General features: G+C 43.0%; 2 protein-coding genes across 4 annotated transcripts; both read right to left on the bottom strand.

The window, feature by feature from the left end:
• Window positions 1-48,090: 48,090 nt before the first annotated feature.
• Window positions 48,091-94,449, bottom strand: LOC147897282 (inositol polyphosphate multikinase alpha-like). The gene is made up of 7 exons (XM_087380358.1): window positions 94,213-94,449; window positions 93,886-94,083; window positions 93,719-93,780; window positions 69,548-69,603; window positions 49,378-49,435; window positions 49,038-49,240; window positions 48,091-48,873 (listed from the first exon to the last, which is right to left on the bottom strand). Exons 1-7 carry the CDS (start codon window positions 94,256-94,258, stop codon window positions 48,654-48,656), a joined length of 843 nt encoding a protein of 280 aa, XP_087236484.1. The 5' UTR covers window positions 94,259-94,449; the 3' UTR covers window positions 48,091-48,653.
• Window positions 94,450-106,234: 11,785 nt separating this feature from the next.
• LOC147897281 (uncharacterized) lies at window positions 106,235-133,790 on the bottom strand. 3 transcript variants are annotated; one of them, XM_087379956.1, is made up of 4 exons: window positions 133,615-133,785; window positions 133,384-133,523; window positions 107,051-107,161; window positions 106,238-106,910 (listed from the first exon to the last, which is right to left on the bottom strand). In XM_087379956.1, the coding sequence occupies exons 2-4, from the start codon at window positions 133,498-133,500 to the stop codon at window positions 106,356-106,358; spliced, it is 783 nt and encodes a 260-aa protein (XP_087236082.1). In that variant the 5' UTR covers window positions 133,501-133,523; window positions 133,615-133,785; the 3' UTR covers window positions 106,238-106,355. The 3 variants fall into 3 exon arrangements, with proteins under 3 accessions (XP_087236083.1, XP_087236082.1, XP_087236081.1); XM_087379955.1 differs by having other exon boundaries at window positions 106,239-106,910; window positions 133,384-133,535; window positions 133,615-133,784; XM_087379957.1 differs by lacking the exon at window positions 107,051-107,161 and having other exon boundaries at window positions 106,235-106,910; window positions 133,384-133,535; window positions 133,615-133,790.
• Window positions 133,791-144,179: the final 10,389 nt, after the last annotated feature.

The raw sequence follows: 144,179 nt of genomic DNA, 5'->3' as shown, positions 1-144,179 counted from the left end.
CCCACACCTTGGTCTGTGAGACGTGCACGGCAAGAAACAAACCAGAAATGCTCGGAGGGTACCATTGCATAAGGGGCACAATGACTTGGAAGAGTAAAAAGAAATTTAGCTTGCAAACCTTTGAGATGAATGCTTTCAACAATGTCTACTTAAATGTTGAGAAATTGCAACAAGCAATGGTCAAATTCTATGGCATGAGAGAAGATGGTAAGAGGAAATCCATTATAGCATTGCACTTTATTTAGTTCATTTCCTATATCATGTTTATCCTAACAATTTCTCTCTTTTGTTGTACACATTGCAATGGAAAGCTCATATTTGTCATCAAAATGGATGAAGCTCAATTGGTGAAAGAACACAAGTTAGAGAGAGTGAGCATCTGCATTATGAATAAAGCCTTAGCCTTTGTTCAAGGGAACAAAGTAGAGCAAGATTTCTCAGTGCAATCAAAGGAAGATATATGGTGGCTTGCAGCATTTGAGACTCCGAAAGAGGGCCATGAGACATTGAAGTGGGTTCTAGATAGAGTAGGAATCCCATCGACAAATTGAAGACAAGAGGAAGGGCAAACATTGACAGTCGATGGCCATGGAACATTTCGAGTTGAATGGCATCTTGCTGGTGATTTGAAAGCCCTCAAGTGCTTGCATGGTTGTGATACAAGGGCAAATTCAATGAACACATGCCTTTATTGCATGTGTTCGCAATGTAAGCAAAAGGTTGGCTTACAATGGGAGAATGGCATTCTATCTTGCAGCCAAATGCAAGATCCCACTCGTGATAACAAGGATCCAAAATGGGATCCAATCTTGTCCATCCCACTTGAGAGAGTACACATATGTACTTTACACATAGAACTACGCGTACTTGATAAGTTGTTGTATTTGAATCTTGTTTATGCTTGGAATTTAATTTTGCAAGAAGTAACGAATTTAATTTTGCAAGAAGTAACCGCATGATGCATTGCAGAAGCTGAGAAGTTGCTGTCAAAGATGGGATTCCATGGAGGACATGTCAAACTTAAGGAGGATAAGAAAATGTCTAGGGCAACACAAAATCTTCCTACAAAAGTGTCCATGGGTGGAGGGAAGGCAAGGAGATTACTATCAAACCACAATCTCAACAAAGACAAACATACATTGTTTGAAAGCAATTTGGGTTGGGAATACTGGAAAGCATTGTGTGAATGCATGACCAATAAGGCTTCTCATCCTTAAGTAGCAACTTTGAGAGCTAAATTATGGACAAAGGTAGATGCATTGATAAAATTGCTTCACCAAGTTCAAATCGATGAGATGTATTATGAAAGGTTTAGGATGGCTGTGAAAGAGTTTATGCAATTAATGGTGAAAAAATGGAGGGAGTCGCACATTACGCATTACATGGTAATCTTGGCACCATTGTAATATCTAGCACTTGTTTATAAATAGTTTTTGTTGCTGAAATGATTCTCATCATGTTTGTAGCATATTCTCTATGCACACAGACCATGGTTTCATGGTTTGTACAAAATTGGGGCCCTTTATCCATTTGGAATACACAAGGCATGGAGAAGTCACACTATAGAGCCAAGGCAATCTATGTTAAGAACTCAAGGCTGGTGTCACTCGCAGCAATGCATTGCATGAGATGCTCGACTGGTTTTTTAGATGTTTACTAGGAAGGACTTTGAAGTCTGAAAAGGCAAAGGCATCAGAACTTGCAAAAATAGTTTAAATTGTATCAAAGAATAGAAGGCATAGTGCTTGGAAAGCGTCCATAGGGAGTCGAGGAGTCACACGTTGCTTGCATGCTAGAGTGAGAGAAGAGAGCAGATGGGTCCAACCACCAACAGAAGCCATAATGTAATTGTATACAAATATGAAATAAATATATTGCTTATTTTGACCACAATTTGTGTACTTACTCTTTAATATCTTGCTTATTTTGACCACAATTTTTGTACTCACATGACATTAGGGAAAGTGGGGACATGGAGGGGGGAGAGAAGGGAGGGGCATGGGGCAGGGTGGAGTGGTAGCAAGGGTGGGATGGGAAGTATGGGGGAGGGCAACTGGTGTGGGCGAGGCAAGTAGGGGGAGGGCAATGGGGGGAGGGCGACGAGGGTGGGGGGTTAGGGCAGGGGCAGGGGGCACAATGAAACCCTAAACGTAATTAAAAGGGGTGTCAAAACATGATGGGCCTATATAAAATGTTAAAAAAACCCTAACTCTCATTATTCAATGGCAAGAGTGAAGAACACTGCTAGACCCATGGGATGCTGCCTCCACCGTTCCTCCTCTAACTCCACCACCTCCATGGCATCTGTGCACACAAATCTATCTGAGTCCGATGGTGCCTCCCTTGACTCTCGTGAGCCCTCCCCTAAGTCCCATGAGCCCACTCCCAAGTCTCGTGAACCTTTTCCTCCTCCCAAGTCTCGTGAGCCCACTCCCAAGCCCCAAGAGCATGAGCCTTCCCCTCAACCTCAGCCTCAGACCCTCAGCCTTCCCCTCCCCATGAGAGAACTCCCCCGATCGAGCAACATATCTTTGAGAACCTCCCTTCCCCTCAGCCTTCCCCTCCCCATGAGAGGACTTCCCTGCATGAGCAAAATGTATTCAATAACCTCCTCGACATAGAGAGGCTTCCTGAGGGCCAGTAGACTGCTAGGAAGCGCACAATCTTTCCTCTCTTGGTGATACAGCCCATTGTAGAAATGGTACCTGTGCCCATAAAGAGGGTAAAGTAGATGCCGAGGAAGCTCCATCCCAAAGAAGGACAAAGCTCACAGGACGTCTGCGAGAGGAGGATCAATGCAAAAAAGAGCAGCGCAAGAAATTCAAGGCAGACAGGAGGCTGTGGGATCGTGTTCGGGTACCTATAAAACCTCCACCAAGAGTCAAGAAGCCATACAGAACAAAGCCAGGAGCGCAGGCCCTAAGGGAGTCAAAAAAATGCAGAAGACCATCGACAACCTGATTCCGCATGCTCCCTTCCAACGTGTGGTACGGGAGATAGCACAAGGATACAAGGACGACGCATGATTCAAAACAAGAGCTATGAAGGCACTCCAGGAGGCTACAGAGCAAGTGACCATTGCTCTGTTCGAGGATGCCGACTTGTATGCCATCCACGCAAACCGGGTCACAGTCATGGACAAGGACATGGCTCTGGCAAAGCGGCTACGGAGTGACCCAAGCTTGAAGCCCTAGATTCTCTTGCAGCCCACTCTTAGGACTTAGACCACCCCCTACCCTTGAAGGCACTATCTTGTATCTAAGCCTCCAAGGGCCGATCTTTTTTAATAAAATATATCCACATTCTCTACACTATTGCATTGTTGTGTATTCTCCATGTTTATGACTGAAGTAACTGATCATTTTAATGTAAGTTTTGAATTCTGTCAAATCCTGAAGGAATTTCACCGTCACGCAGAAGGGAAAAGTGTCCGTGACATTGCCAGGACCCTAGAAAGCCTAAAACCCACCACGACACGAATTTACTTTCTAGAATGCCCAAATTCATGTCGTGGTGTGTTTTAGGCTTTCTAGGGTCCTGGCGACGTCTCAAACACTTTTCCCTTCTGCGCAACGGTGAAATTCCTTCAAGATTTGACACAAATGAACTTTTGATACCCTGGTCGATGTGGAACTGTCACTTCCACATGGACCTCATTATAGGTGCTTCTGTGGAACTGTAGTGCCAGTTTGCATGCTCTCAATGCATGGCCTTCCCACAATCATCGCTTTGCTCCATTTTACAAAAAAAAAATTCACGACGCCCTACGTGTTCCTCCCTCCTACAAGTTGTTCCCTTTCTTCATCTCTTTACATGAATTTGTTTTACGATGGCCTGTGTGTTCCTCATCTGCCCAGTTCGTCGCCTTTCTTCATCAACACAATTTAATGCATTTCTTGCATCGTTGAAATTCGGAAGCATGGCAAGGCAAGGGAAGCCAATGATTGTCAAGGAGAATTGAAGGGGTGAAAAAGATGCATGACGAAATTGAAAGGAGGAGGCTCAACCACGATGACACAGTGAGATATATTGCCACCTCTCCTATTTATTGGTACTTACGACAAACAGAAGATATCCTTTAAATATTTGATTCATAAAGTATTACATGCACAGCGCCGAAAGTCCCTGACATGCCCATACCTTCCATAATCCCCATTACTCAAAACTAATAGAGGCAGAACAAGACGATAGAAATTAGTTGCCAAAGTCGACTAAAGATGTTATGAATTGCATATTCTCCATAATCAACACAACAATAGTCAATCACTCCCACCACAGTGTAGCATGGCAGAGGCACCCCAAAATATCTCACTCGTCAAATATTGGTTTTTACGACAAGCAGAAGATATCTCTTACTGAAATTGAAAGGAGGAGGCTCAACCAATTTATAGGAGAGGTGTGAGGCATAAGTACTTCGTATCTCTCATATCTGTAGACGAGTAATGATCATGGCAGGAGTAGAAGGATCGACAGACTTCATGGAGACCAACAGTGGAGCCTTTGTAAATGGTGCTCACTGAATTTTGTTTTGTGTTTTCGATCGTCCTTTCTTTTTTTCAATCTAATTCTTAATTTCTTACACTGTTTATTTGCTTGTGCAGGACTTGCAAAGGCATGTCCTGACATCATGCAGGAATCTCCGATGACTCCGACTTTAGGGAAGGGTATTGTCTCTACAGATGCGACGGCGAATTTCGTAAAGCCAACTCTACAGTGGATGGTACATCCCCTCCTTCGCACCTCTTTATTTCCGTTGTCTGCAAGCAGTTTCTAAAAATTGATTTTTGATGTATTTGATTATGTGACCTTCCTTCTGCTGCTTGTAGGTAGATAACGTTTCGTTGTGCCTTTTGTTAACCTCTCCATCCTTGCTTTTTTATGAGTACATTGCTCGCCTCCCGTGCTTTCTCTGCCTATAGCGCTACGTAAAGGAGTTTCCTCTAATGTTAAAAATCTTATCACCAGTGGACCATTCCATAAAGGCAAGTTGGTACATCCCCTCCTTCGCACCTCTTTATTTCCGTTGTCTGCAAGCAGTTTCTAAAAATTGATTTTTGATGTATTTGATTATGTGACCTTCCTTCTGCTGCTTGTAGGTAGATAACGTTTCGTTGTGCCTTTTGTTAACCTCTCCATCCTTGCTTTTTTATGAGTACATTGCTCGCCTCCCGTGCTTTCTCTGCCTATAGCGCTACGTAAAGGAGTTTCCTCTAATGTTAAAAATCTTATCACCAGTGGACCATTCCATAAAGGCAAGTGAACGATTACCAGATTTCTTAGCAGGGTTAAGTGTTTTGTTATGAAATCGGGTCAATTTCTAGTTAACAAAACAAGCAGCGGGGAATCGTTCTAAAAGCATCATTTGTTCTAAAAGCTATTACTAGAAATCGTCTGCTACAAGCGTTCTAAAATATTTTTGGACGCACAGCTATTACTACATAGGCCGTCCCCACTTTAATGCTTTCCATCTCCTACTCAAGTGTATCGCGATAATCTTTAGTCGTTAGGATAGTCCTCAGATCCCCTATCGTAAGCATGCACTTATTTCATATGGGGATTACTTGTGCCTACCAAGCACATTCTTATTCTCCTAGATAGTAATGAACAGTTGACCGAAAACTTAAATACACAATTTTATTAACATTTCTGGTTTTTGGAGGCATGTATAGTCCGAATAGCATGATTATTTCATTTTTTACAATTCTGCACATTACGATTTCTCTGATTAGGGATACTATGTAGTTTTTTACTGTTGTTTATACTACAATTTTCTTTTGTTCTGCATATTACATTTGGCAAAATTGCCCACTTTTTTTTTTGCTTAGGCCGCCCTGCAACATCAGCATGCTCTTACATGGATAAGGATGCGTCACCACCTACTCCAAAATCATTGCCTTTGATTTATGCTTCTCGAAGCAAACCCCCCAAGGAAAATTTGCTGAAGCATTCACCCATCAAAAAAAGCCCACGACAGTCTTTGAAGCATTCATTCCAAAAAGTTTCTCAAGAAGCATATGCTCAAGGTAAAGATTATGTTTGTTTTCTTATATAAGATTTTTATTTTATATTGTTTTTATTTTCTTTTTTAACAGTGACAAAACTAGTTCGAGAGTACCCGGAGTACGTTAGTTTTAGATCCACAATCACCACTCATGTCTATCACAAATCTAAAGTTAAATATGAAAGGCAATTGGAGGAGAAGGCACCCGCACCTAAAATAAATAATAGTGATGTTATAAACATCGACTCTGATTGAGCAACATTCGGTTTGGAAATTTCTTATTTCTCTTATTAATGTTGTTATATGATTGCTCATAAACTCATATTATATCAAATTTTTTTGTTGATTTCTATAGTTTTTTGAAAGTATGATTTACTGTTTATTGGGAATTATTCAAGTATTATGATTAATACAAACACTTAGAATTGTCACTACTTCTTCTTCCTAATCGTAATAGTACATCTTATGATGAAAGTTTATAAAACAAAAAAACAAAGTTCTTTTTTTCCTTAATTGCTATAGTTATTTTGTATAAATAACAATACATGGTCATTTGCATTGGAGTAAAGTTATTTCTATGATAAATTTCAAATTTTTATTTTTTAATTCCATGTCTCATTTTATGCATACTTTTATTTACAGCTAGCAAACAACTCATATGCAAAGAAGAGAACGATGAATAATTTCTTACAAAGCATGTAATGAGGCTACCAACTTTGTCCTCTCGCCACACAATCCATCACTTATGAAAGCAATCATTTCATCAAAAGAAAATTTCATGGGTGGAGGCAATTCCTTGATTTCTTTATGCATCACTCATTTATCAAATTGTGCACCCCATAGATTTGTTTTCAAGGGAAAGCTTTCATGCAAATATGGCACCTACAAGGTCATTGATCCTAAGTATCCCACTTATTTGAAAGGAGATCTCACTGACAAATATTGTAACCATACAGTCACTTTGCTCATCCCAAATGCATACATTCACCAATTTGTAAATTTCTTACAAGTTGGAGAATTTTATAGAATAGAGGTGGCAATCGTTGCTCCAAAAGGACTAACACGAGGTGGAACTTCAAAGTTCTCCTTGCTACTGGATGCAACAGCATGCATCATTAGAGGTGAGCCATTTGATGGCAACCTTTGTTTGTTGCCTGATCATTCATTGTGCACTTATGTTCCATGGGCTTCGAAGATGATCAACTTCAACAAGTACTTTGTCTTGAATGTTATGGGCACAATTGCTATTGTTATAATAAAAGTTGCTAGCGAGGAGGGCATGGGAGATCAGATTATTGTAGCAAATAGGCCTCGAGATCAAGATAGAGCTGCGGTGATATAGTTGAACAACTCATTTCAATTCCTTATTTGTTTCTAATGCAACATTATTTTACTTTCTTCTTTGTAACTTGTGCATGAATATTGCAGTTGGCCTTTGTGAATGAGAGAAAACCGACTCTTACTCAACTTATTCAAGAACATATCATTCTTGAAAGAAAAGGGTACAATTTGTGTTTTCAACTTCACTATTTTGGCTGAAGTTCCTAGCGGTCCAACAAAAGATGACTTGAAAGCTGCTTTTGTAAGCCAAGTTTCACGATTGGGATACAAAATGAAGGTGCATACATTGCCCTTCCCAATCCATGCAATATACTTTATATTCAAGGTAGTTTGGCATTCTACACTTTACAAATGTTAATGCCGACTTGATCGAGCATGTTTGCGAGGCTTGTGGAGGAGTCCGAGTGAGTAGAGATCCAAATTGACCATTTTGCTACTCATGCCAAGGTCCTCAAAACACTCAAATCTGAGAGTTATCATACGAAGGTCAATATGGACTCCATGGAAGCATTGTTAACATTTTTGTTGATGTCGACAGAGCACAACAAGTGTTGCCAAGATTCTTAAACGAACAAGATACTGTTGTTGTGGCAATAAAATGCAAGCTATCTTTCAAACATAATTATGTAAGTGGTATAGTACAATGCTTGCATTAAAAGAGTTGTTGTCAACTCCCTTGTACCAAGAAAACACCATTCGTATCAATTCACTTTGGGAGAAACATGTTGAACTTGTATTGGCAAAACACATTTTAGAACAAAACAATGATCAAGAATTCCAACAACCATTAGAAGAAGAACCTCTAACAGATACCCTCGTGCATGGAATATACACAAGTCAACAAGTGGTTGACTTTGAAGGACAAACTATTGCGGTTACACCCTCTGAAGGCTTTTTTCCATTGAGTATGTTCAAGGACAAATTTTGTGAAGAACTATCATTTCCTAAGCTTTTCTTTGGAAAACCCTGACAATACAACCTTCCCAAACACATCTCCTACCAAGAAATTGCAAAGTGGGAGCTAACCAATGTAGATCGACATTTTGCACTCTCAATAGAAAATTTGTTTTTGAAGACGATGAAAATATTGGTTAAGCAAGTTCTCTCCTCATCTTGGGTTCATATGAGAAAAGGACAAATAAAAAGAATGGCCCTCCAAGCCAAAGATGCACTACTCGGCACACAATTACTACATTCCAACATAGGCTACTAAGACTTTGCTCAACTAAGAACTTCAGTGGACTATAAGCACTATCTCAAGAAAAACCTTTTTGCAATGCTGAGACAACTAGGACCACCTACATTTTTCATAACCCTATCAACAACTAAAAAACTATGGCAACCTTTGGTGGAGGCAATACACAAACTCAACCCAAGAACTCTAGAAGAGAAACATCCCAACCCACAAATTGAAACAAGACATCTCCTACGAGCTGACTGAATCACTACAGCACAATATTACGTTCACAAATTCCAAGCTCTTAAAAATGTTCTTAAGAAACATGAAGAGATACTCGGGAAAATAACAGATTTCTTCTTCATGAATTGAATTCCAAAATAGAGGAAGCCAACACGATCATGGCCTTCTTTGGATAGCAAACGCACCTATTTTTGGAATATCTCCAACTTGCAAAATTGAGGAGTTTGTAGACAAATGTATTTCAATAGACATCCTACAACTCCATGAACATCACAGGCAAATGCAAACACATAAGCATCGAAAAACTTGCTACAAATGTTTTAAAAAATGTAGATTTGGTTACCCACACCCACCCATGTCATGTACAAAAATATTAGAGCCTTTGACCATTGCTCCAAATAACATTATAAAGAAGCACATCAACATGATTAACGAAACATTGTCACACAACTATTGCACTACAATGAATTCTTAAATATTATTAAACTAACAAAAGATGAATATATATTAGCTCTTCGAGGAACTATTTCACAACCAATGCTCTTCTTGAAAAGACAGCCCAAAGACATTTATACTGACAACTTCAATCCTCGTGTGTCCAATTTATGGGGAGCAAACACAGACATATAATTTATACTAAATCCTCATGGGGCTGCAGCATACTGTACTTCTTACATGACAAAAATTGATAAGGAGACAACTTTAGCAGTCAAAGAAGCTCTTTCCCAAACCATAAATTCTGATGCTCCACCTAACGGAGGGATTAGGAAAGTAGGAAACGCAATCTTAAATACGCAGCACATAAGTTCTCAACAAGCAGTATATTTAGCTGTTTCTTTGCCTTTATTTACTTCAACAAGGCAATGTCAGTATATTGACACAAACCCTCTAAAGAAACGGACATTGCTACTACTAAAGCAACGTGAACATTTGCAAAAATTAAACCTTGAAAGCACCGAAATTTTCTTTGATGACATCATTACCAAATACTTGAAACGAAATATTGCTCTTCAAGATATTTGCTTAGCAACTTTTGTAAGCAAATACACAAACGATCACAAAACAATAAAAGAAAGAAAGAAAGCAAAGATCATATGCTTCAACAACTACAATGAAATAAAGGATCCAGAGAAATACTATAGAGAGCAATGTCTTTTGTTTCTTCCATTTCACAAAGTAGAACCAAGCCTTGATAACTACACTTTAACAATATGGCATGATAAATACAACGACAACAAAGACATTATTGACCCAAACAAAGAAATATTCAACAAGCTATTTCCAAAAGTAATGGAAAATTATACAAGTAATCACACAAACACAAGCACATCAAATATTGACATAAGCAATAACATTGATGTGTATGGCATTGCAATAGACATGCCCAATCAAGAAAAAACAAAGCAACTGCCTAATTACACTTTCAAGATATATACAATGGCAACAAAAAATGATTACTACATTAACTTTAGAGCCTTGAACAACAACCAACGTTTGATTATAGAAGACATAATGCTAAAAAAAAGAACCATCACAAGCATTTCACCTTTTTTTGACAGGAAATGCTGGAACAGGAAAAACTTTTACACTTCTGGCAATAGTACAAGCACTTATGCTAAACTACTCGCACAAACAAACACACAACATAGAATCTCCAAAGGTTCTTCTCCTAGCATATACAAGAAAAGCTGCTTTCAACATTGAGGGAACCACTATACACTCAACACTACACTTGCCCGACCTTCAACTTGTTGTCTTTGATGAAGTATCTTTGAAAGGCCATTCCACATTAGTTGCAGCAGATATGCGCCTTTGCAAAATCAAACACAACCACAACGAACCATTTGGTGGAGTTGATATTCTCCTTTGTGGAGACTTATGCCAAGCTAGTCCCACTAAAGATTCTTGGATATTTATCAACCAATCAACACAAGCAACTATGCAAACTTCTTTCTAGAAGGATGTCGTCTTTCAACTTGAATTGATAGAACAAATGCACCAAACTAGTTCTCAATACATTGAAATACTTAATAGAATAAGAACGGGAGAACGTACAACAAATGACATATCATACATTAACAAAAAATATCATAGACAACCAATGGAAAAAGAAAGTGTGCCTCACCTATTCTATACTAATGCCTCCAAAGATGCTCATAATGAAGAGGTATTCCACTTGCTCAAGGAAAACCCTCACATTCTTAAAGTAATAGACAAACATCACAAGACATGCAACAAAACAATAATAATACCTTCAAACCCATCAAACACAGTAGGACTATACCAAAAACTACAACTAAAGCTAGGTATGATAGTGGAAATATGTTCTAGAAATCTTGACATCCATAATGGCTTGGTAAATGGTGCAGACGGTATTTTTCAAACTTCAAATATAACACATGCACAACAAGTTGTTTGGATCTTATTCAACAATCCATCAATAGGAAAACAAACAAGAATCAACAACTCTTCTCTTTACAACGAACAAATTCCAACACAATGGACGTCAATACTTCAAATCACAAGAGAATTCTAGATTGGGAAAAACCACCCGAATTCAATTACATGTAGACAAATTCCAATCCACAACAACACAAAGCAACTATAGACGTGCTTGGTAGATGCACAAAATAGCGGGCGCATCTATAGGCATTGCCTTAGTAGAGGAATTACGGGTGCATCTAAATGCGCGTCTAAAAGCTCGTTTATTTACGCGTAAATTACCGCGTCTACGTGTGCGTCTAACCTGAGAAAATACGGGCCCGTCTAACATCACGTTTATTAGCGCGTCTATTTGCACGTGTATTAGCACGTTTATTTGCGCGTTTACATTGAGAATCAGATGCGCATTTAGACGTGTAGATAGATGTAAACCAGAGAATACAGAAAGTGAGATTTTGGTGTACATCATTGCTTTCCAAACATTGACCATGATTACCAAAGCACATAATTTTTTGCAAGCCCACATAAACAAGAATTAAGTGAGATGAGGAGAATGAGACAATATGTAAAATAGTTTTGCCAATATCAATTATGGGGCTACGGTTCAATCTCATCCTCAATGAGATCAACCCTTGCCAAACTATCTACTTCAAAATCCAAACAAGTGTTTAGATCTACAAATACATTCAACCCACTACTACTTGTGCCACTCATGTGCTCATCAAAATCAACATCTCGAATGGTAGGCTCGTCCTCATGGGTAATGGCCTCAATATCTGTATCTCCTATCTCATGATCATCCTCCTCTCTCGTATCACGGTCATCATCACGTCCATGGCCATGATCATCCTCCATACGCTCCATATTAGTAAATGTACTATACATCACTTTGGAATGTGGCATAATAGGTATGACATGCCACCATCTATTATTATCCACCATTGGTTGATAGACAACCTAATTCAAACACAAATACAATCATGTTACTTTTCTTGCATCAAATATTTAAAAGCGAGTATTTTTATATGTGTGCACAGTACCTGTTCACATTGTTGCGGTAGTACTAGTGTGTCCTTCCTACTTTGCCAAAACTTTGTGGAGTCAATAGTTACAAAGCCACTTGCATGGCGTTTGATTGTTGCATTAGGGCCTCTTTCCACCACGTCCTTAAACCACTTTACATCCAAAACATACACAAAGAAGCGTCGAAAGTCAAGCATAATAATATCTTGGATTATGCCACAATAATCATCCATGGCTCCATTGGCTCCCTCAAAGCTAGCAATGACATGCAATCTTGTATGTTTCTCTTATCATCAATCCGTTGTGTTCGAAAATGCTTGCCCTCACACCATACAGCATTGAACATAGTGCACTACACTAAGAAAAAATCAATTAAATAAGCAATCTAAATTATTGAAATCTCCTAACTTATGCATAACATTCTATATCCCGACCTTGCTCATGCATCCCCTAGCATACTCCCATTCTTCCATTGTGATATGCATCCCCTCGTCTTTCTCTACTTTCTCCATTTCATCAAGTAGCCAATCCACATGAATATCCTTTGGAAGTGCTCTTAGATACTTACGGTATGGCACATGAGATCCGTGGTGTGTACGAAAAAGGGCCCTTTCTTCTCGTCTTCTTGCCTTTGCATCCTCGTATCTTGTCACCCATCTTTTCATCACATCACTATTAAGCACGCAAAAGAGGTTGATACTATTATGCAACTCCGTGTCTATTACTTTGTTGCATCCTTTCCCTTGAGGCACAATAGAGGTCATCCTTAGGTCTTCATCATCTCTCCATAGTCGTGGGAGAGAGCTATCCACATCAACAAGAAACTTAGAAATATATACAAGTGACTCTTGTACCAACCAGCCCTCGGCCATGCTACCTTCGGGTCTTGCATTTTGTCTCACGAAGCCCTTCAAGGTCTTCATGAAGCGCTCTAAGAAGAACAACCATCGTGCATGTATAGTACCACATATAGCAATCTCATCCACCAAATGCACTATGAGATGTAGTTGGCTTGTGAGAATAGAACGTGGAAATGTCTCCTCCACTAAACAAACCGCCTCCACTGACATAACTCGAGCATTCTCAAGCGTGGTGGGATCTATTTCCTTTGAGCTCACATACCTCACAAGCTCGCCCATCTTGTAAATACAATCTTTCACGTCCTTCGATGCACTACGTGAAATGCTAGTAGGTAGTATGAACTGAACCCGCGAGGAGGTGGTTGATTAGTTGCTTATAGCTATTCACTCACAAATTTGAAAGGAAAAAGATATTATGCACATAAAATACTTACTTGGAGCATCTTGTGCCAATCATGAGATTTCAAGCCATATAATTGCTCTACACCTCTTTTCTTGCTCTTTGTAAAGGCTCCCTTCAAACCCCTCATGCATCCAGAGGGAGTACGAATTGTAGTAATAGCGCGCTTCACAGTCGCCATCTCTAGTTTTGATAACATCCACGGTGCACGAGGTAAAAAAACACGCCCATTTGGTCTCTCTTGAGGCCAAGCTTCACACATCCTCCCTGTGGTACGTAGATCCTCCCTTATGCCTGCCGAATCTCGTGTCCCATTCAAATGCTCCCAAATGGTAGATGCCACATTCTTGAAGATATGCATGGGATCAAGCAGGTGATTGATCTTGAGGTGGGACCAATATGGTAAACGATAAAAGATGGAGTATCTAAACAAAATAAAGTGTTAGCATGCAATCTTTACTTTTAGCTAATATAGCCAATCTTTACTTCCAGCCAATAGTTACAAACCCTTACCGGCTCATGCCAAGTCGTGGAACCGTCCCAAATTCTCATCCAATCTCCTGCGGTGAGTGATTGTGGGAGGACTTCATTCGAAGGGGCAACATATCTAGGATGATCAGGTGGGAGAAATCGATGGTGATTCTCATAGATGACCTTATTCAATGCGTCTGCCCGTGAGGCAACTAGCGAAGGACCACAAACATGACATGCATGGTAACCCGATGTAGTGAGACCTGAACAATAGATGAAATTAAGAGTGGAAGGTGGGTTTAGGGTGCCACATCCTTTGCCTATTCATAATTAAAAATGCAATGCTTACCTGAACACTCGCCATAGCTTGGGAAGTCATGCATCGTCCACATCAAGACTGCTTTGCAGTTGAAGTCTCGTGATGAGGGAGGCCTGCTCACATCATGTACCTCGATACCTCTCCAAAGTATCTCTAGCTCATCAATCAAAGGCTCCAAATAAACATCAGGGTTTTTGACTTTATGTTTCCCTGGAATTAGAAGGGACAGCATAACATGTCCTTTCTTAATAGCCATAGAGGGTGGAAGATTGTAATTCACCAATACCACTGGCCATACACTGTAAGACGTGCTTTTGAGACCAAATGGGTTCACACCGTCCATACCCAATCCAAGTCTCAAGCTCCTAGGTTCTTCCTTGAAGCTTGACCATGTGTCTTCAATATGCTTCCACGCAGGAGAGTCCGCAGGAGTTCTCCACTTGCCATCGGTTGATCGATGGGAGGAATGCCATGACATGAGCTCTGCAATAGATTTGTACTTGAACATATGTTGGATGCGAGGGATTATGGGAAAATGTCGCAATACCTTACGAGGCATGTCCAAGGTTTTGAGATCTGCTCTATATCTTGCCTCTCCACAAGTAGGACACTCTCTTGCATCCTTATGTAGTCCACGAAACAAAATGCAATCGTTGACACATGCATGGATGCGCTTGTAATCTAATCCTCCAAGAGAGGTCACATGTTGCCTTGCCATATCTCTTGAGGTCGGTAGTTTATTCTCCCTTGGAAGCATTTTACACAATAGCCTGCATGTGAAGACCATAAATGAGGAAAAGCATTCGAGTAATTGACCCACTAGCATAATTCACCATGTTTGCAAAATCGACTTTAAAGCTTACTTGAGTAATGCATTCAAACTTGCATTGCTCCATCCATAGATGGTTTGCAAGTTTAGTAACTCAAGGGAGGCACGTAGAATAGAGAATGTGCACCCCGCAAATAGTGGAGTCGATGCTGCAGTAAAAAGATCATCCTGCTCCATGCTATTATCCCTCCCTTGATGGACATATAAATCCCACACCATATCATCAAACACCTCCTCCTCCACAGCTTCATGAGGTAATGGCGGAGGGCTACTATCACCATCACTCCATGCATCCGTAACGGTCCCTCTTGAAGATCCCACCTCATATCGCCGATGCTTCGCCTCCTCACGGCGAGCATAGGGTAACATATGCGGGTGTGGGACTACATCCTGTATCAAATTAAAACGGGATCATAACTCAAACATATGAACACCCATAGGTATCTCAATCAACCTTAACTTACAAACCCTTACCCTGTTTATGGTCACATCCCATTCTCCATACTTTGAGATATGATTGAGTGTAATCCTGCATGCATGATACATGTTTCCTCGACATCGATCACACAGACATTTGATTTTTTGCTCCAACCACATTTCGCGATGGTGGATATGGAGGGATTCATCCTCACTGGAGATACTTGTTGAAGATGAAGACATCCTACAAACAAACAACCCATCAAATTTGCTCTTCTTCAAATGTTTAATTTAAACTCTGTGGCGTGTCTAAAGGCGCGTCTATAATCACATCTAAAATCGCATCTAAAAGCGCGTCCAAAATGCGCATCTACTCTGTGTATTTAGACGCACCTATAGACGCGCTATTAAACGCGATTATAGACGCGGCTTTTAAACCTGCTTTTTAGCACGCTCGCTTTGCTTTTCTTCACATTACTTATACTTCGTGCGGCTTGCTTCCTTCCTTATTAGTAGATCCATAGTTTCGATGCTTAAGAGGAAGGCTCCCATACTTACTTCCAAGCAGCTTACACTTAAGAGGAAGGCACCCACACTTACTTCTAAGCTTAAAGGAGAGGAGGACGAACAAGGAGGAGAAGCAACTTTGAAAAAGAAAGAAGAACCTTCCATACCTCTATCCAACTAAGTCTTTTTGCAGTTGATCTTGTTTGGAAGTTTGCTCTCTTAAGATTTGTACTTTCTCATATCCAAGAAGCGCATGATCTGGGTACCAGTGTCACGTTTGTGTGTCAGGCGCAATGTCCTTTTCTACTTTTTAGAAATCTCGTCTGTCGGAGTGCGTCTATAGGCACGTCTCAGAGCGCGTCTAAAAGCGTGTGTACAGGCACGTCTAAACGTGCATCTAGCCTATTTGCAGACACAGACAGACGCGTCGATAGATGCTCTATTAGATGCTCTGTTAAACGCTCTATTAGACGCTCTGTTAGATGCACTGTTAGACGCTCTGTTAGATGCATCTATAGACGCCCAAATCAGACGTGTCTATAGACGCACTCCGACAGTAAGCCTCTCTTCCCTTCCCCTTTCTTCTCAGCTCATCAGTAATAGATTTTTTTCCTTTTTTCTAGTTCAACATGTGGCTAGGAAGTGCTTCCAGCTCACCTAATCCTCAGGAATCTATTTGGAAGGACTTATATAACCTTTTAGGGCACCCTCCTAGTCCTACGGAGTTATATGGGTATATGACGGGTACTCTAAACACTCCCTAGGAGTTGGCACTACAGACTCCAAACCACCCCACACCGCCTGAGATCACCCCAATGGAGTCAGCACAGCCGTCTTATGCCCCTTCTTATGCCCCTTCCCCCATACCGTCTTATGCTCCTTCCCCCATGCCGTCTTATGTCCCTTCTGCCATCCCGTCTTATGCCCCTTCCCCCATGCCGTCAGGAGGTCCTTCTATCTCGCAGAGCCGTCGACGTACTCCTGTGCCATCGAGACTCGGTTCTCTAGCTACGAGTGGTCAGCGTAGTCCCATGCAATCTCCAGCTACGAGTGGCCAGCGTATGAGCTCGACATGACAGGGTAGCAGGCGTAGTAGCAGGGAGAGCGGTGGGGGATGCATGGAACAGTGCTTTGGGCCATGTGGCGGTGGGGAGGATGATGATTCAGATGATTTAGACATGCCTCCGGGTGATGGTACGATTTATTATGACATCACTCAGACAGGAGGCATCTTGATGGATGCGCGGGGGAAGGACATCATGGCCTTCATGCGCTCTGTAACTGCTAACAATTACAAAGATTGCTTTATCCACTACAAAGACCACCCAAAGAGGTTGGCTTATGAGACCCTTGTTGCTGTTCACTCTAGGTATCCTAACCCCCCCAATCGCCAGTTCACAGATAAATGGGCCAAGTCAAAGATTGTTACGATACTTGGCAATAAAAGATCTTCGCTTAAGAGGCAGGCACTAGCGGAGCTTGCCAGGCTTGAGGCAGGTCAACCACCAAGGGGCCCGCCCTACACCACTCACAAGCATGAGTGGAAGAAGGCAATGAAGTCAGCGAGGGAGGACCCCAGTCTGCAGCATGTGGAGGCACGGAGGATCCAGATGGAGGAATATGGAAGCGCGCATTTTGGAGCAGGGGGTGTTGAATCATGGGAGGCCCAATTTGTAAGTATCGATCTCAAATTATATTGCTTATGTAGTTTATTAGGAGGTTGTTTCTTTGTACTAATCCCTCCGCAAAGTGTGTCGTCATGTAGCTTGAGATCGTGGACAAATACCCTACTCTGGTGGAGACAGCCTACCACCGCCACCATCGCAGAGGAGATACATGGAGGCACTTCTATGATGACGGGTTAATTACTGAGGAGCAGTATACCCGAGCTATTGGAGCGGCCCCCGAGGTATTTGAAAGTAATTAAATAATGCCAAAATTATAAGTAAAGATTTGATTTTTCATACATTGATATATGTTGTCCCTTGTTTACAGGCCCATGCACAAGACGATGAGGAAGAGGAGGAAGGAGGCGCAGAAGGGAGCACAGAAGGGAGCGTGGAAGGGAGCGAGGACCTGGAGAACATAGATTAGTCGTACAAGTAGTGCTAGCTACTCTTTTTTGTACTTAAAGCCACTGGCTTGGCTTTGTGCCTCTTGTATATACACTCCTCTTATTTTTTGTACTTGAAGCCACATGACGTGGCTTAGCTTCATGCTATATATATGTACAAGCACTTTTTGAGCTTTCAATTTTATTGCGTTTTGGAGTTGTAATGTTTTATTTGGAATTGTAATTAAAATGTGGTTGGCTGTAAGAATTGAATTACACAATGTGGATATGGGATTCTTGTAACTATATAACATACACAACATACACAGCATTCTGTAAAATTTATTTTTTTTTTTTTAAAGCGCGCCTATCAGTGCGTTTAAAAATGCGTCTATATACGTGCCTGTCTGTTCGACTTGCATTTATATTTGCGTCTATAAACGCGTTTATAAGCACGTCTATTTATGCGTCTAAGTGTGCATCTATACGTGCGTGTGTCTGATATATAGACGCACAATTAGAGGCGGGTCTCCAGATGCGAAAATAGACGCGCAAATAGACGCACCCATAAGTTTTTTATTTAGTTCAATAAACGCGTCTGTGCGCGCATCTGTGGGTGCTTTATCTTGTTGTGATCCAACCCGCAATAGCTAGGACAATCCACCGTTCACAAGGATTATCAATGGATCAACTAGCATTTGACCCATCAAACATAAAGTCACATGGATTGATATACACAGCACTCTCACATATATGAAACCCTGAAAACCTTTACATCATCAAGCCATTGGAAGCTAAGCACATCAAAGTTGATAACAATATCTTACAAGAAATGGGAAGACTCAAAACAAACAAACAATGGCATACCCTTCAAAGGAACTTCTCAAATGAAGACCAACACATCATGACATTGCAATCACTAAATACACAGCCTTAAACTCCCACCAAATAAACATTGTGCACAATAAAAGCCTAATGAGTGCTACAATCCTCTGTCTCCAAGAATTACATAACAAAACAACACTAAACTTACTTGCTTTCACATGCTTGCAAAAGTCTAACAGAGTAGGCATTGCAACATGTTCCAATGACACTCTCGAACTCATTCAAGATCATTATATTAATGAAAAAGGATCAGAATGCTACCTTACAATCTTCAAAACAAAAACATCAAAAAAAATTTCAGTTATAAATGTATACAATTCCCCATTATCAAAAAATGAAACACTACTTAAGTCACTACAAACAACACTACAAAAAATAAAATGATGCCACAACAACAAAAATCATAGGAGATTTCAACATCAACATCAATAATTCAAACAACAATAATAAACATCTCTTCCATTTCATGAAACAAAGAAACTTCACTCAATTGATAAATCAACCAACTACTATTAATGGAACAACTATAGACCACATATGGACAAACAATAATTACAATAATGATTATATATTTGGAACAAACTTCATTTATTGGTCAGATCACTCACTAATTTACACTACCATCGATTAAACAAATTCAAAAAATAGTTCTCTTCTTCGCAGGCCTTGTGAATGTAATTCACTTGTTATGGGTGTATCACGCATGGCTGACTATAGAACGTGGTACCTCTAAGCTCCAAAGTAATCTGCCAAGGATCCATCACCAAGTCTCATATTTTCTCCATTGACCCCCTTTTGTCTTTTGTGCTAAGCTTCCAACGTGGACCTGCTGATAGGACCTTCACAGGCTGAAAGGAGTTCCAAATGGCCTACAGGAATGGGACGTACCATTTTTCAGCGCATCGTTTCTAGCTTGGCTGCTTCAGCGTCCTCCCTCACGAGTCACGCTCATTGATTTTTCACCCTGGCCCCTCACACTCATCTCTGACGCACCGAATTTCTACAATGAATGCCAAAGTACTTTGGGAGTTGCCCTCCGAACTTCCTCCAGGCTCTAGCTGTTCCAACACCTCGAGGCTCGAAACGACCGGCCCTGCCTCAGTTCAAATACACACACAGTCAGTAATCGAAGTAAATAAAAGGCATTCCAAACAAGAGAACATGTCTAAACCAGGACGTAGTGGAGCAGTCGCAAAGTATTATAATGGTAAGATGCAGCAGAAATAAGGAACTAAACAAACTATTGCAAGCTAAGGAGATCCCCATGACACGCCCAAGCTAAGGAGATCCCCATGACCCTCGGGCGTTGAATAGTTGAAGACAAGGCCACTATTTCTAATCCTCGCAACATGGTGGGAGCTCTCACTTGTTTTCAGGCTGCACTACAGCACCACGTCCAGGTGTTATTTCAACTTGCCCCTCCTTTCTACGCACGACCCGTGCTCTGAGCTCACAGGAGGGCAAATGATAACTACAAGGAGTGATTAAACGATAGCAAGTTCAAGCTTGCTACATAAGTAGGTGAAGGCGCAGACTGTCCGTATCCAGCAACATTTATTTAACGTAGGCGTGCTTCTCCATCTCTTCTCTGTATGAAACCATTCTGATCGTAATTCGTGGACGCTTAGATTCTTGGGAGGGGAAAACTGAACTAAGAACCATCTTTTTTCAAAAAGATAATGGAGGAGAGAGAGAAAGAGAGAGAGAGAGAGAGAGATTTAGAAGCTACATTTTTAAAATCATCCAAACCATTATGATCTTATAGTTTCTAGATGATTATATTATTGAGACGGAAGAACTAACAGATAATGGAGGTGAGAGCGAGAGAGAGAGAGAGAGAGAGAGGGAGAGGGAGAGAGAGAGAGAGGGAAAATATAATGGTGGACAAAAGTGAATTAAAGTTAGAGACAAGGCGATGATGGGGTTGGAGCAGTAATCATTAAATGTAATTGTATCTTTCGTAGGGGCATCTTGATGACCTGGCAATATGTCTAGAGATAATCTTGCACTGTGTACCCTAAGTGATCTAATCTAACCTTCATTTTGAGAAGCTAGCCTTGCTTTTCAATTGACTTTGCTTTCTATTTGGAATTCTTTGCTTCCTTAGGACACGTTGTGTGTGTGTGTGTGTGTGAGTTTGCATCGTTTGAGACAAGCTACATTTTCAAAATCATTGAAACCATTCCGATCTGATAATTCATGAATACTTTGCTTCCTTAGGACACATTGTGTGTGTGTGTGTGAGTTTGCATCGTTTGAGACAAGCTACATTCATTGAAACCATTTTGATCTTATAATTCGTGGACGCTTAGATTCTTGGGAGGGGAAAACTGAACTAAGAACCATGTTTTTTCAAAAACATGGTACATCTCTCTCTCTCTCTCTCTCTCTCTCTCTCTCTCTCTCTCTCTCTCTCTCTCCCAACCTACAACACAGTTGCGTGCTAAACTACCAGCCTTTTCTACAATCCTTTTCTATTGGCTCAGCATGATCTCTTCTATTGTCTCTCTATTGTGGACCTTGCTGTGCTGCTCTGTGTGTAGAGTCTCATACCTCAATGCCTGCTTTGTCTGTGCATATCTCTTAGGAGAGGCGAGAGAGAGAGAGAGAGAGAGAGAGAGAGAGAGAGAGAGAGCGAGAGAGAGAGGGAGAGAGAGAGAGAGAGAGGGAAAATATAATGGTGGATAGAAAGGAATTAAGTTTGTAGATGATTATATTATTGAGATGAAATCCCAAATGCTTCTATGGGATTCATGTAGTTGGGTTGCCCTTATGTTATTTGGCAAGACAAGTTTTTTGCAAATGATTATATTTACTTTCATTTGACATATATATGGCAATGGAAGCTAATTTAATTCAATATTTGAATTGCCTATTGTTCCTTCCCATTTTCGTTTTATTTAAGATATACTCAAATATTTGTAATTTCTTTGCATCATGTATTCGCATAAATGCTGATGCAATGCTTATACTTTTTTTGAGATGGTCAACTTTGAGTTTTTTTAGATATGTTAGCTTTGGGTTTTATGTTTCAAATGATGGTTGCACATATGGTATTGTATTTTTCTCACATGTTGAAAAAATATGAGCATTACTCTTACCAAAGATAGTGAGACACTGAAACTTGGTCATGGGACACTATGAGTTCAATGCATAGATGGTCCGCTCTCAATTTTAGATAGATGGGAAAGGGATGGCTTTGTCATGGTTAGGGATGATGCATAAGTTATTTGATTAATCTATTTTTCCCTTTGAGGAATAGATATTTATGTAGTTGGTTGAGTGGATACAGAAGATGGCAAGACAAATAGAAGAGAGGCTACATTCAATACGTTCTCATAGGAGAAGATTGTTGGATTCAATGCGGGCAGCCCGTCATGCTTATGCTATACAAAGAACAAGGTCTAAAACACAAGGTGCTAGAAGCATGAGGGTGGCTGTGGAATCTATGGGTGTAGAAGTAGGAGTTTGCAGTCAACACAATCAGATACATGGATGCAGTAATGTAGCGTGCATTGTGGCTGAAAATACAATGGACCTCAATACTTCAGTAACAGTAGGTAGAGTGCATCAACATGCTTCAGTGATAGGTACACCTACTCAAATGGATTCAACGCGGGCGGCCCGTCGTAGTTATGCTATACAAAGAACAAGGTCGAAAACACAAGGAGTTAGAAGCGTGAGGGTGGCTGTGGAATCTATGGATGTAGAAGTCGGCCTTCGCAGACAACAGGACCAAATGTATGGGCACAGTAATGTAGCGTGCATTGCTAAAAATACAATGGACGTCAATACTTTACCAACTGTAGATAATGAGCATGAACATGCTCCAGTAATAGGTACAAGTACTCAAATGGATTCAACGCAGGCGGCCCGTCGCATTTATGCTATACAAAGAACAAGGTCGAGAACACAAGTTGCTAGAAGTGTGAGGGGGGCAATGGAATCTATGGATGTAGAAGTTGGCCTACGCAGAGAACAGAATCAAATGCATGGGCACAGTAATGTAGCATGCACTGCTGAAAATAGAATGGACCTCCATACTGCACCAATAGTACGTAATGAGCATGAACATGCTCCAGTAGTATGTACAACTACTCAAATGGATGCAACCAAGGATGCTACTCATTTAAGAGCCCGAAGGCGTGTTGTTCACAACAGGGCTGTGATTTTGGGTGCAGGGGGGAGCCTCTCTATCTTGCATACTTTTCCGTTAAGGGAAAATGTAGAGCATCCATCTTTGTATCCACTGGTCTTCAATGCTCCTTCTGTTCATGCACTCGGATCCATGGATCATACATGTAGCTTTTGCCAGGCTCAACTGTGGAAACAAGAGACACGAATGCATATGCATCAAGTTGTGGGCAAGCACTGTTGCAAAGTTGGTCGTGTGTCATTGTTGCCGTTAGAAGAACCACAAGAGATTTTGAGAGTTCTACTGCATGGACATGATGCTAGAAGCAGACTATTTAAGAAAAACATTAGGGCTTATAATAGTGCCATGGCATTTGTTTCATTGGGAGCCCATGTTGATCAAATGTTCCATGGGAATGGGGGTATACAAAACTTTCGAGTCCATGGTAGTGTGTATCATCAGGTTGGAAATTTGTTGCCGGATGAGGCTAGGCAAGAGATGCCACGTTTTGCACAGTTGTACGTGTATGACACTGATCATGAACTAGAACACCATTTAGATGGGATGCCTGGTTTGGATCCAGGCATTTTGGAGTTGTTGCAGAGGATGATGCACGAGTGTAATCCATATGCCAGTGCATTGATGGCTATTGGACAAGTGCTAAGAACAAATCCACATACAAACCTGAGGATGGTTATTTGTGAGAGCCGCTCCACCTCAAGGCAGTACTTGGCTCCTATGGCTAGCGAGGTTGCTGCAATCATGCCAGGACAAGGGGATGACTTCGATATTGGAAATCGGGACATTCAGATTTTTAGCCGCAATGGGTTTGTGTGTAGAATATCTAATTTGCACCGATCATACATGCCTCTCATGTATGTTCTTTTGTGCCCTCGGGGGGAAGATGGTTGGCATCCATATATCCCATATAGTGATGTTCCTAATCACACACCATTGCACGAGATACGTGGACAGAGTTGTGTCACCCAGAGACAATACTACGCATATCTTTTGCAAGTGAGATATGATACAAATGCATGTCTTTTGCGTGGGGGTAGATTGCTGCAGCAATACATGGTTGATGCCTACAGTAGCATGGAAGAGTCCAGGTTGGTGTGGATATGAAACAACCAAGCTTCCCTACGCGCTGAAGTCTATCAAGGGTTGATGGACATGGTGAATACAGCTGATGGGACACGTACTGTGCTTGGTAATGCTACAGGGTGTAGGGTGGTGTTGCCTTCTTCTTTTATGAGAGGGCCTCGGTATATGTGCCAGCTATACCAAGATGCTATGGCAATTGTCAGAAAAAGGGGCAAACCGGATTTATTCATAACATTCACCTGTAATCCCAAATGGCCTGAAATATCTATAGCATTGTTGCCGGGGCAAACTGCACAAGACCGTCCAGATTTGACAGCCCGTGTGTTTTTCCAAAAGCATAAGGACATGATGCAATCAATTACAAAACATAATTTGTTTGGGAAGATGGCTGGATATGTGAGTGTCATAGAGTTTCAAAAGAGAGGCCTGCCACACTCACACATATTGTTGATATTAGAAAGTGGTTTCAAACCCGTGGAGATCGGTCACTATGACCGATTAGTGTGTGCGGAGTTGCCAGATAAGGCTATGTTCCCGGAGTTGCATGATATTATTGGGCAATGTAATGTCCATGGTCCGTGTGGTGCACTAAATCCATCTGCAGCTTGCATGGTTGATAGAAAATGCATTCGTCATTATCCACGTGGATTCTCACAGACGACTATTGTTGGCAATGATGGCTATCCAGTTTACATGCGTCGTGATGATGGTAGAAAGATACAAGTGAAAGGGGGTGTGATTGATAATCGTTGGATTGTGCCATTTAATCCTTTCCTCTCCATGAAGTACAAGGCACACATCAATGTTGAAATATGCTCCACAATCACTGCAGTTAAGTATTTGTATAAATATGTGTACAAAGGTCATGACAGAGCCATTATCAAGATGCAGCTAAATAATGCAGGAGAGCAAGGGCATTTGCACAACATAGTTGATGGTGGCATTGATGAGATTAGTAGTTACTTAGATGCACATTACGTGTCAGCATCAGAAGCATGTTGGTGGATTTATGAGTATGCCACGCACGATGAAAAACCCGATGTGCAAAGATTGCAAGTTCATCTTCCAATGCGCAATAACGTCATCTTTCGAGATGATGATGATTTGCAAAATGTTGTAGGCAGGGAACAAAATCAAAAGACCACTTTCACAGAATGGTTCACTTATAATCAGTTGCAATATGATGCAAGCAACTTGCTATATGGTGACTTGCCAGACAAGTTGGTTTGGAACAAAACCAGTAAGCGGTGGACTAGAAGACAAAAGGGGAATACCATAGGTCGGATGTACAATATTTCCCCCTCAGCTGGTGAGCTCTACTTCATGCGTATGCTTCTTAATGTGTGCACGGGATGCAAGTCCTTTGATGACCTACGTACTTTTGACAGCCAAGTGTATCCTACTTTCAAGGCAGCATGCATAGCACGGGGATTGTTGGAGAGTGATGATGAATGGTTTGTGTGTATGCAAGAGGCTGTGTTTTATCAAAATAGTGCACAATTGAGACACCTATTTGTCACAATATTGGTTTTTTGTGAGCCAATGTCTCCTCAACTTTTGTGGGAAAATTTTTCCCTTGAGCTTTCGGATGATTTTTTTAATATATTGGAATCAAGTATGGGGAATTTAATTGGTCGTCATGAACTAGCAATAAAGAAGGCTATATTGCACTTAGAGCACATTCTTCAACAACATGGGCAAAGGTTGGCTGAGTTTGACGGAATGCCTGTTGTAGATAGAACATCTTTGTCAGAAGCTGGAAATGGCTTATTGCAAGAAGAAAGAATGTTTGATTGTGTGAAAGAAGCACAGATTGCCCAGCAAATGGAAATGTCCTTGAATCACTGTCAACGTGCTGCATTCGATCGGATTTTGGCAAGGGTCTATGGAGATGGTGGTGAGGTCTTTTTTCTCAATGGTATAGGAGGGTCTGGAAAGACCTTTCTCTACAATTGCTTGCTCTCTCGATTGCGTGGGGAGGGGCTCATCGCTTTGGCATCTGCATCTTCTGGGATTGCTGCATTGCTACTAGCCAATGGATGCACGGCACACTCATGATTCAAGATACCGTTGGAGCTGGATGGTACTAGCAGTTGCAATATTAAGGTTAATAGTCAACTCGCAGATGTTTTGAAGATGGCTAGGCTGATAATATGGGATGAGGCACCCATGACTCACCGGTTTGCTTTCGAGGCACTAGACAGAACTTTGCGAGATATCATGTCCAATGAGCAACTTTTTGTTGGGAAGGTGGTATTGTTGGGGGGGGATTTTAGGCAAGTCTTGCTAGTTCTTCCAAAGGCAAGACGAGAGGACATTGTCAATGCTACCTTATGCCACTCAAGGATTTGGGGTCGCACTACAGTATTGAAGTTAACGCAGAATATGCGGGTCCTTCGGAATGGTGATAATTGTGCTGAGCAAGAGTTCATGCAATGGGTTCTTGACATTGGCAATGGGATAAATAGATGTACAAAAGAAGATACTGTTGTGATTCCATCGCATATGCTTTTAGAGACAAAGTCCATGGAAGGCCTCATTAGATGGGTGTATCGAGGGCTTGCAACTATTTTGGACTATGCACCATACTTTCGAGAGCGTGCTATTCTTGCACCTCAAAATATCGAGGTTGATGCAATTAATGCTACGGCATTGAAGGCAATGCCCGATGAGGAAAGGGAGTACCTAAGTGCAGACTCAGTGGACAACTTAGGGGGAGATTCCTTTTTGTTTGTAGTCGAGTATTTGAACAGTCTTGATCTTGGTGGTGGATATTCCCCGCATCGGTTGGTTTTGAAAAGGAATGCTCCTATAATTTTGTTGCGTAATTTGAATCCTCGCCAGGGTTTGTGCAATGGGACACGGTTGATATGCAAAGAGTTTCACACAAAAGTGTTAGAAGCTGAAATCATTACTGGTAACAATGCTGGTGATAGAACGCTTATTCCAAGGATAACATTCATTCCGACCAACGTTAAACTTCCATTCAACATGAGGAGACGGCAATTTCCTATCCGATTGGCATTTGGCATGACAATCAATAAGTCACGGGGCCAAACATTGTCCGTTTTGGGGCTGTACCTTGCGACACCGGTATTCAGTCATGGCCAATTATATGTGGCATTTTCATGTATCCGAGCATCAAACGCTGTTAAGGTTTTCATTTCGCAGAGTGCATCTGATGCCAAGGGCAAGGAGATGGATAATACTTCTACCACAAATGTTGTGTACAAGGAAGTTTTGCAATTGGCAACAGCAAGAGCCTAGGAGTATGACATTGCTCTTTCAAGCCCTCCTCAGACTTTCTTGGGTGGAAAATCTTCATTTCGGTAATCTTTGTATAGCTTTTTTTAAGTTCTTTCAGTATTCCAACTATATAGGTCTTTGGGAATGTTGGCTATTTATACAAAGATGAAGTGAGACGTAATATTTCATGACTTTGTCCTTGATAATGTTTGGATTTCATTTTTAATTTGAGTTATGGGTTTGCAATACACTACAGGCTATTTTCTCTTCAAAGCCTATTGTTTTTTTCCAGTATATGTAGATTGACACGTGCATTCTTTTTTTGCAATGTGATAGGATGTCTAGGCAGTTCACATTTGTCACCGAAACAAGAGCATAGGTGCAAGGTACATAGTTGCTTGACAACCACATTTTATGTTGACACGTTTAATAGTATAGTCACTCACTTTTAGAAAATTGTAGATCCTGCTGGCTGGGGATCTCTGGAGAGTGCACAACTGTTGTTGGATTTGCTTGAGCTGGAGAGCTACCTTGGGTAAGAATTGTGTGCATTGTTTAATGCTTTATTTTTGTTAAAACAAAAGTCTTTTTGGATTATATTTGAGTGGGAAAACATGCTATTATTTGTCTTTTAGGACTGTTCCTGATTCAGGGTTTCTAATGAATCTCCACGTCCACAATCCTTTGGATGGATGAGTCCATTTGGGATATTACGCTGTCCTGGCTTGCCGGCTTCATAGGGATGATGGACCACAGACCATCACTGTTCGTTGGCTGGGATACTATGAATGTGTGTGGACACGAATTTTCTATCGAGGGCAAAATGGGGACTACATGTACACCTTTGCCAGCATTGTTGACAGCCCTTTGCATCTGAGTAAGTACTCTAAAGAATGAGTTGGGTTTTACCAACATACATGTATAAAAGCTTTATGGCTCAATAATTATAGCTTCTAAATTGTCTTTCTATGTGATGCTGGTCCAGATACGATTGTTGGTACTCCGTTGTATGTTCGTAGCCATGGTGGCCGCGGCAGACGTGGTGGACGTAGACTGAATAGCCGTCACAGGCTTTTCCCTGTAGTACATGGCCGTAGACTTTTCCCTTAGGGATGTTTGTGTGTGTATTGTAGATTTTGTATGTTCAGTTATGACTTTATTTTGCGGCTGTGTATTTGGATATATCAGTCAGTTCTTTGATGTAGCTATTGCATGTTCAGACATGTGACTGCACTTTTGGATGTGATATTTTTTGAAGTACTCTGTCATAGAGAAATTTTTTATTGGACATGGTAGATGTGGAGTACATGGCCAGCACAGGCTTTTCCCTATAGTACATGGCCGCAGACTTTTCCCTTTAGGGATGTTTGTGTGTCTATTGTACATTTTGTATATTCAGTTATGACTTTGTATGCAGATGTGTATTTGGACATATCAATGAGTTCTCTGGTTTCACTTTCAGATGCAATATTTTGAAGTACTATGTCGTAGACATTTTTTTTGGTTAGAATATGTTGCTGGTTTCAGACATTTTAGCATCTTGAGACCCGACAGAGCGGGTCGCTAGCCCATCGTAGACGGGTCAGGTTACTCGAAAAAGTTTCACACGAAAGTGTTAGAAGCTAAAATCATTATTGGTACCAATGCTGGTGATAGAACGTTTATTCGAAGGATAACATTCATTCCGACCAACCTTAACTTCCATTCGACATGAGGAGATGACAGGAGCGCAGGTGCAAGGTACATAGTTGCTTGACAACCACGTTTTATGTTGACATGTTTAATAGTATAGTCACTCACTTTTAGAAGATTGCAGATCATATGGGCTGGGGATCTCTGGAGAGCGCGCAACTGTTGTTGGATTTGCTTGAGCTGGAGAGCTACCTTGGGTAAGAATCGTGTACATTATTTGTTGCTTTATTTTTTTGTTAAAATAAAAGGTTTTTTTCGATTATATGTGAGTGGGAAAACATGCTATTGTTTGTCTTTTAGGACTGTTCCTGATTCAGGGTTTCTAATGAATCTCCACATCCACAATCCTTTGGATGGACGAGTCCATTTGGGATATTACGCTGTCCTGGCTTGCCGGCTTCATAGGGATGATGGACCACAGACCATCACTGTTCGTTGGTTGGGATACTATGAATGTGTGTGGACACGAATTTTCTATTAAGGGCAAAATGGGGACTACACGTACACCTTTGCCAGCATTGTTGACAGCCCTTTGCGTCTGAGTAAGTACTCTAAAGAATGAGTTGGGTTTTACCAACATACATGTATAAAAGTTTAATGGCTCAATAATTATAGTTTCTAAATTGTCTTTCTATGTGATGCTGGTCCAGATACGATTGCTGGTACTCCGTTGTATGTTCGTAGCCGCAGTGGACGTGGTGGACGTGGTGGACGTAGATTGAATGGCCGTCGTAGGCTTTTCCCTATAGTACATGGCCGCAGACTTTTCCCTTAGGGATGTTTGTGTGTGTATTGTAGATTTTGTATGTTCAATTATGACTTTATTTTGCGGCTGTGTAGTTGGATATATCAGTCAGTTCTTTGATGTAGCTATTGCATGTTCAGACATGTGACTGCACTTTTGGATGTGATATTTTTTGAAGTACTCTGTCATAGAGAAATTTTTTATTGGACATGGCAGATGTGGAGTACATGGCCGGCACAGGCTTTTCCCTATAGTACATGGCCGCAGACTTTTCCCTTTAGGGATGTTTGTGTGTCTATTGTACATTTTGTATGTTCAGTTATGACTTTGTATGCAGATGTGTATTTGGACATATCAATGAGTTCTCTGGTTTCACTTTCGGATGCAATATTTTGAAGTACTATGTCGTAGACATTTTTTTTGGTTAGAATATGTTGCTGGTTTCAAACATTTTAGCATCTTGAGACCCGGCGGAGCGGGTCGCTAGCCCATCGTAGATGGGTCAGGTTACTCGAAAAAGTTTCACACAAAAGTGTTAGAAGCTAAAATCATTATTGGTACCAATGCTGGTGATAGAACGTTTATTCGAAGGATAACATTCATTCCGACCAACCTTAAACTTCCATTCGACATGAGGAGATGACAGGAGCGCAGGTGCAAGGTACATAGTTGCTTGACAACCACGTTTAAGAAAATTGCAGATCGTATGGGCTGGGGATCTCTGGAGAGCGTGCAACTGTTGTTGGATTTGCTTGAGCTGGAGAGCTACCTTGGGTAAGAATCATGTACATTGTTTGTTGCTTTATTTTTTTGTTAAAATAGAAGGTTTTTTTTCGATTATATGTGAGTGGGAAAACGTGCTATTGTTTGTCTTTTAGGACTGTTCCTGATTCAGGGTTTCTAATGAATCTCCACGTCCACAATCCTTTGGATGGACGAGTCCATTTGGGATAATACGCTATCCTGGCTTGCCGGCCTCATAGGGATGATGGACCACAGACCATCACTGTTTGTTGGCTGGGATACTATGAATGTGTGTGGACACGAATTTTCTATCGAGGGCAAAATGGGGACTACACGTACACCTTTGCTAGCATTGTTGACAGCCCTTTGCGTCTGAGTAAGTACTCTAAAGAATGAGTTGGGTTTTACCAACATACATGTATAAAAGTTTTATGGCTCAATAATTATAGTTTCTAAATTGTCTTTCTATGTGATGCTGGTCCAGATACGATTGTTGGTACTCCGTTGTATGTTCGTAGTCGCGGTGGACGTGGTGGACATGGTGGACGTAGATTGAATGGCCGTCACAGGCTTTTCCCTACAGTACATGGCCGCAGACTTTTCCCTTAGGGATGTTTGTGTGTGTATTGTAGATTATGTATGTTCAGTTATGACTTTATTTTGCGGCTGTGTAGTTGGATATATCAATCAGTTCTTCAGGCTTTTCCCTATAGTACATGGCTGCAGACTTTTCCCTTTAGGGATGTTTGTGTGTCTATTGTAGATTTTGTATGTTCAGTTATGACTTTGTATGCGGATGTGTATTTGGACATATCAATGAGTTCTCTAGTTTCACTTTCGGATGTAATATTTTGAAGTACTATGTCATAGACATTTTTTTAGGTTAGAATATGTTGCTGGTTTCAGACATTTTAGCATCTTGAGACCCGACGGAGCGAGTCGCTAGCCCATCGTAGATGGGTCAGGTTACTCGAAAGAGTTTCACACGAAAGTGTTAGAAGCTAAAATCATTATTGGTACCAATGCTGCTGATAGAACGTTTATTTGAAGGATAACATTCATTCCGACCAACCTTAACTTCCATTCGACATGAGGAGATCGCAATTTCCTATCTGATTAGCATTAAACATGACAATCAATAAGTCACAGGGCCAAACATTGTTTGTTTTGGGGGCTGTACTTGGCGACACCGGTATTTAGTCATGGCCATCAATGCGTGGCATTTTCACATATCTGAGGCATCAAACGCTGGGATCTCTAGAGAGCGTGCAACTGTTGTTGGATTTGCTTAAGTTGGAGAGCTACCTTGGGTAAGAACCGTGTACATTGTTTGTTGCTCTATTTTTTTTAAAACAAAAGTTTTTATTTGAGTGGGAAAACATGCTATTGTTTGTCTTTTAGGACTGTTCCTGATTCAAGGTTTCTAATCAATCTCCATGCCCACAATCCTTTAGATGGACGAGTCCATTTGGGATATTACGCTATCCTAGATTGCCGGCTCAATAATTATAGTTCCCAATTTATCTTTCTGTGTGATGCTCGCCCATATACGAATGTTAATACCCCGTTGTATTTTCATAACTGCGGTGGATGTGGAGAACGTCGCAGGCCTTTCCGTGCAACACATGGTCGCAGACTTTTCCCTCAGGGATGTTTGTGTGTCTATTGTAGATTTTGTATGTTCAGTTATGACTTTATTTGCGGCTGTGTATTTGGATATATCAATCAGTTGTTTGATGTAGCTATTGCATGTTCATACATGTGATTGCACTTTTGGATGTGATATTTTTGAAGTACTCTGTCACAGAGAAATTTTTTTTTGGACATGGCGGATGTGGAGTACATGGTCGGCGCAGGCTTTTTCCCTATAGTACATGGCCGCAAACTTTTTTCCTTTTAGGGATGTTTGTGTGTCTATTTTAGATTTTGTATGTTCAGTTATGACTTTGTTTGCGGATGTGTATTTGGAAAGAGTTTCACAGGAAAGTGTTAGAAGCTAAAATCATTACGGGTACCAATGCTGGTGATAGAACGTTTATTTGAAGGAGAACATTCATTCCGACCAACCTTAAACTCCCATTCGACATGAGGAGACGGCAATTTCCTATCCGATTTGGCATTTGGCATGACAATCATTAAGCCACAGGGCCAAACATTGTTTGTTTTGGGGCTGTACTTGGCGACACCGGTATTCAATCATGGCCAACTATACATGGCATTTTCACATATCCGAGCATCAAACGCTGTTACTTAAGGTTTTCATTTTGCAGAGTGCATCTAATGCCAGAGGCGAGGAGATGGATAAAACTTCTACCACAAATGTTGTGTACAAGGAAGTTTTGCAATTGGCAACAGCAAGAGCCTAGGAGTATGACATTGCTCTTTCAAACCCTCTTGAGGCTTTCTTGGGTGGCAAATCTTCATTTCGGTAATCTTTGTATAGCTTTTTATAAACTTCTTTCAATATTCCAACTGTCATAGGTCTTCGAGAATGTTGGCTATTTACAGAAATATGAACTGAGACATAATATTTCATGACTTTGTCCTTGATAATGTTTGGATTTCATTTTTCATTTGAGTCATGGGTTTGCAATATACTACAACCTATTTTCTCTTCAAGCCTATTGTTTTTTTTCCAGTATATGTAGATCGACACGTGCATTCTTTTTTTGCAATGCGATAGGATGTCTAGGTAGTTCACATTTGTCATCGAAAACAGGAGCGCAGGTGCAAGGTACATAGCTACTTGACAACCATGTTTTATGTTGACATGTTTAATAGTATAGTCACTCACTTTTAGAAAAATGCAGATCTTGCGGGCTGGGGATCTCTGGAGAGCGCACAACTGTTGTTGGATTTGCTTGAGCTGGAGAGACCAAGTCAATACCATCTAGACTGACATGCATGAAAAGTATTATGTCTATGGGATATGATTTGCATGCTGGATCCACATTATACATCGTTTTACTAACAATGTTATGCACCACTATCAAAAAATGTGCTCCCAGGTGTATTATCCGAGCAAGTACTTATGGGATAGGTGTGCCACTTTGCATGTAGGTCAATACCACCTAAAAAGAGACCTCTGCAAAGTATTGTGTCCATCAGATATGATTTACATGGTCGACCAGGCATTAAACACCGTTTTTGCCTCAATGTGATTCACATGCATAAAAAACACGCTTCTAGGTGTGCTGTTTCAACAAGTACTGATCAAATTGGTGCCCCACATTGCATGGAATGCAATATTACCTAGGTGGAGGAGCATGCAAAGTATTATACCCATCGAATATGCTTTGCATGGTCGATCACACATTATATATTATTTTTCCTCTGGTGTTATGGACAACTGTCAAAAAATGCGCTCCCAAGTGTGTTATCAAAAGAAGTACTTATGGGATGGGTGTGCCACTTTGCATGCATATAAATACCACCTAGGTTGAGGTGTGTGCAACGTATTGTACCTATTTGATATGCTTTGCATGGTTCATCAGTGTGATGCACATATATCAAAAAACACACTCCTAGGTGTGTTATCCAAACAAGTAGTTATTGAATGGGTGTGCCACTTTGCACCCAAGTCAATTCCATATATATTAAGATGCGTGCAAAGTATTGTGTCCATCGGATATGATTTGTATGCTCAATCTTGCATTATACATCATTTTCTTCCTAGTGTTATGTACCATCGTCAAAAAACACGCTCCCAAGTGTATTATCGGAACAATTACTTATGGGATGGGCGTGCCACTTTGCATGCAAGTAAATACCACCTAGGTTGAGGTGCGTGCAAAGTATTGTGCACATTTGATATGCACATGTAGACAAGACACTTGCTGAAGTGAAAAACCCCGGGTGTAAAATGCAAGAGGAATGGAGAAAAGAAAAGGGCAAAAAGGAGGAATTGGAGAAAGAAAAATCTAAATGGATATGTAAAAAAAACAAGTTCTAGGATAGGATGCATACTCTTGAAACTAAAGAGCAATAAATAAAGGACATTAAAGTGTTTTTGGAAGGGGATAATTGCAAGGAAATGGAAGAGTTGAAAACAAAGAATGCCACTCTCTTGAAGGAGATTGCAGGCATGCAAGAAACAATGCAAGGCACCCACATTGAGCTCAATTAATAAATCAGCAACGGGGAAGCCAAGATGATGGAATGGAAGAACGTAGTAAAAAAGGGCACAGAAGCCCAAAGAAAGAATTCATCTCAGAGGCACTTGAGGAGGAAAACAGAAGGACCAACAAAGCACTAAATGTCATAGATTCTCGCATTAAACACCGTTTTTGCCTCAGTGTGATGCACATCCATCAAAAAACACGCTCCTAGGTGTATGATCCAAATAAGTACTTATCCGATGGGTGTGCCACTTTGCACCCAATTCAATACCATCTAGATTGAGATGCGTGCAAAGTATTGTGTCCATCGGATATGATTTGCATGCTCGATCACATATTATATATCGTTTTCCTCCTAGTGTTATTCACAACCTAGGTTGAGATGTGTGCAAAGTATCTTGCCCATTTGATATGCTTTGCATGGTCAATTCTCGCATCAAACACCATTTTCACCTTAGTGTGATGCACATCCATAAAAAAACACGCTCCTAGGTGTGTTATCCAAACAAGTACATAATGGATGGGCACGCCACTTTGCAACCAAGTCAATACCATATAGAATTAGATGCATGCAATGATTGTGTCCATCAGATATAATTTTCAAGCTCGATCACACATTATACGTCATTTTCCTCCTAGTGTTATGCATCACCATCAAAAAATGCACTCCCAGGTATATTATCCAAACAAGTACTTATGGGATGGGTGTGCCATTTTGTATGCAAGTCAATACCACCTAAATAGAGGGCTGTGCAAAGTATTGTGCCCATCAGATATCATTTGCTTGGTCGACCAAGCATTAAACACCGTTTTTGCCTCAATGTGATTCACATACGTAAAAAAACACGCTTCTAGGTGTGTTATTCCAACAATAACTTATCGGATTGGCTCCCCACATTGCATGCAACTCAATACCTCCTACATGGAGGTGCGTGCAAATTATTATGCCCATCAAATATGCTTTGCATGATCGATCACGAATTATATACTATTTTTGCGCTAGTGTTATGCACAACCGTTAAAAAACACACTCCCTAGTGTGTTATCTGAACAAGTACTTATGGGATGGGTGCACCACTTTGCAAGCAAGTAAATGCCACCTAGGTTGAGCTGCGTGCAAAGTATTATGCCTGTTTTCTATGATTTCCGTGGCTGATTATCTCATTAAACACCATTTTTGCCTCACTATGATGCACATACATCAAAAAACATGCTCCTAGGTGTGTTATCCAAACAAGTACTTATCGGATGGGTGCGCCACTTTGCACCCAAGTCAATCCCATCTATATTAAGACACGTGAAAAGTATTGTGTCCATTGCACAATATCTCAGCATGGAAAAAACCTACATAGCACCTTAAATTATAAAACCACTTGTAGCTGATTGGTTAGCACATCTAGCTTGTGATCCACATTGCATTCATGCACAACACATGGTCTTCCATGCACACAAAGAGCCAAACAAGACAATACATCCATTCTAGGATTATATCCCTCTTCAAAACATAGTGACAATTGTCCACAAGGAGGATTATCCCCACAAATCGAGCAAACAATGGATGTCGAGCCCATTTTTCCTACTCAGGGTCTCCCCATTTTAGTCCCTACTATGGGAGTTTTGCACCAAGTTTCGGGTTGGGAGGAGATGCCCATTCATTATTGGGTGTATCGACAAATTGAAGAAATATTATTGTTTGATCCCCCCCATTCAATGCACGAAGGTGGACCCTCAAACCAGTGCAGCCAGTAGTCTCAGTGTATGACTGAGCAATAAAGGCATTCAACCATTTTGTCAAAGACCGACATATATCTTCAATATTAGAATCTGCCAGTAGTCGAAGCTGTCCATGCCTGAGCTACCTACATACTATGGTTATCTTTTGTAGCAGCTTGAGAAGCTCATAAGTAGTCATGTGACATAATCTAATAATATACATGATCTATGTAAGGACCCCAATACGAAGTGGCAAGAGCAGGTGTTGGCCTACATGTATCCCCACCCTATTGGAGAATCTAAGCATGTCTTAATGTTAGCTTTGAAAACCCATGCCCAAACCACAATATGTAGCAGAAAATAAATCAACCAAGATATCATGCTTAAGATATAGATCCCACTCAATATCTGTACACAAGCATATATCAATTTCATGCGAATGCTTCTCCCTTGACACCCTTGTTGTTGTGTGCCTCTTAAATGAGGTTTCCAATGGCTTAGGGAGAGACCTTAGAATGCTTATTGGCTCTCGCTCTAGTCTTTTGTGATTTTCTCAATGGATGAGCTCTTATTCTTCATTCTTTGAACATGAACCAAATACCACATACCTCGTTTCTTCAATTTATCTTCAACATCCTGATTTTCTTTCAGTTCTTTGAAACTAACAATTGATTTGATGGGCATGATACCACTTTGAAGTTGAGTTTGTATATATTGAGATTGTGTTATTTTGTAATTTAAAATACTCACCGATGTTGCAAAAGGAGGTCACACTGTGGGGGTTAAAGGTCACTGTGCCTTTACCTCGGTTATGTACAATACTCAAACACATATATAAATGAATGAAAAAGAAGATTAGGGTGGTTCTGCACCCACCAAAACTTGTGTGGCTCTCTGTTTCTCTCTCTCCCTCTTCCGTTCTTGCTTCCATTGAGAGCACTCTCAACTGGTATCAAAGCCCGGGTGATCTAGCTGAGCGTGCGTGAATGCCTAGAAGCTCAGCAGCTCTGTGGGAGGAAGGAGAAGCTCTGTGGTAAGCTTTGTGGGTGACTTTACTTGCATCCGAGTATGCAGAGACCTTGGAGGAACCTTCGGAAAAGTCACTTTGGTTTTGTGAAGTGGTTTTGAGAGCCTGTTAAGTGTTTTCAAAGAAAAAGTCGTTTTTTGAGCTTTTCCCTGCTCTGTTCGATGACAGATACTCCATATTGACTTGTAGAGGCAACTATTGCTTGCTTTTGGTGTCCACTTCACTTTAGAAGCTTGGAAATACCTTCATTCTTGAATCTGGGATCATTTCATTGGATTTATGACTCACTGTGTCAGTTTCTGCGTTTTTCTGCCCGGGTGTTGGAACTCAAGTTTGGAGCAACCATTTGCAGATCTGTCAGTTCTGGTGGACTCAGGAGGTCCTAAAACTTCTATGTTGCTCATCATTCGCACTCCGGTGGAGTTTACAAACAGCTCTGTTTCCAAAAACGTTTTTCAGTCCGTGTGTTGGACCCAATAATTGAGACCACGGTTTCCAAAACCGTCTGTCCCATTGCATTTCAGATGCCCAAAAACCCCTACCTATCAGTTCTTATGCGATTCGGTGGAGGATTTTCAGAGTTATAGATCTCTGTGTATTCGATTTCATCTCTCTATTATGCATTTTTCATTCTAAGGTTTTGAAACCTTAGATTTATGCCACATGGCAGTGGATAAGTGTTGACTCCCATTTCTCACTCATTGGTTGGGATTTTGGAGTTCTGACAGAAGAGAGATATTTGTAGATTTTCTTGCTGAGTCTGATTATGCAATGGTGCCCATGTTTTGAGGCATCTCAGGTTCTATTTTCAGTAGCGGTCATTACCGTGGGACTATGATTTCTTAAGCATACCTTATGCAGATCACTCTGGTTGCAGTTTGAGCAGTGTGCACTCATTCGTGGTGTGCATTGGGTTGCAGTGGATGATTTATAGGCCATTTGGATGCATTGCGGTCCTTATTGGATGTGTTGATAGGCCCAAACTGCCTTGTGGGATGCTATTTTTATGGACGCTTTGCACATGGATGAGATATTATTAATGCATATGCCAATGGACGATGTTTATGCTTGAGTCATTTGGCATTTTGGATTGCCATTGTAGTTGGCATTTTCTTTTGGGCTAGATTTGCTCATATGGATGCATAGTATATGCACATGAGTCAAATGCTTTGAGACATGAGTTTTGGTGATATTTCACTCTATTGTGGCATACACATTTGGGTGCACCTAGTATTTGGTGTGATTCTCTCTTGTGGGCACTAGCATTTGGGATTTTTGCTTCATTTGCATCATGGCATCCTCTTCCATGTCTGAAAAGGAGTTTTTTGGCATCAAAAAGTTTGATGGGTCTAACTTTTCTTTGTGGAAAGAACAAATAAGGGATGTGCTTATTCAAAAGAAGCAGATTAAACCCTTGGCAGGGATTGAAGCTAAGCTTGCAAATATGTCTGAGGATGATTGGAATGAGTTGGATGCATTAGCAAAATCTACTATTAGACTTTATCTTGCAGAGTTAGTTTATTTCACAGTAGTAAATGAGCAGACTACGGAAGATTTGTAGAAGAAACTGTGTGCCACTTATGAAAAGTAAATTGCCTCTAATAAAGTTTACCTCATGAAGAGATTATTTGAGCTGTAGATGAAGGAAGGGGTCTCCATCGCTTCTCACTTGAATGAATTCAATATTATTTTCAGCTAGCTTCAGGCTCAGAAGATGAATTTTGATGCGGAGACTAAGGCAATATTTCTCTTATGTTCATTGCCATCCTCATGGGATACCTTCCGTACAGCTGTCAGTAACTCTGCACCTGGTGGAGTACTGAAATTTGATGATGTTGTGGGTAGCTTGTTGGCCGAGGAGATTAGACGGAAGTCTATGGACGGAAACAAGCAGGATGCAGCCTTAAATGTGCAAAGGGGTAGATCACAGTTCAGGGGGAAGTCCCAAGAAAGAGGGAAGTCTTGTAGCAAATCCAAGGCACGGAACATTGAGTGTTCCCACTGTGGCAAGAAGGGCCATATGAAAAAGGATTGCTACAAGCTGAAAAGAGAGCAAAAGGATAAGAAAAAGAATGCAAATTGGGGTGCAAATCAAAAGGAAGAGAGTCCAAGGGAGGACAAAGGAAAAGTGAAGATCGAGGAGATCAATGCAGTCACACATGATAGTGACAATGACGTTCACTTCATGTCTAGTTTATCTGCAGATTTGCTTACCACTTCAAATGATGCATATTCCCAGGATTGGATTTTGGATTCTGGTGCTTCATTCCATGTTACTCCCCATAGGGAATGGTTCTCCACTTATGACAGTGGAAAGATAGGTTGTGTGCATCTTGGAAATGACTATGCATGTGACATAGTGGGAGTAGGTGACATAAAGTTTTCTTTTGCAAATGGGTTTGCATTTATTTTGAAACATGTGAGACATGTGTCTAAGTTGACGAAGAGTCTTATTTCAGTGAGTCAGCTAGATGATGCTGGTTTTCACACCACTTTTGGCTTTCAGAGTTGGAAAATTCAGAAGGGCTCTATGCTTTTGGCTAGGGGTGCCAAGTGTGGGACTTTATATCCCTTACATGTATCACGGGTATGTGATCATGTTGTTGCGATAACCGAGCAGCCAAGCACTTCTTTGTGGCATTGCAGGTTGGGGCACATGAGCCAGAATGGAATGAAATTCTTATGCCGTTTGGGTTATGTACCGCATTTGAGTTTCTCTGATTTTGAATTTTGTGAGCATTGTCTCTATGGGAAGTAGACTAAATCAGCCCATAAAAGAAGGGGAAAGAAAGAGTTTGAAAAGCTTGATTTGGTGCATTCATACGTATGTGGTCCCATGCCTACACGATCATTAGCGGGGCTGAATACTATGTGACATTCATTGATGATGCAACTAGGAAAGTGTGGGCTTATCCTATAGCTCGAAAGAGTGATGTGTTCCAGGTATTTCAAAAATGGCTAGCCTTGGTTGAGAATCAGTCAGGTAGAACGCTTAAATGCCTACGGACTGACAATGGCGGAGAGTATCTCTCTCATGACTTTCAGCATTTCTGTGATACATGTGGGATTAAGAGGGAGCTCACATCCCCTCATACTCCAGAGCGAAGTCCAGTTGCAGAAAAGATGAATCGTACCATTCAAGAAAGGTTGCAATGCATGCTTTCCAATGCAAGTCTTTCTGGTGGTTTTTGGGCTGAGGCAATGAAGACTGCAGTGCATGTGATCAATAGATCACCTAGTAAGAGTTTGGATGGTGGTATTCCTGAAGAGGCATGGAGTGGCAAGAAGCCCTCTTACTCTCATTTGCATATATTTGGGTGTGAGGCATATGCACATGTGCCAAAAGAGCTTCGAAAGAAGCTAGATCCTAAGTCTAGGAAATGCATCATTCTGGGTTATGGTGAAAGTGGAGAGATGGGCTATCGTCTCTAGGATCCAGAAGCAAAGAAGATCATATGCAGCCATGATGTAGTCTTCAATGAGAAGAAGATGCATTAGGCACCCATGAGGGATGTGGAAATGAGGAGAATCACTTTCCAGGATGTGAATCCACCTGCATATGTTGATAGATAGCAAGCTGTCCATCCACCAAATGTGCAAGAAATAGTACCACCAAGTACTCCCACAGGTATACAATCAAGGGTAGATGATGGATCATCTATTGGTGGAAATGATGAGCCAAATGTGGCTGATATGCAGGTGGGACAGCAAGGTGAAATGCCCTTGAGAAGATCATCTAGAGTGTCTAGACCATCTGATAGGTTTGTTCTAGGGGTAGACTATGTGATGCTTACTGATTGCGGGGAGCCTTCTTGCTACAGAGAGGCTATGATGCACGAGGATCAACACAAATGGGAGTATGCTATGCAATCAGAGATGAGTTCACTTATGAAGAATAAGACTTGGGACTTGGTTTCTTTGCCACATGGAAAGAAAGCATTGCCATGTAAATGGGTCTACAAAATCAAGGTCACACATGATGATGTGCCTAGGTACAAGGCCCGTTTGGTCGCTAAAGGGTTCAAACAAGAGAAGGGTGTGGACTTTGATGAGATATTCTCTCCGGTTGTGAAGATGACCACACTTAGATACATGCTTAGACTAGTGGCATCAGAGGATATGGAGCTTATGCAGATGGATGTCAAGATAGCTTTCTTGCATGGGGATTTGCATGAGGAAATTTACATGGTGTAGCCAGAAGGATTTGAAGAAAAGGGCAAAGAGCATTTAGTTTGCAAGCTAAAGAAGAGTCTCTATGGTCTTAAGCAAGCGCCTAGAGAATGGTATCAGAAGTTTGATGCTTTCATTCGGTCCCAGGTTTTAGAAGGAGTGAAATTGATCACTGCCTCTACACTAAAAGGGCTAAGGATAATAGCTTGATAATCTTGGCACTATATGTGGATGATATGCTATTGGCTAGCAAGAATACTTATGAGCTAGATGCATTAAAGGCCAAGTTGCATGAGGCCTTTGATATGAAGGATTTGGGACTTGCAAGTCATATTCTTGGTATGCGCATCACGTGTGATCGGAGTAGGAAACTCCTTTGGCTTTCACAAAAAGAGTATGTTACAAAAGTATTGCAATGTTTCAATATGGAGGGGGGGAAGGCAGTGAGTAATCCATTGCCTCCATATGTGAAACTGAGTCATACAGATAGTCCCAAATCAGATGAGGAAAGGGCCATGATGGCCAAGGTTCCTTATGCATCAGCAGTTGGGAGTCTTATGTATGCTATGATAGCTACTAGACCAGACATTGCATTTGCAGTGGGAGTTGTTAGCCGGTATATGGCTAATCCAGGAAAGAGGCATTGGGAGGCAGTTAAGTGCATCATGAGGTACATGAAGGGTACCAAGGAGGTGTGCATCTGCTTTGGTAGAGGAGACATGTGTGTACTTGGGTACATAGATTCAGACTATGCAGGGCATGTGGATAGTAGGAGATCCACTTCTGGTTATGTGTTCACCTTTGCAGGTGGTGCAGTGTCGTGGATGTCTCGTGCATAGAAGTGCGTTGCTTTGTCTACCACAGAGGCTGAGTATGTTGTAGCCACAGAGGGTTGCAAGGAGGCTATATGGCTTGATCAGCTAGTAGGAGATTTGGGGATTCATACAGGTGTACCGACACTACATAGTGATTCCATGAGTGCTATTCAACTAGCACGGAATTTGGTCTTTCATGCAAAGACCAAACACATTAAGGTCAGGTACCATTTCATCAGGGAGGTACTTGAGGACAAGCGCATAGAGCTTGTCAAGGTTCATACAGATGATAACCCTGCAGATATGCTAATGAAGAGTCTACCTAGTCATCGGTTTGAGTATTGTCATGTATTGATGGGCATTGGATAGTATGCTCACTAGTTGTTCTCCCTTAAAGGCACATTGTCCTTTAAGTGGGAGGTTGTGGGGGTTAAAGGTCACTGTGCCTTTACCCCGGTTATGTACAATACTCAAACAGATATATAAATGAATGAAAAAGAAGATTAGGGTGGTTCTGCACCCACCAAAACTTGTGTGGCTCTCTGTTTCTCTCTCTCCCTCTTCTGTTCTTGCTTCCGTTGAGAGCACTCTCACACACTAGGAGAGACATATGAAATATTCATCAGCAAATTTGTCCAAACATTGTTTCAATTCACTTTGCATTCTGGCGGCATCAAAATGAATTAGATCTACATATTACTTTAAAAGATAGTAGATGAAGGTCCCAAGTGGAGTCCATTAAAGTACACATATTTTACTAAGAACTATACTAACCAACTTAGTCATCCATCTATTGCTAATGAAATTTCAAAGAAGCCCAACTTATGAACCTACAAACTAAACAAGATGGTACTAGAAATCATGACCTAAATTTAGTGTAACCAACAAGAAGGGAAAATATTGTAGTCTAACCATAACAAATGATGAGCTAGAAAGGAACTATTGGGTACTAGGTTAGCATAGTCTTATAATCATGATACCTAGACTTAGCATCCATTAACAATTTCTTAGTGCACTTTTAGAAAAAAATTAAGTTATAAATGTCCACAATACTCATGAACAACATTCGAATAGTATAGGCCTAACAAAGTGTTAATTTTACTATCCATCATCAATCATTTGCAAATACAGATTTAGGAAAATTTAATATGCAAAATTCTAGATTACTAGCAATTCAATATGGAAAAAGAGGATTCATGACCCTTAGTATACATAGGGGCCAAGGACAAGAACATAGTGTAATTGTCATGCCATTACTAGCCAACAAGCTAGAAGTGGAGACAAATCCAAATTATTGTAGCAATCATGATACCTTTTCTTAGCATCTAGTTTCAAAATGAAATTCCAAAAAAGATATGCTTCTAGCCCTTCTAAATTACTGACAAATAGCATAAGCATAGGATGGATCCACATGGAGTCAATCAAAGCATTTAGCAAGTTGAACATTGTTGAACACTATTGATTATCTAGTTAAAATAGATAGACAATTGATTAATATGATACTTTATCTAATCAAATCATCAATTGAAACATAATTTTCCAACAACCCATACCAACCATTAGAGAAACAAACAAATGGTATTTTTGTCTAGGAGATTCATAGTCCCATATAATGCTTATGCTAAAAAACAATTTATGCATACTCATAATTTCCAATTGAAGTACATGCAATGACCACATATATCCATTGTACTTTTGCTAAAACCAAAAGGAAGCCAATTTCCCTACTAAAATTCCTACTACTAACCATTATAGTCCCATGTTCAATATGGTAAGCAAATTATCTACTTGACACAAAAAGACTAGTCTTCTTGCTAGTCAACTTCGCACAATTTAGCCAAATAAAAAACTAATTGACAAATTTGGTCAAATTTAAATTTTTGTTTTCCTATAGTAGCAATGCTCAAAGAGTCTTAGTATGCCACCCTAAATTGGCCACTAGAGAAGAAAATGGTAAGTTTGCCCAAAGAACAAATTCTTGGCACTCTAACATACAAGGTCAGAATAAGAACCATGTTTATGCATTCATCACTACAAAATCACAACAAGAATACATATTATCTTAGCAAACCTTCGTAGACCATAGGAACTACCATCGAGTATGGGATGATAACTAATATAGCCAAGTCAAAGAAAATTCAATCAATTAGATGAAACTACATGAAACTACATGTTCCATTTCCTATACTCACCAAAAAATGTCACTTAAGCCATTTCTCCATAGGGTCAATCCAACAGTAACATAGAAACAAATCAACGAATATAGTGCAATTCCCAAAACTAAAAACCCGCTCTACTAGCCTACATCAAAATGTGCATATCGTAAAATGCGTCAAATTGTTTTTTTTGGAGTGAGAACAAACCACGAGATACCTATCCTATGCAGTGCTAGTGATGACAACTTGCCTTCAAGCAATCCACCAAATGTGCATACATAGTCAACAAATCAGGAGAATGAGCTTTCTATATTCAATTAATGCATTATTCCTATATGGTTAAAGCTATCACATTTGTTTCAAGCTATTTATGGTTAAAGCTTCCTATATTCAATTAATGCATTATTCCTATATGGTTAAAGCTATCGCATTTGTTTTAAGCTATTTATGTGCAAGATAGTAAAAGCCTACCTAGTAGGAAAAAGAAACTATTAAATTGAGTGTAGGAAAATATAGATCATGGTCAGTATATAGTAGGTGATTACAAATTTTGAGTGACGTTATAGAGATTTTACATAGTTAGAATGATCAAAACTATAATGCTTAGACCCTACCTTTAGAGTAGAGAAAACCATATTGAGCAAGTAGCCTAGGATGCTTAGACCCTACTTTTAGAGTAGAGAAAACCATATGGAGAACGCTAGAGGGTCATGTGACATGGCTTCATCATTCCTACTATGGTTATAGAAATAAAATGGACCAAAGCCTAAAATATGGACATAGAATTGAGTAAAGTAGTTTGAAAACAATGGACTCACAATTTAAGGATATGATTCTCCATCATGTGAAAAGTAGGTTGAGAGCAACATCTAGAGCATTGAATAAAATTTCTTGCCTAATTGGATGCGTTAACAATCATAGGAGAAACTACAATAGATGATACATAGGAGAATATCATGTGTTCAAGTTACCTTTGAGTCCTTATGATATCGCACCTACTTGGATGGTTGCAACATGGTAGAAGCACAGAAGTGGGAAACAAAAAGGATAAAGGAAAAACCAAGTGAGCTTACTATAGCATATGCTAGAAGAAAGAAGAGAGATATACTCTCTTTAATGGATCTTTGAGCATCTCTATGTCACTGAGAGTCTCTCTCCAATGCTTCATGCATTTATCCCTACACAATGAAAAGTTTACTCATAGACCCTTTATGCAGTCCATGAAAACATATGTGCAGGGTGCAAAGGCACACCCCCATGGCGAGGCTCTTTGTTGTATACATCAAGGTTCACGTCATGTACTCGAGCTTGCATCTCTGGATGATGGTAGTTTATCATCCATGCTATTCAACTGGCTAGGCTCCCCTTTGGCTATGGATCCATCGTTCCTTCATGACTATGAACTTGAGGCCATGTGCCTTCATCTTCTTTAGCTTCCCTCAGTAGCGTCCTCATTCTCCCTTGCTTCTAGTGGCAAAATGGAAAGAACCTCCTCCTTGAAAATCAAGTTCTCAATGCACTCTTCTGATACCTTCCAATGAGATCAACCTAATATGAATTGCATTGGATAGTATATGGAAAACGTTGTGGAGTTGAAGTTGCAATCCTTTAGAGGTGCTCATACCATGCACATGCTACACAATTGTGGGCCTCCTTCTCTTCGGTTGCCTCATGTAACTAGGGACTTTCTTGCTCTTATGGCACTTTTGTCATGTGGAGGCTCATCTCCTTGTGATTGACATTCTATTAGGCTTCAAGAAGACTATGCAAGGTGGCCTATGAGTCATGAATTGTGAGAGCAAAATTTTCTGCACACATAAATCCAAACACATGGAGATATTTAATCTAATGCATGGATACTACATTTCACAATTTAATTTTTAACACCTATATGATGTTTCAATTTTTAATAGATACACGAGATACAAATGCACAACCATGATGCAACATTGTCAACATGCCATAATAGATACAATATGTGCACGGTATGATGTAGGATAATGCATGATACACTAGAACATGAAATGATGCAACTTGGTGTGATGCATGAAAACGTGAAATGATGCATTATACACTAGAATATGAAATGATGCAACTCGATATGATTCGATAGGTATGATGACTCATACATGAAGTTTTATGCAATCCTCTATAGTCAACACTATGGTACTCATGAGGCAAAAACATTATGGTACTCATGAGTTGACATTAATCCTCTGTAGCCAACATTATAGTACTCATGAGGCAAAACATGGATTTTATCATCATTACAAATGTATGCACAAATTTTTCTTGTATTATTTAGTTTGGCATTGTAGAGAAAAACTAAGTTGTCCTCATCAATGTCTTTATCTTTGAGATACCTTTTGAACCATTTGCTTCTTCATTTCTCTCTAGTGAAGGGCACTATTGTACTACTACATGTAGAGTTGGTATGATGAATTCAAGGGGAACTACTGCTTTAAGGATGTATACCAAATTGGAAAGGTGTAAATACTCAAGAAATGTGAATGTGGCTTGGTATGCCTATAATGTTATGTTTAGCTTTTATGCTCAGTGAGAATGCTTTAACATTGTAGAGTACCTTGTTAGTGGATTTTGTCTGTTCATTACCTTGAGGGTAGTAGGCCATGCTTCATATTTGTAGGACCATAAAGCTTGCCAAGAGCCTTCAAACCACTCCATTGATGAAACATGTGCCCTGACAAGCTTTCTACTAGACACCCATATCTTTTGATCACATTTTCATACAAGAATCTAATTTTTCTTAATACCTTTTCCTTTGTCCACATGGCGAAATAATCAATGCCCAAAATGATGTATCAAGCCTAAGTATCTTTTGTAGTAGGGTTAATAGGTCCCACAAAGTCAATGCTTCATTTTTCAAATAGGCTCTGTGCAACTACTCTTGTTAGGGAGTTGAAATTTTGGCATTGGGATTTAAAATTTCACAATATATTTTTTTGCATATTCTGTGTGCGCTTTCCTTTCTTAGTGTTAGCTATCAATATCTTTTCTTGATGTGAGCAGCAAACCAGATTTCGAGAGGGCATATAATAACAAACTCCATCACAAAGCAAGGTCCAAGAACAAACATGGATGCAGGAGAGCCAGCACTGTCAACAATACTGCCACAGAAGTCTATTATTTCAGATCATTAAATACCACACCCAACAAATGCAAAAAAGTCAGAAATATTCACTAGTTTGGCATTGGAGAGAAATCGGAGACAAATAATTTCGACCATCCAGATAAATTTGCAAAAAGCAAAGAAAGATTCCGATGCTTAACACTAACATGGCAGAACAGAAAATGGAAGAAATGTGCATGCAACAAGGCATTAAAAGAAAGAGAGAAAAATGCAACGCAGGCCATCACATGTCTATAAGAGAGTCAGCCGAAACTCACAGAATCGATGGAAGCTGAAAGAAAACTGTCCAGCAACTACAAACCTCACATGATAGTCGGAAAGAGGGACTCGTACAATTAAAAGATAAGCTACTCCTACCAAGCACAGGCCAACATGCAATGTCGGGATGTTGGCTACAAGGAGAGGCGGTGGGTCTATCTCCAGATCCCAAAGAAACAATTCAACCACATTGGGAGAAGTGTCTGAAGCTCTCATATTGAAGATTTCGACCCTTTCCAATCAAACTAATTATCAACAATGTGGCCATGGTGGTGCAGTTACAAGTACTCCTTGACCGCCAGTTATTCTTTCAACCCTTTGGCAAACTGTAGTTTTCCTTTAAGCCTTTTGGCAAACAGTAGTGGCAAGCTACTGATATAGAAATACTATCTTCGGAAGAAGGGGCTATTGCAACCCCATCCCACCTCATTCTCACACACATTCACAGCAAAGAACATGAACTGTAACATTGTCGTAGAAAATGAATTTGATGCTCTCCTGAGAAAGGGAGAAGAAAATGTAGAATTTCAAAAAGTAACTCAGAATTTAGACCCATATCTAGCACAAAAAAGATATCATTTTTGTGCAATTCTCAGCTATATGATTACTACTTAAGATGCATCCACTATTTCACAAAGAATGTCAATCAATGAGTCTAGAGCTTGAAGGAAGTTGTCATCACGGCTTCCTTGCCCAGTGAGAACATGAGCAAAGTCCACAAGTTTCAAGGAGGCACGTACGTTTCCTCCACAGCCAGGTACCATGGATTTGCCTTCATATATAAATAAAACAGAGCTAGAGTAGAAGTGGTAACAAGTCTGTCTCTCAAACCTGAAATTGTCGAAAATAAAAACATTTTCATCACTACATAAACATGAAGAAAATGAAGAAAGAAACAATAATAATAAAGTTTGCATGTAGATAGGCACAAAAGAAGGGAAGATGCGCAGTATAAATGAAACAGACAAGACAACAACAAGAACTAGACTGCTCACCAGCTTCTAAGTTCATTTAGCTGATGGATTATACCTTCAGAACCACCATATACAGCAAACGCAAAAGCCAAGTTAGGATGCATATCATCCATTGGATTGGATGATACAAACCGCTTCAACACAAGCCTAACCATATCAGGGTTTAGCATCCTGCACCAAAGCCGACCTGGCTTCCAAGTATTGTTTGTTGCAGCATCATAAGCCTGCAAGATTCCAATTTATTACCCATCCACCTTTTGGAAATTCATATTCTAGCCTGGACATAAACTGAATTTGGTTCCGTAGTTGTGCCTCAAAACAGGTATGGCAATAATCACCACTCAATTTGATGAAGACAAACCTGTAAACCAGACACTTTAAAACCTAAAGTCTTGGAAGTGGTCTCTTCATCCTTTTCCCTGCAGGTGCAAGACCATGGAATCCCATCAGCGTGTTGTTTATCTTATGTTAAAGATGATGATGCAACTCCATTAAGACAAAAGGTGCACCACACTTGTGGGTCTCAATATACTCTGGTGGGCGAATGTGAGGTCAAGCAAGCTGCCATATGTGCTCATCCAACAAAACCAAAGAAGATCGCTTCCCACAGGTCATATGCTCCCAGGAGCAAGCTTAGTCCACATAAAACTAATCAAAATAGAGGCCTGCAAGAGGAATAAGAGTCTGGGAAAAAAGAAGAGGGGGGGGGGGGGGGGGGGGAGAGGCTTAAGAGATAGAATTTTGTGGTTATCTCATTATATGCTCCAAATGCTACAGCAGACAGAAAGAGAATATGGGAATCACTGGATATTGCAGAAGGCAATTGTTTTGCCTTAGGGGATTTCAATATGGTGAAAAGAAAGAGAGAACAGATGGATGGAAAAGGGTATAGTAATAAGAGGCTCTGAACTTGAGGCTTAGGAGAACTGGGACAAGGCAGTAGCCGATATCATCTGCTCTTCCTCAGCAGACGGGCAGCATTAGTCCCCCAGACAGCATACAGAGGTTCTGACATTTTGGTGGACAGTTGACCGATCATCCCACTGCTGGGGATCTCCCCCCTTTCCCCGTTACATATGGATAGTCGTGTGTGTACTCTCTCGCAGAGACATTCTCTATTGATATTCTCATCTTAGACATCAGCCTTGGGTGTGGATGTAGTGGCCACAGCCCTTAGCTTTTGTATCTGGTTTTTCTTCAATCTCCTAGACCTTTCGGTCTTTCAAAGATGTTAGTTCTCTCTCTCTCTCTCTCTCTCTCTCCCCCCTCCCCCCCCCCCCCCCCCTCCCCCCGGTTGGGTGACCCCTACTGATTAATTTTTGGCATGAAGCCACTCCACTGTCCTCTTCGTATTGCGTTGAAGATGATGGCCTTTACAATGGACATTTCATTATCCTACCCTTTCTAGAGAAAAGGACATTCTATTATTGCTTGAAAAACCAACCATACAAATCAGCAATCCGAGAGGCGCTGATCATGGGAAATAAGTGAAAAAAACAGCCTATTTCCAGAGAACCTAGCTCACTGCCTAGGGAATCTCTAGAATAGGGGCTAACAGCCAGGGTACTATACATCCAGTGAAACCTTGCTCCATAAATACTTGCAGGCCAAGCCTTGCAAAAACGCTCCCACATTTCAACGGTCGTCCTAGATCCTACCGTTCCATGCTCCGAAATGGCATGCAAGGTGTAGATGATATCCTGCCAGATAGAGACAAGAGTTGCCGCTGGCAGGATTTGGTGACCTCCCATCACCAAGCTGCATCGGACGACTCAGATGTTCCAACCAATGATGCTGGACACCATCTCCCAAACATTGTACTTTGGAGGATGCTGTCAAGAAGGGGGAGTCGCATCCTGTACCTCGATCCAAAAGATGCTCTATCCATGGATCCCGTATCTTGGGGTGACCATGTCGATGGAGAAGGTGTGGCCTCCCTCTGTCAACTAGCTACCATTCGCCAAGTAAATGCTCCAAAATTTTCTTCCCAAAGTGTTTGTCTAGGTTCAAGTTCTTAAAGCATGCTCAAGTGGTTAGTTTTCCTCAATGAATCAGTCTTTTTTTTTTTTTTTCAAAAAAGAGACTTCTATTAAGAAAGAAACTCGCTAGAGCAAGCTCTGAGTGAAAATACAACATCATAATAAAACCCCCTCAAAGTCTTATTTTGGCTCAGCCAAGCTCAGAAATTAGTTCGGATCTGATCTTTCTCGAATCTTGAGCATACTATGGCTTCAAAGCATGCCAGTCAGCCACCCAACGGCCCAGCCAAAAGGATCCCCTAGGGCCATACAATGATCTTGATGAAGATTTTGTGAGAGCCTGAGGTATGAGCTTATGTGAACACCTTGTCTCATACAAAAAATCAAGATGTTGTGCATTCAGCTGCACTCAGAGTTCTCTTGCATATCAAAGATCACCCTTCCTTTGAGAAGGCAAAGAAGGGAGGATCAAAAAAGAAGAGCACGGTACCAGGAGGACCATGAAACAAGTCTACCAAGTCACCAAGATCAGAAAAGGAGTCTCAGCCATAGAAGCCAAGGGGTGAACCAACGCCTTATAAAGGAAAGTCTAATTTCACTCCAAGATAGATCGAGACCTTCCGAAAGGAGGGAAAGTGTTTTGGATGCGGATCAGAAGGACACTTGGCATCCAACTGCCCCAAAAGATCGAAGAACTCAAAGGACAAAAAAAAGGCAAAAAAACCACCAAAGACTTTGGTGGGTGACGTACTAGGGAGAGTGGCCGATCCAAAGTGTCTCTCATGGGGCAAAGTAAGAGATCAGAACATGTTGATTTTCTTCCATATTGGAGTAACATATAACTTGACACCTAGCCATATGGTTAGGGATCAAGACGGAAGAGTTAGGGCAATCTCTTGATGCTCGGCAAATTTTACAGGCACAGTCAATACTTGTGACACCTCTCATTGGAAAACTTACGATCCATATTCAGGATTATGTGGATCACAAGAATTTTATGCTTTCACCTTTGGAACAATTCGATGCAGTTTTGGAGATGCTTGGTTATGCTTGGTTCTATAAAAAAGAAGTGCATCTCATGATGTCTGAAAAGACACTTGTTTTCAATCATAGAGGGAAAGAGAACATCGCATTGTTGCTAAAGCGATATGCGGTGTTTCCGTTGGAAAATTAATAAAGTCTTCAAATTTCATCTGACACGATTTATGTCAAAGAAAAAGAGAATGAACCGAAAGTTGAGCTGGATTCTCCACATAAAGGAAAATTTCAGTTCTTAGATGCTTTTAAAGATTGTTTTTCAGATTCGCTACTAGGAGAGTTACTCCAGAGCGGCCGGAGAACCATGTCATCGAGCTCATTCCAGGGAATGATGAGCCTCCTAATCAATCATGCTATCCAGTGAGTGCAGCCCAGACCGAGGAACCATGGCTCAGGTACACGATTTGCTCTCGAAAGGACTATCAGATCTAGTTCTTCTCCTTTTTTCTCACATGTGTTGTTGGTACAGGAGGAGGATGGGTCCCATCGTATGTGTGTTGAGTAGAGAGCTGTCAACAAGATGAATGTCAAGAACAGGTTTCTATAGAGCGGCCGAAGGAACATCCTAATCAGCCACCTTATCGGGTGAGTGCAGCCCAGACTAAGGAGATCATGGATCAAGTACGGGCTTTGCTCTCTCAAGGACTTATCCGACCTAGTTCTTCTCCTTTTTGCTCACGTGTGTTGTTGGTACAAAAGAAGGGCAGCTCTTATCGTATGCGTGTTGACCACAAAGCCCTCAACAAGATCACTGCTAAGAGCAGCTTTCTGATTCCACACATTGATGATGTGTTGGATCGATTAAAGGGAGCCATTATTTTTAGGAGGATTGACTTGAAGAGTGATATCATCAAATCAAGATCCATCCCCAAAGGACATCCATAATACAGCTTTTCGGAAGACTTTTGGGTTATATGAGTGCGTGATGTCCTTTGGTTAAATGAATGCTCCAGCTACTTTCAACACGATGATGGATGGGATTTTTGACCTCATAGACACTTTACTGGTACTTTCTTTGATGGCTTCCTTGGGAGCATAAAAGACACTGATCCATTGTCTTACAATAAGTCAGAGACAATAAGCTCTTTATCAATGGAAAGAACACCCATATCATTTCCAAAGATGGCATATGGATGGAGCCTACAAAGATCGAAGCCATTTAGGCATGGCCAGAGTTAAGAACTGTGCGTGAAGTGCGCAGCTTTTTAGGGCTTTGTTCCTACTACAGGAGGTTCATTAGACACTTTGCTGATATGGAACTTCCACACTCTCAAGGATATGTTAACCATGGAGCCAATTCTCATTGTTTTTTATTTGCACAGGCCCTTTGAAGTGGACTGTGACGCTTGTGGAGAGTGTGTTGGAGCTGCCCTTTATCAAAATGGACATGTGGTTGCCTACATGAGTAGGAGATTGTGAAATGCCGAGAGACATATGGGGATATATGAGAAAGAGATGTTGGCAGTAATTCATGCTCTTACTATCTGGAAACACTATATTTTGGGAGATGATTTTACAGTCAAGACAGATCACCAAAGCCTCAAGTATTTCTTTGACACGTCCCAGCACTCCTGAAACCTCTGATCTACAAACAAACACAAGAACACACACAACGTGAGAAACCGAGTAGGCTGCTCACCACCCAACCATGACATCTACGGGATATGATCCCGAATCAGGAGATGTCCCCTCCGAGCCACGAGCTGAGCTACTGGCACGAACTCCCAACCAGATCCTAACCAGCCTGGTGTCCCATACCACCAGGTGGCGCTGTGAAGCCTGGCATCTGCTACTGGGCCTTGGGCTACGCTAAGATGCAGGCGCGCGTCCACGACTCAATCCAAGATTAGACCTAGCACCTGGGAACGAAACTTGCTCCCATCGGCTCTCTGAGAATTGAACCCCTGGGCCCCTTTTATAGACTCGGGCCCCAAGCGCCAAAAATAGCGAAGACCTCAAACTGGTTCGTACCCTTGCCACTCAACCCGAGAATCAAGCCTACCTAGCTCTAAGCCTCCCCAGGCTACCTAAGCTAGTCTTGTGTACCTAGTACATGTCAGATACCAATCCGTGCACATGACATACTCCCCCTCCTCTAAGAACTCACTCCTGAGTTCGCTAAAAAACCCGGAAATGTTCTTTGGAGGTTTTGTAATGTCTCCCATGTTGCATCCTCCTCAACACGATCCTTCCACTTGATCTTGTATTCCGTGATAGATCGATTACGAATCTGACTGTCACGAAATTTAAGAATACACTCAGGTTCGTGTGAAATAAAAGTCAAAACTGTAACTTCTATTATCTCGTGAGGAGAAACAAGTTGATCATCCGCACCCAGGACTTCTTTCAGTCTACTGACATGAAAGACTGGATGGACTTTAACATCAGGAGGCAATTCTAGTCGATATGCAACTGATCCAATTCTTTTAATGACCTTGAACGGACCACAGTATCTGGGGGATAATTTCGGAACCAAACCAGTACTTAGGCTCTTGGATTCCTTGGGAATTCGCAAATATACCATCGTTCCTTTTGAGAACTCTCGAGGTGAACGATGTCTATTAGCATAAAATCTGTCCCGATCTTGGGCACTTCTAATAGACTCCTTGGCAAACTGCAACATTTCCTGCATGTCTTGCAAGAAGTTCTTTGCAGCATCATTTTGAATCCCTTTTAACCCAACCATAACTGGTGACTTAGGTTGAAACCCGTACATAAGCATAAAAGGACTGTAACCAGTACTCGAATGCTTTGCACTGTTGTAAGCAAATTCTATCATAGGTAGATAATCTTCCCATGAAGACTGTCTCTTAGATACATATGCCCAAAGCATGTCTTCAACCAATTGGTTAACCTTCTCTGTACTGCCCTCGGATTGTGCATGATCTGAGGAACTCATACTTAGAGTAGTTTCTAACTTCTCAAAAACAAGTGTCCAAAAGTTACTTGTAAACTTTGAGTCCCTGTCACTGACTATGTCAGATGGCAAACCATACAGCTTAAACAAGTGGTCCACAAACTCGTGAGCCAGCTGAACAGCTGAAATAGTTGTTCTAGTAGGTAAGAACCTAGCCATTTTTGTCAAACGGTCAACTATGACCCAAATGGAGTCATGACCCTTGCGCGTTCGAGGCAAACCAATAATAAAATCCATGGAAATACTTTCCCATTTATTACTTGGAATCTGTAATGGCTGTAATAAACCCGCGCTTCTAAGGCGTTCTGCCTTAGTAACCTGACAAACCCGGCAACCTACTACATAGTTCTCAATAAATGCACGCATCTTAGGCCAATAAAAGGTATGCTTCACAAGAGACAGAGTCCGATGTATACCCGGATGTCCAGCAGTAGGAGCATCATGACACTTCCAGAGAATCTTGGATCTAAGTTCCAGAACATCTGGGACACAAATCTTTCCATTCTGGAACAGCAAGCCGTTCCTAATCATCCACTGACCTCCTTGTACCGTAGGTGGCACAATCCCTGAGTCCTGGTCAACCATGGAGCTCCCATCCTGGACTCTCTGCCAATAAGAACTGAAATGACTATCAGTTGCGTATAGCCCTCTCAAGGATTGAAATAGGTCTGAGGATATTTCCGTAAATCACATAGCATTTACAAACTTGACTCGACTTAAGGCATCCGCCACACTATTCAACGAACCCTTACGATAACGTATTTCAAAATCAAAATCTTGCATTAATTCTGCCCATCTAGCTTTCCTTCCCCTCAATTCAGACCCATCACACACATACTTAATTGACTGATGATCAGTCGATACAAGAAACTTCGAACCATACAAGTAGTGTCTCCAAACCTTAAGGGCATACACTACAGCATAAAGTTCCTTTTCTAGTGTGGGCCAATGATATTGGGTGTCGTCTAGCTTCTTACTCTCGAAAGCTACAGGTCTGTCCTCTAGGGATAGAGCTGCCCCAATCGCATAATCACTCGCATCGGCCTCTAAAACATAAGGCCGGGTAGGATCCGGTAATGCAAGAACGGGTGCTTCCTTGATAGAAAACTTCAAGGTTTCAAAAGCCTTGTTCATTGCATCATTCCAAGAGATCGGCTGGGTAGACCTGCATCCACGACCTTTCAATATGTTTGTCAGGGGTGCCGTGATATGTCAATAATCACGCACAGACTTCCGTAGAAATACCGTAAATCCTAGAAAAGAACAAAGTTGTTTCACAGTCTGAGGGATAGGCCATTCTAAAACCTTCTGGATACGATCCAGATCAATGCTAATACCTTCAGAAGAAATCTTGTGTCCTAAATAAATGATCTCCTTCATAAAGAAGTCACATTTACTCATCTTGGCATAGAGCTTATGCTGTCTTAGAATAACTAAGACAATCCAGAGGTGTCCTATGTGATCCTCAAGCATTCGACTATATACCAAGATGTCATCTAAGAACACTACAACAAATTTGCCCAGAAAATCTCGGAACAAATCGTTCATCATCTGTTGGAAGGTGGCAGGAGCATTGGTCAAACCGAAACTCGTAATGACCATACCTAGTTCGGAATGCGATTCTATCTATGTGTTTAGCATAGATACAGATTTGGTGATAACCCGTACGCAAATCAATCTTAGTGAAATACTTCGCTCCGGCCAAACGGTCTATCGGATCATCGGAACGAGGTAGAGGGTATCGATTCTTAATTGTCACTTTATTCAATCGTTTATAATCTATACACATTCTCCATGTAGAATCTTTCTTCTTCCTTAAGAGGACAGGTGCTCCCCAAGGTGATTTACTTGGGCGATTATTGCCCATATTCAGGTAATCTTGTAGCTGTGTAGCTAACTCATCCTCCTCAAGCTGGCTCATCCCCTATAAGGTGGTACACTAATAGGTTGAGCCCCTGGGACTAAGTCTATGCGATGATCTACTGCCCGTTTTGGAGGTAAACCTTCCGGCAGTTAAGTAGGGAATACATCCTTAAAACTATCCAACAACATTCTCAATTCACGGTGTTCAAACACACTTAAATCATTCTTGTTATTTACAGAGACAACAAATGAAGAAAGCAGAATCAAAACACACTGATAGACATCATAATGAGAAGTGTTTAATATATTCCGAAGCTGCATCGCAGATACAATAGGTCCTTGAGAAGAGGGAATATTATCACACTAAATACAAAATTGGGTGTCCTTATCCACAAAAGAAAGGGTATGCTCCGTCCATCCAATCCGAATATTGTGGGTTTTAAACCACTCTATTCCGATTAACAAGTCCACATGCTCCAAGTGCATAACATAGCACGTAAGAGCCCTTGTGTATGCTTGAATCCGGATAGGAAGCGCTTCAATCTTGCGATCCCAAAACTACTTTCCGGCTGGAAGCTGCACCTCATAGGTGTGATCGCTAGGTATCGTGGACAGCCTCATCTTCTGCACAAATTTGTAATCAACAAAGTTGTGAGAGCTGCCCGGGTCAGAGAGAATGTGAACCCTTTGGTCCCTAACTTCTCCATAAACTCGAAAAAGATCATGGAAACCAAATAACGAAGTATTGAAAGTGCAATTACAAGAAAGTGGGCAGGTAATGACATTTACAGAAATACCTGTCATCGAAACTTGGTTCGCTCCCTTGGCTTTGGTACCTAGACCCGCCTGGAGCTTCGGTCCGAGTGCGTGCTTTTGATTCTTGCGCTTTGGACACTCATTCTTGGTGTGGCTCCGCTCCTCGCAGTGGAAGCAACATCCTTCCTTCTTAAGCTTCAATGTATGAAGAAAACGGGCTCGACCATTCTTTGCTTGAGTCAAGTGTTTCTTGGAGGCGTTGTCTATAGACTTCGTCTCCCCGGTACCAATCGTAGACTGAAAGAACTTCCGTTTGTTCTTTCCACTCGTGTCGGAAACTGTAGTTGCCTTTGCAACGGCCATGGTGTCATCATAAATACGCGCATAATTCATGGCCTCTTGCAACGTGGTACATTTATTGTTCTTGATCTGCAACTTGTAAGAATCTGGCAAACCATCCACAAAGAAACCTAACAAGGTCACTGGATCCATCCTTGTGGCCCTAGTCTGCAGATCTCGAAACCTTTGAAGATAAACTTCAAACAACAAGTTCAGCTTAGACATATCGAGGGCTTTAAGCTTGCCAGCGATATCATAGTCGTCCTCCTTCTTCAGAAACTCCTTCCTGAAGACCCCTTCGAAATCTATCCATGTAACCGGCTTAGGTTGGAGTTTCTTCCACCATAACAAAGCCTTTCCTGACATGAAGCCGGCTGCAAGCTGTATTTTCTTTTCATCTGGGTACGGGTGGAACTGGAAGTGTACCTGCCACTTGTGCAACCAAGTGTCAACAACCTCCTTAGTTCGAGACTGCTGATCTTCGGGAAAAGGGTCTGGAGTTATGTTCGGACCTAGCACAGAAGCCATGGCATCCACATGCGTGAGTGCCTGCACAGTGCTAGTCAGAAGGGTGAGAGTCGTCTGAATCCCTTGGAGTTGCTGTGTCAACCCCGTTTGATTCGCATTAATCTGCTCGAATTTTCCATCTAGAGCAGTGGTGAATTCACTGAAGGCTTTCTTCGTAATCAGATCGTCATAAAGACCCTGGTCTTCCTCAGCAGGGTAGTCCAAATCCTGATCTCCCATGGCAAACTCAGGATTTACAGAATCAGCCATGTCTGAAATCTGATCTGAAAAGAGTATAAAACTGAGAGAAATAACTGGGGGAATCGAAGCTGGAAGGAGAGTGGAGCAGAGAAAAACCGTCCCAAGAGAAGCTGACGAAAGAAGAGGAGCTGGCTGAAAAGAAGATGCTGGAGCTGTCGATAAGCTGGCGTAGGTGATCCCGTGGCCTCTCCTTGCTGGTTTCAGTGCAGGCTGCAGTGTACGGTAATCCCCCAGCAGGCTGTACGGAATCTGACGCAGGCTTGTACGGAAGCTGACGCAAGCTGTACGGTAGCCTGTCGCAGGCTGTACCGAATCTGACGCAGGCTGTACGATAGCCTGTCGCAGGCTATGGCCGTTCCTAGATGGCGCAATCCAGTAGATGTGCAAGGAGGTATTCTTGCGCACACTAGCTGAGGCTATGGCTGAGCTTGGGTCCCTGCCATACTATATAGGAGATGGTGCAGCTAATCTAGGAAGCTATGCTTCCCAGAAAAGCTCACCCTCCGAAACTTGGAGGGTGGTGCTTTTTCGAAAAAAGCAGCTCCTCCAACAAAGTGGCCGCACCCTGCTCCAGCCCCTGCCGCACCCTGCTCCAGCCTAGCCGAATTCCCTTCCAGCCATGGCACACCTCTCAGCCACTCGCACCTGCGTCACCTACCTCTACGCAGCCCAGACCAGCAAACGGAAACTCCTCGCCTGCCACTCAGCTCTTCTCACGCCTCTCCTCGCTTCATCTCCACTCTCTCCTAGCTACGCCTCAACCCTCTCTCACTTATCCCTTCAGCAATTCCGAAATCAAGACTCTCCTTCTCCTACCTTTTCCCTACATCCTGACCGCATCCGATAACCCATGAACCAACAAGATCTTGCAGCAACAAATTTCGAAATTAGGGCATACCTGGAGGAAGAAATCGTCCAAAATTTTCGCATCAGAAGTTCCTATCTCAGGAGTTGGCTCTGATACCAACTGACACGTCCCAGCACTCCTGAAACCTCTGATCTGCAAACAAACACAAGAACACACACAACGTGAGAAACTGAGCAGGCTGCTCACCACCCAACCATGACACCTACGGGATATGATCCCGAATCAGGAGATGTCCCCTCCGAGCCACAAGCTGAGCTACTGGCACGAACTCCCAACCAGATCCAAACCAGCCTGGTGTCCCATACCACCAAGTGGCACTGTGAAGCCTGGGATCTGCTACTGGGCCTTGGGCTACGCTAAGATGCAGGCGCGCGTCAATCCAGGATCAGACCTAGCACCTGGGAACGAAACTTGCTCCCATCGGCTCTCTGAGAATTGAACCCCTGGGCCCCTTTTATAGACTCGGGCCCCAAGCGCCAAAAATAGCGAAGACCTCAAACTGGTTCGTTCCCTTGCCACTCAACCCGAGAATCAAGCCTGCCTAGCTCTAAGCCTCCCCAAGCTACCTGAGCTAGTCTTGTGTACCTAGTACACGTCAGATACCAATCCGTGCACATGACATTCTTGACCCAAACCAAGCTCTCATAAAAGCATTGGAAATGGGAAATTTTTTGGTCCATATTCCATTTTCAGATTGTCCATACTCTAAGAGCACAGAGTAGAGTGGCAGATGCCCTTTCCAAAAAGCCCCAAGCAATTATAGAGACCTTGAAGAGATGAAAGAGCACTATTTACAAGACCCATACTCCACAAAGATCATGGAGAATATTCAGCAAGGTCAGTCCACCAGCCAGTATTCTCTCAAGGATGAATATCTCATGAAGTTGATCATCTGTGTGTAACCCGTGACATGCGGATGAAAGTAATGGAGGAATCTCATGCACCACCCCAGGCAGCTCATCGAGGTATCTTGACCATAACCCAAGCTATTGAAAGGTACTTCTTTTGGCCGAGTATGCGGAAGGACATCCGTAAGTTTGTGATGGAATGCCTTGCCTGCCAAAAAAACAAAAGACCCCATGGCTGTAAATGCCACATCTAGTGCCTCAAGCCCCATGGAAAAGCATAGCCATGTTTGATCTACCAATATCAAAGAATGGAAATAATGGGATCTGGACTATTATTGACAGATTCAGTAAGCAAGCTCGCTTTATTCTTGTCAAGAAGACCATCAAAGTGGATCACATGGCAAAGTTGTTTATGCCACAGATCTTCCAGCACCATGGGCTGCCTAAATCAATAGTAAGTGACTGAGACCCCCAGATGACCAATTTGTTTTGGAGAGCTTATTTGACAACATGGGAATGAATTTGGATTTTTCTTCTTCCCCCAGCTAGACGGTAAAAGTGAGATTGTGAATTCCAAGGTGGCAGATCTCTTGAAGTGCTATGTGTCCAAGCAAAAGCTAAGTGGGAAAAGTATCTTCCTTAGTGCAGTTAGTGTGCAATAACACCACTCACAATTCGACAAGAAAAGCCCCTTTGAAGTGATCTACGAGAAGGTCATTTTACTGCCCATCTTAGGACCAAGGATAAGATTTGCGGCTGGCCAGTATGTTCGAGACCTCGAGATAGCTTTTCTCAGGTTTTGACAGCTATAGAAATATCCAAAGAGAAGAAAAAAAGAAGGGAGATGAATCGCCAAGAAGGAGATTGGGTACTCCTCAAGTTTGAGAAAGCCAGACTCAGGAAGATGAACGAAAAAGAAAAGGTATATCCAAAGCTGTCTACCAGATATTACAGACCTTTCCGAATCAATGATCCAATAAATGAAGGTGCATACCAATAATGATCCACAACACCTTCCACGCGAGTCCTCTAAAGAAATATCAATGACCGGAACCCACGAAGCCCGTCCAAGACAGACCACCTAAAGTGGAAGAAATGGAGAAGATCCTCCAACTAGAATGAATTGTGTATCACATTGAGAAGAAAGGACCTAGAGAAGGTTACCCACAGATATCTTGTCAAGTTTAAGATCTATTCGGCGCTTGATGCCACTAGGTGGATGTTTTCTCTAAGTAGTACCCCCGATTTCTACAATTGTACCAAGAAGGTTTTCAATTGAGAGCAACTGATTGAAAGCCGAGGGGATGTCACAAATTTATACTTCTCCCAAGAAATAAAGAGAAATTTTTTATATCGACTTTGGTTAAAGAAAGTTGACTTTAGCCTAACTAGAACAAGTTTCGTTTTTCTTTGTGTTGCATTGGTTAAAGAACACTCTGGAGACACTCACAAGGGACTGGTATTAGTCCAAGAACTAGAATGCATGCATTTGGCTAACCTCTAAAAGTGTTGGATATTGTTTGCGCAAGGTGCAGGACTTTGGAGCGTGCTTTAACTCCCAACTTTAAGGGGGAAAGCACAAGACAAGTGGTGCCTCATTTAATGAAAGGGCTACTTGAGCTAAATGCATTAGAGGCATCTCACTTTATGGAAACTCCTACTTTTGAAAAAAACCCATGAGAGTGCTTGCTTTTGGAGAAAGCCCAGCTTTCTAGGAAAGTCATATATTGTAGGCAAGAAGGCAGGCTAGCTTTTGGAAAGCACATGCTTTCTAGTTGCCTAGCTTAGTTTATAAATTAAGGGCCTCTAAGCTCTCAGTTCATGTTGGGATTTTGTACTCAGGCTCTTCCTCCCTCCTGAGCTACCTTGTACGACAGAGTTCTATTGATAAAAAGAACCAGGGGGGGGGAGTGGGCGCAGCCCTTTATTTTTGCCCCTAGTGCTATTCTCTCCCTCTCTCTCTGTCTGTGTTTGGATTAGGAGGAGCCCCTCTTAGAAGGCCCAGCCCATTATCCTTTTTTTTTTTTTGCGCAAAAATTAGTGCTAGTTATATTACTTGAAAGCGAGAGTACAAGAGGACCTAAAAGCCAGCGGGCAGCAATCACAAAATGGATACAGCCCGAGGAGCCAAAATGCTAATTACAAGCCTCTCATGACATAATCATCGGAGAGTGGACAAACAGCCATGGTGGGGGGGCGTAATGCCACTGAAGACTCTGAGCAGAGTGCTGGAAGAACAACTCCCGGTGGTCTCAGTCGCGAAGGAAGCGCCGTCTCTTTTCCTTCCCTGCCCGGGACTCCCCCTGAATCTGATCCCACTGACCCTTAAGCATGTGAATGATCGTGCTCCAAATCTCTGGTAGGGTCTGGGTAGCAGAAGAAGCCTGATCTCCTACGGTCTGCGAGCATCTGGAAGTCCAGATATGCCAGCATGTAATGCTCCCTATGATCTCCCAAACTGGGTGCCGAGTCATCGCTCCTGCATCTGTCTCTGTCAGATGCCAAGGGAAGCTGTCCATGTATGCCCAGGTGGCCTGCGTGATGAAGAAGACGGGATCCTGCCTAGAGAACTCATAAGCCAAGTGATGTCCCATCTCAGTGCTGCACCAGCAAACGGCTCCCTAAGTGATCGGTCCTAGCTCGGGTGCAGCCCTCGCTAAGATCCCCATGACTCCCTTCCAAACTGTCTGCGCATGCGAGCAGCTCCAAAGGTAATGATTCAGGGACGACTCCTCCTGAAAACACATCTGGCAGTGCCCCTCTTGCCCCATCTGCCTCAGCCAGCTGCCAACTGGTAGCCCCTTGTGTGCCACCATCCAAAGAAAGTAAGAGATCTTCCTTGGCCGCCAGCTAGCCCAAAGAGTCTTCCAGAAAGTGCGAAGAAAGACCAGAGATATCCCCTGGGCATACCAACTATGTGCCTATGTGGGTAGCCTGCGCTGGAGAGCCCCAAGAGCACGCCTACCAGTACGTGCACTGTAAGAGAAGAAGGGGGTAGGGTACTCTGAGGTCTCCAATGGTGGCCAGTGCCACTCCCCTGGGTCCCACTCCACCTCTGTCAAGGAATGGCCCTCCCATATCCAAAGTCTCCAGTCCTGGTCCTGCATAATCAGGGGGTCTATATGCCACGTTTTCCCTTGCGGCCCTACGATGCGAAGGCGCTGCCAGGGAAGCTGGGGGTCGATCACGGCCTCTCTGCTCTGTAGGCGGCTATCATCGGCGACGGAGAAGAAGTGGATCAAGGAGTCCGAGAAAAGGCCTGCAACCACCAAAGGAATGCCCCGTGGAGTGAACTGTCCTAGCCACCTCTCATCTCCCGAGAAGAGCTGTCCAGTGACCATGGGAATCCTCCAACCTGCAGGAATGGCAGCATCGATCTCCGCTCGCCGAGCCTGGATCCCACGTGCCGTACCTACTGCTGCTACCAGCTCGCCTGGGCTCAGCTGGCTGTAGACGTCCCTCCAAACCCGGAGCGAGCGCGCGGGCCACGCGCCCAGAACGCCCAAGGGATATGGGATCTCTCTCCAAGCTGGCGACCTGTATCATCTGTCACCTGGCTTCTCCAGATCAGAGGCTGTCTGTCTATCTCCTCTCGGCAGCTAGGGGGAACCTGGGAGAGGCTATGTCGCAACTTCCTCCAGACCGAGACGAGGCTACGGAGGAAAACAGGGCTGAGTCAATGGGGCAGAAGTGAAGATCCACCGGATAGATGGCTGCCAATCACCCCCTCTCTGGGGGGTACACGCGCTGAGACCATGCTGAAGCAAGAGCTTCCACATCTGCCCTCCTGGGGTCAGACCGCGGATGACTAACTTGCCAAGTAGTGCCTGACTCTGCAGTTCTGGATCTATGATGCCAAGGCCGCCCTTTGTCTGGGGGAGAATGACCGTCTGCCAGGCGACCCGGGCTCTAGTGGTGCCGGAACCATCTGAACCAGACCAGAGGAAGTTCCGCACCAGTCTCCTCAACTGGGCTACACATGATCTCGAGAAACACTAGCAAGAGGCCACATACCAAGCAGTGGCAAGAAGGACCTGGTTGACCACAAGGGCCCTGCCTGCCAAGGATAGCCGAGCCGTGCTCCAGAAAGCTAGCTTCCGTCGTATGGAGGCTAGGACCAGCAAGAACTGCTGAGCCGGCATGATGTCCAGGCCTACCTGGAATCCCAGGTAACGTGTCGTCTGTCCTCTAGGGATCCAGCGAAACCCCAGGAAAATACCCCACTGTGAGCTGGCTCCCGAATCCATAAGAAAACCAACTGACTTATGCCAGTTGATTTTTGCCCCAGCGGCTAGGCAAAAAACCTCTAGGGACAGTCTCACTCGCTCCAGTGACTCGATATCATCCTGCACATATAGGGCTGTGTCGTCTGCATACTCGGAGTCCAGAAGTTCTGCATCGTCTCGAATAGGGAGACGCATCCCGCGAAGACCAGTGGTACGGGCTCGTAGGAAGTGGGTCATGGCCTCCGCAAAAAATAGGAAGAGGTAGGGCGCTAGCGGACAGCCCTGACGCACCGAGCACTCGAGGGTGAATCTCTCCCCCATCCTGCCGCTGATGATAACCCCACTGGAGGCCGACCTGTAGAGGCTAGCAATACCTCTGATCCACTAGTCCGGGAAACCGAACCGAGAGAGTGTACCTTCCAAGAAGGACCAGTCTACCCCCCAGCCCATTATCCTACCAGTATACACACATAATTTGCCTTCTTCTTGTCACCCCTATCCCTCCCTTTCCCCTCTCAATAGGCCCCGCACGCCCACACTCCACGCGTTCCCCCATCATGTCTCTCTCCCACCTCCCATTATCCAACCCCCCTTCACACCACATCCATACACACTTCACAGCCACAGGATCCCCTCAGATTCCTGGAAGCATGTTCTCCAAAAAATATAAAGACTCCACACACGAGAGGCAGAGTAGGATCGGCTCATTCACATCCTGACTCAGGAGATATCACGACTTCGGAAGGAGATGACAGCTGCAGTGACAGCTCCACACAGTGGACCAATAGTAGAGGTTGTTAAGGCACAGATAGACACCATTCAGTCAACCATTGCAACCATTGCAGAGACCTCCGGGTGGGTGGATGTGGCAAAACAGGAACCTACAAAGGCCACAGTTCAGCCACCACTTTGGAGCAGCAGTAAAAAGCCAGTAAGGCTCTCAACATCAAAGTACATGGGATACCTCTCACATCTACCACCCCCCTAGATGACACAATCCAATTTGTGACTTCCACCCTTGGGGTTTAGGTACATGGGATTGAGGGGGCCTTGCGTATTGGGAAAGACCCCAAATGCGAGCTTTACCTGCCCACCCAGAGGTCCACTCGACGAGGCTCTTACATCCTTCAGGTGGAAGAGAGACGAAACCTCCTACAACAGTGGGATATTGCTTGCCGCAAGGAGGGGAAGTAAGTAGTAGTCCGAGAGGGGCGACTTTTGATAGGTCCCCAACGGGGATCAGGTGGTCTATGAGACTTGAACCATTGAGACCCTGACTTGCACTGTTTGGAACGACAACAGTAATCCACGGAATTTCTAGGAATCATACACAGATCGGGACATAGCCTTTTAGGTTGGGACGATCTCTAACGAGAGACGAGATCCACACGCCATTCCTATGGGTCTAGATTTGACAACCTCCCCATGAGGATATTTTTATCACAGTCTGTTACTTTCCCCCCCAAGACTTCACATTTCGCCAGGATCTACGCGAGAAGTCTGAAAACTCGCCCTATGCAGCCCTTTACCAAGACATCATGGATTTTTTGAGCCAAGTCTCACCTCTGGATTACCGTAATGATTCTATTCTATTACCAAATGTTGACAAAGACGAGGCCAGGATGTCTCGAGTCTCTGCAGACAAGCGGACCCCAATCACACAAATTATGGACATGCCTTACTAGACATGGGCAGAGTAAATGATCTTGTCGTCTGTAATGGCCTGAGTCGTTGGCCCTCCTCGGGTGGGTGTTGGTCCTCCTCGGGTGGGTTCACCTGTTCTCCCCACGGAGAGGGGTCCAACGTAGTTGACTACCTCATGAGATCTCCTACCTTCAATTCACAGATTACTGATTTCTCTGTCTCACCACCACCTCCACGAGTAGATCATACTTATCTATTCTCTAGTATCTTCACACCACTGCCCACATCCCACACTACGCCAACAATCATACACCCTACCTATCACGACATACAAATTGCCCAAACACTCGAGCCCACATACTCCGCTCGCCTCACTAACTTGCTTAGAGACATAGATCACATACCGCTCTTAGAGGATTGGGCTTGCTTCATCACACAATCTTTCCATGAGACTGCCCTAAATACTTTCCCACACCCACTTGATCCACACACCCCCCACCTCTTGGTTCGGTACCCTGCAATAGCTGGGTACAACGATGAGTGTAAGGCTTTATGTCGACAAATCTGACTCGAAACCAAGCATCGTCTTTCGGGAGAGGCAGAGACAAGACGTGAGTACTGCCGCCGCCTGATTTGCCGGAAGTAGGCTTTCATCCACTGAAACGAAGAGGAGTTACTAAACATCTTGTTTAGTAACAACTCTAAAGACTTTTGGCATAGGTTCCTCAGAGAGTCCCATCCCCTATCACAAACACCACTGCCTAGCACTCCTACGCACGCACACTTATCGATGTCCCTAACCATGTTAAGAGACCACGCTTAACATCATGTGATTACATGTACATAGCGCTAACACATATAGAGTGCTATAAAGGAAATGGTTAGATGCCCTAACCCTAATCCTAACCCTAAATGGGTTTGTCTATATTCTACATTTTCAACTGAATCTAGTGTACGGTTAGTCATTTGTGGTGTGCTCTCTAGCTGTGCCCTCTCTCCTCATCTCCACTCTTCTCCTCTCCCCTTTTCATATTTTGGCATGGTATCAGAGCATGGTTGTACCTTCCGCTGAGGCGCCATCTTTGTGAGTGTGAGAGAGTGATCGAGAGATCGAGAGATTGAGTGTATTGTTGTCACCAAGGAAAGTGGCAAGCTTGTGCTCTAATACGCTGACACCTTGACTCAGCTCCCACAGTCAAAGCACAATTTGCAGCACCCTAGAGTGAAACGCACTTGTAAAAGGAATTCGTTTGGAAGCTGGGAACCCAAAACAGCAAGCTGCAAACTCACCGATTGGGCTGGGAAACAAATTGCAGTAGAGAGAGAGAGTGGGAGAAGAAGTGAGAGAGAGAGAGAACACCACACTAGGGGCCAAGCCCCCCCCCCCTCCCCCCGCCCCTCCCCCCAGTCTTTCTTGCAATAGAAATATGTACAAGGTGGCTCACAAGGGGGCAAGAGTTTGAGTACAAAATCTCAACATGAACTTGGAGCTTAGAGACCCTTAATTTATAGACTAGTCCAAGCAACTAGAAAGCATGTGCTTTCCAAAGCTAGCCTGTTTTCTTGTTGAGAATAGGCGGCTTTTCCCAAAAATCTGGGTGTTCTCCAAAAGCAAGCACTTTCATGGGTTTTCTTCAAAAGTAGGCGCTTTCTCCATGAAGTGAGGCGCCTTTAATGCTTTAGCTCAAGTGGGCCCTTCATCAAATGAGGCACCACTTATCTTGTGCTTTTCCCCTTACAAGTGGGGGAGTTAAGCGCTCTCCAAGTCCTACAACTTGCACAAGCAATATCCAACACTTTAACCGATTAGAGATTAGCCAAATGCATGCATTCTGGTTCTTGGACTAATCCTAGTCCCTTGTGGGCGTCCCCAACCAAATTCAGCTTTCTTAGACCAAATTTAATGTAAGATATTTCTCTTTATCTCTTGGAAGATTGTATACAATTCGTGACACGTATATATCCAATCATACAAATTCAGATTTTGTTCTTCTAAAGTCCAAAATTCTACAATGAAAATAAAAGAGAAAACGAAAGAGAAGAAAAATGAGCTAACAAAAATTTAGTACAAATATGTGACACCTATCTACATAAATGCTGGGAAAATCTATGATGAAGGATATGGAATCTCGAACAAGCGTACTAAGCAATTTGTTGGGATGGAAAGGTCATTATTCAGGACAAAAAACTATCCCTCACCAAATAGCCAAATAGAGATGCACGTTCTGCAGGATCATCAGCCTAGTACATGGCAAACTACAATTGTGATGGCGCTCTATGGCCCTGACCAGGCAGTTCCACAGAGACCCACCAAGGAGAAGAGTCATAAGGATTTTCCAAAAAGGGCCCTGCGCTGGGCCCCAAGTCTGTGAGCGCTTTCTTTCCTTCTGCACCTATTCTTTGCCTTCTACATTAACCGAGTTCCATTTGAATGTATAAGCTCACTCTACATTAGTTGGCTATCTAAAACGGTGGATCTTTAGATTCTCAGTTAGTGTCCTCCAGTAGAATTCTGAGGTATGTGACACGTGAATCTATAACTCTATTTCTATTCGTAACTGAGGTAGTTGTCCACCTTTCTGTCTTTCTAGAAATTACGACTAAGATGAGGATGTCCTTCCAATTTATGCTTATTTATTTTTTAAATGGGCCTTCAGGAGAGCGGTAGTGATGATGATGTGTCATGTATCTCCCTTGATTGCCCCATGGTAGCTTTGAGGTCCATATTAATAATGAACCCCCTCAAACTGGAATTGAAGTGTGTTCCGTTGAATAAATTTTGAAATGCAATTAAGTGTTTTCATTTTTTATATGAGAAGTCCCTTGCCTTTTCTCAGTTCAGCTTAGAAAATGATGCCTAAGAAACACATAAACTACATCTCTGATGTAAACAATAACTAAAGAAGAGGGACTAATGACACTAAGAAAGCTTCAAGTCCCTTTATCTTGTCCTCAAGAATTTTCTCAAGGGAACACGGCACAGATGTGTTGTGGATCTAACAAGATTAAAGAATACTGAAAAAGAATGCTTCCTCTGTGAACTACTGTTTGGAATAGCTTATGTGAAGCCCTTGGGAAGTGAGGAAGCACAAGGTAACTCTGAGGTTATTAATAACCCCATAGTAGTTACCAAAAGATATGACAGAAATGAAAGAATCTGATCAACTTTTAAAAAATGTATCTGCCCCCTGGGCTAAAAGCTCACACTCCTAGCAATCTAGACATCAGAAACAAGGCCTGAAAACATGATAGCAACTTAGAATAGTCATTGCATATAGTACTTACATGCATTTTGCAATATACTCATCACTAGCTCCTGGATACCACGTTTGTGCTCCCATCTGCATAAGATATATACTAAACATAAGCATGATATTTAAATTTCTGCAGGACTGCTTGCCAAATCCTCTACATCATACGTCCAAACTGTCTTTATACTTTTATAATCTAAAATTTTAAATGATTAAGCCTAACCTATTCAGTTGACAGAACCTTAAACGTTAGCTTAGAACACATTTATACGGAAAGATGAGGCCCAAATAGATCAAATCGCGTACAATAGACACTTCATTATGACACTGCCAGTTTCTGCCTGCCTTATAACAATATAAGGTCAAATATGGGCACACAATGTGGAAGCACAACAACAAGAATTAGAAGTGCAGAGGAGTACACATGCACAAAACAAGAACGTATTATGAGAAGAGCACAAGCTCATCCTCTCTCCACAAGTACAAGATGATCCAAGAGATTAGTAGTTCAAGGCCAAAGTAAGTACCAACTCCATTCACAATTGTGGTGGCATCTACATGAACAATCTCTAGCTGTAGTGTTACATGACCACAGAGTTGGGACCAAATAGGCATTAGTCTCCAACACTCCCCCTCAATTGTCCAATGAGGTTACAAGAAATTAGTCACCTGCTGCATGACACGTAATGTCTAATACAAGATACTGATGTTAATTACATTAGTTGTCCGGAGTCCAAACACATGATACTGGCTGCTTTTCCATAGGTAAGGTTACATGTTTCTGACTCATCTGACTTGACTAAGTTCAAGAAACCAAGGAACTTTACAACAGATACTTCATGTTTGAGTTAATACATGACATGTGACTTGACTTGCTGGCAAAAGCATTTTACCCCACCAACGGCCTTCATCTACATGATTTTACATGACGTGATTTGAGAAAGTAGTAACGGTATTCTTATCCACCTGTGAAATCCGTGTATACCTCAGGGGTCTATGAGATAAAGTACGAACACCAAATACTACATCTAGACAACCCTCTAAGAATCGAGGGAGTGCACAAAGCTCAACTCCTCCCAAGTTATTATTGTAAATAGCTACATTCTGGCCTTTATAACATCAGTTTAAGATAAAGTCTTTGGGTTTGGAGTTGAAGTCCCTAATCAATGCTTGCCCTTCTTGATAAACCACCCATTTGCCTGCTTTAAGTACTTCCTTTACTTTGGTGAGTTCATTGTTTCATTGTTTCATTGTTTGAGCTGGATCATCAGATATCCATATCTTTGTACCCTTCAACTTATGTGTTTGTCTAAGGATCTTAACTCTTGCTACCCTCCCTCTGAAGTAGATTTGTGCTTGTGTGCCCCTCTTTCATATGATATTGCATATATCATTTTCAACCCATTCAACTTGTGGTACTTCCTTCTTAAGGCATATATTATGTCATCAATGTCACCACAATGTAAATATCCTAAGTCAAAGTATAGTTGACCATTTATTTGATCATAATTAAAGAGTCTTAAATGTGTTAATTATGGTCAAAGAGTTATTTTAATGGTCAAAGGATTGACTACGGTCAAAGATACTTGACTCTAGTCAAGTAAACCTGACTGCGGTCAGAGAGTGTTGACTTCGGTCAACAAGACTTGGCATGCGCCAAGAGGGTTAACCCCGGTTAACCAAGATGTGCCAACTTCGGTTGGAGAGACTTGGCTATAATTAAGGCGCCTTGACCTTTGGTCAAAGCTCTTTAATTATAATCAAGAGTGTTGACTCCGGTCAACCAGAGAATATATATATTTATTTGTATATATATTTGTTTAGATGTGCACATGTGTTCAGTGGGGACGCCCACCGTGACTAGGATTAGTCCATAGTGTGTTATTTGCATGCAAAGCGCTAACAATTAATGGGTGCCATGGTGGTGCGCTTTAATTAATTGTTGCTGGTAATAGGAAGGATTATTTTTCCTAAGCATAATGGGAGCCTGACAAGCATCTAGGAGGCGGTTCGTGTGACCGAGAGCTTTGAAGACCGCAGAATGGCCCTTAGTGGCATGTAATAGGATTTATTCTAGATTTTAGACAAGTGGCATGTTGCCAATTTGAATGGAGCTTGAAGCTCTTGTAAAAAAGTGGATTTTTCACGTTTTGTGTGTGGAGAGGTTTCCAGACAGTGTACTGAATTTCTGTAACAGATTTTCTCTCATGAATAAAGACCTTCGGGGGGGTCCAGCCCGACGATTTTGTCCTGGGCCCTAGTGCATCTTCAGAGAGAGGGAGTGAGGGAGAGCTTTTGAGAGCATAAATTCCGTCGTTTATGAGTGGTAATAGCTGTCTTTCACCAACGAGTCGGTTCCATTGGTATCACAGCGCAGCTTCGTAGCTTTTTGAAGCTATGACGGTCTAAGAAGATGCCTGCAGCCAAAGGAAGGAATAAGATGGCGTGGGCACAAGCGGTGCTGGCTACTACACCTGGGGCCTCATGCCTATGACGGCGTAAGGACGCCTTTGATGGGGATTTCTCATTGGTGTCATGGAATGCCAGACGATACGTCACGTGACGCTGTGAGTACAGGAGGATTTATATAATATGCTAAGGGTCGGTGATTTGGAAGGAGCGCTGCCTGTTAGCTGCGACAGAAGGGAATTGACGTGGAACGAGTTTGACGAAATCGTGGTCATTGCGTAGAGCCACGAACAGAAGCTTCGAGAAGAATTCACGACGGGATTTGAATGGTCGTCAGGCGAAGGTTTCCGACGGGGATTTCACCTATGGTTGTTGTGAGCGTTGTAGAGGCATGGTGAAGGTAGGCAAAGCACGTGAGGCAGCGTAAAGTGATTATTCTGCACAGAGGTGCCTTCGCGTGTATTGACATCTCCACGCGGGTGCATGTTCGACGGACAAATTTCCGACGGAATTCCTAAGGTGTTGCGTGTATGCGTCACGGTGCTGAGCATACCCCACGCAAAGTCACGGACGTGGTGAAGGAAGGCATGGCAATGACACGTAGATGATGACGTGGCACAAGCGTACGTGTGGCATGCATAGAGCTGACGTGGCAGGAAGCTGGGTCAACATTGACGTGGCATACACGTGGCAGGCTTATAGGTGCTGACATGGCAGTTACCTTGGTTCAGTTAATTCTGGTTAGTTAACTCTGGTCAGAGGTCTAGTTAATTTGACCCAACCAGACCAGTCTGGTCACTGTAACCAGACTGTGACCAGTCCAGTTAGTCCAGTTGCAAACTAACCAGACCAGAACCAGTCAGTTTGGTTAGAGTAACTAGCTAGTTACTCCATCTGGTTACTGTTCTTTCAAAAAAAAAAAAAAAAGAACAGTTGCAGAGACTGTTTCTGCTAGCAATTTTCACCTGCTTGTCAGACTTTTACTGTCAGAAAACAGCAGAAAAACAGAGAAATCAGAGATTTGCAGAAAAAGAGTATGCATGCCTTTGAGCAGTGAAAAGAGGAAAAAAAAAAACAGATGCCTTTTGAAGCCATCTGCGGCAGCCAGAAAAGGGCAATATAGTTGTTGATGCTTTGGCAACTGTGTGGGTATATGCCTTGAACTGACAGCCAGTACTGGCATAGATTGTGAATGCAAAACACCTCTTGTTGAGGTACTTTTTCTGTTGGAAAAGCAAAAGGCAGTGTGCATCAGTTACCTACACGGTGTGAAAAATCTGCAGATCTCAGAATATGGATCAATCACCTATCCAGTGGGATTCACAAGATAGGGATGTACATCCAGGACAGAGAAATGTGCCGCAAACTCAACAAGAATTTGAACAGATGGTACGCACTCGTATACAAGAGCTGGAAAATCTCAAAAGGGATCCCAGGGCTCAGCATTTGTTTCAAGCAGAAGCTATGCCTAATCCAGTATATGACGTGCCAATGCCAGAGGCACACTCTCGTGTACAGCCTGAGAGAGAGAGATCTCATAGATCTCATAGGAGACGGTCCCATAGTAAAAAGAGATCGAGGCATCATCACCGATCTCCTAGTCCATCACCGTCTACCTCGAGTTCGACTTCTATATCTTCTTCTTCCTTATCAGATAAACCATCCAGGAAAAGAAGAAAACACAAGAAGTCTAGGAAGAGAAAGTCTTCCAAAGAGACCAAGGAATTTAAAGAGGGAGGAAAATCTGTCAAGTTTATGACCTACAATGGACAGTATGGTCATACAGACAAAGCATTGCAGTTTATCAGACAGTTTGATGCTGCATTCGGTACCGAAAAATTTTCAGAATCCTCCAAGTTAAGAATGGTCAGTTTACACTTGACAGCAACGGCTAGTGCATGGTGGAGTGCACAGACCACAGATGGGTCAGCCCCAAGGAAGTGGAAGGACTTCAAGAAAGCCTTCTACCAGCAGTTTATGCCTAAACAGTTTAGAGACCATGTTCTTCAAGACTGGGACAGCTTACACATGGATGCAGGAGATACAGTGGATGGGTACAACCAAAAGTTTTGGGATGCTTATTTGCAGGTTGCACCTTTCAAAAAGATCTCCAAAGGCACCCAAATGAGGAAGTACAGAGCAGGTCTCACTCCAAGAATTCAGGCAGTAGTGAATGCTTTGGGGGCAAAGAATATTCAAGATCTTATGCATTCAGCTTCAGTAGCGAGTCTTGTGCCGCTACAAGATCCATCTACAGTGCCATCCTTGCATGCAGGACGTGCTGATAAAAAGAAAACTGATTTTCCAAAATCAGAAAAGAAAGAGTATCCCAAGGCTGAAAAGAAAGGATTTCAGCCTCAGAAGCCGAGGGGTACTCAGTTTTCAAGAACTTATAAGGGCAAATCTCTATTTACCCCTGAATAGATAGCGGAATTCCGTAGAGATGGGAAATGCTTCAGGTGCGGTAAAGAGGGGCATGTGGCTGCCCAATGCCCAGAAAAGCCTTCAACTTCGAAGGGAAAAGAGGCAGAGAAGCCACGAGGACCGCAAAAGCCAATGGCGGGGGGAATTCCTGATATACTGGGTCATGCTTTGAACCCAGAAGAACGAGAATTGCTGCTGTCATGGGGCAAAGTTAGAGACCAGCAAGCACTTATTTTATTTGATCCAGGGGCACTGATAATTTCGTTTCAGAGGATCTAGCCCTGAGGCTGGGAATTAAGACGGAAGAGTTAGGCAGGGCTTTTGATGCCGATCAAATGTTTTGTGGGAATCCTGTGCCAGTTACTCCCTTGATAGGGAAGCTCCGTCTTCATGTTCAGAGTTATGTGGATCAGGAACACTTCTTCATTTCTCCACTGAAACATTATGATGTAGTTTTGGGGATGCCTTGGTTTCACCGCAGGGCAGTGAAGTTGACTCTTCCTGAAAGAGTGCTGGAGTTTGTGCATAGGGGGAAAAATCAGCGTTTAATTGCCAGGAATAAAGGGGATACTATCCCCATTGTATCTGATGTTTCATGCGGTAAAGCAATAAAGTCTGCAATTTCTGCGTACATGGTTTTTGTAAAAGAAAAAGAGAATGATATGCATGCTGAAATGAATGATGCAGACAAAGATAAGTTTCAGTTTATTGTAAACTTTAAAGATTGCTTTTCTGATGTTTTGCCAGGGGAGTTACCCCCAGAGAGACCAGAAGATCATCAGATAGAGTTAATGCCTGGTAGTGAGCCACCAAACAGACCCCCTTATAGAGTCAGTGCAACTCAGAGAGAGGAGATTATGGCTCAGGTACAGGACTTGCTGTCCAAAGGGTTGATTCACCCCAGCTCGTCTCCTTTTTGTTCCCCTGTACTGTTACGGAAGAAAGATGGTTCATTCCGTATGTGCGTCGATTATCACGCACTGAACAAAATGACCATCAAGAATAGATTCCCTATTCCGCGCATTGATGATGTCCTGGATCAGTTAAATGGAGCTTCAGTTTTCAGCAGGATAGACTTAAAGAGAGTGGCTACCACCAAGTGAGGATACAGCCTCAGGATGTGCACAAGACAGCATTCCGCACTACATTCGGGTTGTATGAATACTTAGTGATGCCTTTTGGGTTGACAAATGCTCCAGCCACATTCAATAGAATGATGGATCGCATCTTCCGGAAGTACAGACATTTTACGGGTACTTTCTTTGATGATATCTTAGTATTTTCTAAGACAGAAGAAGAGCACAGAGAACATCTTGCTATAGTGTTTCAAGAACTGAGAAATCATCAGCTCTATGCAAACAGCAAGAAAAGTGAGTTCTTCTTGGAAGAAATCCACTATCTGGGCATATAATATCCAAGAATGGGATACAAATGGATCCAGCGAAGATCCGTGCCATTCAGGAATGGCCAGAGCTGAAAACTGTGCATGAAGTTCGAAGCTTCTTAGGCCTGTGTTCTTACTACAGAAGGTTTATCGGACATTTTGCTGATATCGCAGCTCCATTACATGACCTTACTGAGAAAAATGCAGCCTTCACATGGGGATTATCACAGAAGAAAGCATTCAATACACTCAAGGAGAAGTTGACTACAGAGCCTATTCTGGTAGTCCCGGTTCTTTATCAGTCTTTTGATGTTGATTGCGATGCTTGTGGAGAATGTGTTGGGGCTGCATTGCATCAGAATGGTCATGTAGTAGCCTATGAAAGCAGGCGACTTCGAGATGCAGAAAGATATCTAGGAATCTATGAGAAAGAGTTATTGGCTGTAATTCATGCCATTCATACATGGAAACACTATCTTTTGGGTGCAGATTTTACTGTCAAAACAGATCACCAAAGTCTGAGATACTTTTTGACTCAGACCAAGCTTTCCGAGAAGCATATAAAATGGGCAAATATGCTGTCAATGTATCATTTTCAGATTGTCCATACTCCAGGAATTCGGAACAGAGTGGCAGATGCCTTGTCCCGAAGACCCCAGGTCAATAATGTAACTATTGCTTATCATCAGGACCTGGAAGGCATGAGGGAGCAATATGCTCATGATCCTGATTTTGGTGAAATTTTACAGCAAATGCAAGAGGGGCAATCCACCAGTCACTATTCCCTGAAAGATGGGTATTTAATGAAAGATGATTGCCTATGCATCACCCAGGAGATGAGGAAAAAGATTTTGGGGAAATGCCATGCACCTCCCTATGCTGGACATAGAGGAGAGAGGTATTTCTTTTGGCCAGGAATGCGGAAAGATATACATCAGTTTGTTACTGAATGCCTTACGTGTCAGAAAATGAAGTATGATAGACGGAAGGCACCTGGCCTACTTATGCCTCTCCCCGTGCCTCAGGCACCATGGGAAAGTATTACAATGGACTTTATTTTTGATTTACCGAGATCAAAGTTAGGGAATGATGGGATTTGGACTATCATTGATAGATTCAGCAAGCAAGCTCATTTCATTCCGGTTCGCAAAACCATAAAGGCAGATCATATGGCTAAGCTTTTCATGGCACAAATTTTTAAACATCACGGTATGCCTAAGTCCATTGTTAGTGATCGAGATCCCAGAATGACCAGTCTATTCTGGAGAGCTTTATTTGATAACATGGAGACGAATCTGAATTTTTCTTCTTCTTTCCATCCCCAGACAGATGGTCAAAGTGAAGTAGCAAATTCTACAATTTTGGATATCCTGAAATGCTACGTGGGTGACCAAAGTTCAGACTGGGAAAAGTACCTACCGTTAGTAGAGTTTGCTTACAATAATACAGTACATAGCTCTACAGGGAAAGCCCCTTTTGAAGTCATATATGGGAAGGTGATTTTGCCACCTATATTGAGGACCAAAGATGAAATATTTGCAGCTGATCAGTTTGTGAGAGACCTCCAGAGAGCTTACAGCCAAGTCCGGACAGCAATTGAAAGATCTCAAGAGAAACATAAAAGAGCTGCAGATAAGCATATAGGAGACAATTAGATCTCAAGGAAGGGGACTGGGTACTTTTGAGGTTTGAAAAAGCTAGGCTCCGCAAGTTTAAAGGCAAACAGAAAGTGTATGCAAAGTTATCTCCCAGATACTATGGCCCTTTCAGGGTTACAAAAAGAATAAATGAAGTTGCATACAGATTAGCATTGCCAGAGCATTGGAGGATTCACAATGCATTCCATGTGAGTCTTCTAAAGAAATTTTAGGGACCAGAGCCTACAGAACCAGTATCAGAAGATCCACCAGAAGTGGATGAGCTGGAGGAAGTCCTTCAGCCAGAGCAAATTGTGTACCATACTGTACGTAAAGGCCCTCAGGGTAAGGAGTTTTACAGGTATCTTGTAAAATTCAAGAATTATACAGCATTAGATGCCAAGTGGATGGACGAAGACATGTTATCCGATTATCCATAGCTTTTGGATGTTTACAAGGAAGATTTTCAGTTGAGGTCAACTGAATAGAAGCCGAGGGGATGTCACCACAATGTAAATATCCTAAGTCAAAGTATAGTTGACCATTTATTTGATCATAATTAAAGAGTCTTAAATGTGTTAATTATGGTCAAAGAGTTATTTTAATGGTCAAAGGATTGACTACGGTCAAAGATACTTGACTCTAGTCAAGTAAACCTGACTGCGGTCAGAGAGTGTTGACTTCGGTCAACAAGACTTGGCATGCGCCAAGAGGGTTAACCCCGGTTAACCAAGATGTGCCAACTTCGGTTGGAGAGACTTGGCTATAATTAAGGCGCCTTGACCTTTGGTCAAAGCTCTTTAATTATAATCAAGAGTGTTGACTCCGGTCAACCAGAGAATATATATATTTATTTGTATATATATTTGTTTAGATGTGCACATGTGTTCAGTGGGGACGCCCACTGTGACTAGGATTAGTCCACAGTGTGTTATTTGCATGGAAAGCGCTAACAATTAATGGGTGCCATGGTGGTGCGCTTTAATTAATTGTTGCAGGTAATAGGAAGGATTATTTTTCCTAAGCGTAATGGGAGCCTAACAAGCATCTAGGAGGCGGTTCGTGTGACCGAGAGCTTTGAAGACCCCAGAATGGCCCTTAGTGGCATGTAATAGGATTTATTCTAGATTTTAGACAAGTGGCATGTTGCCAATTTGAATGGAGCTTGAAGCTCTTGTAAAAAAGTGGATTTTTCACGTTTTGTGTGTGGAGAGGTTTCCAGACAGCGTACTGAATTTCTGTAACAGATTTTCTCTCATGAATAAAGACCTTCGGGGGGGTCCAGCCCGACGATTTTGTCCTAGTGCATCTTCAGAGAGAGGGAGTGAGGGAGAGCTTTTGAGAGCATAAATTCCGTCGTTTATGAGTGGTAATAGCTGTCTTTCACCAACGAGTCGGTTCCAATCAATGTCTTTCTCCTCATCATCATGAAGACAACCATCTTTCAACCCCCCAATGTGTAAGATCATTCTATTGTTTACTCTGGATTTGTGCTCTTTTACTTCCATATAGAGATCAATACTTTGTTGCTACCATCAGCAAATCATCTCTTATTTGATATAGCTTACTTGATTAGTGATCGATTCCTTATCTCGAAGGCAAACTATGATGCTGGTGTAGATACACTGCATTTGTGTAATACTTCTGCCATAATTTCTTGCTTTCCATGTCCTGCAGTTTCCTCCCAACAGCTGCAAGTTGAAGCTTGAGCTCTCTTACTTCTTGCTACAAGCAATAGATTTGCTCTGTGAGTCGAAGTTAATCATCTGCCTTTGGTATGCCTTTGTGTAGGGGGACGGTGTCTTTGCAATGGACGAGTACGAAGTCTTGCCAACGGGGGTCGAGGTTGCAAAAACCTTCACCTTAGTGACCTGTACTTGTCTGTGTACCCCTCTGCTGAGGATAATTCCCAAGTCGGGCCTCGGGCTCAGCCCAACTCGGATTGGAGGAGAGTAGCCTACAAACTGATATTCTAAAAGACCGTGAATCAGCCTCTGCAAACTGATAGTCTGAAAGATGGCGCATAAGCCTGCCTGGGAACGGAATCTGCTAACAACCACGACTAGGAACCTGGAGCTGAAGCTAAAGCTAACTCTGGCATGGCGATCCAAGCGCGATGACCTAAAGTGAAGGGGCGACGACAAATTAAACCTTAAGGCCACTCTATCTGCTGCGCACAAAGACTTGAAGCTTTCGCTAGTGGGAGAGTTGTTGTTAGGCGGGGAGAGTTGATGCTGCTAGACGGAAAGGGGAGAGCTACTATTAGGCAGGCCGAGCTACTGTTAGTCAAAGGGAGATGAGAAATGAGAGAGAGGGCTGTTTTTTGGAAGGAGATAAGCAATTGCTTGTATCATGCAGACTCCTAGCCTGTAGGAGCAAATTTCGACATGGTTAAACAGCCTATTGATTTAAAAAGGTGGAAGAAAGAAAGTCTATTAACATCCACGGAAGACCAAGAAGTCCATGGGACAACATGAAAACCAATTAGTACATCAGCTTAGGGAGGGCAGCTCCCAAGGAGTGCATAAAGCAGCTCCATTTATTTAGAGTACCTACATTATGACTTGGAAAGAAACATAATCGGCCATACATCAGTTTAAGACTGAGAGTCTTTTGGCTTGGATTTAAACTCTTTAATGAGTGCTACACCCTCACGGTACACTGCCCATTTTCCGTCATTCCTTGCAGCCTTGACCTTAGCTAATTCCGCTGCCTTATTTTTCAATTGATCTCGTGTAGTTCTTCAACTATCCATATCTTAGTTCCTTTCAACTTGTAGGGTTGTCGGAGAAGCTTGACTCGTAGATCCCGTGAGTTAAGCGTAATGATAGCATGACCTTTAGACTGTAAGATACGAGTTGCTCTAGGTTCATCGTCATCATCAAGAGCATCATCCTTATCAATTGTCCAATCAATATTAGGCATGGTTGCTTTGATATGTGCTAAGGTGTCGCTGAAAGAGTCCTCCTCTTTGCACCATCCTTCGGGGAGTCCCCCTATTCTAATCTTCAAAGCGTTATCATACCTACCTGCATGTTCTTTAATCTCTTCCTGAATGTCAGCCTTGTTAACCTTTGCATCGAACTCCACAATCACTTCCTTCTTTGCGGTCTGTACTTCAGTGTGAACTAGGTCTTTGACTGTGGAGACTAGCTGGGGGGTAGGGGGGGAAGCGATTTTACAACCTCATCGATGACTGCCTACTTGCCAGATCCTTCTAAAACCTGAATTCTAGCTACTGCATCTGCCAATTGCATCTTTAACTCTCTTACCTGCTCTTGTAGAAAAAAAATATGTTCATGGTGCCCAAAAGATGGGTCGGTCTAGACCTCCTCGTAGGTATGTATGTGCATATGGAGAGGGTGTCATAGCTGCAACGGTGGCGTATCGGAACCTGTTGCCTGAAATGATTGGGGTTGAGGGGGGGGGCTTCGAGGAGAGGCTCGGCCATTCCTTGCTGGCCATATCTTATGCTGCCCCCTGGCTGAGCTAACCCCCTAGCCGGGCTGGGGGTTCAGCCCAACTAGGTCAAAGTTAACCTCTGTCGAGGTTCGGTTAGGTCAAAGTTAACCTAGGTTAGGTTAACTGGTACGGAGCTGGCGGCCCTGGTGGAGTTGACGACAGACGGTGACGAGGCTGGAGTTGAGGTGATGGGCTGAAGCTAAGCGACGGGCGACAAGGCTGAGGTGACGGGTGACAGGTGAGAGAGAGAGAGAGAGAGAGAGAGAGAGAGAGAGAGAGAGAGAGAGAGAGAGAGGTGGAGAGGCTGAGCAGTGAGAAGGGAAGGCGGTAATTCTTCCTTTGGAAAGAGCTGCATGGGAAGAGTTTGTTCTTGAGGTGAGAGGCACAAATTGCTGATATGATTGAGTTTAATGTCAGCAAGGCTATCTTGCAGTACTCCTTGTCTAACAAGAGATAAACAGGTACTATTTACGCAAGATTGATAGATTCTACAAGGATGATTGGGCTCTTTATAGGAGAGACATTACATTCCTTTCAGCAGGCACCGTCATCTCACACCAACTTCCCATCGTTGTTCTTAGTTGGGACCTCATTCAAACTTCATCTTCTCCAAGAGTGTGGATTCTAGATTCCTTGTATGTAGATGTCTAGCTTGGGGTTTCAGCCTTGGTAATGCCCCTCTCACGTTCACTTTTGCAACTACGCTCATCAACGATCATTTTCATTTAGTGGCAAGCAACCGACAATAGGATATGAGCCCTTGGACACAGATTTTCAGCCATAAAGAGAGAAAAGAAAAAGCAACCTTTGGACCCCCTTGTTTTTGAAAGTTTAGATCTAGCATCACATGAGCGATAGCAGCTTTGCTTTTAGATTAGAGGGCAGAGTATTGATATCATGCTCTGTGTTGTTTTTTTTTAGGAGAACTTTTGGCACCCCCAAGGAATCTTGGGCAAAATTATCATGCTGTCTTGGTCCCAAAATAAATATATATTGCCAGATGTTTGATAGAAATAAGTTTTTAAGGCCATTTTATCACCAAACACTGCACTAGACCGCACTATACTAGGCATGAGTATATGAAAAATTGTGTAAAACATCACAACTCTTTTTCCACAAGATATATGGGTCACCAAATGTTCGACACGAGGCTATGCATGAAAAGAGAGGCAAGGCTGTCCGAGGGCCCTCCTTGGGCAGGCCAAACCACTCACCGGGGTCCCACTGAATCTCTCTTGAAGAGGCCGACCCTCCCATAACCAAAGTCTCCCCCGTGCACCCTCCTGTCATGTCAAGACTGTGCCAGGATCAATAGTTTATACTCTACCCAACCCACCCACAAGCCTGATCCTCTGCCAGTCTATCAAGCCCAAAGCCCCGTCAACCTGAAGATATTTCGCCGTCTAGGGCTGAAGGAGGTCCCTCTGTCCCACTCTATAGTATCTGTGGTGGTAGGAGCCAAGGGACTGCAGTAGAAACTAAAACTTGAGAGGCAATCCTGTCCTCAAAAACTGTCCATACCAATGGTGAGGAGCAGAGGAGCTGTGTAGCCCCTCCCACCATGAGATAGGTCAATCTCAAGCATCCGTGTGCCTACCACCCTCAAATGTGAGAGTGCTTATACTCATGCCTCCTCCTCCAAAGGCAGACGTCTCTAGGTCCCAAGTGACTTGGCTGGACCGCAATCCCACTACGACTAGTTGGTGTGGGTCCGATGTCCCGACATGAGACCCTCTTGATTCCTAACCTCTGAATGCCAAATGAATAGTTGCCGCTCGAACTCCTCAGGGCAGGTAGGGCTGGCCCAATAAAGTTCCCCATCTCAACGCTGCCATACCCTGTGGAGATTCCTCATCACAGGGGGAGCCCTTTCCTGTCAGGGAAACCTGTGAAAAATTCCACCTGTAATATTGTTGCCACTATCCTTCTAAGCGAGGTGTGTTCTAAAGAATCCCTTGCCGAAGCAAGAGCTTCCAAGGCTCCAAGCCGGGAGTGACACCTCTCAGACCACTAGCTTTCCCAGTAGGGCTCTGCTCTACATCTCCAGAGCGATGATTCCCAACCTTCCCTATGTCTGTGGCAAGAACATTTTCTGCCAAGCAACGTTGGCTCCAGTGTTGCACGTAATGTCGGAGCCTACCATAAGAATTATGCACCAAGCTCCTAAGCTAACCCATGCATCCCCTCTGAAAGCAGAGGCTATGGCAAGGAGGACATGATTGACCACCAAGGCCCTACCTGCTAGAGAGAGTTTGGCTGAGCTCCAATAAAGAAGCTTACGTCGTACACACTCTAGAGTTGGGGCTATCTAAATGTCTATACTTACCTGGCACCCAAGATATCTCACCCCGTGGAATCCACCAAAAGCCAAGGCTGTCCTAGTAGAAGTCTGTTCTCTAGAATCTCCTAAGGGTCAGAGTGCAATTACCCGCTAACATCTCTCAGTCTCTGCCAACTGTGTCCTTGCTGACCGTGGTCCAGTGGTCAAGAAAAATTGTCTAGTGATCATGTCACCCTGTTGTACCCACCATGCCTTTAAGGAGTGGCACAAGAATGTTGCATGACGGAGCTCTATGTCTTGGAGGTCAAGCCGAATCCTGCCAATCCGCAAGCCATTGGAAGCCTAAATCGTGCTCCTTGAGATGCTCAATGGAAGCCAGGTCCCGTCTCAATGCTCTCTCTCGCACCTGAAGGGGGTGGCATCCACAGAGCGCCTCAGATTGAAGCTGCGTGCTGCTCCTCTGAATCGTGCATACTGGTCATAGGGCACAACCTCTAGTGCAGTCTCAGGCTGCCGAATATCTAGGACCGCTTGTTGTACCTCCTCCTAGAGTAAGGCATCGGGGATGCGGACCCTTTCTAGGGAGTCCTGGATGGGGCTGCTCCAGGTGAAGAACAATTACGAGTGATCAAACATCATGGTACCCACCAAAATGCCAGTGGCACCCCCCCATGCATCACCCAGTCACCAACATAGAACCTGTCTAGCCTCTCTAGAAGTCCATCATGGCAACGTTGTCCAAAGGAGAAGCGAAGACTACCAAGGAGTCTAGAGGCTCGGCCCTGCTTGTTCCCCGAAGAGCATACAATTCCACAGCATAGCATCACTAAGCCAAACAAAACAAGGGAGGCTAGAATGCCCCTACTCAATAGCATACACAGTGACACTTGTTGGCCCCAACACTTGGCGCCCCTTGCGTTATTTATTTAATCATTTAATCACTGGTTAGTTCAAATACAAGGGACTCCCTTCTTGAACTCAACTGCAGGTGCAACCCAGTACAATGCCAACCCGCGGCTGTGCAAGTGACCAACTCCTAGTGCTATCCTCTTGGTTCCCTTCAGTAGCCAAGCATATCACAAGCAGAGTAACCCAGCATCACAGTGCCCCAATCCTCTCGCGGGCCAACGACAGGGCATCCAACCTTCCCAAAAACTCAGCAAGAATGACAATAGCACAAAGCAAAAGGAGAAGACAAGAATTCAGCCAACAAAAGGAGCCTGTTTCAGCTCGAAACAGCCTTAGAAGATGGTTGAACAGCAGATAGCAGACTCTGGTAGGAGGGAGTTGTCCTTGACTGCCCTCCAGCACCAGAAAAGGTCATAAGAGAGAGCGTCCAGCAAGATACAGCAAATCCGCCATGAACTCGTCCACCAAAATGAAGATTTCAGGAACTTCAGAAATCAGTGCGCCTTGCACCAGACAGTGAGGCATCCAAGAATATGACTTTAGATGAAGAAAAGGAGAACTTCTATCGTGAAGAAAGTCGAGAAAAGCTTCAGAAAAGGCCCAGAATGAAGACGCCCAGGTCCAAGGAGCATGCCAGCACAGCAGGAAACACCAAGGGAAGGAACTGTCGCGGAGAAAGCTTCAAAAACAACCTCAGCCAGCCAAAAGAGAGCTGCAAAATTCCGCCAGAAAACTAGGGAAGGGCTCCAAGGCCTTCCACGTGCTTCCACATGTGACACACAGCCACAAGTCAAGCAAAGAGGCCACACATTCTCACACACAGACACATGGCAAAAAAGGGTGTGGGATTTTAATGCCCCTAGGGGGGTCACTTGGTGCCTAGTCCCAAGCCTCCCCAGGCTTCTGAGCTAGTCTTGTCCTAAAGCACAAGTCAGATACGATCCATACACATGACAATTTTGTTGATCCATTTGCAAGAGATGGGCTCCTTTCATTGAGACACCTTCATGAAATCCCATGCACCATCCTTAGTGATTTAGTGATACCCTCCTTGCATATCATCATCTTCCATTCTTTTACAGCCTGAGGCAAATGTGCGTCAATCGTACGTCAACTTCGCTGCCAGCGACTAGGCAGCCTAAAATCCGTGCAGCTACTCATGTTGCCCGCACAATTGCTCAGGAACCCATATAACAGTACAGCAGATCCGTACTCTCCAGTCAGTACGCCTCTTACACGTCCATACAAGGTAGCTTGCAATCCGTCCATACACCTGTACACAACAACCGGATGACTCCAACTAGTCTTGTGGCCCGGGAGGTAGTTTGGGATCACATTCTAACAGTAGTCTCGCAGGATTTGTGCATCAATCTGGAGGAGCCTTTTACAGATGAGGAGCTTTGGGAAGCCCTCAAGGCTCTCTTGACCTAGAAGTGTCCTGGCGAGGATGGCTTGACTCCGGCCTTCTTCCAAAACTTCTGGGAGATCATCTCCACCCCTTTCCGACTAGCTTGCCAGGAGATTTTGGACACGGGCTCCCTCCCTCATCCCCTGAGCAGAGGGTGGATTTGTTTGATCCCAAAAGGGGGAGATAGGTCAGATATCCGGCAGTGGAGAGTTGATACTCCATACAAGATCCTTGCCAAGGTCTTGAGTTTGCGGTTACGGCTCCATCTTACTGACATCAGTCACGACACACAGACCCAGTTCGTCAAGGAGTGCAGCATCCTAGTCAACATCTTCACGTTCTGGGAGGAAGTGGATTGGTCCAAGGAGGAGTCACAGCCATTGGGCGTCCTCTTGGATTTTGAGAAGGCCTACGACAGGATGGAGTGGTCCTTCCTCGAGGGTACTATGCGAAGATTGAGTTTCTCAGATAGATGGGTCAAAGGAGTTTCTGCGCTTTATGCGGGGAGCTCTAGCCATCTACTTATCGGAGGACACACGAGCGAGGCCTTTCCTCTCTCTCACTCGGTCCGCCAGGGCTGCCCTCTCGCTCCCTTCCTCTTCTTGTTTGTGGCGGAGGCTTTGGGCTATTACTTGAGATCATAGGTGGCGGGCCTCACAGGGTTGAGGCTCCCAATCAAGCAAGAGGAGGAGTTGTTGGACTCTGAGTTTGCAAATGACACAGCCTTGTATGTAGAGGGCACTACAGCGAGTTTGGAGAGAGTCGAGGAAGCCTTGGCTATCTACTGTGAGGCCTCGGGTGCGCGGATCAACTGGGCAAAGTCCATAGGTTTCTTCACAGGCTCTGAGGAGACACAAGAGATTCATGATTGGGGGACCGACTTTGGCTTCAGATGGATACCGCGGGGCCAAACAATGAGATACATCGGCTGCCAGGCCGGTATTGGCATTACAGCAGAGCAGCAAAATTGCCCCGGTCCTTGAGTGTGTTCGGCGCAAGCTTCTCTACTAGAGCTCGGCTAAACTCTCCATAGCAGGTCGTGCCTTAGTGGCAAACCAGGTTCTTCTGGCCACGGCCTGGTATATCGCCTCCTGCTGGTGTTTTCACAGAGGGTGCATTGGGCAGCTCCGACGGTTGGTTCTAAACTTCCTGTGGGCAGGTTCGGACGGCACAAGGAATACTAGAGCCCGGGTCACTTGGCAGATGGTGATCATGCCGCAGGCACTGGGAGGCTTGGGTAACCTTGATCCGAAGATGCAGAGCAGAGCCCTCTTGGGCAAGTTGGTTGTTCGCGGCCTTACCCCAGGTGCAGAGCTTTGGAAGCTCCTCTTATAGCAAGGGCTTCTCAGGAACACTCCATGCACTGGGGGCCAGTGGAAGCTTTCACACAGATGGATCTTGTCAGAGGCCCCCCTTACGGGGAAGGGTTTCCCCTTGATGAGGAGCTTCCATATGGTCTGGCAGAGATTAGCACAGGGCCTCATTCGTGCACAGCCCAGATGCAGAGAGGAGTTTGGCAGGAGGCTTTAGATGGACTCTTCGATGTGGATCCCTTTGAGGGAGAGGCATTGGGTGGCCCATAGAGTGCCCCGGGATGTCTGTTCCAGATTTTTGACGCGGTTATGGTCCAGTTTGCGGCCGAGGAAGATATCCTACTTCTTCTGGCTGGCTGCCCACGGAGGCTTACAAATCGGCCTGTGGTTGGAGCAAATGTGGGTGGAGGGGCAGTGTCATGTTGCTCTGCTCGTTTTCTGGAGACAATCCCGCACTGCCTCTAGAGCTGTTGTAGCGCAGCAAGAATCTGGATGGAAGCCCTCAGGATCATGACCCGTATGCAGAGTCTTCATAGAGACTACACTTGGGGAATGGTGGCCTGGTTGACTGAGGGAGGACACGTGTTCCCGATTGATGAGATCTCCCTAGCTTACCGGATACAAGGTCAGAGCATTCAAAGGATAGAGCTCCATGAGGTGGTCCCTCCTTATCGCCTGGCTCCTCCTCCTCCAGAGGACAGCGTAGAGGAGGTAGTAGCCAGTATCACTGCATGGAACATTTGGGTTGCTCGCTGCAATCTGGTGATGGGTGAGCATCCGGTTCCACCCTTGGCTACCCGGTTGCCATCTGCCAAGATATCATCTACACCCTCCGCTCCACTTGGGGACCTCAGGCTCTAGGGCGACTGTCGCGAGGCGTGCTCGATTCTGCAAGGCTTGGCCTGCATGAGTTTTTTACATTTTCACTCCACGAGGGATTTGCTAGCTGTTAGCCCCAGTACCAGAGATCCCCTAGGCAGTGAGCTGGGTTTCTATGGAACAGACCGGTTTTTCTTTCAGCCTTTTCCCGGTCTTTTTCCATACTCAGCACCTTCAGGGCTGCTGTTTTGTATGAAGTTTTTCAAGCATTAATAGAAGGTTCCTTTCTTTGCCAAAAAAAAAACTCTATAGCATCTGTACTCTGAACAGCCCCAATAAAGTCCGGCGCAGTGGGCTTGGGCTTTTTATTCTTTTGATCAATCCTCTTTTCCTCCTTGTGCTCACCCTGCTCAGTAGGAGGGAACTTCCGCTTCTTATGTGGGCATTCAAAAGCCATGTGGCCTTCCTCCTTGCAAATATAACACTTGTTGGCATCATAAAGGATTTGCTTTTCCTCATCAAACATGCAGGTCGATACTTGCCTCTGTCGTGCAACAAACTTTGCCTTCATGGGCTGCAAAAACTTTCTGAACTTCTTAGGGAATTCCATCTTGCTGCCCTTTGACCTTGATGTCTCCTGTGAGCTTCCTTTGAACCCAAAAACTTTCCCTTGCAATTAGTGCATAAGCAGTAGTGGCATTCTCAACCAACTGGGACATATTGGAAACCCTTATCTTCGTGCAGTAGTCCCAAACCTCCTTGGCAACTCGCAGCAATATCTTTCAATTTGCTCGGACAAGGGTACATGTCTGTAAGAATTCACTAGCAGTAGGGCTTCCCACAACTTCTTATTGTAGTCCTCCAAATTTCTACAATTTGCAGCATCTAACTTGTACTAGGCGGTCATGATATCCACCTCAAAAGTGGTAGTGAGCCATGCTGCTGAGAAGACTTGCTTGAATTAGACCCAAGTGGTAGGTGCTCTGCCTTGCAAGGGAAAGGTTGGTCCACCATTGGAGCCCATTGCCCTTCAAAAAGGTGGCTGCCTTTCGAACTTTGGAGGATTCTGTGAAGTGTCCACCTGAGTAGGTAGCATCAAACTGTTGTACGAATGTCAAAGCCTTCAATCTGTCCTGCATCCCATTGAAGGTCTCAAACTTTACAGTTGCCTCTCCCTCCTTGTAATCTTTCAATTTGCCTTTAGGGGTGAGATTGTCATAAACGGGGGGCTGTAAAAACGGTGGGGGCATCACAGATCCCGCATTCTGAGCCATTCCACCCGTACCCATGGTAAGGTTTGGCTTTCCAGGTTCCACTCCCTACATATGTGGCATATTCCAAGTATTGCCCATTGTCCCAAGCATTCATGTCTGCATTCTAGGTTCCATCCCAATGTTCGAGTACATCATATTGGCATTTGCAGGGGGCATTCCACCCATCAAAGGTTGCTGGAAATTCTGCATTCCGAGCTGCGCGCTGCCCATAAAGCTACCTGGCATTCTGGGTGCCTCTGCAGATGGTGCCACCATTGCCTGAAAAACTGATCTCCCTCTGAAATATCCTGGATGCATCGTGGGCTGAGGAAGGGCTAGCTGTCCCTGATTGACTGAATGAAAGTTGTTGGCATTACCCCGCTACAGGGGTGATCGAGGGCATCTCTGAAGGCTGTCCACTGAAAGAAACATGCCTAGGGGTCTTCTTATGCTTCTTAAGTTTCTTCTGAGCTGTCTTTATGCTTCCAGGGGGAGCAACCATAGAGGGAGGAGCTTGCATATTCTCCATGACAGCATGTTGCAACTGCGAGAGGGATCCCGCTACACTTTGCGTTCGCAACTGAAAAAGGGCATTGGGATCAAGCTCCTCTTCCTCATCTACCTCATCTTGTGAGTCCTCAGTGGCATGCTCAGGAGAAACTGGCTATGCCCCACTATCCTGCTAGTCATCACACCCACTGATGGAATTGGAACCTCTTGCTCTCATTTCTCTTAGAAATCTTACTCATAAAGAACAGCAAAGACACTCTCTTTTCTCTCCCTCTCTCAACAGAAACACTAGGGCCCAAGACAATCGTCGGGCTGGACCCCCCCAAAGGTTTTTATTACTTGAGAGAAAACTGAGTACATGAAATCAGCGTAGAAGTTGTACATACAAATTCAAACGTGAATGAATCATTACATGAGCTCTCAAGCTCTCCTTCTTGGCAACAAGCCACTTGTTAATTTCTACTTTACTTTCCTAATTACATGCCACTAAGGGCAACTCTGGAGTCTTCGAAGCACTTGATCACGCAAACCGCCTCCTAGACTCTTGTTAGGCTCCCGTAGCGCTTAGGAAAATAACTCTTCCTAGTACCTGCAACAATTAATTAAAGCGCACCACCATGGCACCCATTAATTGTTAGCGCTTGGCATGCAAATAACACACTGTGGACTAATTCTAGTCACGGTGGGCGTCCCCACTGAACACGTGCACACATAACAAATATAAAAGTATATATTTATTCTCTCGTTGACCAAAGTCAACTCTCTTGATCATAATTAAGGGCTTTGACCAAGAGTCGAGGCGCCTTAATTATAGTCAAGTCTATCCAACCGAAGTTTGGCACAACTCTCCAACCAAAGTTGGCACATCTTGGTTAACCGTAGTTAACCCTCTTGGCGCATGCCAAGTCTCATTGACCGAAGCCAACACTCTCTGACCGTAGTCAGCTCTGTAGTTCTCTGGTTAACCGCAGTTAACCCTCTTGGTAATAAACCAAGTCTCCTCGACCGAAGTCAGGTTTACTTGACCAGAGTCAAGTATCTTTGACCGTAGTCAATTCTTTGACCATTAAAATAACTCTTTGATCATAATTAACACATATGAAAACTCTTTAATTATGATCTATAGCAACAATTGCAATGAAAGTGTCCTTCACCCAACTCTACCAGGGCTCACCTCTGTGGAAAGATGGTGACGATCCTGACAATGGAACCACTGAAACCGGCCTTCAATAACTAAAAGGGCAGTGATCTTCTTCTACTCAGTCATAAACTTCATAAATAGTCACAATGCAAGCTTCGATCACTTCAACCACTTAGCACAACTTAGAAACAAACTTCAACAACAACAAAGGTGAGGCTTAGAATGCCCCTGCTCAATGAAAATAGTACACAGTGCACCCACTGGCCCCAATGGCTTGGCACCCCTTATTACGGTATTTATTTAATGCTTCTGAATGGAAATGTTTTACAACAGGGGTTCAACCCTGCACTATTCCTCTCTGCAAATCCTCTACCTGTCTTCAAGGCATCTAATCCAAGTGCACCACTAGAATTCCCACTAGCAAGGCATACTCACGCATCCAGTTCTGATCTAACCCAACTGAGAGACATTCAGGCATCCAAACCACTGACAAACTGAGCTCAAGCAGCCTCAAGGCTATCACATGCATCCACACTGTCCTTGGACCTACCAAAGGAACACCCTTGCCTCTGGGTGCTTGCTAGAACCTGTAGGAGTCTAAAAGGACCGCAAACAACACCCATGCACTGCAAAAAGCTGCAAAGCAAGAATGAACAAAGAAAAACAGAACCAGGGACCAATTCCCGTTGTCTTTGGCAGAGGGGCGAGCTCCTTCCTGACACCTATCCTTTGTCCAGGCTCCCTACAGGGTGCAAGAGCTTCCAGTTATTGGGAGATGAGAGAAATGAAGAAAGAGAGCGGAGAGAATGCAAGAAAGAGCTGTAGAGGTCAACAGGTAATCAAATCTGTCCCAAAGCCTCGACCCTGGGATCTGATGCCTCGATCTATGTGCCCCCACAGTCGTACAACAACAAAGAGCTTCGAATCCTCGACCCTGGGATCTGATGCCTCGATCTCCGTACCCCCACAGTCCATACAGCAGCAGAGAGCCTCGAATCCCACGCTAACAGTCCGTATAACATGAAAAATGCCTCAAAATTTGTGACATGCCGTACGGCCTCTCCATGCATGCATGCAGCCAAGCTACCTCAAGAAACGAGCCAAAGGGGGGGAAGAACCAAAGCAGCAGCACAGAAAAGCAGGAGCAGCAAAAATGCAACGAAAAACACACAAGGAGCTTTTACTTGACGTCCACAACACCTCTGGGAGAGTGAGGGGAGAGAGATGAAAGGTGGGAGAAGGGCATGCATGACAAATGGCACCTCCTTCTTGCCATTTTCCCCTTCATTAACACTAGTTTGGTAGCATAACATGACATAAAGGTGTCCTTTTGTGGTTTTAGCAAAAAAATCACAACTTGTTGTAGATGTATTTTTTGGTGATTTCCTCTCTTGAGCTTATGGTAGACTCATAGGACTATTATCTAAAAATATAAGGAGCACAAAAAACTATTACATGTGATTACAAAATGTTCACAAATGTATGGTAACACAGTCTTTCACCCAAACAGTACTCAGATTTGAAACTTTATCTAGCATGCCTGAAAATAAAATTGATTTCAAGGAGCTAGCGTTTTTACAAAGTGTTTATAAGTATATCAAACACCTAAGAGTGACAAAACTCACGAGGGCGTGAGTTTTGATACTCACATGTGGCCTTGACCCCAATAATCAAGTGGCGAGGTCACAGGATGTGGGTGCGCAAGTTCCCCCTAGGCAATTGTGCCTTGGGGGCAACTGAATAGTTTAGGGCCAAGAGGAGCCCAAAAAACCTTAGGCCTTTTGAGTTGGTCATTGGTGGGCTTTTAAAAAGGCCCCACTAGAGGGGGCCTAGTGGCAAATGAGGTCCTTGGGGGCAACCCAAGGCATGGGCTGCCACGTGGCAAGCCCATGTAGACCTTTTTGGAAAGGAACCCCAAGGAAGGCCTTGGGCAAAGAAGGATGACGATGTAAGCTTACGGGGAGGAAAAAAGAAGGCAGCCCGTGCAAGGTGACGCCGTGAACAGGAAGCTGGCTAACCGATGCTTGTGGGAGGCCATACGGGTATGGAAAGCATTAAATGCAAGTTGCACGGGCACCAAGAGGTGGGTTGGCCTTCCTTGCTGAAGCCATCCTTTGACCCTGATGCACATGGTAGCAGAGGCACTTTCACATGCTGCATTTTTCCTGTTATTGTTATAGACCTACTTGGAGTTCATCTGCAAATCTTAAAGGTGAATCAAGGCAAGTCCCCATATAGTCCTATTTGTTGATCTGATACTTCTTGTAACGAGATAGACTTTTAAAGTGCATATTTGCTATTCTAGAGTTGTTTACTTCTACAATTATAGAACAACTTAAAGCTTAGGACAGGAGAAAACAGAATTCCTTCTTAGATTAAAAAAAGTGTGAAGCCAGATCAGTCACAAGCATTAGCCAAGAGTGTATTCACTTGAAAATTCTCCCATGTTTTTTGTATAATGACTTCACAGCCCCTGTTTTTGAGAAATCTCCAGTTAAACCTGTCAGCATTGAACGCTTATGGGATGATGCCACCCAAGAGTTCAGGAAGAAGGCATACAGATCGCCTACCCAAAAATTTGGTATATGAGTACCCTAAACCTATCTACAGGTACTCTGAAGTACGATTGGCTCAGATAGTATACCTACTAAGCCTATGTTACAGTGGCAGGCAAAGTAAGTTACAATACCTTACTATAACAAATTATCGTCCAGGAAGAGGCATTTCTAATGTGACAAGCAGCTATCCACAACTGTAAACAAAAGATTATGTTCAGGCTCGCAGGATCAGAATGACCAATATAAAGTTTGGTTGACGTTGCTTACCAGCCGACACTGGATCTAGGCACTTTTTAGAAGGGAACAGTTTTAACTGATCAAATGATACAAGAACACGCAGCAAAAACAAAGTATATCAGCGACATCTTGAACTGCTTAGTGGAAAGCCACAGAATCACAATGAAACCTCTAGATCAACATTTATGTTACATACAAGATGGCATGTGTATCCATGTCAATCCACCATTATTTCCTGCTAAAAACATTTAATTCATAATGCTTCATTATGCAATGAGCTACAAATTTGAAATCTCTACACGCGGCGTTGGCTTTGCTGCTGTTCAGGAGCCAGTGTGCAGAATGCACATGCAAGAAATTTGAACCAGAGACATGAAACACATAAAGCATCGATATACAAATAGGCTACTATTGGAATTGCATATCCAAAGCACATCTAGTGAGAGAAGGTGAACATAACCTTAATATCGGTGACACACGGTTGATGAATCTGGTAGGTCAAATCTTCCAGAACCACATGATGTACAAGTGATCGTTAAGAAAGCTATCGGTAAATTAAATAGATAAACTGCCGAGTCCCTTGAACGTCAAATCTAAAGTGAAGCTGCTTATTGCCATTTAGGATATCGATAAGTCCACTGCCATCAGACGCTTCAATTTGCCTGGTGCCATAAAAAGATGGGAAGAAGCCTTTAACACTGTTTGGTACATTTTCATCCGCCCAGAACTCTTCATAGAATTTCTTCTCTCTTTCTCCTCTTTCCTTATCTTGCAATGGTTTGTAAAATTTGCCAGCACAATCCACAAGTGGTCCAACTTTTCCAGCTGCAACGTCAAGCCGAAATTCCTCTAGTGTATTGCAGTAAAAAGGGCCTACAAACATTTCATTTTAACCCTCACACATATATTAACTGTAAGGTAAAATAGATACATATAAGAGACGACAAGACTTACCCCCCGCTTGATGGCCAGCAACTTGATTTACTGCCGGGCTCAGCATGATCCTGTACGAAATCACAATGCTGGATAAATGGTCGGTAATCACAGTAGCTCATCAGTTGACATTAATCGCAGTACTTTTCCGTGTTTGAGAGCACAGTCAACTATAGTTAAGGATTGGGATTTTTTGGTTTTCTCCCACCTCGTATGACGAATATTTGTTGAACTAGAATGCTTGGCCAACTCCTAAGAATATTGTAAGTAGCTAACTAGGTGTGGTAGGCCGCCAAAGGTGAAAGAGAGTAAAGTATAAAATTTTGATTATAAATTAACGATGAAGAAAGGATTCTTTGAAATAACAGGGAAAAAAAATATTAAAGTAGAATTAGAAATTGTTAATGCATAAATTGTAATGTTAGTTGTAGAGTAAATGAACACCGTAAAGTGGAATTTGAAACTCTGTATTTACGAATATGTGATGTAATTTCATGTATATGAGTGCGTAGATAAATTAAAACAATGAATAAAGAAGAAGAAGACTGATATGAATTGTATTTTGAATGTTTGGAAAAGAAGTCAAACAAATGACATTGTTGCTTAAATCAAATTGTTCCGCTTTAAGTAGTAATAGTTTTTCGCGCTCGCAGGGTGTCCTTTTATATTATTGTAACCCTTTGAGCCCGATGTTGTGTCCATTCGAGCAATGTATTGACGTTCTAAGTTATTTGCTTCCACTATATTCAGAGTTGATGCCAAGACCTCCACGTTGAAGTTTTTTCAAATGCTTTGTACCTGTGGACATCATCGATCATTTTAGATGGTGGGTTAGTTTTGTGTTGTTTCAGATGTGTTTTAATGTCTGTAGTTTGTCCAATATATTTTTTCCCATTCTGCAGACAAGTGATGCAGTAGATAAATTTTGTTACCGATGTGGTATTGTTGTTTGACATGGTTGGTTCCTTATTTGTGTCTCCTGTTCATAAAATTAAATAAAGTACGAGTGAAAGTTAAATCTATTATATTGAAAAAAATATATACTTCAAAAGGATGTTTTATATTGTTGTATGGTTGGAGCCTTCAAAACTCCCATGGAAAAGTTTTGCCAAGGTGGCACCTCAAGCGTTGAACCTAGGAGAACAAGTCGCCTGATGATGGCTGATTTGATAAGGCATTATCCTTCAAATGAAAAGGAGGACTATGTTCGAGGGGAGATGGCCACAATCTAGGGAGGGGAGGAAGGCTCATGCCCATCCTTTCCCTGGGGATGGAGTCTGGGCTATAGGTCCATGGGCAGGGCATATGATTTGGATCCAGTGGTTGTAACTGCTACATAGGGATGAGGACATGCTAAAAGCTAAGAGTTGGTAGGAAGTGAGAGTGTCTATAGTAGGGGTAGCTAAGACTACCACTATAGAATCTTCCTTTAGAATATCCCCAGACTACCACTATAGGACTGAGAATCCTAAATATACTATCGTGAAATGGACTTATGTGGAAGGTACTACCCATCTCCTTTACAACAATTCGCATGCTTACTGTTAGGCCTTCTTTATTTGATTTATCTTGTGCCAATTGCATGTGGTAACATTTATTGTTACTATTACATCACCTAGAGCATGTTTTTGGTTCTTATTCAACATTTTCAATATTTGTTTCTTCGATTCATACATACTTTCTTCAACCATCATCTTTTTATGAAAACTATGTGTGTTTAGCGGGGAAATGGGTGTGAAGCACCTTATGTTAGTCTAGATGGCTTCCTTTTGGATTGATAATCTAGCAAGAAACGTACAAGTCTATTTGGATGAAGGGCATCAAAAAGTTCATGGAGTGATGATGCATTAGCATCACAACATAATACTATAAAATGTATAATGTGTATGAGCTGAATACGAGAATGTAAGGGAACAACACAATGGGAGGGAAGAAGATTATGTTCATATTAGATGAAAGACTTTTATATGGTCAACAAGTCACTCAACCTAGCGGTTTATTTTGGACATATTTACAAATGTACATAGATGTTCAGGGTACCAAAATATGAATGTAGTTGAAGTTGACATGACAACATAGTAGCTTTGCATACCTAACTAAAAAGATCTGCACTACAGGAAATCAACATCTCATTCGTAATTAATTTAATAAACTTCATATATTTATTGGTAAACAATATTTATCTTATGTTAGAGAGCATTTATTTTGAGTTATAATTTTATTATTGGGAGCATGAGATAGTTGATTTTTGCACCAAAACATTACATTTGACATCACACATTCTATATTTCATGGCTCAAGGAATTATTTACCCTGTATTGGCAAAAAATTCCCTTGAGATATACTTTTACCTCAGAAAACATGAGACAATTGTGATTTATCAACTTAACATTATGCATGTACTTCTAATTAGAACATTAATTTGGAATTACATAGCATATTATAATTGTCTATGTGTTTGACAATTTAGATTAATATTATTATATTTTTCACTTACAAAATGGAGAAACCTTCATTTCAAATTCTCATGAAAATTTTAGGAAGAAAAATAAGCGCATGTACTTCTCGCTGTCACTTTTATTTGGACTACATATAGAAGAAATATAATGTTCTAAAATTAAAGAAAAATATAATTAGCCTACAACATATATCTTATTAAAATTACAATGATACACACTTGTTAAGTATATGGTCATTTTTTATATAAAAATATTTTTTATATGAAATATTCAACATTCTTGCTTAGTACACAAAAAACTCCTCCTATGTAGGTAATTGCAATCACCATATACAAAAGATACATTCTTTCTAATTTCCAACATAGCAAACATACAATCCACTTAATTCTCCATATAAAAATACATATTTCCTAGAAGAGACCATATTTCCTATATAGAAAACAAAAAATTCATTTGAGTCTACATATAGGATGTTACATTTCCTAGATAGCATTGAGTGATCTATAAAGGAAATATAATTTGCTATGAAAAAAAGACTTCATTCCTAGATAGAAAACATAGATTCCACTTGATTCTCCATATTACAAGTCACATTTCCTAGATAGCATTAGCTGTCTATATAGGAAAAAGAATTTCCTAGATTAAGAGGAGAAAATCCATCTTTCTATCTAGGAAATATGCTCAAATTTCCTAGTTCAACACCAAATTCCTACATAGGGATTGGTGAGAAGTTCCTTGTGATACACATTAAGGCATGGCACGATCTTTAGCAGTGAAATGCTCGCATGCGTTGTATTCAAGTATATCCTATTATATAGGAAAGACCTTGGTAACGAGCTAGAGATACAAGTAAAGTCATCCTACCAAAATCAAATGGGAACAAGTAATTGGGATAGACAAGTTTGGAGGTTGCTAAGTCCCGTCCGATGAGCGGTGAGTAAGCTGGAGCATGTTGGCACAAACAAAGCTCATACTGAACATTCAAATGAGTGCTAAGGGGGTTTCCACCTCCTCGTTTGCATCCTAGCAACCCTTGGACTGCTCAGCATCTCTTCATTGAGCTAGGAGCCTCAGAGCTGAGCCATGTCGGCCCTGCTCAATGCTGCATTTCAATCTACAAGGGGAGGGCACTGTTCACTATTCCCAGGCCACTGTGGGCTATAGAGAATGTGTGCATGGCTAGTGTTGTGGGGGAAAAAACGAAGATGACAAGCCATTTCTTGATTACCTGCTGCTACGAGGCATCCATCGTTGTTAAAGATCTAAAGGCTTCTGCTGGCAGTCACTCCCTTGTTAGAACTTGGCACCTATGTAAGAGAGCTCCTGCTTTTTTGGCTGTTTCTACAATCGTGCTAGCTGAGCTCGTTCCTCGTCCTATGTGTTGTATTGTTATTGTCAGGGGGTCCTGTTGTGGCTCACTAGTCATCCCTTTTCCACGAGTACGTACATTTATTTTTTGTGCTTGTAAATAATGGGCTTGCACATATACATATAAATGAATGAATACATATGTAAGGGTGCCTATGCATATAAGCATTCATATGTCCATCCCTATATGCACATATCTATATGTATCTATACCTTTACGGTAGGCAGCCTATGGGGAATTTTGGGTTTCTTGGCCTCTCCTTGAGCCACGTGTCCTAATATAAGCCTTGGATTTAATTTTGATATGACGGCCTACAACACTTGATGAAAAGCATGCTTTTGGATTAGAAGCTCTTGATGGAAGGCATGAGCGCTTTTAAAGGCCTCTAAATCTATATATTTCGCAAATGTCAACTCTTTGGATGGTCTAGCTGATGTTGGCTCTGTCGCCCTCTTTCTCCAACATCGCTCACATAGAACCGGCTTCGGAGGTAGAGACAGGATTCCCACGGCAAATGATGGAAGAAATCATGACAACAGTTGGAATACAGATACACTCATTGAGATTTAGGTAATATATCTTTCTCTTACATATTCGTGATACTCAATCTAGGTGCTAATATTCTCGGCGATTACAACCTCAGAGCACGGGGAAGGACCCGTTCCCTCGGATTATGACTATTTGGGGAAGGAAGCACGCTGCCTCCACTATGTGTGGTTATATAAAAAACATATATATATATGTTTTCCATTTCAAGTTCTGTGTTTTCTTTTGCTTTTTCATATTTTAGATTCTTCTTTTTCTATTTGTGTGCCTAGGTGTTCGCAAGAAGGGAACGCTTAAACACATATGCCATTTGGTCACGCCTGCTATTGTCAGCTTAGTTTATAGTCAGGTATTTTTCAAACACCGTCCTATCATCCTTTCTTCATTGTTAATTTATAATCAACATATTATAGATTACTCTCTTCATTCATTCCCCTTAGGCGGCCTACTGCACGCTAGTTATATATGTATTGTTGTTCTAAGACCTCAATGTAGAAGTATGTCTATATGGTCAGAGGCCTATATCTCTTTTCATGTTTAACTTAAGTGACATTGTCATGTAGACGCATGTACATATGTAAGGACATATATGCATATGTATCAATGCACTCACGCACTATGGGAAGCAAAAGTGTGTGTGTGTGTGTGTGTGTGAAAGTAGGTACATATCCTACACATGGCATATGTATCATGATATTCATGCCCCATGGAAAGCAAGCGTGCACGCACGTGCACATGTGTGTGTGTGTGTGTTTAGAATTCATTATCTCCTCAATAATTGAACCATACAATCGATTCAGTCATAGATTGGCCTTAAACTAAATTAAAATTTAAAAATAATTCAAATATGAAGATTTAAACATTTAAAAGAAATGAGATATAATTTTATTTCGAAGGTCTTATAGCCAAACAAGGTAGGTTTACAAAAGTGTAGAATCAATCCGGTAGTCCAGGCTCCGAGGTCATGGTTCACTTACCTGCTACCATCCAAGAAAAATGAGGTGTTAGAACATCATCATTTCAGATGGGTAGACAGGTAATGCCTGTATCCTCTAGCGTGTTATTGCTTTACCTAGGAACATAGACAACCATCTAGATTCACAAGAAAATTTAGAAATACGATAAGCGAAAGAAGGGGGTTGATCCACTCCCCTAAGTGATAGACTGATTAAAGCAAATTAATTTAACTAAGTAATTGGCCACTAAATTGTGTGAGACAATAAGGGGGGTAGTCCACACCCATATCAAAACACAATTAAATGGGGGATACTCCATACCCTTATGTTATACCATTACAACATTTAAATTAGGAGATAAACTAAAGAGGAATTTTAAAAAATGATAATAGAATGATTTGGATAAATCTTTTTAAAAAAGGACATATGCAAGTTAGATCAAATTGAATATAGCCCCATAAATTAAATTGGAAATTGAGGAGAAAGTAATAAATTAGAACAGTATAGAGAACCTACCAATTGAAGCAAGAGCATTACCTTAGAAAAATTAAAAATTAAAAAAAAATCTAAATCAAAGCAATGCAAATGGAAGGCTACTTACATAGCCAATGATTACTTAACTAGTAAAGTAACTACAACTCTAGAATTGGATAAGAAATAAGTGACAAGGAAATTTTTGAGAAGGAATAACATAATTACATAAACAAATTACATCTATGTACCTAATTATATATAGATATAAGCCTAAGACAAGTATGTCAATTAAGTTAACATTAAAGATAGAATAATTAAAAAAGGAAGAAATTATATAATAGTTTAGTGAGAGATTATACCAAAAAAGAGTCAGAACATAAATTAAATAGATGAATTCCAAGGTAAAAAGCTCTTAAAGGACCATAAAGTTATATAAATAAATATATAGTTTGAGAGGAACCTACAGCAATATATATAATAAAGGAAAGGCATAGGGAACATATATATGTTCATCAAATAAACCTATATATATATAACTATATATATGAACATGAAAGTATAAGTCTAAGGCGAGCACTAGGCCGCTGAATAAACTAGACTATAAAACTATAAATTATATATAGTAGAAAAAGGTACTAGAAAAACATTGGTTAGAGATAACATATCAATTAGAAAATAGAGGAAAACACGGTAGTACAAACTTAAAAATGAAGCTTACGATGTAATTGATCCATAAGCGGCTACGTAGGAGTCGCCACAAGATAAAGGAGTAGAAGCTAGTAAGTAAATAAATAAAAAGCTATATATATATATATAAAATCGTCAAGTGACAACTACAATCAAAGAGGGGCAGCCTAATGTAACGAGAGAGACAGTGCCATGAGAGGCAGTCACAGTTGTGACATTTGTAGGCAAAGGCAACCAATGCATACACTGCATGGAAAGCTCGATGCAAGGGCGAGCCATAGGAATCCTATCACGGGTGAACAAAGAAGAGACTAAAGAGGGCCATACACCGTAGAGCTTGTGAGAGAATTAACTGTGTGACAATAAACTGTGGCCACGCACTGTAGAGCGTTGGAAAAGTGCTAGCATGGGAAGTAAGTAGCCACACAATACTGATATGGGCCACCAAGTCTGAGAGCAGAGGGAGCGGAGGTGGCTGAGTGCAAAGGCACTGAAGGAGTAGAGCGAGGAGAATCCACAGAGTAAGGTTACAATAGAACCACTCAACTCGCGTTGGAGGTAAGAGTGACGTGAAGGTAGAGAAGAGAAGGTAAGCGACGTAGAAGCACTACTGCATAGAGAAAACAACCGTGAGCTTGAGATATTTTGAACGCTTGTTACAACGTCAAGAGGGGAACCATCAAGCGGATGACCAACCAAGAATACCTGAGCTAGCTACGATGCCAAGAGGGGAGGTAGCAAGCGGATAATCAAAAGTAGAGCAAGACAATGAAGGATACGTCGAGGTACCACGAGAAAACGACAATGGAAAGCATGACTCAGAGCTTACGATAAGCTAGCAAGGAGAAGGTAAGAGTAGGGAGAAGGTAAGCGTAGGGAGTACGCGAGTAAACAAAAGGGGAGACAAGCAAACCTGTGAGGCAGACAAGTCGCAGCAGAGTAAAGGTGTGTGAGTACGCCGCTCGTAAAGTGGAAGCAACCGGTCCGAGAGAAATAATGACAAATAGATAAGTAAGGAGAAGAAGATGTTGCTCAAGAGAGGTGGTGCACAACGCCATGCCAAGTGGGCGGTGGGGGGTTAGTGGGAAAGGATAGGGTTAGGTAGAATGAGGGAAGGGTTATGTTAAGGGAAGAGTGTGTGTGTGGCCATGTTATAAATACAGTCAAAGAGTTAAGCTCACAATAAATTGTTAAAAAAGGCCTTCATACATACACACATTAAAAGAAATGTGGGTGAGTGGGTACTAAGCTTAAGGTCTTGTAAGCTATGTAGCATATATTAAGCAAATAATCTATAGCGCTTGAATCTTCTTATAATCTTAGTAGCAAATATTAAGCAAATAATCTATAGTGCTAGGTTCTTCCCATGCTTTAAAAATTATATCTCCATATCCCATAATATACCCCTTGTTTTTGCTGACAAATGATGGGACCCAAGATCAAGGTAAAATGTGCATAATTAGTCCATGGATCTAGTAAATCTCTAGATAATCGTAGAGGTTATAGAAAATCCTATCTTGGTCAATCATATAAATAGAAATATTTAGTTGACTTTTAGAAAGTGTGGGGGGTGTGTGTGTGTGTGTGTGTGTGTGATTTTATTGAGAAAAATGTGCGTGTCTATGTTGGGGGGGGGGGGGGGGGGGTCATTTAGTGTAATTCATAAGTGGGGAGTGAGGGGGGGTTTGGGGACCAATGAGTGCATTTGTAAAGTATGGAGTGTGTGTGTTTGTGTGTGTGTGTGTGTGAGAGAGAGAGAGAGAGGGAGAGAGAGAGAGAGAGGGAGGGAGAGAGAGAGAGATTTACATCGTCAAGGAGCCTCACGAGCCTATGAGACAGAATGCAAACCAAAAAGGGATCACAAGCAACATCAGTTAAATACTGAGAGCCTTTTGGGAGTGCGTATAGCATCTTCGAGATTATTATAGCTAGCTATGGTCTACTATAAAAGATAATCAACTTGCATTTACATCAATTTAAGACTTAAGGTCTCTGGGTTTAGATTTGGTGTAAACAACGCATTTATTTCTAGTGGCTTTCACCTTTGTTCAATTCTGTGGCTTTCACCTTTGTCTATTTAACTATGGTAACCATGTCATGAACCTTGGTCACCAATTTGGTGCAAGAGCTGCTTCATTGTGTATCTATAATTGTTCTTGCATTATTTCGTTTTCCCTTGTTTTCCATGTAAAAGACTTTCATCTCCAAAAAGGCAAGTCGAGCGTTAAACTCTTTGAGCTCTTGCTGTAGAAAATAAACATGTTCGTGTGGGTCCAAACCTATGAGTCTATTCGTTGTTTTCGATAGTTCAAAGCATAAGGGAAGGGAGTCGGTGATGGCAGCATATGATGGTCTTTCCTTCGCACTCAAGGTGGCAAGAGCATCAGTTAAAGACTGAATGTCTTTTGAGAGTGCATATAGCATCTCCAAGATTGTTATAGGCTAGCTATGGTCTATAATTAAAGATAATTAGCCTACAATTGCTTCAGTTTGAAGATTTAAAAGTCTCTCAGTTTAGATTTGAAGTCTTTGCCTAGTGCTTTTCCATCTATGTAAACAACCGATTTATTTCCTTTCAAGCGTGCTTCACTTTGGTCAATTCTGTGGCTTTCATCATCTTGAGTTGAGTTGGACTGATTGGTTTGCTTGAGAACCTTGTTTCTTGACATCAACACAAACTATATCTTCTAAGTTCCACTCAATCTAGGGGATTGCTTCTATAATATTATCAATCTTTTTTGTCATGCTTCCATCATGCTAGCCATCAGAATGTGTAGACTTTTTATATCAGCAGCCCTTCATATTTCTTCATACACATTCCACGTGTAAATTTTGCTGTCCATTGTTGTTGTAATTTCATGTCTCACTGACTTGAGCTGAGTGGTAACCATGTTTGGAACCTCGATTACCAATTGTGGTGCAGGAGCTGCTTCATTTTGTATTTGTAACACTTTATTTCGTTTTTCCTTATTTTCCATGTAGAAGGCTTTCATCTCCAAAGAAGCAAGTCGAGCCTTAACCTGTTTGACTCTTGTTGTAAAAAATAAACCTGTTCTTATGGGTCCAAACCTATGATTCTACTTCGTTGTCTTTGGTAGTTCAAAGCATAAGGGAAGGGAGTGGGGGCGGAGGTAATGATGGCATTATACGATGGACTTTCTTTCTTAATCGAGGTGGCAAGAGCGGCGGGCGTTTTTTTCTTCTATTCCATAATGGCTCAAACTGCAATCAATCCCTGCTATACTTTAACCCCCTGATCTAGGCTAGGGGGTCAACCAAAACTCAAGGCTTGGCAAGCTATAAACTGCAAGCTCTAAGGCGATGTAAAAATAAGTTGAAGTAGAGCCTAGATGCTTGACCTGACCTATATAGCAAGGTTTGGCTATAACAGCCTATCGAGGCATACTTTTACGTGGCGTGAATTGCTTCTTGGTGAAACTCTAGCACAAACTGCAAGTTTTGGTGGTGGACTGTATGTTGGTGGCATGAGCTGCTGCGAAGAGGGAGATGAAGTGAGGGTGGGGCTAGGGGGGAGGGGGAGAGAGAGAGAGAGAGAGAGAGAGAGAGAGAGAGAGAGAGAGAGAGAGAGAGAGCTCACAAAGACTCAATCTGTCAAATGTTGCCTAGAATAACCTTATAGATCAATTGTTTCAATGATGTATAGAATCAAAGAGGTTTGGGGACAAAGAATAAAATAATGAATAGTTCAAAAATGAAAATTTTGAGGAGGAAATTCCGAGCCAAAGCAACTTTTCTTGTTGTCAAGTGATTAAGTTTACAACTCTGATAAATATGCTAGATCTAAATGTGTGGTTTTGATTGTGTGCATGGATAGAGAGGTCATCGGACAAAATTCATTATTTACTTACATGGCCTTAACTGTTTCAATGACAAGTGCATTACATGGGTGCAAAGCCATCTTTTAAGCAAGGAGGAGATTTCCAAGCAAAAACATAGAGAACTCTTACAATCAAAAATTTGAGTGTCATAAGACACCTACTGCTCATTTTTTAGCGAAGGATAATTGTGCTAAAATTAAATCGATTGGAATGACAATCTGATGGTTCACATAAAGTGAGAATGGTGAAGTATTTGAATGAGAAAGAGTTTAGCATCCTTTCTACTCACTATGACACAATTAACCTATTTTAGAAGACCCACTTGATTTTATTTGCACAAATTAATCTATAAGTGGGCACATAGCCCTCACCAATTTTTATAAAGATCTTAATCATCAATAATGCAAAGATCACCCATGACAAGGTGAAAACTTTCAACCCGTGACACTACACATCACCATTGGGCATACATGTGAGTAGTCCAACCACCCAATCCTCCATCATTCTTATACCAAGTTGAGAATATTAACCAAAGTATCCCTTAATGTACCAGGCCTAACATATGGATCGGATGACACACAGAGCACAAGGAAATGCAAAGGCATAAATAAATTTGTTCATTTGAATAACACAAATTGTACACTCAATATGCTCGAATGTCTAGTGGTTGCAAGATTGTTCATTTAGAGCAAATCCCTCCTAGTCTATAGCCATGGATTAACCTAGTAGAAAAACTTCACAAGAGCTAGAGGCGTGCTACTTCTCAAAGTTTCTAATGTACCCATGGTTGCTGGATGCATTTGATTACAGCATATCTTCAAGTCCTAAGTTCCAAGTAACCAATCAGTTTTCACCAAACTTTCCACATTCCACAAAAGTTGAACTTTGCAAAAATCATTTCCCCAAAACCGTGACATGTGGGGAACCTCCACCATCAACTCTCTCCTTAAAATATCGCTGTCAATGGGCTCTCAAAAATTGTCAAATCATTGTTTTTTTACTGTTTAACGTTGCATTTCTTGAAACTACAATCTCTTGCAACAATTTCCACATACACAAGCAATCCAACCATTATGCCCTCCATCATTTCCTAAGCATAATGGGAGGCAATAATAATAGCAAGGAGGACCTCCTCCAATGCCACCTTCCTAGTAGGTAGCTCTACACACATCTCCCTCTCCAACACCGTCAACTTCCCCCTCCCCCAATTAATCTCTCAACACCTGCCTTCTATTTCTTCTGTTCAAACCCTCAACTAATGTCAAGTAATTCTACAATTTTTGTTGACAGAAGGGACATGACTGAAATCATGTGGGTGGCTCCAAATCTAAAATAGACAATGGAAAGGCCCCATCGTAAAACTTGTTACCAAGAGCAACCAATAAAGATTGATTATGTAAACCCTCAACATTTTTAGGTTTTCTAAAGACTAGGATACTCTACTTTTATTTAGCGACTTTTAGGTTTCCTAAGGACTTGGATACGCTAAAACTTTTTCATTGTTTGACAGTCCTAGACCTGACAGCTAGAGTTTTTGTTTTAATTCAACATGATCCACAATAATGTAGCCAAAGAAAAATCTTGACTAGTGTATTACAGATGTGTTCATTTGTTGTCTTTGGACACTACTAGACCTCATGTCATATGCATTCTGTATACCAATTTTACTTGAAACCAAGCATTTTGACAACAGTCCATAATACTGTTGGAAAGCAATAATAATGGACAGGCACAATACAATATCCATAACCATAGACACCAAAGACTCTTCCTGCAGTAAGAGATCTCTAAATTTTAAAAACTCAGAAGTCGGTTAACAGAATAACTGGATTCATCACCCTAGTCTTTTTTTAGCTTGTGAAATGCTTAAATGTTCAGCCTCTGCCCTAGCTTCTATCTCTTGCTGAAGGCTTTCTTTTTTCATAGACAAAACCTCTAAATGGACATTCTCTTCAAGCCGCACTTGTTTTCTGGCCTCTTCAACTAGTTGTGCTAGCAAGATGGGAGAAACAGCATCTGTATTTTCCAGATTGGCATCTATTTGCTTCTGCAGAGCAGCTTGCTCAATTCTTTTGTCTGAAGTAGGAGATGGCATTATACACTCATCTGGTAAACTGGGATCTTGCTGTAATGGAGCCTCATCTTTATCACTTGCTGATCTGTCTTCTGGCTGCAACGCAGCTTCAGCTCCTTCATTTAGCTGTGATAGTATTTGTGAAGAAAGAACACCTGCATTAGCTTCCATCCCCTTCTTTATCTCTTGTTGTAAAAGCTCCCTTTGCCTGAGTAAAAATTTCATGCGAGTTCTCTCTCCCATCTGAGTTTCTGCTTCAAGATGTTTCTTGGCATGCTCTCCTAGTTTAGCTGCAAATTCAGAAGCAGCTTCTTCCTGCAACGGAAGCCTGCACCTTAAATCATAACGCAAACTACTTGACAATTGCCCAAAAAAACCATGCACCTTTAAAGTATTCTGAAATCAATTGCAATTGGTTTTCATAGAAGAAAAGAATAGCCAGTTGGCGTGATTACAGCTGCAAGTAGACTCATATGAAATTCTTGAAGTTTCTCCACAGCAATGCGGGCCTCATTCAAAGCAGCTGCTTCACGTTCCTTTTCTTTTGTTTTCCTCCGGTCTCGAAGCTTGACATTGTCACACAAACAAGATAAGCACCCATACAGCCCAAAACAGCTGGCTGATTCTTTCCTCTCAACCATATGTGCAATGAAAATCTAGAATGCAGAACTCTTACGGTCGAATAATAAGTTTCATCGGAAAAATACACTCACACCACTTTTAACACTTTCACAGAGAACAAAATCACCTGCTGACTAGAAAACATGACAGCAGAATGCCAAACACTAGCAGTTGCCTGAATATCAACTAATGCTAAAGGATTTTGCTTGTTTTGGTGAGTAGGACGACATACTAAAACAGCAGCAGAAAGCTAGAAGCATGAAGGTGTCTAGGTGACACGTTTTCAATTAGGTGTGGTTTGAAGGCCAAAAGAGGCCCCTCTAAACCCCTAGCAGCTTAGTGTTATAGCCTCTTGATTGCAGGTTGGACACCAGATATTTAATGATCACTTTTGAATTCCCATTCACTATATCAAGCTCCAGCAGCAAAAGCAAGAATTTAGCAGATAGCAAAGCAAACGATGTCGGCACCAAGTTCACCTCCAAATGTACAATCAATTGTCACAAGTTTGGGCAGAAAGTCAGAATCCTTACTACTATATACAGGCTTTTCTGAGACCTAAAGACATACTAAGGTAAGCAACCTTTGAGAATTTGGTACATGGAATAAGGCCAGAACCTGAGCTGCTCCTCCAGCCCCTCACCACACCATTTTTGTATCTTACAGGTCGCCTTGCCTTTCACACCTCTTCCTCTTCCCCTTCAGCTCACAAGCTCTCTCAGCCAGCCTCCACTGCGGCTTGTATGCCGGCTTCGTTTCTGTTTCATTTCCCCCCCCCCTTGCCGGTGGTTTTTCTCCTGCCTTCTTCCATTCTCTTTCCACTGGCTTATTTGTCGCTGACCCTCCTTCCACTTGGCTTCTCTTCCCACCTCCTTCCCTATTTGCTACAGTCTCGGTGCCCAGGACTTCTTTTCCACCTCTTTTTGGCTTGGATGACCAACCTTTGGGCTAGTCTTGCCTTTCTTGGCAATGGGCTTGGGACATTCTGCACCACACTTAGACTTTTTTTTCTTTCCCTTGATACCCTTTGGCCAGCCCATTGCCCCCCCCCCCCCCCCCCCCGCCCACCAACAAAAAAACACCCTTTTGTCAGGCCTCCCTCCTCCCATCCACCCTTCTTTCCCTTTCATGCACCCCTTCTAATGTACACACACACACACACATACATACATACAAACATACATGTGTGTGTGTGTGTGCATGTGTGTGTGTGTGTGTGAGAGAGAGAGAGATGAACCTGGGAACATGCCCAAACTCATCCTCTAAAAAAAACCAGCTTCAATCGTATGAGAGTCACTCACAAGGTTGACAACAATAAAACTCCATCACGCATAGCAGGGTCTAGCTACTATGGCATCCCCACCGACGTCATCAGCGCCCACTGGCTGTAGACCAAAGTATTAATATATGCTCTCACACATACATATCCAACCACCCACACATACTTGAACATCCATTTATTGTATTGGGTTTCTGTCAGCACTCCAGCACTCCAGAGATGAAGGGCAGACTAGTATAACAAACCTACACTTTTTTGGATTACATTTATAGATCATTTTTTAGATATTTATTCCCATTTACTTCATTTATTACTTCGCGCATATGTTTACTATGAGTTTCTAGGTGTGATTCTTGCTACAGTACTTTACACACCTACCAGTTATCTTCTACAACAAATCTTGTGCACAGATCATTGCCAGGTGCCACTGATCATGGCTGATCTTGTGTGATTATTTGAGAGTCTACGTAGCTTCATTATGGTGGACACCAAGAGAACCAAAGAAGAGAAACCTCAGAAAGTAGCCCTGGCTCCACACAGAAAACTATGCCCATGAAGAGCAAAAGTTTGCAAGATGCAACCAGTTGAGTCAGAAGCAGTTGTGCAAAGGACTAGGAGGCACCAGATATATTTCCACATTTTTAGTTTTTTAAAGCTGATAGCCACACATGGGACCTGGAATAGGGCTGGACAGCACAGCAGCAAGGTGGAACAAAGGAACAAGCAAGGAGAGGATATAAGCAGCCCTTAGGCACTTGTGTAGAGCTCAGTCAGTGAGCAGAACCCAGAGGTGCAGAAAGGGTGCTAACAAAGGTATTCCACGGATCCTCCTTAAGCCACTGGAGAGAGGCATGCAATAAAAGGCAATGACAGGAAATCAGGTGGCAAGCACCTTGTGGACTCAGATCTAGCAATAGTGGAGCAACCTCCCGCTGTCCATGTGATGCAGGTTGTGAGTGCCCTTTTGTCTGTAATCCAGCTTGACTACCGGTCGAGTGCATGGTCTTGTTAAGATCCGGAAAGGACACACTCATGGACTCCCATAGGCAAACATCACAGACATCCAACTGCACATGTGACCTCAAAACCAGAAGAAATCCACACACTGCCCCTCTGGAACCAATTTAGGCACACCCCCTGTGACTAGGTGTTTGTCCATAGCCTGAATGGCCAAGGGGGAAACTTTGAACAACAAAATGCAACAACAAGCTTCCAAAAATGACAAAATGGAAATCAAAAGAGGGCCAGAAGGGCCGTACCCACTATTCTTGGAAGAGGAGCGAGCTCTACCCTCGCACCTATCCCTTGCCCAGGCCCCCAGCACCCCTCAATCACGAGCAAAGGAAGAAGGATCCACCTCCAGATGGCAGCAGATCCCAGAGCAAAGGCCAACAAAAGAAATGGGCAGCCAGGAGAGTGAAAGAGAGAAGTGCTCTAGAGCTAGAGAGAGAGAAAGAGAGCAAGTGGAACACGGACTGGAGAGGAAGAGCAATCAGTCGGCAACCTGCCTTGGGGTGTGTGCAAGGAAACATACGATCAGCCGTACAACAGCCATAGAATGTGATCCATCCATACAGCCAGCAATTAATGCCACGAGATTTGTGCAACGTGAAAGCTGTCGTGCCGCCTGCATTGAAATTGTCCAAGAAAAGACCGTACAGCTTGCACGGAAGTCCGTTAAACAATATTTAATGCATTTCATCCGCCTTGATTTGTGCGCCAATCAACGGAAGGTCTTGGAATGTGTGCAGCCAGCCTTGGGCAGAGAGAAATTCACCGTAAAGTGATCATGTAGAGCAAGAGAGGAATCCTTACGTAACGTTAATCCACCAAGGTACAAACAAGGTCTAAGGGTAGAGGGAAAAAATCTAGGTAGGGAGAGAATGGTCACACTTGCCATCACATGCACAAATAGGACTGCCACGTGGCTCATTAAAGCCCCCTATCCCTCCTACCAATGACACACTTTGGTTTTCCTTGGGCCCCAGTTTATGACCCCTCTAAACCTTGCCTTGCCCCTAGCATTTGGGCCTAGTGGGTGCACCTAGGAATTAGTGGGTGCACCTTGGGGGGTTTTTAGTGTCCACGGGTTTATTTGCACGACAAAAATCACGTCCCCGTGACATACCCCCCTCTTGAGACAACAAACTACCCAATTTGCGGCTAACATTTACAACAAGTAAATAACAATGTACGAGGCATGAATAGCCCATACCGGATAATTCATGATCTGCAATATACAACCAACAATGATGATATGGTCTAGGAGAGCACACGATTCCATCCATACATCAATGCATCACCTGTATAAAGTGACTAGTACACTCATCATAAAAGTCCCGTGGCAGAAATACTGTCAGCAATGAGTACCTCGGGTGAGACCTGCAGTGTCACCAAGCGACCTCTAGATATGTGAGCCTGTCTGTCCTGAAGGGGTGGAGGTACTACCCCCCTCTTAATGCTCTAGACCTCTGCTCTGTTGAGCCTAAATGAGCCTGCACCGCAGTGGGCTCAAGCTGAAATGCTTCCAGGTAGAGCTGCAATACTTCATGTGGATCTGCCAATTCACCTTCCTCCATCCACTTCGCATCCATTGCTGAAAAGTTCTGAAACTTCCCCAGATATCGTTGGGAAACTCTACCTCTGAATTTCCTTTCACGATTTGCCAAGATTTGTCCTAGAACCAAGATCTCATCCAGTTTCTCCACTTCAGGCCGTTTCTCATCAAGCATCTCTTCACGCACATCTCCCTGAAAAGGTTTCAACAAACTCACATGAAAAGCGTTGTGAATTGTCCAATGCTGTGGTAGCCTCAGCTTGTAAGCTACATCATTTATCTTCTGCAAGACTTCAAATGGTCCATAGTATGGCATTTTCAGTTTTCCATAGAAAGCAAGACTTAAGCGTAAGGATAAGGTGTACACTGAACACCTTATCCTTACATTTAAGTCTTGCTTTCTGAAAATGCAGCAGCACCCAATCACCTTCTTTCAAAACCAACTCACGGCGGTGACGATCGCCTGCTCGCTTCTGCTCTCCTGGCTTTTCTGGAGGGCTTCCTTCACCTTCTTACAGGCTGCATCCAATCTTTCCACATACCGATCTGCTTCAAAGATCTTTTCTTTCGTGCGCAAAATGGGAGGTACCTTTCTTTCACCCCTCTATTATTTCAAAGGGTGCTTTCCCTGTCGAAAAATGAACTATATTGTTGTAGGCAAACTCAACCAGTGTCAAGAATTGTTCCCATTATGTTTGCTTGTCTGAAACATAGAATTTCAGAAGATCCAGGGCAGTAGAATTTGCCTCTTCTAACTGTCCATCTGACTGTGGGTGGAAAGAGGATGAAACATTCAGTAGTGCCCATGTTCTCAAAGAGACCTCTCAAGAAAAGGCTGGTCATACGGGCGTCTCAATCATTGACAATGGATTGAGGCATCCCGTGACGTTTGAAAACATGAGATTTTTTTTTCGCAAAAAGTAGTGCTAGTTATATTGCTTGAAAACGAGAGTACAAGAAGGTCTAAAGGCCAGCGGGCTGTAATCACAAAACAGATACAGCCCGTGGTAACAAAATAATTACAAGCCTCTCAGGGCATAATCATATGAGTGTGGACAAACAGCCACGGTGGGGGGGAGTAATGCCACTGAAGACTCTGAGCAGAGTGCTGGAAGAACAACTCTTGATGGTCCCACTTGCGAAGGAAGCGCCGTCGCTTCTCCTTCCCTGCCCGGGTCTCCCCTTGAATCTGATCCCACTGACCCTTGAGCGTGTGAATGATCATGCTCCAGATGTCCGCTAGGGTCTGGGTAGCAGAGGAAACCTGACCTCCTAGGGTCTGCGCACATCTGGAAGTCCAGATATGCCAGCCTACAATACTCCCTATGATCTCCCAAACTGGGTGCCGAGTCATCCCTCCTGCATCTGTCTCTGTCAGATGCAAGGGGAAGCTGTCCATGTATGCCCAGGTGGCCTGCGTGATGAAGAAAACTAGATCCTGCCGGGAGAACTCATAAGCCAAGTGATGTCCCATCTCGGTGCTGCACCAACAAACGGCTCCCCAAGTGACCGGTCCTAGCTCGGGTGCAGCCCTCGCTAAGATCCCCATGACTCCCTCCACACTGTCTGAGCATGCGAGCAGCTCCAAAGACAGTGCTTCAGGGACTCCTCCTGAAAACACATCTGGCAGTGCCCCTCCTGCCCCATCTGCCTCAGCCATCTCCCAACTGGTAGCCCCTTGTGGACCACCATCCAAAGAAAATAAGAGATCTTCCTCCGCCGCCAACTTGCCCAAAGAGTCTTCCAAAATGTACGAAGAAAAACCAGAGATATCCCTTGGGCATACCAACTATGTGGGTGGGTGGGTAGCCTGCGCTGGAGAGCCCCAAGAGCACGCCTACCGGTACGCGCACTGTATGAGAAGAAGGGCGTAGGGTTCTCTGAGGTCTCCAGTGGTGGCCAGCGCCACTCCCCTTGGACCCACTCCACCTCTGTCAAGGAGCGACCCTCCCAAATCCAGAGTCTCAAGTCCTGGTCCTGAACAATCAGGGGGTCTATATGCCACACTTTCCCTTGCAGCCCTATGATGCGAAGGCGCTACCAGGGAAGCTGGGGGTCGATCACGGCCTCTCTCCTCTGGAGACGGCTACCATCGACGACGGAGAAGAAGTGGATCGAGGAGTCCGAGAAAATGCTTGCAACCACCAAAGGATTGCCGCGGGGTGTGAACTGCCCTAGCCACCTCTCATCTCCTGGGAAGAGCTGTCTGGTGATCACTGGAATCCTCCAACCTGCAGGAATGGCAGCATCGATCTCCGCTCGCCGAGCCTGGATCCCACGTGCCGTACCTACTGCTGCTACCAACTCGCCTGGGCCCAACTGGCTATAGACGTCCCTCCAAACCCGGAGCGAGTGCGCAGGCCCACGCGCCCAGAGTGCCCATGGGATATGGGATCTCTCTCCAAGCTGGCGACCTGTATCATCTGTCACTTGGCTGCTCCAGATCAAGGGCTGTGTGTCTACCTCCTCTCGGCAACTGGGGGAAACCTGAGAGAGCTGTGCCGCAACTTCCTCAAACCGAGACGAGGCCGCGGAGGAAGGGGGAACGGGGCTGAGTCAGCAGGGCTGAAGTGAAAATCCACCGGATAGACGGCTGCCAATCGCCCCCTCTCTGGGGGATGCACGCGCTGAGACCATGCTGAAGCAAGAGCTTCCACGTCTGCCCTCCTGGGGTCAGACCGCGGATGGCTAACTTGCCAAGTAATGCCTGACTCTGCATTTCTGGATCTATGATGCCAAGACCGCCCTCTGTCTGAGGGAGAATGACCGTCTGCCAGGCGACCCGCGCTCTGGTGCCCGCGCTCTGGTGGTGCCGGAACCATCTGAGCCAGACCATAGAAAGTTCCACACCAGTCTCCTCAACTGGGCTACGCACGATCTCGAGAAACACCAGCAAGAAGCCACGTACCAAGCGGTGGCTAGAAGGACCTGATTGACCACAAGGGCCCTGCCTGCCAGAGATAGTCGAGCGGTGCTCCAGAAGGCTAGCTTCCGTCGTATGGAAACTAGGACCGGTAGGAATTGTTGAGCCGGCATGATATCCAGCCCTACCTAGAATCCCAAGTAACGTGTCGTCTGTCCTCTAGGGATCCAGCAAAACCCCAGGAAAATACCCCACTGTGAACTGGCTCCCGAATCCGTAAGAAAACCAACTGACTTATGCCAGTTGATTTTCTCCCCAGCGGCTAGGCAAAAAACCTCTAAAGACAGTCTCACTCGCTCCAGTGACTCGATATCATTTTGCACATACAAGGCCGTGTCGTCTGCATACTCGGAATCCAGAAGTTCTGCATCATCCCGAATAGGGAGACGCATCCCTCGAAGACCAGTGGTACGGGCTCGTAGGAAGTGAGTCATGGCCTCCGCAAAAAATAGGAAGAGGTAGGGCGCAAGCGGGCAGCCTTGACGTACCGAGCGCTCGAGGGTGAATCTCTCCCCCACCTGCCACTGATGATAACCCGGCTGGAGGCCGATCTGTAGAGGCTAGCAATACCTCGGATCCACTCGTCTGGAAACTGAACCGAGAAAGTGTGCCCTCCAAGAAGGACCAATCTACCCTGTCGTACGCATTTTCAAAGTCAAGGAGGAGTATGGCAAGGTGCTGGCCACTATGCTGGGGCCCACTCCGTCGCCTCTGAGAATGTGAAGATGTTGTCCAAAATGCTGCGATCTTGGACAAAACCGGTCTGGGTGTCATGGATCAAGTCATGTAGCAAGGGTCGGATGTGGCTACTGATCATCTTGGCGAGGATTTTATAGGCAGTCGGGAGGAGGGTGATAGGGCGCCACTGTCTGATCTCCTTACGATCCCCCCCTTTGGGGATGAGGCAAATCAAGCCTGTCGCAAGGCTCTCTGGCATCTGTCCGCTGAAGAAGATATGCTGGAAGGCTGCGAGCAAGGGCTGGTGGATCTACTCCCAGAAGGTGGTGAAGAAAGCTCTAGAGAGCCCATCCTCACCTGGGCATTTCTGCCCATCAATATCGCTCACAGCATCCTGCATCTCTGCCACGGTGAATGGGGCGAGAAGGGTTTCACTCATGCTAGGCTGCACGAGCGACGGCGTATACCTCCACACCTCCTCCCTACATCGGCGGGCACGAGAGTCTGGGGGCTCCTGCTGGAACAGGGACCTATAGAAATCTGCCGCCAAGTCCCTAACCTCGTTTGGATCTGTTCTGACACTACCATCCTGCGCTCTAAGAGATCGGAGCTGTTCCCCTGCTGACCTCCGGCCATGAGTCCTGAAGAACTCTCTACACATCATGTCGCCTTTCCTAGCCCAAAAGGACTTGGAAGCATGAAACGAGAACTCTGAACGTCGCTGGGTGATCTCCTCTAACATGGCTCGGGCTCTAACCTCCTGTCGTCTGAGCTCCTCAGAGCCTAGAGAAGACTGCTGCATCCGCTGTATCGAGGCAAGGTCTTGTCTGAGACCCCTCTCCTTCGCCCACCACTGCTGCTTGACCAGAGTCGCCTCCTACTGACATATGATACTAGACTCGGCAAGAACCTGAGCTACCTGAGCCGCCATATCCCCCATGGGGTCCCAATCCTGCTCCCACAGGTCCACTATCCTACTGCGAACCGCTGCTCTAGAGTAGATGGAGTCTAGGATCCGGCACGAGCGGGGAGGTAAGGAATGAGAGACTGAGTCCAGGACTAGGATGACTGGGGCATGGTCAGAGAGGGTCGTCCCTGACTCTCCACCTCTACCTATCGCCCAATCACTGACATAGAAACGGTCCAACCGCTCCAAAAGTCTGCCTTCCTCCCTCCTGTAACCCCAAGAGAAGTCGAGGCTCCCTGTCCATCTGCAGAAGGAAGGTTCCCTCCAACTGTCCCGTCCTCCCACAGCGAACAAGGAGTCCCATTCCGCCTGCTCCGCCTGAGCTATACCGAGGAACTCTAGGTCCCGTCCCTGCTGATCCTCTAAAGTCTCAAGGTTATTGAAATCCCCTCCTACAATCCATGGCAACAAGTCTGTCAAAGAGCTCCAGAAAGCGGCTCTCCGTCTAAGGTCGGTCAGGGCATAGATATTGAGGATGCCTATGCGAGATCCCTCAATATTCAAGCCCACCCAAAGCGCTCGTCCTGGGATCAAGGTGCCAAAACCACACACATGCTGAACTAGAGAAGCGTCGATCGAGGTACAGACACCCCCGCTCCTCCCCTGCTCGCCAATCGAAGGTTCCCAGTAGGTGTGGGAGCGTCCTGTGAGGACCTTCCCACACTTACTGGTCTGAGAAGCCGAAAGCTTGTGTTCCTGTAATAGGAGCACATCTACCCTTCCCACCAAAGCTGGCTAGAGCTCCTGTTTGAGCACCATCTTCCTGGGGCCGCAAGTTCCTGATGAGTGGAACCCGTTGACGTTCCAAGAGATAATGCGTATACTCATGAAGAGGAGAGATGGGCCACAAACAGCTGTCTGCTTGCGGTCGATGTCGAGGTGGTCGGAGGATGTCCTGTGTGCACACGAAGGCGCTTCTGTGAAGGTTTCGAAGGAGAGGCCGGATCATCGGACCCATCCTTTAAAACCTTCAGCAGAGGGGAAAGGCCCTTCGTCCCATGGTGGTAAGCTCTCTCTAACCAACTCGAAGCCTCTGCCAGGGAAATACTGTAGAAGCCCGCTACCTCTGAGGTCCTCCAAGGGCGGAGCCCTTCCGCGTAGATCCACTCCAGAGGCGGTCGAATGATGACCAAAAGGCGGAAGCGTTTGGCGCTATGGCGCCATCTCAGACGAACATCACCCTCCTTCCACTGTTGCTGAAGAAGCTCCGCTGCTCTGCTACCGATCCAGTCCTGCACCTGCTCCTGGGATTGATCACGAATCGTCTCCCAAACATTTTCATTCATCCATTGCTCATTCCCGTCACTGGTGATAGTGAAGGAATAGCTAGGACCATCATGAGGGGCAAGGATGGACACCTTACCCTCCGCTCCCTTTCGGAGGAAGAAGATGCTGATGTCTAGGCATGCAGGGAAGGAGCCAATACCAACTGCATCCAAGTAATCCCAAGGTCCTGCTCAGTAAATCTACAAAGGTAGAGCTCTAGGAGCTGCCCTTGGGTGGGGGGACAAAGATGAGGAGTCAGAACCAGAAAGAGAGGTGCTGGCTGTCGAAGGAGCTGGTGTGGTGCTGGCTGTCTGCGGGGAAGGGCCTCTCCCCTCCACCGGGCCAGAGGAGGATAGGCGCAGAGGAGGTCTGTGCTGGCTTCGGGGCCGCAGGCGGTGCAGGCGGATGGGGGGGTTCCCGCGGGAACATGCTCGAGGGAGAGGGGAGGGCTGAAACCAAAGGTGCCGGGGGGGTCCCAGAGGGGGGGAGATAGAGGAACTGAGGAGGAGGGGGGAGGGGGGGGGGCGGGGTGAAGGATGAGGGGGAGGCTGGCTGACCTTCTCCTTCCCCTTACCGGGCTGCTGCTGACTGGTGACCACAGGGGTCTCTTGCTGGAGAGGGGGGGGCTTTTTTGTTACTGTTTTGTTTCCTTTCCGTTTCCTTTTGACCTCAGTCCACCCTTCCCCTTCGGGAGGGGGTGTCGATGCCTAGCGGGGGGGATCCTGAGTTGCCTGGATGGGGACCATCTGAGGTTCTGTCCTCGTGAAGTGAGGACAAGAGCGCGCCTGGTACCCGAAGCCGTGGCATCTTAGACACTGACCTGGGCGACCAGTGACCATAATGCGCCGCGTCACCACACCTATCTCTGTCTCAATCTCGAACTCCGAGGGGATACTATGCGGATCTAGGACTGCCACTTTGACACGTGGCACCCCTTGGGCTGCCGCCACATCAACAAAGGTGTCCTGCATGAGCCAGCCAAAGTGCGCCCCCAAGTCCTTGATGATCGGGCGAAGCTCCGTTGCGAGGCCTGGGAAGATGAGGGTAACTGGATGGCAGGGAATGCGGAAGCGGGCACCAAATCCACTACACTGAAACCCCTATACCATGGGACCATAAGGATGATCTTCCCACCCACAGAGGTAGGGGACCGTCTGACCATATCGCTCGCAGCCTGTGCTGAGGAGAGCTTGAGCCGGAAAATACCACGTCCCATGAGTGCGACCTCCTCAATGTGGCTGTCCTCAAGGTAAAGGATGGACTGCAACCAGTTCCTGATGTCTGCTCGTGAAGGGGCGTAGCCAATGACTCTCCCATAAACGGACGTCTGGGAAAAGTCAGTGGCGGCCTGCTTCACCAAGGAGACCTGATGCTCTGTCAATGTTATGCAGTAGGCTGAAGGAGGGAGGGGGTCCGTCTGGGCCACCGGTTCTGGACTTACGGCCGCCATACCGCACCAACAAACTGCGAAAGCTCCAAAAGGCGAGGGAAAGGAAGTGGCAGAGGCGAGGGAGGGAGGAATGGGGCGGAGGCGGGGGAGAAAAGAGGGAGGGATGGAGATGTACGAGGAAGCGGGGGGAGGAGAGGTTATAGAGTGGGGAGAGAATGGCGAGGGAGGGGAGGAAAGAAGGAGGAAGGGGGGGGGGCAGCGCGGCGTAGGACGGGGAAGGGGAGGGAGGAGGGCGAGGGTGTGGCAACGCGACGCGAGGGGGGGCGGGGAAGCAAGGAGGAGAGGAGGGAGGGGAAGGGGGGGGGGGGGGGGGGCAGAGTGGCGCAAGGGTGGGGAAGGGGAGGAAAGGGGCGGTGGGGGTGGTAGCGCAACGCGAGGGGGGGGAGGCGAGGAAGGGTGGAGGGGCGGAGAAGGAAGGAGAGGGGGCGGGGGGGAGGCGCGGATGGTGGGCGGAGAAGGAAGAGAGGGGGACGGAGGGAGGCGCGGCGATTGTGAGCGGAGAAGCGGCGGAGAGGGAGGAGGGGAAGGTGGGAGGGGGCCGCGCAGTGCGAGGGAGGTAGACGGGAGCGGGGAGGGGTGGGAGCATTCGCAGGAGCTTCTATTTTCACGCATGGATATAAGTTGAAAACATGAGAGATGAATAATCTCGCCATCTGATCTGCTGTAATTTTCTTCCGCACTGGGATAAAGCGGGTCTATTTGCTGAATCTGTAAATTATGGTCCAAATACCATCATGACTGACGGTGTGCGAGGAAGATAAAAAATAAAGTCCATGACAATGCTTTGCCAAGGTCTATCGGGAATAAGCAATGGCTGTAGCAATCCAACCGGCGTCCGCCTATCATACTTTACCTTCAGACAAGTGATGCATGTCTTCACAGATGCCTCCACATCTTTCCTCAAAGCAGGACAGTAGAAGAAGTGCTCCACGCCTTTGTCTATGGCTTCAATGCCTCTATGTCCTGCATATGGTGGGGCATGACTCTCCATCAAAACCTTTGACCTCAACTGCTTTTGTGACACAAAGTCTGCCATGCATCATCAGATTGCCATCCTTAAGCATATAGTACTCATGTAGCTGATCATAAATCCTTGCAAAGTCATCATGATTGGCATACTGATCCTTCGTGGCATCAAGTTCACTGTGGTATGCAATTGTGAGAGACACTCAATAGAGCGAGCGAGAAAAAGCGAGCAAGCCCGAAAAAGCGAGCGACAATTAGTTGAAGTGGTTGGAAAATCAAGCAAGCAAAGAAAGAAGCTAAGTTTTTTATAAAATAATTGCTTGAAGTATAAAGTATTCAAAAGGGTGGTTATGTGTCACATTTCTTGAAATTGAGTAGTCTAAAGTTAAGGACTATTGTAACATGATCCCATTTGGGTTTGGCAATTACCCCAAGAGGTCACTCATAAACATGTAACATAGCTCTTTAGTGCATTGAGGGGTATTTTTTTTGTGGGGGGACTTGCATGCTGTTTATGTGCATAAGGGGATTTATAAAATCGCAGCGTAATGTAATTTATATATGTAGATTAATGAAGGAGAGTCACAATTTGTAAACACGTACAGGAGTTTAACCATTTACATGAGAAAATGTAAAAATGCAAGAATAGGGGTAATTTTTAACACATGCTTGCTTGCACATGCTTTATGGGTTTATGAAGAGTGGTCCCAAGAGTGCAATTAAAAGGTAGAGGATGTTAAAATTTAGTTTTTTTTTTGCTAAAATAGACAGTGTCTTCTTGCTCTCGGAGACCTTGCTTTAAACTTGGTGCAAGAAATTGGACAAAATTTCACAAAATTCATATTCTGATGCACACAACTATTTTTGATGGTGCAAAAAGACATGATATTCATCTAAATCATGTCTTGTATTTGATTTGATATGTAACATGCCATTTATATTTGACAATCAAAAGATGCAGGAATTGTAAAACTCATCGTTTGGGCTAAAACAATCAAATATTGACATCTTGCAAAAATACAGGGATGTGAAAATGTCCTCTTTTGGGCCAAAACAGGGAGCGCGACCTTGTTTGGACTTGTAAATTAAAAAATACTGCGATGTGAAAATGTCCTCTTTTGGGCCAAAACAAAGAGCGCGTTTCAAATGAGGTCATGTTACATATCAAATCAAATGGCAAGGCGCTCCCAGTTTTGGCCCACATCCCTGTGTCTTTTGATTTACGTGCTCCTTGTTTTGGCCCAAAAGATGACATTTTCAAATCCCTGTATCTTTTGATTTACAAGTCCAAACGGGGTCATGTTAGATATCAAATCAAATGACAAAGCGTACTTTAGATGATTATCATGTCTTTGTGCACTATCTAGTAAAGTTTAATGCACTAAAATATAAATTTGTGATCATTGCATTGGTAAGATTAGTGGGAGGTAAGAATAAATCATTAGGGAAGGATATTTTTGCAGTAACAAAGAAACATGGGTTTTGTTCCAAGAGTGAACAGAGTTAAAAAAGCTAAGCATTTAAATATGCATGGAATCTAGACTAAACCATGCAAGGAGTTCTTGGAAACACCCCACTTGTGTGGAAGGTTGCATTGATGATCTCAATTACTCTAGTGGAAAGAGAGTACTTGATTGCAGTAGGGTTTGTCTTTGATACAAACAATGACTAGGAAACTAAACATACAAACTATCTCATGGATGATGTGAAATTAGTGTTAGTGGCTTTAAAGTTATATGCATATTTAACCTTCTAACATTGAGGAAACATATGGACTTTTGAATAAGTTATTACTTTTTGCTACTAAAATGAGGGATTTATAAATCTTTTATTGTTTTTTATCGCTCTCTTTTTTGGCTCGCTCGTTTTTTGTCGCTCACTTTTTGGTAATCCTCCAATTGTGACAACTGAAACTTACGGTTTCTTTGATACTGCATGGGACTTGACTTCCTGGAAAGCGCATCTACAACAACATTCTTCTTGCCCGGCACATGCACAATCTGAAAATGAAACATTGAAAGGAAGTTTGCCCACCGCATGTGTTTTTCTCACAGCTTTCTTTGAGTGTCAAGGATTGATGATCTGTCTGCACCTAAAAGGTAATGTTTCAAGGTAGAAAGAGCATGTACCACAGCCGCCATCTCTTTCTCATAGATCCCGAAATTCATTTCAGCATCACCACTCCACCGTCCTGCATAAACACTCCTATGCTGTTCCCACAGGCATCACATTAAATAGCAAAGGGCTTGCGTAGATCTGGCAAGATAATGACAGGAACGGAGCATAGCTTTTCCTTAAGCTCTTCAAAGGCTGCAATTTCCTTAGTACCCCACCTAAAAGACACTCATTTCTTCTGTAGGGCACGAAGGGGTGATGTTATCTGTGCAAAGTAGCAGATAAACCGCCTATAGCACAAGCATAAACCAAGAAAGCTACGTACTTCATGAATATTCAACGGTGGCCAACTCCTTATGGCTTCCATTTTGGTAGGGTCAATCCTGACTCCATATTTGGATATTATGTGCCCCAGAAAGTGGATCTCGTGCATGAAGAACTCACTCTTCTTGGCATTGATAAGCAACTTGTGCTTCTGGAGCTCTGCAAAGACAATTGCCAAGTGTTCTTTATGCTCAGCCTCGTTCTTAGAGAACACTATGATGTCATCAAAGAATGTATCGAGAAAGGCTCTATGCTCTCTGAAGATTCTATCCCTCATCCGATTGAAGGTGGCAGGTGCATTTGTCAACCCAAATGGCATCACAAGGAATTCATACAAGCCAAATGTGGTCGTGAAAGCTGTCTTATGCACATACGACAAAATATCCTATCATAGGAACTATTTGCACTTAGTCGATGAAGCCAGTTGTCACCTTGCACCCAAGTGCATGGGTGCATGTAACAAAACCTTTTTAATCCTGTTGTAAGTTGCATTAACTTTCTCTTGGAATGTTATCTTATAGGCAAAACTCGTATACTCATGAACTAGCTTTTTCACAATCCATATGGACGCATGAAGCGTACATGTATGAACATGGACGAAAGAAATTATGAGGATTGGATCCCATTTGAGATCCTCTTGCTCACGTGTTAGCGGACTACACGTGCTTTGTCTCCCTTCCTTAACACTTTTCTATTCCTATAATCCAATCCTCTTTTGCATACAAACAAGCACCAAAACGTTGTTGATGCATTGTATGATATATCAAATATGCACGCCGAATTCTCCATACCCTTCCACTACCAAATCTTCGCCATGAGATCCCTAATCAATGATGAAGGAATACTCGTCTGGTTGAAATACAGACGAAGTATCTTGTAATTCTCCTTTGAAACCTGGATCGAGAAAGTCACTATGTCAGTTTTAGCATCCTACTAATAGCAATATTGTCAAATAAATATTGCAACGAAAGCTTACCTCTCTCTCTCTCTCTCTCTCTCTCTCTCTCTCTCTCTCTCTCTCTCTCTCTCTCTCACACACACACACATTCACACACTTGAGTGCCTTATTATCACCTTTGAGAAGTTAGCTTTTGTGATAGCTATTATAACATGATCTTTAAAGAATACCATCGTGAAGCTTTGCTTTAGAGAATCATTGTATCCAAGTTACAATCTTCTAGTTATGAATAGAATCTATTTTCTCAGCATAGTCGTATGCCTTGATGCTATTGACTCCATTTGCAATCAAAATCTACAACTCTTGTGATTCGCTTGAATACCTGATTACAATTAAAGATCTTCCTTAAGATTGGAGGAATTTTTCAATCAAATCAAATTGACTTAAATACCACCATATATCACCAATGAGGACCTCTCTTAAGACAAACACCATGTACAATAGAGTTGTTTCAAGAGTGTTGATGAATATACAATGTATGTTGAAATACTAACTCTCTCGTGGAACCTCACGCTCATAATTTACTATAGAAACACTCTCATAAGAGCTCTCTCTCTCTCTCTCTCTCTCTCTCTCTCTCTCTCTCCACACAGCTAGGGCCCAGGACAACTTGTTGGGCTGGACCCCCCCGAAGGTATTTTATTTCTTGAAGAGAAAATCTGTTACAAGAGTTCAGCGTAGAGCTGCTTGATACAAAAATCCAACATGAATCCATATTACAAGAGCTTCAAGCTCATTTCAAATTGGCAACATGCCACTTGTCTAAAATCTAGACTAAGTCCTATTACATGCCACACTAAGGGCAACTCTGGAGTCTTCGAAGCACTTGGTCACGCGAACCGCCTCCTAGATGCTTGTTAGGCTCCCGTAGCGCTTAGGAAAATAACTCTTCCTAGTACCTTCAACAATTAATTAAAGCGCACCACCATGGCACCCATTAATTGTTAGCGCTTTGCATGCAAACAACACATTGTGGACTAGTTCTAGTCACGGTGGGCGTCCCCACTGAATACATGTGCACACATAACAAATATAAAAATATATATTTATTCTCTGGTTGACCGAAGTCAACGCTCTTGATCATAATTAAGAAGCTTTGACCAAGGGTCGAGGCGCCTTAATTATAGCCAAGTCTCTCCAACCGAAGTTGGCACAACTCTCCAACCGAAGTTGGCACATCTTGGTTAACCGTGGTTATCTTGGCGCATGCCAAGTCTCGTTGACCGAAGTCAACACTCTCTGACCGTAGTCAGCTCTGTAGTTCTCTGGTTAACCGTAGTTAACCCTCTTGGTAATAAACCAAGTCTCCCCGACCAAAGTCAGGTTTACTTGACCAAAGTCAGGTTTACTTGACCAAAGTCAAGTATCTTTGACCGTAGTCAATTCTTTGACCATTAAAAGAACTCTTTGACCATAATTAACACATATAAAACTCTTTAATTATGATCAAATAAATAGTTAACTGTACTTTGACATAGGATATTTACATTGTGGTGACATCCCCTCGACTTCTATTCAGTTGACCTCAACTGAAAAGCTTCCTTGTAAACATCCAAAAGCTGTGGATGATCGGATAACATGTCTTCGTCCATCCACTTGGCATCTAATGCCGTATAATTCTTGAATTTTACAAGATACCTGTAAAACTCCTTGCCCTCAGGGCCTTTGCGTACAATATGATACACAATTTGCTCTAGCTGAAGGACCTCCTCCAGCTCATCCACTTCTGGTGGCCCTTGGAATTTCTTTAGAAGACTCACATGGAATGCATTGTGAATCCTCCAATGCTCTGGCAATGATAACCTGTATGCAACCTCATTTATTCTTTCTGTAACCCTGAAAGGGCCATAGTATCTGGGAGATAACTTTGCATACACTTTTTGTTTGCCTTTAAACTTGCGGAGCCTAGCTTTTTCAAACTTCAAAAGTACCCAATCCCCTTCCTTGAGATCTAACTGTCTTCTATGCTTATCTGCAGCTCTTTTATGCTTCTCTTGAGACCTTTCAATTGCTGTCCGGACTTGGCTGTAAGCTGTCTCGAGGTCTCTCACAAACTGATCAGCTGCAAATATTTCATCCTTGGTCCTCAGGATAGGTGGCAGAATCACCTTTCCATAAATGACCTCAAAGGGGGCTTTCCCTGTAGAGCTGTGTACTGTATTATTGTAAGCAAACTCTACCAATGGTAGGTACTTTTCCCAGTCTGAACCTTGGTCACCCATGTAGCATTTCAGCATATCCAATGCTGTAGAATTTGCTACTTCACTTTGACTGGGGATGGAAAGAAGAAGAAAAATTCATATTCGTCCCCATGTTATCAAATAAAGCTCTCCAGAATAGACTGGTCATTCTGGGATCTCGATCACTGACAATGGACTTAGGCATACCATGGTGCTTAAAGATCTGTGCCATGAAAAGCTTAGCCATATGATCTGCCTTTATGGTTTTGCGAACCGGAATGAAATGAGCTTGCTTGCTGAATCTATCAATGATAGTCCAAATCCCATTATTCCCTGACTTTGATCTTGGCAAATAAAAAATAAAGTCCATTGTAATACTTTCCCATGGTGCCTGAGGCACAGGAAGAGGCCTAAGTAGGCCAGGTGCCTTCCGTCTATCATACTTTACTTTCTGACACGTAAGGCATTCAGTAACAAACTGATGTATATCTTTCCGCATCCCTGGCCAAAAGAAATACCTCTCTAGTGCTAGAGTTGTTGCTGTAATTCCTCTGTGTCCAGCATAGGGAGGTGCATGGCATTCCTCCAAAATCTTTTTCCTCATCTCCTGGGTGATGCATAGGCAATCATCTTTCATTAGATATCCATCTTTCACGGAATAGTGATTGATGGATTGCCCCTCTTGCATTTGCTGTAAAATCTCACCAAAATCTGCATCACTAGCATATTGCTCCCTCATGCCTTCTAGGTCCTGATAATAAGCAATAGTCACATTATTGACTTGGGGTCTTCGCGACAAGGCATCTGCCACTCTGTTCCGAATTCCTGGGGTATGGACAATCTGAAAATGATACATTGACAGCATGTTTGCCCATTTCATATGCTTCTCGGAAAGCTTGGTCTGAGTCAAAAAGTATCTCAGACTTTGGTGATCTGTTTTAACAGTAAAATCTGCACCCAAAAGATAGTGCTTCCATGTATGGATGGCATGAATTACAGCCAATAACTCTTTCTCATAGATTCCCAGAAATCTTTCAGCATCACGCAATCTTCGGCTCTCGTAGGCTACTACATGTTCATTCTGATGTAATGCAGCCCCAACACACTCTCCACAAGCATCGCAATCAACATCAAAAGGTTGATAAAGATCCGGGACTACAAGAATAGGCTCTGTAGTCAACTTCTCCTTGAGTGTATTGAATGCTTTCTTCTGTGATATTCCCCATGCGAAGGCTGCATTTTTCTTAGTAAGGTCATGTAATGGAGCTGCGATATCAGCAAAATGCCTGATAAATCTCCTATAATAGAAGCAAAGTCCCAAAAAACTACAGACTTCATGCACAGTTTTGAACTCAGGCCATTCTTGGATGGCTCGGATCTTTGCAGGATCCATCTGTATCCCATTCTTGGATATTATATGCCCCAAATAATGGATCTCTTCCAAGAAGAATTCACTTTCCTTGCTATTGGCAAAAAGTTGATGATTTCGAAGTTCTTAGAATACCAAAGCAAGATGTTCCCTGTGCTCTAGGATATCATCAAAGAAAGTACCCGTGAAATGCCTGTACTTTCGGAAGATGCGATCCATCATTCTATTGAATGTGGCTGGAGCATTTGTCAACCCAAAAGGCATCACTAAGTATTCATACAACCCGAATGTAGTGCGAAAAGCTGTCTTATGCACATCTTGTGGTTGTATCCTGACTTGATGACAGCCACTCTTCAAGTCTATCCTGCTGAAAACTGAAGCTCCATTTAACTGATCCAGCACATCATCAATGCGCGGAATAGGGAATCTATTCTTGATGGTCATTTTGTTCAGTGCGCAGTAATCGACGCACATACGGAATGAGCCATCTTTCTTCTGTACTAGCAGTACATGGGAACAAAAAGGAGACGAGCTGGGCTGAATCAACCCTTTGGACAGCAAGTCCTGTACCTGAGCCATAATCTCCTCTCTCTAAGTCACACTGACTCTATAAGGTGGTATGTTTGGTGGCTCACTACCAGGCATTAACTCTATCTGATGATCTTCTGGTCTCTCTGGGGGTAACTCCCCTGGCAAAGCATCGGAAAAGCAATCTTTAAAGTTTACAAGAAACTGAAACTTATCTTTGTCTGCATCATTCATTTCAGCATGCATATCATTCTCTTTTTCTTTTACAAAAACCATGTACGCGGAAATTGTAGACTTTATTTCTTTACCACATGTAACATCAGATACAATGGGGATAGTCTCCCCTTTATTCCTGGCAACTAAACGTTGGTTTTTCCCCCTATGGATAAAACTCAGCACCCTCTCAGGGTATTCTATCGTCACTTCCTTTCGATGGAACCACGGTGTACCAAGTACAACATCATGCTGCTTGAGAGGAGAGATTAAAAAGTCCTCCTGATCTACATAGTTCTGCACATGGACACGAAGCTTTCCAATAAAAGGAGTAACTTGCACTGGATTCCCTTGAAACATTTGATCAGCATCAAGAGCTCTGCCTAGCTCTTCAGTTTTTATCCCTAATCTCAGGGCTAAATCTTCATATATGAAATTGTCTGTAGACCCTGGATCAAATAGGATTAATGCTTGCTGATCTCTTATCTTTCCCCATGATAGCAAAAGCTCTTTTTCTTTTGGGTCTGAGATACTCCCCAAAACATCTCGGACTGCTCCCACCATTGGCCTCGATGGTACTTGTGGCTTTTTCTGCTCCTTAGAACCCGAAGGCTTCTCAGGGCACTGGGCAGCTATATGTCCCTCTTTCCCACACTTCAAGCATTTCCCATCACTGCGAAATTCAGATATCTGTTCAGGAGTAAATGGGGATTTGCCTTTATAAGTCTTTGAAAACTGAGTACCCCTCGGCTTCTGAGGTTGAAACCCTTCTTTTCAACCTTGGGGTACTCTTTCTTTTCTGATTTTGAAAAATCAATTTTCTTTCTTTCAGCACGTCCTGCATGCAAGGATAGTACTGTAGATGGATCTTGTAACGGCACAAGACTAGCTACTCAAGCTGAATGCATAAGATCTTGAATGTTCTTTGCCCCCAAAGCATTCACTACTGCCTGGATTCTTGGACTGAGACCTGCTCTGTACTTTCTCATTTGGGTTCCTTTGGAGATCTTTTTGAAAGGTGCAACCTGCAAATAAGCATCCCAGAACTTTTGGTTGTACACATCCACTGTATCTCCTGCATCCATATGCAAACTGTCCCAATCTTGAAGAACATGGTCTCTAAACTGTTTAGGCATAAACTGTTGGTAGAAGGATTTCTTGAAGTCCTTCCACTTCTTTGGGGCTGACCCATCTGTGGTCTATGCACTCCACCATGCACTAGCTGTCGCTGTCAAGTGCAAACTGACCATTCTTAACTTGGAGGATTCTGAAAACTTTTCTGTCCCGAATGCAGCATCAAACTGCCTGATAAACTGCAATGCTTTGTCTGTATGACCATACTGTCCATTGTAGGTCATAAACTTGACAGATTTACCTCCCTCTTTGAATTCCTTGGTCTCTTTGAATTCCTTGGTCTCTCTGAAGACTTACTCTTCCTGGACTTCTTGTGTTTCCTTCTTTTCCTTGATGGTTTATCTGATAAAGAAGAAGATACAGAAGTCGAGCTCGAGGTAGACGGTGAAGGACTGGGAGATCGGTGATGATGCCTCCATCTCTTCCTGCTATGAGACCGTCCCCTATGAGATCTCTCTTTCTCTGGCTATACACAAGAGTGTGCCTCTGGCATTGGCACATCATATGCTGCATTAGGCATAGCTTCTGCTTGAAACAAATGCTGAGCCCTTGGATCCTTTCCGAGATTTTCCATCTCTTGTATACGAGTGCGTACCATCTGCTCAAATTCTTACTGAGTTTGCTGCACACTTCTCTGTCTTGGATGTACATCCCTATCTTGTGAATCCCACTGGATAGGTGATTGAGCCATTTTCTTACAACTCGTCTGAGATCTGCAAGTTTCTCACACACACTGTGTATGCAACTGATACACGCTGCCTTTGCTTTTCAAAGAGAAAAATTACCTCAACAAGAGGTGTCTTGCATTCACAATCTCTGCCAGTACTGGGCTGTCAGCTCAAGGCATAAACTTAAAGCTGTATGCCTCTTTTCTGGCTACTGCAAATGGCTTCAAAAAAGCATCCCTCTTTTCACTGCTCAAAAGCATGCATACTCTTTTTCTGCAAATCTCTGATTTTCTGCTGCTTTTCTGACAGTAAATACTTTCTCAGATAAGTGAAAACTGCTAGCAGAAACAGTCTCTGCAACTGTCCTTTTTATTTATTTTTTTGGGGTGACAGTAACCAGATGGAGTAACTGGCTGGTTACTCTAACCAAACTAACTGGTTCTGGTTTGGTTATTCTGCAACTAGACTAACTGGACTGGTCACAGTCTAGTTACACCAACCAGACTGGTCTGGTTAGGCCAGATTAACTGGACCAAGGTTGAACTGACTGGGTACTGGTTCAACTAACCAGAGTTAACTAGCTGTAGTTAACTTAACCAGGGTTTCACTAACCACGGGCCAACCAACCAGGATTAACTGTACCAGGGTTGACTTAACCACTGGCCTGCCAGGCTGGCTGCCATGTGTCTGCTCTCTGCACATGCTTGTGCCATGTCAGCATGCCACGTGTCACTGCCACGTCAGCTGGACCTGCTGGCTGCCACGTCAGCTCGCACGTGTGGTTGCCACGTCACCTGTGTGCCACGTGTAAGCACATCACCTGCCTGCTGCTCATCTGCCACGTGTACTTCTAACTGGCACCTAGCCACGTCAGCGCCTATGCCACGTAAGCCTAAGGTTGAACCTTGGCTGGCTCATTGACATCGCGCGTTGCGCCGATGCATTAGTCTCTTCTGGTTTCTGTAACATCTAGTGCCCACTCACAGAGTCGACGATGGAACCTGGAAATCCCGTCAGCGCTCAACGTCATCGGCCCATTTATTCTCCGTCGAACGTTCACGCTTTACCATCACGCTAATACATACCCGTTCAGGAATGCTCTTGGAGCCCTTGCGCTGCCTCAAAGCCTGGACTTGCCTTCGCACTTCAAGCAAGCACCAGCGTGAAAGCTTCAACGCACAAGAAGGCGCCTGTTAGCAGAGAAATCACCGACTATGTCCCCCGTGAAGTTGCTCTTCTATGCAAATATCCCATGAAGCCTTTCATACTCTCGGAAGAACACAACGCCACCTTGCTTTTCAAGTTTACGCCTGCGTGAAAAACATCTTGCCACGTGAAGGAATCACTTTGCGTTGGCCCTTCTCTTCTGTGGTCTCTCTACCAACAGAAACTCTCGTCAGAGGTGTCCTACGCTGGCCACTTGGATTTCCACAGATTTCCCCGCACCTGCTACTTGATCGTCACAGCTTCAGAAGACTGTGAAGCCATGCTCTGATACCAATGAAATACTAACTCTCTCGTGGAACCTCACGCTCATAATTTGCTGTAGAAACACTCTCATAAGAGCTCTCTCTCTCTCTCTCTCTCTCTCTCTCTCTCTCTCTCTACACACAGCTAGGGCCCAGGACAACATGTCGGGCTGCACCCCCCCGAAGGTATTTTATTTCTTGAAGAGAGAATCTGTTACAAGAGTTCAGCATAGAGCTGACTGATACAAAAATCCAACGTGAATCCATATTACAAGAGCTTCAAGCTCATTTCAAATTGGCAACATGCCACTTGTCTAAAATCTAGACTAAGTCCTATTACATGCCACTAACGGCAACTCTGGAGTCTTCGAAGCACTTGGTCACGCGAACCGCCTCCTAGATGCTTGTTAGGCTCCCGTAGCGCTTAGGAAAATAACTCTTCCTAGTACCTTCAACAATCAATTAAAGCGCACCACCATGGCACCCATTAATTGTTAGCGCTTTGCATGCAAACAACACATTGTGAACTAGTTCTAGTCACGGTGGGCGTCCCCACTGAATACATGTGCACACATAACAAATATAAAAATATATATTTATTCTCTGGTTGACCGAAGTCAATGCTCTTGATCATAATTAAGGAGCTTTGACCAAGGGTCGAGGCGCCTTAATTATAGCCAAGTCTCTCCAACCAAAGTTGGCATAACTCTCCAACCGAAGTTGGCACATCTTGGTTAACCGTGGTTAACCCTCTTGGCGCATGCCAAGTCTCGTTGACCGAAGCCAACACTCTCTGACCGTAGTCAGCTCTGTTCTCTGGTTAACCGTACTTAACCCTCTTGGTAATAAACCAAGTCTCCCCGACCGAAGTCAGGTTTACTTGACCAAAGTCAAGTATCTTTGACCGTAGTCAATTCTTTGACCATTAAAAGAACTCTTTGACCTAGCAACATAATGGTTGCATTGTACATACGTGCCTATGTTTAAGAGGCCAATAGTTTATGAGGTTGGCATATAACTCTAGTTCAAATGCAGCAATTATATGAGGAGATGCCAGAATGACATACAAAATAGCCTCGTAGAAAGATTCCTTAAACACCCATGAGCCTGAGTAACTTAGGTCAACATGCTTATAGAGCACCGATCACCAAAGCGTATACATAGCCACAAAAGAGCTAGCTACTCCTCTACTCCCTAACGCAGTTGAGCATATAGAGGCCCAAAATGTTCTAAGGCTGAGCGCCCTGACGATATATCACGCATCCTTGGCCAGTTTTCGCAAGAAACCAACAAAGCCCAGGATTGCTTGGCTCCACCCCAAGGGATTAAAGACATGGGTGCAACATTTTCCTAGTCATTGTCCATAAGCCTTGAGATTCTAGGCAGTTCCAAATTAGATAGATATTATGCTTCCTTTTCGGTTTTACATCTAAGGCACAAGTCAGAGCCACTTGAAATCCGACGAGTCAAACCCAAACTGGGAAGAGCTAACTCCACAACCTCCATAAGACTAGAGTGAGGCCAAAACATGAGGTAGACTCTCTCGACTCTGAAAACCCACTTGTCCACAAGCATTTGGACCGACCATCTACAAGGTGCAATTGCGCCTGGATCGCTACTTATCATACATGTCTAGTCCCTAACACTGAGGAATTTAAGCACTTTTCCTCTTTCATTTACCCAGCACATCTTCCAGACCTTTGCATTGATCATAACATATAACGGCCAATCTTCCAAGCTCTTATCCAAAAAAATTTGCCAAAATTGGCCATTTTGGCATAGAGCTAGCTCTCTTGAGAGTCCTCCCTTCAGCATCAAGTCTTCACTATGCAAGGTCCTGTAATGCTATGTGTCCCATAGGTTCTCCACCCTACTATCCCGGACTAGACAAGGCACCTAACCTTTAGATTGTCTTGCCTTATGCTGATGCTTATTTGCATGGCCCTGCTCTGCCAAATGCTCTCTCAAGGAGGCATCACCCTGAAGTCCATTATGCCCCTCCACTTCAGACACGAGCACCCCTTTTTCCATAAGGCCAATATTTTCATAGAAGACCTCTGCCCTTGATCTTCACTGACTTTCCAAAGAAAAGAATCACTTTCTAGTCACCTTGTGGGTAGTTGCTACTAGTGCCACGGCTTATTCAAAACCTTAATATCTTAGCCCCCCAATGTCAGCTTGTCAGAGTCCAGCTTATGCAGAAGCACAATTTCTAGTGAATTTACTCAATAAACTTAGAAATTCAAATAACCATTATTTTAGATGAACATCCACACACATATCATTCAATTTCCACATAAAGGAACAGGAAAAGAATGGAACCCCGTAGACCAGTCATCGGTGGAAAGCAAGCTCTCATCTCAAGGGTGCAAAGAATGCCAACAATGCTGGCCCACCTTTCATCCCACTATTGTATTCAGCAGTCTCACAAAGAACACTATCCTAGACTCTCACACTAGTCATCAAATGGACAAACAAGCTTGAAACCTTAACACTCAGCAAGAGCACTGACCTCGTGTGCAAGCTGATCCTTAAGAAGGAAGCATTATGTATACTATGGTGAACTATTGACCTTTCCCATGCATCTCTCCTCTAGCGCTATATGATGTCTACCTCCATACTCTAACAATAATAGCAAAGGCATGAGCGCCTTCATGCAGTTCTCCTTCCACATCCCCGATGATGTCTTGATAACAATGAACTGCTTCACCGTATTGCTACAAAAGCCTAAATAACTTGCTGTCTATTCCTACATAGAAAATGAAAAGTTCGGTCTAAAAACTTAAAACTAATATGATGTAACCGTCAATCGTTGGGTAAAGATTAAGTATGACCAGTTTTTTTAAAACCAATAAAAGCCTATAAAAGCCTCATACAAATCATGCAGAAAAGAGGTGAGGCTGTCATAACCAATCCGGAGAGTGAAGCGTAATTTTTCAGAGCATTTCTGAAGACTACTTTGCTTTTATAGCTCAGTACGTGCAAAAGAACACAATTAGACGATGTGCAATTATGGTGTTAAACGAGAACTGCCAGAGGGGCGCACTACTCAAACAGACGAAATGGGACCCAAAAAATGCTGTAGCAACTTAATCTTTGTATAAAAGCAGGAGACGAGCTTACCCGTGCCACCTGCTCCTCTACGCTTCGGGTTTGGCGTTGCAGATCATCGTTTTCTCCTCGAATGACGACCTTCCAAAAGTCTTTGAGGTAACGCCCTAATCGGGCGAAGGATCCCATGCTTGGGTAGATCAAAGACGGGCCTGTAACGCCTCCTAAAGGGCAGGACTATGGTTGTAGGAATTTCCAATAGTAAATAAGTCACAAGTGATAAAAGAATGAACGTTTCCTTACCTTTGCCAGCGCATGCAGGCCCATGGTTCACCTCCGCCGTGGGCTGGACATGGGCGAGCAATCTTGCCCGTTCATGATCTTTGAGGGTGGGCCGAGTCTGTAAACACCCTTAAGCAAGCCTTTAAGGGATACCTCTGCTCTTCTCAAATGTGAATAAATTGCAACCACATGTCCATATTGAACTCTCCCAATGTAATAATTTATATGTCTTAGTGCCTCCAAAGAGGGAGCTGATATAGTGGTAGATTGAAACTCCACTTGTTGATTTATTTTTTTTTCTAAGAAGAAGTGTGTTTGAATTGCTATTTATGGAGATCATCCTATAAAAATTGCCTTTTAATAGCCTAATGCCCTTAAAAAAGTATTTTTGCATCTAAGGTACTACTTTTTTTTTGTGTTTGATTGTTACCTAGGGTTTGTTAAGCTTTGATGTCACAGTCATGTTGACCTGTTTGTGTTGAGAAATTATCGATTGTGGTAATATATCCTTCCAGTTCTTCATAGACATTAAAGTCAATGACAAATTGCTTGTTTTTCTATGGTTCAAGCAAGTATAAGTTCTCAATTGTTTAACGTGTATAAAGTTGTACATGCTAAGTTCTCAATTGTTTAACAAGTGATAAAGCTTATATGATAGGCTATGTATGTGCACTCCTTTTGGGAGAAGGCAAGTTTTTTCACTATTAAGCCTTGATTCTATGACATGCTCTTACTATTACTGGTTATAAAACCACTTTTTTTCCATATCTTAAATGTATTCCAATATCTTCAAAGGAAATTGACTCCAAATTGCTTGAGAAATATGGAATGACAACATGCAAACCACTTGATACTCCTCTTGAACAAAATCCAAGGATGCTTGATGATGGCAATCATGTGCATGATGTTACTATGTTTAGAAAGATGGTTAGGAGCTTGATATACTTAACCATTACAAGGCCGAACTTGAATTATGCGATTGGAGCTGTGAGTCAATTTATGCAAGATCCTTGCAAGAGTCATCTAGATGCTGTGAGGAGAATACTAAGGTATGTGAATGCCACACCTAGATTTGGGATGGTTTATGCCAAAGGAGGAGAGATATGCTTGCACGAATACAGTAATGCTGATTAGGCAGGCAGCATCATGGATAGGCAATCTACAAGCGAGTATGCTTTTTCACTTAGTAGTAGTATGGTGAGTTGTAGTAGCAAAAAGCAACCTACTATGGCTTTGTCAAGTACAGAAGATGATTATCATGGAGCAGCCATTGCAACTTGTGAGCATACATGGCTAAGATTATTACTTGATGATTTGGGAGTATGCATTGATGGTAGTGTTGTGAACTTTTGTGACAATGTGAGCAACATCATGCTAGCAAAGAATCTGGCGTATCATGCAAGAACCAAGCATATAGAAGTCCACTATCACTTCATACGAGAGAAAGTGACTAGTGGTGAAATAGATTTGGTCTATGTGAAGATCAATGGGCAATTGGTTAATATCTTTACCAAGGCATTAGGTAAAGATAAGTTTGTGTATTTTAGAGGAGCTTTAGGCTTGTATGATGTGCAAGCTCATGTTGAGCTTGAGGGGACACTTGCTGGTGTATAGACATTATGCATATGGACATAGAGTGTGTGAGTCATAGGATGAGGTAGAATCTTTAAGGACATAGTGTAAAGAGAAGAAAGGATTAGGGAAAACCCTTTGTAAAGTGAAACGTGGTATGTAATGTAGAAGTTTAGAACATGAAGATGAAGGAGTTTGAGTATTTTATAGGAGCTTTAGGCTTGTATGATGTGAAAGCTCATGTTGAGCTTGAAGGAGAGCTTGTTATTGTATAGACATTATGATATGCAAGCTCATGAAGATGAAGGAGTCTGAGTATTTTAGAGGAGCTTTAGGCTTGTATGATGTGCAAGCTCATGTTGAGCTTGAGGAGGAGCTTGTTGGTCTATAGACATTATGCATATGGAAATAGAGTGTGTGAGTTATAGGATGAGGTGGAATCTTTAAGGACATACTGTAAAGGAAGAAAGGATTAGGGCAATCCCCTTGTAAAGTGAAAGGGGGTGTGTAATGTAGAAGTTGAGAACATGAAGATAATGGAGTTTTGAGGCATCACACTCCCTATGTGTGTGTTGTTGAGCATTGCATTCCCCACTCCCATTCGGAAGATAGCATGTGCCCAGCTGTTACAGAGATTGTATTTCTAATATTTCTAGCTATGGACATTATTTTATTTTAGTCAAGTGTGAATATGGCAATATATTTCGTAGGAGCGCACCGGACACAGCAAAGGTCCTAGTGGATGCTCTGTGTGGTTTAGTTGGGGCTCCTAACTAGCCTGCGATTTGCCATGCTAGATGGTCTATATTGTGGGTGATTCCATGTTAATACTGATGTCACTAGTGTTATTGGTGTTATGTTTGATTATTGTACCTTGAGCATAATTAAATTGGGATTGGTTGATTCAGCGATTCGTTCAATTGATTGTTAATAAGTAATTGGTGGCTTGAGTACAGGTGATAAAACTAGTGCTGAGGATTGGAACTTGTGTGAGGGTCTCGATTGAGGTGTCACACGGTGCATAGCACATCGCCATGGTTCAAGATTGTAAAATAATGAATACTTTTTTTGCAAGAATAAAATAATGAATACTAAGCCGTGGGCTAGTTATTTTATTAATTGTGGATGAGGGCATATTAAGCCTTGTGATATTTTGAGCTAGTGAAGCTATGTTGAGCAATCCCTTCATTGTGGACAAGGGATGCTTTTGGATGTACTATTATTGGTTCTTTTCTTTTGGAATATAAAATTATCAATACTCTAGATGGGAAGCAAGAGCCACCATCTAGAGGGGGCCGATTGGACTCCATGCAGCATTGCTCCTCTCCTTGTCTCTTTTCCTTTGTTCATGATCTTCGATTATGATTTCACTGGTTCACACTTTGGTGGATATGGTGAATCTTTTTGATTTTGGTTACAGTGGTATTAGAGCTTTGGTACGCTCCTTGAAGGTCAACAATATGTTAATAATTGACTTAATGATTTGTTAAGGTATTGTTTGTTGTTATCTATTTTAGAAACAAATAACAAATCAGCGTAGCTACGGTTTTATCTTTTAATAGTAGTCAAAAGAGCCAAGGGCCATGCCAGGTATTGTTGCCTTGACTAATATTTTTTTGCAAGTCATGTTTAGTTACTTTTTACTAATTATTTAAAAGGTGTGTTGTTCAATATCAAAGTTCCATTCTAACATATGCTATGTTTGTTCTCAGAATCATGCAGGAAAAGCAAAGCATGTCGAGATTGCTACTAGTGATGTCAATAGGAAGAGTGCACATCCTCGAAAGGTATGAGAAACTTTTCAGATGATTTTAATAAACAAGAGAGGGGTGTTATATTTATTGAGATATATTTTGGATTGCTAGGTAAGCATGAAATTGAAAAGCATAATGGGCGATGAGATGAAAAAGGATTCCAAGTAAAATGATTCCTACATCTCAAAAGGATAAATATTTAGCAATACATTTATATAAACATCTATTATTATGTGTATGAATACTCATAATATTTTAACTTCCAAATAGATTGAGGCATAAAAAGAGAGTTTGTGATGACAAGGATTTTAACATTGGACCTACCAAAGAAAAAAGAAAGTTCAAGGTAAGTAATTGCTTAAAATTTTACTATAACTTTTTGGGATAATTATCTTTAAATGTATTAATCATTGTTTTTGTAATGAAGGGGAAAAAGAGGCCAAGTTAGAGGCCCTTTAGGTGGAAAATGTGGAGGTCATATAAGTCTCCATCCACCCCCTACTATGTACTTTTTGATGTGACATCTTATCCTATCTACTCTCCCTTCCTCCTTCCTGACTATGCTCACTCTCTCTCTCTCTCTCTCTCTCTTCCCTACTCCCTCTCAATCTCTCCCTCTCTATCCCCTCATCCTTCTCTCTCTTCCTCTCTCCTTCCCCTTCTCCTCTCTTCTCCTCCCTTCCTTCTGCTATTCTCTCCCCATCTCCAAATCTACCCCTTCCCCCTTCATTACATTGGTATTAGAGCATGACTCTAACACCTTTTCACTCTTCACTCAGGATTTTTAGCAATTGCTATGCCAATGCCTATGCCAAACTTGCTAGCTATAAGAAGCTATGCCGACGTTTGATCGACAAGCAGCAAGTAGCATTGGTCAAGAGTTGAACCTATGACCAGTGGACTAAGCATGACGTGAACTAGACAACCAATGAACTGAGCAGCATCACCAACAACAGCAATGTCACCAAATCAGACACACACACACAAAAAAAACGTTCCGTGAGCTGGTTCTATGAGCCAGTTTTGTCCAGCTTCTTGAGAAGTCCTGTCCTCCATCTACTCTATGTTCTAGAGTGCATCATGGGCTTCAAGGATCACGTACTTCGAAACAAAGTCTACATCGAGTATCTTATCAAGTGGCAGGGACTCCCTAAGGATGAGAACTCATGGTAGCTAGAGAGCATTGTCCAGGACAACCCCTATCTCCTATCGGGATGACTATTGTTTGCTATTTGTTGCACCTATTTAACAACCCGCATGTGAAATTTTGAGGGCAAAATTCTATGGGAAGGGATGGCTGTAATGAAGGGGAAAAAGAGGCCAAGTTCGAGGCCCTTTAGGTGGAAAATGTGGAGGGACTATATAAGTCTCCATCCACCCCCTACTATGTACCTTTTGATGTGACATCTAATCCTATCTACTCTCCCTTCCTCCTTCCTGCCTATGCTCACTCACTCTCTCTCTCTCTCTCTCTCTCTCTCTCTCTCTCTCTCTCTCTCTCTCTCTCTCTCTCTCTCTCTCTCTCTCTCTCTCTCTTCCCTACTCCCTCTCAGTCTCTCCCTCTCTATCCCCTCGTCTTTCTCTCTCTTCCTCTCTCCTTCCTCTTCTCCTCTCTTCTCCTCCCTTCCTTCTGCTATTCTCTCCCCATCTCCAAATCAACCCCTTCCCCTTCATTTTAATGTTTTTTTCAACTAAAATAGGATTTAAATCAGCTTGAAAGCTCCACTTTGCAAATTAATGAGTTCAACACACATCCAAACAAGGTGACACATATTTTTGTAGAGTTTTAAAAAGCTCTATTACGCTATTTGATACATTTGTTTTTCATTAAGTGTATTTGATTTGGATTGATTTATATTTTAATTGTTGCAAGCAAGAGGTTGGAGTATAGTCAATCAAGAGACCATATGGACTCATGAAATTCATTGGTGCTAAGACCGTAGATGAAATGTATGGTCAGCTAAAAATCGTTTGGAACTGCATAAAGGCAAGTCCAAGAGTTCACAAGAACAAGATCATCATTCCATGAGAGAGGGAGTGGTAGAGTGGCTTTTACAAGAAAGCAAAATAGCCATTAGAAATGGTGCATCAACAAATTTGAGCCTTGATGACGTGATAGTAACATAGTTGTAACATTCAGACAATCATTTGTTTTCAAACAATCATTTGAAATTGGGAAACCAATATTTGCACATCAAATAAGAGAAAAACTGCTTCATTAGGCACATTGTGAATGAACATTAATGCTCTGTCTTTCTAACAACATATTTTTCTTTAATGTGCAGTTGAATTTGATTTACAATGATATAGGAAAGTTTCTATATGGGAAATGGACAGCAATTTGATTTAGGAAAGTTCTTGGATAGAGAAAAATCACTATATAGATAATAAGGCATATATAGGAAATTTGACAAAAGAAATGCTAGTTGTTTTCCTAGGTATCTATCTAGAAAGTGTTCACTTTTTCCTAGTTAAGACTTTTCCTAGGTCTTCTCATTTGGAACTAGGAAAAGTTCTTTTTTTTTCCTATGTAGAGAATGGTTCGAAGTTCCTTCTATACGTAGTGAGACCATTAGTCCCCCATGATAACGTGAGCGACATGCATAAGTCGACTAAACGTGTAAGTAGAGCGTAAGTTTTGTGTTTGCGTGATTGGGACTATATGGGTCCTGAAGCATATTCTGCATACTATGTTAGACATCTCAAAAGGCTCATTAGTATGTGTGCAAAGTTTATGCTGTATCTCCTGGGCAAGAGAGTTTCTTGTCATCTCAAGTCGGTAGACCTCATGCTGGCTAATAACAAGTGAGGTCCCTCAGTTTACACGTTGTGGGGGGCTCAAACTCCAAGAATGGAGCTAGCCGAATGGGCTATAGAGTTTCTGATCACAACAAAGTTCATGGAGTCATGCCTACATCATTTCATACTATTGTTGATGCCTCATAGCATAAGACTTCACATGGAGCTCTTTCATGTTATGTGGCATGCTTCTGTTTGTGAAGATCTTGCAGTCCCTTATCTGTGTAGGGTTGGCCTAATCTGAGCAAGGAAGTTCGGCATAGCATCCAATTTATATGACCGCCATTCATGGCATCTATGCCACCTCTGCTCACAGGCTTTTCTTGTTGGTAGCTTGCTATGTTTATCCCTCCTTACCAAGCAGCTTGCTAGAAATTGTTTCTTGAGCTGATCTTTTGCTTTGAGAGCTTCTTCTATAAAGCTTTCAAGCTCTTATCGAGCCTGATGCTTAGTTGTAGCTCCCTTGAGAGCTTTACTTTACCTTATTTTATGGTTCGACCAGTCTGAACTCTGTGCGGTGTTTCTTTCTAGCTTCTATGAGTATCCGGTTCAAAACTTTGCAACCTCTGTTTAATATCCCTTTCTACTGACATTGCCTCATTTTTTCCAATATTAATACTTGTTGGATATTCTTAGAATAGAATGATATACTTCACTGCATATTGTTGCACTCTAGGGCCAAATACTTGCTATATATAAACATTACATTGGCAATATTGTTCAGTTACCCACTTGGACACAATGGTTTTTCCATACATTACCATAAGCATAAGTCATACAAGTATGGGAGTATGGTTGGAGTATGTATGGTTTAGCCCCTGGGGCTGAAACATACGTGACCCTAATTTCATCCCAAAAAAATAAAAAAATTCAGAAAATAATAGATTGTACACATTAAATTGACATAGAGGTATTGAACTTTCAGCTTGAAACTTGAAACTTGTATTAATTTTGAAGTCATCACTCTGAGTCATGATTCATCATTCATGAAAGACTTCAGTCTCTAGAGACCATAGTCATCTCGATTCTAGATTTTGGTACATAATGTCAAATGATGGAATCATAGATCATAGATCAATAATCAATACTACACCAAAACATCATGATTAAAGGAAGTAGGTACTAGTAACTACACCAAAACATGAAAGGCAAAACATCATTAAGAAAGGCTGCCACAGCCTAGAAATAAAGCCTGAAATGCATGACAATTCACAACCGATGAGGTTCAAGCCTCAAGCTGCATCTTCATCCTCATCCACTTGCTCATCATCATTTGCATCAATGACTGCACCCTCCTCCTCATCCTCAGCCTCATCAATATGATCCTCATCTACCTCGTAATGGGATTCCAAAAGACTAGAGCTGCTTGAAGTTGTAGCAACATCCATCCTTCCTATAAGTGTAGTAATAGGGGCTGCAATCTCTTCTCCCTTTGTAACCGCTTGCAAAGTGAGCACTCAAAGAGCTATCCATGGCAAATTTTTGGTGTGTGAGCCCCAAATGTCTCCTATCATTTCACCCCTTGGTGCATTCTCTTTTCATCCTTCTCAATCGCATGAGCAAATGTGCCTGACATGGACTTGTAAATATCCAACTCATCACATAAGGTACCCTGGCTCTCAACATCATACTTCGTGTACCGCTATAACATCCATCTACCAATCATGCACCTCCTTGTCACCATCTGGATGTTTATCTCTCCAAGTAGGAAGGAGAACAAAAGCTGCCGCATGCAATGGAGAGTGCACCATATCCCACCTGTCAACAACAAGGCTCTAATATCAGCCAGCTTTGAGGAGTCAACCCCATCAACAGTTGCTATCTTCTTGACAGTGATCTCATATACAAGTCCCATTGTAGCCCCACATGTTGTTCTTTCATAGTGCATGACACCTTTTTCCTGCAATACTCATCATTGACAACCATGCAGCACAATCCGTTGTATACCGTCTCATCCAACAAGTTTGCTAACATGATAAACATGTAAGCAAACCGTGTTTGTGCTGGTTTCACCAATTCCTTCTTGTTAAATTTTTTATACATTGCTAGCATGGTATGTTTCTAGGTAGAAAATGTCACAATCATGTTAGCATGTACCAATACTGGCTTCACCCATGCAAGCTTTCCAATGTCCTCAAATAGGAGGTCAAGGCAATGGCATGTGCATCTCCATACACACCTACACCACATTTTTAGCCCCCAACATCAAGAATGGCATCTTTTAGTATCCCAAAGATGTACTCCATTGACTTATACTGCCCATTTGTGTCCACGGACTTCAAGATGGTTGAGCCAAATATGCATGAGACCATGATATTGATTATAGGCCAGCACCAAGTGTCAGACCCGGCCATCACAAGTTATGCTGTAGCCATATTTTTCTCACTTATTTCGGAATTGTTGCATCTCTTGATCTATGCATACTGCTTCATTAGTTAGCTCCTTTGTGTGCAAAACATTGTAGGATGGAGGCTTGAATGTAGGCACAACTTGGCCAATGGCATGAACCATCTCCAAAAAATAAGGGCTCCTCGCCTTTCAATGAGGAATATTCTCTACAAAGAAAACACGATGGAGTCTCAGAGAAATGTATGCATCCTTTCGTGCTTGCGACTCCCATGCCTTGGCCAAGGCTCCCTTTGACATCTTCTATTTCTTTTGTTTTGGCTCATATGCACTGGTAGATGTATTTCCACTTGTAGTACCACTCATCGAGGCATCTCCCAAATCAACCACATCTGCATCAAGCTATTTTGTAGCCATTTTCAGAGCTGCCTTTGCCGACAATCTCTCTGACAAGTATCTTTCACATTTTCAGGAGGAGTGGTACACTTCTCAACCCCTAATCCAAAGAAAATGTGCCCTTTTGCGGGTCGGTCCTCCATCCCACAAATGAGGGAAGTATTTTTATATTTACAAGTGTACTGACCCTTCCCCAAAGGCTTTAACACCTCTACATATTCCCATTCCGGTCCTCTTTGTCTTCCCATTTGCAAGCAGCGGACTATTGATGAACCATCTCATCATCATGTGTTGGATATTGTGCATAGCACTAACACATAAAGTGCTATAAAGGAAAGGTTTAGAAACCCTAACCTTAATCCTAACTCTAAAGGGGTTTGTATATATATTCATCATTTTCAACTAAATCTAGTGTGCAGTTAGTCATTTATGGTGTGCTCTCTAGTTGTGCTCTCTCTCCTCATCTCCACTCTTCTCCTCTCCTCTCTCCATATTTGTTCATGGTATTTGAGCTCCCTTGCCTTTTGTTGAAGCATTGCGATCTGTATGAGAGTATGAGAGATTGAGAAATCGAGAATTCTTGAGTGTTCTCTTTTGTGAGAGAAAATTTTTGTTCATTCAGAGTCATTTGAGAGAATTTTCGTCGAATTCTTCTCATTCTATCATTCAGAGATTGAGTTCAAGAGTTCTCCTTTATGTTGTGAGAAATAGCGAGAGAGACTTTCTTGTGTTGTGAGAAAGAGAGGATAGGTATCTCTGAAAGAAAGGAAAGATAGGGAGAGTCCTCCATATAGCTTGCAACAACAAGTCTATACTTTTTCTTCAATAGCCAGGATCAAAGGCTCGTAGCGCATCAACTAAGGCAGCTTAGCTCCCTTAACTATAGCCTACAACACCATCTAAAGGACTCTATCACAAACGCAAGCATACAATAGCAAAGCCTCCTATGCCATCTACGAGCTATAGCCAAACTCATGACAAAGGCAACGACCAAGTAGCTCTCCATCGAATGGCTTGCCAGCTCCACCGACCTAACTACTACATACAATGACAAGACTAGCTCGACCACAACTACCTAGCGCATTGCAACTCCATCAGTGACTAAGGTGCGACTCCCTTTGACCATAATGGCCAGCGGCCTCCACTACTAGCAGTAAGGTGGCTAACTATGACTCCATCGACTAGCAACTTCCACGATGGGCACTCCAAAGACTACAAAGCAACCATGAGCAGCGCCATCTTGCACACATCACCAAAAGCTACATATGCTTCATGGGATGGCTCCATCAAAGAAAGTAGTAGCTAAGAGCTCCAACCAGCAATGATGGGTGAACCAAAGAGCCGTGAGGCACCCCTGCCTTCATCATTGACCGACTCCAATACAACACGCAAGCAATGTTAGTTCCAACTACAAGATGACCGGCCTCAGCGAGATGCTCCAACACACCTAACACGAATCGATGGACTCCAATGGTAGCTCCAATGCAAAAACGACTATCAGCACATCTCTAAAACAATGCCTCACCAAAACATCGCTCCAAGCTAGCCCAAGAACAAAGCTCGATGCCTACTCATAGTCACCAACACACGGGACAACTCCACGGCTTTCCATAGACACAATGCCACGAAGCACCTACTACAACATGACCTTGTCTACGGTCGACAAAATCCCAAGAGATTCCAAGGATCACGGCAAATTCAGTCAGAATTTAAAAGATT

The sequence above is a fragment of the Dipteris shenzhenensis genome, chromosome 10, assembly GCF_047967505.1.
Source record: "Dipteris shenzhenensis isolate YYH24624 ecotype China chromosome 10, Dip_SZ_1.0, whole genome shotgun sequence".
NCBI classification, from domain to species: domain Eukaryota; kingdom Viridiplantae; phylum Streptophyta; class Polypodiopsida; order Gleicheniales; family Dipteridaceae; genus Dipteris; species Dipteris shenzhenensis.
Note: the sequence above shows the minus strand (reverse complement) of the source record. Positions and strands in the feature narration are given on the sequence as shown.

What these genes read in the sequence shown, in the direction of transcription:
- LOC147897281 (XM_087379956.1), bottom strand. Translation starts at nt 133,500, where the DNA reads ATGGGATCCTTCGCCCGATTAGGGCGTTACCTCAAAGACTTTTGGAAG. An exon ending in TAGAGGAGCAGGTGGCACGG is followed by an intron (nt 107,162 to 133,383) that starts GTAAGCTCGTCT and finishes GACAATGTCAAG; the next exon opens with CTTCGAGACCGGAGGAAAAC. An exon ending in ATATGAGTCTACTTGCAGCT is followed by an intron (nt 106,911 to 107,050) that starts GTAATCACGCCA and finishes CTTCCGTTGCAG; the next exon opens with GAAGAAGCTGCTTCTGAATT.
- LOC147897282 (XM_087380358.1), bottom strand. Translation starts at nt 94,258, where the DNA reads ATGCTGAGCCCGGCAGTAAATCAAGTTGCTGGCCATCAAGCGGGGG. An exon ending in TGATGGCAGTGGACTTATCG is followed by an intron (nt 93,781 to 93,885) that starts ATATCCTAAATG and finishes GATCACTTGTAC; the next exon opens with ATCATGTGGTTCTGGAAGAT. An exon ending in CTAAATGAACTTAGAAGCTG is followed by an intron (nt 48,874 to 49,037) that starts GTGAGCAGTCTA and finishes CGACAATTTCAG; the next exon opens with GTTTGAGAGACAGACTTGTT.